The 133012-nt window shown below is 40.3% G+C and overlaps 6 protein-coding genes and 1 long non-coding RNA gene across 17 annotated transcripts; 5 read left to right on the plus strand and 2 right to left on the minus strand.

Moving 5' to 3' along the window:
- Positions 1-1383: 1383 nt before the first annotated feature.
- LOC306991965 (ras-related protein Rab-36-like) lies at positions 1384-7385 on the plus strand. Its single transcript, XM_079600305.1, has 11 exons — positions 1384-1616; positions 2289-2375; positions 2839-2930; positions 4619-4693; positions 4821-4922; positions 5020-5084; positions 5178-5229; positions 5309-5390; positions 6588-6678; positions 6787-6903; positions 6994-7385. Exons 2-11 carry the CDS (start codon positions 2322-2324, stop codon positions 7047-7049), a joined length of 786 nt encoding a protein of 261 aa, XP_079456431.1. The 5' UTR covers positions 1384-1616; positions 2289-2321; the 3' UTR covers positions 7050-7385.
- Positions 7386-12845: 5460 nt separating this feature from the next.
- Positions 12846-54228, minus strand: LOC306991678 (sodium/glucose cotransporter 1-like; the record flags this gene model as incomplete). The annotated part of the gene is made up of 15 exons (XM_079599765.1): positions 12846-13105; positions 13396-13495; positions 13739-13954; positions 14086-14254; positions 14360-14510; positions 17841-17948; positions 19217-19352; positions 23262-23473; positions 23578-23658; positions 35895-36000; positions 36608-36712; positions 36847-36906; positions 38016-38120; positions 39705-39776; positions 54094-54228. 15 exons carry the CDS (start codon positions 54226-54228, stop codon positions 12891-12893), a joined length of 1971 nt encoding a protein of 656 aa, XP_079455891.1. The 3' UTR covers positions 12846-12890.
- Positions 54229-58350: 4122 nt separating this feature from the next.
- LOC306991190 lies at positions 58351-59480 on the plus strand. Its single transcript, XR_013796048.1, has 4 exons — positions 58351-58614; positions 58765-58834; positions 59021-59175; positions 59374-59480. It is a non-coding gene; the product is annotated as an uncharacterized lncRNA (long non-coding RNA).
- LOC306991186 (uncharacterized protein) lies at positions 59192-63428 on the minus strand. Of its 2 annotated transcripts, none has more exons than XM_079598817.1 (11): positions 62932-63424; positions 62171-62348; positions 61861-62071; positions 61500-61773; positions 61205-61382; positions 61006-61082; positions 60729-60909; positions 60374-60622; positions 60050-60221; positions 59823-59971; positions 59192-59695 (listed from the first exon to the last, which is right to left on the minus strand). In XM_079598817.1, the coding sequence occupies exons 1-11, from the start codon at positions 63205-63207 to the stop codon at positions 59448-59450; spliced, it is 2193 nt and encodes a 730-aa protein (XP_079454943.1). In that variant the 5' UTR covers positions 63208-63424; the 3' UTR covers positions 59192-59447. The 2 variants fall into 2 exon arrangements, with proteins under 2 accessions (XP_079454943.1, XP_079454944.1); XM_079598818.1 differs by having other exon boundaries at positions 59558-59695; positions 60082-60221; positions 62932-63428.
- Positions 63429-63730: 302 nt separating this feature from the next.
- Positions 63731-86372, plus strand: depdc5 (DEP domain containing 5, GATOR1 subcomplex subunit). Of its 10 annotated transcripts, none has more exons than XM_079598906.1 (42): positions 63731-63927; positions 65303-65378; positions 65496-65583; positions 66483-66529; positions 66613-66698; positions 66821-66904; positions 66980-67029; positions 67742-67811; positions 67890-67968; positions 68058-68119; positions 68225-68294; positions 68376-68448; positions 69700-69803; positions 70054-70128; positions 70223-70357; positions 70437-70498; positions 70608-70681; positions 71857-71926; positions 72054-72090; positions 72175-72295; positions 72396-72625; positions 72717-72917; positions 73050-73185; positions 73284-73381; positions 74316-74369; positions 75995-76151; positions 77965-78122; positions 78238-78358; positions 78446-78613; positions 78700-78931; positions 79028-79161; positions 79343-79454; positions 81192-81328; positions 81419-81499; positions 81585-81717; positions 81799-81904; positions 82317-82556; positions 83736-83905; positions 84057-84228; positions 84662-84722; positions 85484-85566; positions 85693-86372. In XM_079598906.1, the coding sequence occupies exons 2-42, from the start codon at positions 65309-65311 to the stop codon at positions 85986-85988; spliced, it is 4737 nt and encodes a 1578-aa protein (XP_079455032.1). In that variant the 5' UTR covers positions 63731-63927; positions 65303-65308; the 3' UTR covers positions 85989-86372. The 10 variants fall into 10 exon arrangements, 8 of the variants coding, with proteins under 8 accessions (XP_079455032.1, XP_079455029.1, XP_079455026.1 ...); XM_079598903.1 differs by having other exon boundaries at positions 63894-63927; positions 75968-76151; XM_079598900.1 differs by lacking the exon at positions 63731-63927 and adding an exon at positions 79978-80040 and having other exon boundaries at positions 64891-65378; positions 75968-76151.
- A 1652-nt stretch (positions 86373-88024) lies between these two features.
- Positions 88025-91716, plus strand: ywhah (tyrosine 3-monooxygenase/tryptophan 5-monooxygenase activation protein, eta polypeptide). The gene is made up of 2 exons (XM_079600144.1): positions 88025-88497; positions 90148-91716. Exons 1-2 carry the CDS (start codon positions 88411-88413, stop codon positions 90799-90801), a joined length of 741 nt encoding a protein of 246 aa, XP_079456270.1. The 5' UTR covers positions 88025-88410; the 3' UTR covers positions 90802-91716.
- Positions 91717-101023: 9307 nt separating this feature from the next.
- slc5a1 (solute carrier family 5 member 1) lies at positions 101024-124887 on the plus strand. The gene is made up of 15 exons (XM_079600145.1): positions 101024-101509; positions 102170-102241; positions 104824-104928; positions 106179-106238; positions 106372-106476; positions 107087-107192; positions 113774-113854; positions 113949-114160; positions 116559-116694; positions 122667-122774; positions 122868-123018; positions 123124-123292; positions 123422-123637; positions 123981-124083; positions 124382-124887. Exons 1-15 carry the CDS (start codon positions 101375-101377, stop codon positions 124594-124596), a joined length of 1974 nt encoding a protein of 657 aa, XP_079456271.1. The 5' UTR covers positions 101024-101374; the 3' UTR covers positions 124597-124887.
- Positions 124888-133012: the final 8125 nt, after the last annotated feature.

Consider the following 133012-nt stretch of genomic DNA (forward strand, 5'->3'; position numbering starts at 1 on the left):
TTCTTACACAAAAGTATCGCTTCGCTTCAGAAGGCCTTTATTAACCCCCCAGAGACGCGCGGAGCACTTTTATCATGGATGGATGCACTTTTATGATGGAGAGAATCATTTTTATGGACTTTCAAAACAGAAACAACCATTCACTGCCATTATAAAGCTTGGAAGAGCCAGGACATTTTTCAAACTCCGATTGTATTTGTCTGAAAGAAGAATATCATACACACCTATCCTAGGCTTGAGGGAGAGTAAATTATGGGCTAATTTTAATTTTTGGGTTAGTATCCCTTTAAAGGTATAGTTCACCCAACAATTATATTTGTCACCACTTACTCACCCTCATGTTGTTCTAAACCTGTATGAGTTTCTTTATTCTGCTGAACACAAAAGAAGATATTTTAAAGAATGTCGGTAACTAGACAGTTGACAGTAGCCATTGACTTCCATAGTATATATATATATATATATATTTTTTCCTAATAACTAAATATTATATTTATATTATAATATTATCATTATTAGTAATTATTTTGAAAATTACATTTACATGTATTCATTTAGCAGACGCTTTTATCCAAAGCAATTTACAACTGAGAACAATAGAACAGTAGGACAACAAAATGCAAGTGCTATGACCCTTCTCGGTTTAATCTAACGAAGAACACGTAAAGGTTTTTTAAAGGAACACGTAAAAAATTATAATAATATTTAGCAGTAATGTGTCAATATAGATATTACAATACAATACTGTATAATTAATTACAGCAGAAGCAGACCAAATTACGAAATACAGTAAAGTACTGTTTTGTACTGATCTTGTGTAGCCTACTGTCAAGTGAATTACAGTAGGCTACAGTTACTGGAAATCGAAATACAGTAACTTGCTGGCAACCGTGCTGCCAGTAGTGTATACTGTAAAAATACAAGAAAATCATTAACAGAGAAATTGTTTAAAGATGCACACAGGAAATGACTCTAACGTGAATGCACGTCTATAAAAAGTAAAATGTGCGATCTATAAAGCAAAAACCTTACAATTAAAGTTGAAATGTTGTAATGTTCAAGTTTTTTATCTAAAAAAAGAAGAAAGATGCACAAAGAAAATTACTCTAACATGAACACATTGATTGATAGATATTTAGTTTGTTACAAACAATGTGCAATCTGTAAAACAAAAACCTCAAAATTAAAGTTGAAATGGTATAGGCTACTGTTGAAAAGTTTTTGACCTTGAGAAAAAGCTTAAAGTATAGACCAACAATTTTTATGTTTATTATTTGATTTCATGTTTGTACATTTTTGTGACGTCCATTCCATAATTCAGGTCTGAAGGGGTTAAATTAAGAATCAGTCAGGGAGGAAATTGCACAAAAATAACACTTGAGCACCTGTTTTGGAGAGTTTTTTCTCTCCAAGTGCTCCATTAATATTTCCTGGTTTAGCGCTTTTTGCCGTCGCGCGGCATTTCTTCTGCACCACGTTATTAAAAAAAATAAAAACTCCTGCACCACGTAAACTTGACAGCAGCGGCTCGTGGTTGCCATGGCGACGACTTGAGGATTTGATGCGGAGAGTCAGTGGACATTCGGCAGGAACTAGACTGCGCTGCAGGAATATCCGTGAGTACACGACAAACTATTCATTTTTGCACCTTTTTAGCAGGTCTTAAAAATGAGATTAGCAGTGTATTTAAAAAAAAATGTATAGGCAATGTATTAACTGCGCCGTTAGCGCTATGTGTGTGTGTTGCCCATTCTCGTTCAAAAAATGCAACTCTGTTTAACGTTATTTAGTAAGTTAGTGTTATTTAACGGATTTAACCATAAATACCAAAACCACGGTCTCCTGCATGCGGTAAAGAACTACTCTAAAAGACATTACAACATTTCTGCATTATTAATGTTATTTAAAATGTTGACTTTGCTTGATATAGATTACTGTACTATTATCTAGTAGCCTATACACTTATTGTATGAAGTAGGCCTATGCTATGTTAAGTCATTCAAGTTGATGTAAATGTACAGAGTAAACACGTAAGGTGATGATACACAGGGCAACTTTTTGAGCAATGTTGCTGGGCAATCTTGCAGAGTGATTGTTGCTTGGGCACTTTCCCATTGAAAATGGGCAATACATTTCTATCTGGATAATTTAGATCGGTCGTGGCGTGGGCCCTGTGTCTCACCTGGTTGCCCGTTGACGGCAAGTTAACATTGCTCAAAAAGTTGCCCTGTGTATCATCACCTAGATACAGGTCTGATCTGATTGTGCTGAATGTGTGTCTTTCACAGGCAAGTTTCCCCAGACAACCTGCTGACAAGACAATGCCTTTCAGCCCTCCTGTCAGCAGAGACAGGATCATATCTACATTTCCAAAGGTAACGTTACACTGTCCAAAGCTACATTATGTCAAATATTTGCAGGTTCTTTAATTGAAGAGATCATTCAGGATTAAATCATCCAGTCTGATTCATACTGCAAGTCGCACTCCGGGAAATCCTGCAAGTGTTTTGTAAGCTGTAGCGAGCACATCAGATTATATTGAGAAAATGAGACTTCCATAGAGGGACTTCACTGCAGACAAATCCGTCAGCTTACTACTTTTCTCAGTAGTGGGGTCATATTAACGGCAATTTTTTTTACCTATTTACTTTCTTTATGCACATATCTGGCCTTCTTGTGAATGATTCCAAAATGCAAAGAAATGAAACAGACACGGTTTCAACAGACTGGACAAAACTACTGTTCTTACACTACATGACCAAAAGTATCCGGTATGTTATGTTGATTATGACAAGAAGAGTGTGCCGACATTTATTATTTCTGTCCTATTATTATTAGTATTACAATCCAGAAGCCTGCCTACAGATGAAAGATGACTGGGATCCAAAAGCCAAGATGGCTTGCCAAGACCGGGCTGCCTGCCTGCAAGGGTATCTATCCATCTATCTATCTATCTATCTATCTATCATCTATCTATCTATCTATCTATCTGTCTGTCTGTCTGTCTGTCTGTCTGTCTGTCTGTCTGTCTGTCTGTCTGTCTGTCTGTCTGTCTGTCTATCTATCTATCTACCTACCTACCTACCTAACTGTCTGTCTGTCTGTCTGTCTGTATGTCTGTCTGTCTGTCTGTCTGTCTGTCTGTCTGTCTGTCTGTCTGTCTATCTATCTATCTATCTATCTATCTATCTATCTATCTATCTATCTATCTATCTATCTATCTACTGTATCTATCTATCTATCTATCTATCTATCTATCTATCTATCTATCTATCTATCTATCTATCTACCTAACTGTCTGTCTGTCTGTCTGTCTGTCTGTCTGTCTGTCTGTCTGTCTATCTATCTATCTACCTACCTACCTAACTGTCTGTCTGTCTGTCTGTCTGTCTGTCTGTCTGTCTGTCTGTCTGTCTGTCTGTCTGTCTATCTATCTATCTATCTATCTATCTATCTATCTATCTATCTATCTATCTATCTACTGTATCTATCTCTATCTACTGTATCGATCTACTGTATCGATCTACTGTATCTATCTCTATCTACTGTATCTATCTACTGTATCGATCTACTGTATCTATCTCTATCTACTGTATCGATCTACTGTATCGATCTACTGTATCTATCTACTGTATCTATCTATCTATCTATCTACTGTATCTATCTCTATCTACTGTATCGATCTACTGTATCGATCTACTGTATCTATCTACTGTATCTATCTCTATCTACTGTATCTATCTACTGTATCTATCTACTGTATCTATCTCTATCTACTGTATCTATCTACTGTATCTATCTTTATTTATTACTTAAAAGAACACTCCGACTTTTTGGGACTTTAGCCTATTCACCTTATCCCCCAGAGTTAGATAAGTCCATACATACCTTTTTCATCTCCGTGCGTGCTATAAGTCTGTTTGACGCACCCACCGCTAGCCTAGCTTAGCACAAAGACTGGATGTAAATGGTTGCAGCTAGCATACTAATCCAAATAAGTGACAAAATAACGCAAACATTTTCCTATTTACATGTTGTGATTTGTATAGTCACAGAGTGTACAAAAAACAAAGTCACATGAGACACAGACATATTTTAACCGTATAAATAATGGGAACTATATTCTCTGAAGGCGAAGCACTACTACTTGGGCGGAGTGATAACCGCAGCACATGAGACGCGCTGTTGTTTCTTCTGTCAACAAAACCAACGGCGCGTCTCAGGTGCTGCGGTTATCACTCCGCACAAGTAGCAGTGCTTCGCCTTCAGAGAATATAGTTCCCATTATTTATACGGTTAAAATATGTCTGTCTCTCATGTGACTTTGTTTTTTGTACACTCTGTGACTATACAAATCACAACATGTAAATAGGAAAATGTTTGCGTTATTTTGTCACTTATTTGGATTAGTATGCTAGCTGCAACCATTTACATCCAGTCTTTGTGCTAAGCTAGGCTAGCGGTGGGTGCGTCAAACAGACTTATAGCACGCACGGAGATGAAAAAGGTATGTATGGACTTATCTAACTCTGGGGGATAAGTTGAATAGGCTAAAGTCCCAAAAAGTCGGAGTGTTCCTTTAAACAATATAATAATTTGTTTTAATATTATCTTCCAGGTTAGACAGCATTAAAATGTCAAAAGTAGTAGTGGTTGGAGATCTGAATGTGGGAAAGACGTGCTTAATAAACAGGTAGAGCGTACAGGTTTACTTTAAATTATACATGTTGTATTTTTCAGAGACATTAGGGTCCATTATGTTCTTGTATATCTGGTAAAGATATTATACTAGATTATTATATTATACTAAATTATACTAGGTTCTGTAAAGATGTGTTTGAGAGAGACTACAAGGCTACCATAGGCGTTGACTTTGAGATCGAGAGATTTGAGATATCTGGGCTGCCCTATTCTCTTCAAATGTGAGTAGTTATTTTCTGAACGATTTAAATAACACATCTGTTCATTTGAAAATGTAATGAGTTTTATATTCATTTTTGCCCATTCCAATATTTGTAGCTGGGACACTGCTGGCCAAGAAAAGTGCAAATGCATTGCATCAGCATATTACAGAGGAGCTCAAGGTAAAATGTAGATTCTCATTTAATTCTCTAGATACGAGTCTGTTTAAATCCTAATAATAATCTAAATAATCTTTTCTGTTCCTACTTTAAAAGTTATTATTACTGTCTTCGACATGGCGGATATCAAGACCTTGGAAAACACACAGTAAGATTTTTTGTTGTTGTTGAGATTGAGAATACGTCAGTTTTTTTATTTATTTATTTTTTGTTTATTTGTTTCTCAGACAGTGGTTATCAGAGGCACTGACAGTAAATGAACCAAACTCCTGTATTGTTTTCTTGGTTGGCACAAAAAGAGACCTCCTGGTGAGAATAGCCACACACACAAGCATGCATAATTGCATATGTACACAACACATACAACATGTAACATGTATAATAGGTACAACATGTACCTATTATGCTTTTTTACATTTTTATCTTTCTCTCGTGCGAATGTTGCTGTTTGAGCATGAACATGTCTGAAAAGTTACAGTCACAAAGTTATTGTCTACACTCTACATCAGTGCACACTGTTTCTGAACATTCTGAAACCCTTCAGTTGTAGTCTTGAGTTTACTTCCAGAAATAAACACATCACAATATTCCTAATTTAAAGGACATGTTCGGTATTTTACACTTAAAGCCCTGTTTACAGATCGTATCTGATGAAATAGAATGGTTAAGATTAAAATTTGGACAGATGCTGCTGTCGCGAGAATTTTAGGTTTATATCGCTTTCCCCCCTCACCCCCACAATGGTTGTCTATGTGCACTGGAAAATTCCTTCCTAAAACACATTAAACTTTCGTTTACAAAGACGTGAAACTCACCGAGTGGTCAGGGGTGTTCACTCATGCGGTTCCAAAAAAAATCGCTGAAAAAGATGCATTCCAACAGGTTTTATCGTAGTTTTTGTCCAACTCCATGACTTGTATTGAATGTGCTGTGTGAGGTGCGGTATTACTCCGCCGCTGGAGTGTCTATTATTCAAGCCCTCAACGGAAGAATCACGGGTGTGACACGTTTGGCAAAATAGGTCCACAAAAGCTAAATAAACCTAAAATTCTCGCGACAGCAGCATGTGTCCAAATTTTAATCTTAACCGTTCTATTTCATCAGATACGATCTGTAAACAGGGCTTTAAGTGTAAAATACCGAACTTGTCCTTTAAACAATTTCCACCCAAGGCATAGGTAAAATAAGGCGCCGTGGCCTAGTCGAGTTGAGTTAGTAGTGTGTTGAAACGGTTATGGTAAGGGGTGTGACATTTCCCAAACATGCTCAAAGCAGTTGACCAATCACAACACACTGGCCCAGCTGACCAATCAGAAGGAGGGGCTTCATAGATTAACTAAACAGCATTACTGACAGAATTGGCAGAGAATACAAAACGTGAAAAATAATGTGTTTTTTAAACATTTAAGTATGAAAACATATTCTACTAGACCACAAAAACATATTAAAGACAAAAAAGGCCATAATAAGTCCTCTTTAAAGACTCCCTGCTGTCTTTTTGTGAAGTCTGCAGAAGAGTGCGAGAGAACAGAGAGGGATGCAATAAACATTGCAGCAGAAATGAATGCTGAGTTCTGGTCGGTGTCCTCAATAACAGGTACTTTCTAAAAGGATAAGAATACGTACTTCATCTAGTAGCTGCAATGTCCATTATAAGGATTATAAGACATTTCAACATGTAACTGTTACTACTATTGATTTGAAGGGGAGAACGTCCAGGAGTTTTTCTTTCGCGTGGCAGCTCTGGCCTTTGAAGATGCCATTCTGAAGGACCTGGAGGCAGAACCCAGCACCGCTCAGATTGGAGATGGAAGTATTCTCAGTAAGAGATTCCGCTCTAAAATCATAAAACAGAGATGTTCACAAATGTAAATGTTGTGAGGTGTAAGATGATATGGCTTTGTTATTTCAGATGATACAGCACTGGAAGATGCACAAGAAAAGCTGAAGAAGAAGTTCTGTTGTTGATTGGATGGTTCAAGAAGATACAGAACCAATTTTTATTACAGAACAGAATAAATATTTAACACGGTTTAAAAAAAAGTGTTTCTCCCTGACATAACCAGCTTCTGAGTTGGTGCATCACTAATGTACTCTCTGAGAGGGACCACCTTATCAGAACACACACAAAAATAATAAGGGACAGATATCCAGTATGAGTTTGATTTATACTGTAGTATTAACGTCAGTATTTCACACTGCTCAATAAACTGCCATTTAATGATTATATTGTATGTTATATTGCAACCTTTTGTACTTTTTTTCTTTTTCTTTGGCAGACGAAATAAACATACATTATAATGGAACACAGCGTATAATTTTTTTAATCATTATATGTCTTTACATTACCCAAGCTTGAGAAACCTACATGTTCAGCAGTAATAAAAGGAAACATACTGTTTATCAGTAAAGAAGCATAGTTTGACAATGTACAAGCATAATCATAAAGTGTAACAGATGTCTGCTTAGTAGATTTATTATTCTACAAATACCGCAAAATTACACATTTATCTACTGAAATGGTAAGATCTTCACTTTGAAATGGTATTCTTGATAAAGAGAAAAAATGCCTATATTATATTATCGAGGCAGTCTGTATTTAGTCATGACAAGAGCTGTGTCGCAATGTGAAGGCTGCATCCTTCGAAGGCCGCACCATATAGCCTTCGTAGGATTTCCTAATTGCGCAACCAGGTGTTCCCGATTACCCCTCCAGCAGGCGCCAAGCAACGGTGTGAGAGTACAGCTGCCATCCTAATAATTCCATAGACAGTATATAAGATTGCTAGCACTGCCCGGTCATGCAGATTTGCCTTGTACAACATCAGAAGGATCAGTGCCCGGTTGCATAAAGCACCTTAAGTGAAATTTTCCCTTAAGTTCGCCCTTATGTTTCCCTTAAACCTAAGGGTGTTGCAGAAAAATACCCTTAAGTGTTACTTAACTGTTTTTTTAAGTGAAACGTCATAAACACTTAGAATTTCCCTTAAATGCTGTTTTTTCACTTAAATAATCCCTTAAAAAGCGTTAAGTGTTGCATAAAACCCCTTAACGGTCATTTCCCTAAGTATAACTTAAGGTTTGGAAATCGTAACCTTAAGAGTAACGCGGACAAAAAATAAGACGACATGGCTGAATTTATGGAACCAGCTGAAGATAATTATGTGCCAAGAAGAATGTTTAGGGATAGGGAGAACCCTATTGTTGCATAAATACCGTTTTGATCGACGCGCAATATTTGACATCACTAACAAACTAGACGGTCCTTGACCGTGTCACAGATCGCAACCACTCTTTACCTACGGTGTTACAACTGCTTATAGCACTGCGTTTTTTTTGCAACTGGGAGTTTTCAGACGATAGTGGGAGATGTTTTCCACGTTCATAAATCGTCTGTCAGCAGAGTGGTTCACCGGGTTGCGGCGGCTCTTTCCCGCTTGTGTTAGTGTTTTGCGTATCTATGGCAACAACAGACTTTTATAACGTGAATCCAGGATCGCTGTCGTGAAACACTTAAATGTTTCCCTTACCTAAGAGAATCGTTTAAGAGATTATGTGCAACACCCTTAAGTTATTCTCTTAGGTAAGGGGAAATCGCCCCTTAAGTGTCATACTTAAGGGAAAAACTTAAGGTGCTTTATGCAACCGGGCACAGGCCCTTCCTATCAGAGCATGCTACACAACTGCTTGTTCAGGCGCTTGTTCTATCCAGACTGGACTATTGTAATGCTCTCCTGGCTGGTCTCCCAGCTTGCACTGTCAAACCTCTGCAACTGATCCAGAATGCTGCAGCTAGAGTGGTCTTCAACGTGCCGAAGAGAGCACACGTCACTCCTCTCCTAACAAAATTGCACTGGTTGCCGATTGCCGCTCGCATCAAATTCAAGTCACTGACGTTTGCCTACAGAACAACCACTGGCACTGCTCCCTCATACCTGAACTCATTACTTCAGACTTATGTGCCATCCAGAAACTTGCGCTCTGCTAGCGAGCGCCGTCTTGTGGTGCCATCTCAAAGAGGCACAAAATCTCTTTCTCGGACCTTTACCATGACTGTTCCCTACTGGTGGAACGATCTGCCTAACTCTTTTCGGCAGCATTTAATCCAGTAATACTAACACTCTCTTCTCTATTCTAACAAAAAAAAAAAAAAATTGTACGTTGGATTGTACTGTGAAGGGTCATAGCACTTACATACTGTTGGTCTACTGCTAGTTTAATTGCTTCTATTGTTTCTCATTTGTAAGTCGCTTTGGATAAAAGCGTCTGCTAAATGAATAAATGTAAATGTAAATAAGATGGACACATCGACCCCATAGATTTCAATGGAGAAAAGTGAAGCCCATTTGAAGCACCCACTTCCTGATCGCCAGGCGTACTGCGCAGGCTCAAGCTGAGCTTGACGACGAAGATGTGACGTGAGCAACGTGTCTGACAGTTGTAAGTGTTCTAGTAGCTGTGCCGAGAGAAATCTGAATCATTCCCTTCCGAATCTCGCAGAGACGGAGAGCGTGAATATTAGCTATCCATGAGCTAGCAGCAGGAGCAACTTTATGACTCTCTATGGGTGTGCACACACCCTGACGAAGGCATGTAAAGCCGCAACGCGTAGGTGGATCTGGGGGAATTCACTGAATAGTTGCGCCACTTTTAGCGTTCAATATTGCCTGAATCTTATTCACACACCATGCGCAGTACAATTGTCATGGAACAGAAGAGTACAGACAAGGTCAAATCCAAACAGAGTTTAATAAAGTATTGGAAGGGATGCAAACAGGTGAGTAACTGGAGACAAGGGGGTGGACTGGAAGTCCCTCACCACTTCTGCCTGCCTCCCCCTCACAACCGATTACTTTCCCGATGGCCAAACCCTGCAGAATGAGGGCTGCTACGTCCTGCTGCCACACACTGACCAGAGGTCCGTTCTTCGTACGTCGCTTATTACATCCAAGATCAAATGACACATCCAAGATGATATTAACTTGCTATTCATGATCTGGCTAATTAGGTTCTTCAAACACACCTGTTGTTTATGATCGCTGGATTGAGTTATGTGAGATAACTGTGCGGTTATGCGTTGGTTTAAAAGGGGATGTGTATCGATAGTAGAAACATTGATCAGCAACGCTGCTATTGGCTGCTCATCATGGCCAAAGAGCGCACCCAGTTTTCCCGTAAGGTCTCCGGTGCCTGTCGAGGCAGCAATCCCCGAACCCAGTGGTGGACACCGGAAGTAAGAGATGCCGTCAAGCTGAAGAAGTCCTATCAGGCCTGGCTGGCTTATGGGACTCCTGAGGCAGCTGACGGGTACCGGCAGGCCAAGCGGACTTGGTTGTAGACACAAAAAAAGGCCACATGTGGCTTGGGAAGAGTTTGGTGAGACCATGGAGAGATTCTGGAAAACCGTCCGGCGCCTCAGGAGAGGGAAGCAGTGCCCTACCAACACAGTTTACAGTGGAGGTGGGCAGCTGTTGACCTCAACTGGGGATATGACCGTACGGTGGAAGGAATACTTCGAGGATCTCCTCAATCCCACCGACACGTGATCCATGCAGAGGCTGAGGGCTCGGAGGTGGACTCGTCCATCACCCAAGCTGAAGTCACCGAGGTAGTCACGAAACTCCTCGGTGGCAAGGCACCGGGGGTGGATGAAATCCGCCCTGTGTACCTCAAGTCTCTGGAGGTTGTGGGGCTGTCTTGGCTGACACGCCTCTGCAACATCGCGTGGTGGTCGGGGACAGTACCTTTGGGCTAGCAGACCGGGGTGGTGGTCCCTATTTTTAAGAAGGGGGACCGAAGGATGTGTTTGTGTTCCAGCTACAGGGGGATCACACTTCTCAGCCTCCCCGGGAAAGTCTATGCCAGGGTACTGGCGAGGAGAATTCGGTCGATAGTAGAACCTCGGATTCAGGAGGAACAGTGCGGTTTTCGTCCCCGGTTGTGGAACACTGGACCAGCTCTATAGCCTTTCCAGGGTGCTGGAGGTTTCATGGGAGTTTGCCCAACAAATCCAACAAATCCAGCTTTGTGGATTTGTAGAAGGCATTCGACTGTGTCCCTCGCGGCGTCCTGTGGAGGGTGCTCTGGGAGTATGGGGTACGGGGCCCTTTGCTAAGGGCTGTCCGGTCCCTGTACGACCGGAGCAGGAGCTTGGTTCGCATTGCCGGAAGTGAGTCAGACTTGTTCCCGGTGCATGTAGGACTTCGGCAGGGCTGCCCTTTGTCACCGGTTCTGTTCATTATTTTTATGGACAGAATTTATAGGCGTAGCCAGGAGCCGGAGGGTGTCAGGTTTGGGCACCACACGATTTTGTCACTGCTTTTTGCGGATGATGTTATCGTGTTGGCCCCATCAGACCAGGACCTTTAGCATGCACTGGGACGGTTTGCAGCCGAGTGTGAAGCGGCTGGGATGAAAATCAGCACCTCCAAATCCGAGGTCATGGTTCTCAGTCGGAAAAGGGTGGCTTGCCCACTTCAGGTTGGTGGAGAGTTGAAGTATCTTGGGGTCTTGTTCACGAGTGAGGGAAGGATGGAACGGGAGATTGACAGATGGGTCGGTGCAGCTTCTGCAAAAATGCGGTCGATGTACCTGGTTGATTTGGCTCATTGCTAAAAAAAATAAATAAAAATTTAAACCAATTATAATTCCAGATCCAGCTCTGCTGAAAAAGTGGATGGACTTTTTTTACATTTACTGGTGCCAGTTGATATTGGATATTACATTGCTCCTTCTCATGAAACAATTAAACATGACAAAAAAGGGATTGGGAAATATTTAATACTTTGCCATATTTCTAGGTCTCTAATAAACATTAATGTGACACTGAGCATGTGAAATTGTTTGTAAAGAGTTACATGTTCTTGCTAATATTGAACTCAACTTTTTATTCCTTATTTGTAATAATTTATTTTATTAAATTAGAAAAATAAAAAATTCTCAAGTGTTCTTAGACTCTTCAACCCCACTGTAGATATACAGTATATTGAAGATCTCAGTCCAAAATGTATGTGCTTTCCATCTTATGTGGACGTGACGATGAGTCTCCAGTGATGACGGCCCATCAGGTGTTTGAAGAGTTCATCTGTCAACGACTGATGCAAGGCTACCAGATCATTGTACAGCCAAACAGGAAGCCACAGCCGGCTATAGCCCCGCCCCTCAGCAGCAGCCCCCTTTATTCCAGAGGGACATCCAAGACTTGGAAGTAAACGCCCACTGCTATGATTGGGAAGCAGTTTTGATAATAAAAATAAATTTCAAAATATCTGCTACACATGTGGAATTGTTTTGAAATCGTCAGATGTTTGCCATTAAGCCAGAGTCTGATACCGAATCAGAAAACCTACACTTCAACACAGTAAAAAATATTTTCATGATTTATCACAACTTTTTTTCTCTTGTCAAATCATCTTAGATGACTAATATGTTTCAGATAACATAATATTTTGAGTTTCTGTTGATTAAACCAATCTCCATTTTATTAAATCAAATAGTTCATTTTAATTTCAATAAAATTTTAAGTAAACTTAAGTTAGTTTAGGTGCTAAAACAATGCATATAAATAAAAAATTACAGAAAAAAATATTGTATATTAGTTCCTGCCATCAAACAAAGTACAGTAAGCAGCTATAGGAAAGAAATGGGTTTTTGTTGAGGATATAAGAAAGTATTAACTGTTAAAAGAGGAACAATCTGACTAATAACATTTCTAATAACATTTAGCTTGACGTTACTGATAAGGTAACATTTCTGTCCACAGAATACAGGTCTAATATCCTTAACAGAGTTAGATGATAGATGTGATCTTTAACCAAAGAAACCATGGAAAAAGACGCAGACGGTGAGGAGGATAATAGCGTTAGCGTTGACCACATTTCTCCACAGAGGTTTTTCACTGGTGTTGGTGAGCTTCAACTTCATCTCCGCCTCCTGTTCTTTAGTCAGTTTAGGGGCATTGCCTTGATCAAAGCCGCAGAACCAGTTGTAGGCCTTCTTACAACAGCCGGGTTCCTCACGCATCTCTGCAGGGTCAAGAGACAAACGGTAACGGTTGTTATTGGTTATTAAAAGCTAATATGTTACATGTGCAATGTGATTTACACAAATAAGACATGTGTCTGGATCAACATCCTTTGTTTTCCTAGAACAAATTAATCATGTCCATAAACTAGTCTCAGCATCAGACGGCCCACCCACAGACACCCACAGTCCGTTTACTAAAACACGTGATGCACGTTGCACACAAAAAACGGCGAGTGTTGCCTGTGCTACCTGTCAATGATTAGGAATTTGGTGTCTTGTGCAGACGTACCTTCTGTTTCCATAGAGTTGGAATCCTCAGTCCAGTCATCTACCTCCAGATCTATCCTCTCCTCAGTGTTGTTCCTCAAGCTCCAGCAGAGCCTGTACAGCTGCACAACAGCAAGGGGCCACAGAATGAGGGGCCGTGACAGAGAAGTAGCTTTTTTAAAACTTAATGCATCCTTTCTTAATAAATGTAATAAATAAAAAAATAAACCCAAAATTTTGAACTGTAGTGTAATGTAGTTGTAATGTGTATAATATTTGTATTTTAAGTGAAATAAGTATATTTAATATAAAAAATAAATTAGAAGTTGAAGAGTTGTAGTAGTTTTGTTATAAGAAGAGCTTACATGTTTGTCATCAATGGGTTTAGTCATGAGGGAGATGCCCAGTATCAATATACAGGACAGGCTGAAGAGGATCAGTGCAAAATAGAGGTAGTGCACACCACAGATGATCGTGGGACAGTTACTGGGGCTCACACAGCTGCCCGTGCCATAGGCAAACTCAGTTATCATACGCGCCAGACCCACCAACAGACCAATACACAACCCGTAGAAAGCGCCCTGTGAGGGAATATCAACACTATGAGAAAAAATATGATCAATATTATTAATATCCAGCTGAATTTAACAAGCAAAATGGATATAAACCAAAATATATAAATGAAACTATAAAATGTGAAGGACTGACTCACTGCTTCATTTACTCTCTTGCAGAAAATGGCGAGGGTGAAGACAGCAGCGATGGGTGGAGCCAGATAACTGGTGATGGACTGCATGTAGTCAAAAAGCTGGCCGCTCTGAGCTGACTGAACGATGGGGATCCACGCGATACTCACTCCGATCAGAAACAGCATGAACAACCTGTACGCATGAACACAGGCATCTCAAGAGCCTTTTCACATCATTTTCTGCTCACAAGGTCAGAAAATAAATATGCAACACATACAAACAGACACGAGAACGCACCTGCCAGCAATCATGAGCTCCTTCTCTTTGGATTTGGGACGGATCTTGGTGTAGATGTCCATGGTGAAGAGTGTGCTAGCGCTGTTAAAGATGGAAGTGAGTGAACTCATCAGAGAGGCCAGCATGACAGACAACATCAAGCCTCTGAGACCTTCAGAAACACACACAGCAGTTTAGACCCATAACACCAGACAGATCTATCAAAGCATGTAAAGAGACAGAACATCTAGGTTACTAATGTAAACCCCGTTCCCTAAGGAAGAAATGGAGACGTTACGTCATGCTGACTTTATGGGGTCTCGCCTGCGAGCCCAATCACCTCCAAGTGGTAACAGAACGAGCCAATGAACATTGGCCAGTGAGATTTGCATGATGAGTCACACCCACCAGGACAAACAGGTATAAATAGGACCAGCATTACTCACTTCATTCATGTTTTGCTGAGGAGCCAAGACAGATCCCGGCCATTCAGCTGTGATTCAGGGCTGTGGCTAGTGTCTCCGTTCCCTCCTTCAGGGAACTAGGTTTACATTAGTCACCTAGACGTTCCCATTCAGTCAGTCACGTTCGATATTACGTCCCTATGGAAAGTGTCACAGCCACTGAACTGTGTTACTAGTGTTGTAGATGCAGATGATGGCAAGCTACGGCATGTCCTTTTGGCAACTGGTCTCACAATTCACACATATGGACTGACCATCGGGGCAGTGATACATATGGAAGATCTCTACGATAGGTCCTACCTAGCCAGGTAGTAGCTACTACCGGCGCAGAGACAGAGCAGAGCAAAACTGCCCAGGAAGAGACATGTGTTTACTGAGGGGGAGACAGTATCATGGACAATACAGTTATGGGATTACCGAACAGGGAATCACATCATATGGGCATCTAGCCCAGTACAAGGGCTGACCGGCAAGACAGGCACACAAGTACTGGGCCTGGTGTCAGAGTGTCAGGTGCCGCGTCTGGCTGCCGAAGGATGTTGGAGAAACTTGATTCAGGGTTCGCCGAGTGGGGAACTCACCTGAAGAGCAAGTAGGTGCTCGTATCCCGCTGTTAGAGGAGAATGGCGCCACAAGCAAGACACAGAGAAAGTCTTCCCGCACATTACATGTTTGTACCCAATACACAGGAGGAGACCAGCTCTGGTCAGGAATGCTGTCCTCAAAGACAGGATTTTTAGCTCAACTGACTCAAGGGGTTCAAAGGGAGCACTCTGTAGACCTGAAAGGATGACAGAGAGGTCCCAAGAGGGGATGAGGCGTGCCCTTGGAGGATTTAACCAGGAACCTGATGACCATGTCGTGCTTTCCCAGCGACCTGCCATCAACAGCATCATGATGTGCTGCAAAGGCGGCGACATGCACCTTCAATGTGGAGGAAGGAAAGCACAGAGCCAATCAGGCATTTCCGAGGGGTCTTCCAACTGGGAACAACACTCAGAGAACAGACTCCACTTCAAAGCATAAGCGCCCCTCTATGAGGGAGCTCTAGCTGAAGTGATAGTGTCAACTACCGCTGGAGGTAGGTCAATTAAGTCATCCGGGTGATGGCGCGGGTGATATATGGTGCCCTGTCTCTGTGAAAGCAGGTCCTTCCTGGAGGAATCCGCCAGGGAGGGGCTGTCGCAAGGAGCATCAGTTCTGGGAACCAGCTCTGGTTGGGCCAGTTTGGCGCAACTAACAAGACCTGCTCCTTGTCCTCCCTGACACTGTGCAAGAAGGCTCACTGGTGGAAACGCACATTTGCGTAGGCCCTGGGGCCAGCTGTGTGCCAGTACATCCATAGGGTCCCATCGGTCAGGGAATAGAAAAACTGGCAATGGGCGGACTCCTGGTAGGCAAAGAGGTCTACCTGTGCATCCCAGAATCGGCTCCAAATAAGCTGGACCGTCTGGTGATGGAGACTATTCTCCCGGGAACATGAGCTGTCGTGAGAGCCCGTCGGCCGCACGATTGAGCTCACCCGTAATATAAATGATGCGAAGGGACCTGAGCTGCTGATGACTCCAGAGGGGGAGATGACGGGCGAGTTACGACATACGACGGAAGAGTACACTACCTTGACGGTTGAGGTACAGGAACGTGACTTCGGCACAGACTGCTACGGTCGATAACACGTCCGTCCAAACCAGTACAAGGAGTACTGCTAGCAACTCGAGGCAATTGATATGCCACTGCAGTCGAGGTCCTGTCCAGGAGCCCGAAGCAGCATTCCTGTTGCATAAGGCACCCCAGCCGGTGGTGGAGGCAGCTGTTGTGACAACAACATGCCTGGACACTTGTTCTAGGGGCATTCCAGCCCACAGAAAAGCAAGGTCTGACCACAGGCTGAATGTTTGGCGACAGCTCTGTGTGATGTTCACACAGAGCGTGCCATGGCGCCATGCCCATCTCGGGACTCAGCTGTTCAGCCAGTCCTGAACGGTCTCATATGCATAAGTCCTAGCGGCATGACCGTGGCTGCAGATGGCATGGCCGTCTGGGAGGGGGGTAGGTGAATCTCAGCTTCCTCATCCTCTCCAGAGGACAAAAGCCCAGTCCCTGATGCAGCGATCGACATCTGATCCTCATCCGGAGAGCCGAATGAGACACAAGATGCCTCAACGTGAGGGACCCGTGCCAACATTCGGCAACTTGACAGCACATGCCATGCTAGAAGAGTGGGAGGTTTGTGGGGACGGACCCGATAAAGAAGCCCCTCAGATCTACGAGAAGTGGCGGGGGGCTGGTTAGCAGCAGAGGGGACGTGTCCCTCTGTATTGAAGAAGTCGCGGGGAGTCGCGACCGCAATGCCAACATGGACAAGCTCTTGCAGTGAGAGCATGCACTATCCACGAACACTCTCTTGTTGCAAGCATGAACAAGCATGTTGTTTGCCCAGGCATGAGAGACAGTGATCGTGGCCGTCAGATGAAGTCAGAAACGACCGCATCCAGAAACACACGGACGGAAACACATCTTGAAAAAGACTCTGACCACCCGTGCTTGCTTTTTGAGGGAACTACACTTTTAGCCGAAATGCCCAGGGGTGAGTGCTGTACTGTGTGCACAGCAAGCTGGATGCAAACACCGCTGGAATGCCCCGTCATACGGCAGAGAGATCCCACGATGAGCTGCAAGCAAAATAGCAATTAAAATGGCTGTTTTCGGAGTGTTCTCCTGATAGCAATTAAAATTGCTGGTATTTGCTCTTCAGAAATGTACTCTCTTTTCGGTAGAGGTGAATTGGACGAACGATCGCTGTGCAACCGCTCGCCTCCAAAGCAAAATATGAATGAAGTGAGTAATGCCAGTCCTATTTATACACGTACAGTATGTCCGGGTGGGTGTGACTCAGCAATCAAATCTCACTATGTTTATTGGCTCGTTCTATTACCACTTGGAGGTGTTTGGGCTCCCAGGCGAGACGTCACAACATCAGTCCGATGTAACATCGAACGTGACTGGCTGAATGGGAACTAGAAATATCAGGATATTACCGTTTGGCATCAGGTCCACCACTAGTTTAGGATAAGCAATATTACTACAGCCCACACTGGTTCCACAGTATAAGTCACACTCTTTTGGATCCACACATGCAATCTCATCTAACACAAACAAAAGAACACACACAAACATTAGTTTCACTAATAGTCTTTGACTGTTCACTGACCTTCTGATGTACATTGCATACAAAAACGTCACAAAAATGGGTGCACATTAAATTCCACATACCATTTCCACTGCTGTGGAATCATGAATTTAGATTTACCCCTCTGAAATGTCACACGATGCTATTTGTATAAATGTATTTAGTCATTCATTTTTAATTATAAATGTAATTATTAATTTGATTTTATTGTAAATTTTCAGTGTAATTGTAGTTTAAGCATTAGACATTATTTTATGTTTGTCAGATATGCAGAACTGATTTTTTATTATTATTTCATGTCTGCTTTTCAAAATAATTAAAACTAAATTATAATTATTTTTATAATTAAAAACATACTATGCATTATTATTAAGGTACAATATTAATAAGATATTAAAGAACCAACAAAAACATGCATATTATTTTGTATTATTTATATCGTAACAGTATTTATTAATATTTTGAATGACCTTTTACTGACATTTTTTTAATTTTTATCTTTTTTTTTATCTTGTATCTTTTTGTTATGTGCTTTTGTCATTTTTATTATTTTTATATTTCTATTTATCTTTAAAAAAATTAAATTTATTTCCATTTTTGTAATTTTTGTATTTCAACTTAAACTTATTTTATTTCAGTTACTAACATTTGTTTAAATTTTCATTTAGTTTAAAAAGGTTTTTTATCTAATTTTTATTTATTTCAGTTTTACTTCAATTAATTGTAGTTTTAGTTAACAACACTGCGTCAAACCAAATAAACTGGGTGTCAGATACTCAACCTGGGGTGCTCAAGATAATGATGAATGTCCCACTGATGAATGTCATGCAAACAAGAAACTATGCTTCTACAGGTTGAGAGCTTTCGTTCAGACCACACAACTTTTTGATGCTGTTTGCGAATGTTCATTGGAACTATGGTTCAGAACTTGCAACCAAACCTAGTTAGCTAACCTAGTTATGCTTTTTGGAAATGCACCCCTGTCTAATTAGGTGATTGTTTTCTAGAATAAGATGCTAGTAAGTTGCTAGAATGTTCTGTTAGAAATACATGGACCAGACTTTATTCTGATGGGCAAAAGTCTAGTTCGGTGAGACTAAAAAAAACATATAATATCATATAATATCACTTAGTCAGGATTCAGTCAACATATTTGCTAACATGTACAAAATAGTTCATCCGTTTATCACCCATCTCAGCCAGGATGCTGCCAATCATTCTCACCTGTGTACAGCACTCTGCTGATCATGCCAGGGAAAACCATGAGGAACATGGGCAGAAGTTTGAGATAACCACAAAGGATGCAGCCAGCTTTCACATGGGACAGGCTCTTGGCAGACAGACAGCGCTGCACTATCACCTAAAACAAGATGGAGTGTTTGTGTGAATAACCCAGAGGAACATTTTAGTGCTCAGAATCCAGTGTTTCCCTATACATTGATTTATTTGTGGCGGCCCAACACAATATCTGCATTAACCACTACAAATAGATTTCATTGCTTCCCATTCATTAACTAGACTCATGCGATCAGTTCCGGCGCAAAAGTTCCCTGCTGCTATTTTGCAGTTTTAGAAAGCAATTCTGCCACTGACCAGGAAAAACCCAGTCTAAAGACAGCGGCGCGTTAGTCATATGGTATTTTAAGGGCGCGTGCTTGGCCATAATGTAGCGTGTTAACGCGCATACACTTTGATTCTCTAACAGACGCAGCAGTTTTCATTTTTACAAATCATATATTATTACAAGGAAAAATATTAACACACGAGGGAAATTAACACTCTGCGGTTTCTTCCACCAAGGCTGAGGCCCCGATAATGCAATTATCCAGTTCTGAGGATCTGCAATTATCCAGCCCTCGGCCGTCCAGGTAGCGGAGCACGTGGTCATCGATCGTCTCCTCCGGGCTCTTTTCCGCTCCCATCGACAGGCGATCGGCATGAGAAATCCGACCACGAAGCTCGAGCTTGTGGGGGCCATAGAACTGGCGGATGCGGCTCAACAACGGGACGCTGGGGAGAGAGCGCCACCGTTTCCCCGAAGGGGGGGCCAGGAGCGACGAGCGCCGGAGGGCATCATGGGCACATGGGATGAGCCCATGCCAACAGAGCCGCCAACACCTCCTACTCGAACCTGGCTGACCGGCTGCATCGTGCACCATGACCTTCCCACTGGGGCCCCTGAAGCAGAGGTAAAGGTTAACGGGAAACGGTTCCGAGCCATTCTGGATTCTGGCAGCACCGTCAGCCTGGTCCAGTCTCACGTCCTTGCCCCTCGCACTGAATACAAGTCGTTCCTGTCGATCACCTGTATCCATGGAGACACTCGGCACGTCCCAGCCCGCCGAGTGACCATCGCCGCCGCTCCAGGATCCTGGCCAGTGGAGGTTGGCGTAATGAAAGACCTCCCGGTACCGGTGTTGATCGGCCGAGACTGGCCCGGGTTTGACCGCCTCCTAGTTTCTCTCACCCAGCCTCCACGAAGCGGCATCATCAACGGCCCGTCCTTCTGGCCTCGGATATCGGGAGAGATGGTGAGTCCCCCTCTCAAAATTCTAATCTTTTCCTTGATGTTACGGGAGGGGGCTCATTTGGCCGGGAACAACGGGAGGACGACCGGCCATTGTTGGGCCCAGGTTCGGATCCTGGACGGAAAAGAAGTTCAGCCTGGGCCCCATCCTCTCCCGCATTTTGTGGTTCAGAAGGGCCTGCTATACTGTGTCACGCAGCGGAGGGGGGAGGAGAAATTACTGCTGGTGGTGCCTCGTACGAAGAAGGAGACTGGCACACTCACACCCCATGGCGGGACATCTCGGGCCGGCCAACACGAATGGCCAACACTAATGGACGCCGAGGTGAAATTGTTCTGCCAGGCCTGCCCCACCTGCCAGGTAACGTCACCCAGGAAGCCTCCCCCAGCCCGCTGATACCGCTACCCATCATCGAGATGCCCTTCGAGCGCATCGGGATGGACCTTGTGGGGCCGTTGCCTAAGTTTGCCCGGGAACATGAATACATCCTGGTGATAGTCGACTATGCCACCCGGTACCCAGAGGCGATCCCCCTGCGGAAGGCCACAGCAAAAACAATCGCTCAGGAGCTCTTCCTGTTGTCTAGCCGAGTTGGCATCCCAGCGGAGATCCTGACCGATCAGGGAACTCCCTTGACCTCTGCCGGTTGCTGAAGGTAAGGCAGTTGAGGACCACGGTCTACCACCCACAAACAGATGGTCTGGTCAAACGTTTTAACCAGACTCTGAAGCAGATGCTAAGACGGGTCATGGCTGAAGACAAGCGTGACTGGGACCTCATGATCCCCTACGTCCTCTTCGGCATCCGTGAGGTTCCCCAAGCCTCAACTGGATTCACCCCGTTCGAGCTCCTCTTTGGTCGACAACCACAGGGCCTCCTGGATGTGGCGAAGGAAGCCTGGGAGCAGCAGCCGGCAGTTCATCGTTCGGTCATCGAGCACGTAAGGGAGATGAGGAAAAGGATTGACCGGGTCATGCCATTAGTCCGGGAACACCTAAGCAAAGCGAAGCAGGCTCAACAGCGCCACTACGACCGGGCGACCCAGCCACGGGAATTCCGTCCCGGCGATCGGGTCATGGTCCTAGTCCCCACAGCCGCATGCAAATTCCTTGCTACCTGGCAAGGGCCGTACACAGTGCTGGAGAAAATTGGCCCGGTGACTTATCGAATCCGCCAATCAGGCCGGCGAAGAACGGAGCAGCTGTACCACGTCAACTTGCTGAAAAAGTGGGTTGGGACTAGGGACTAGCTCATCGCCCTCGCCTCTACAGAACCCGTAGTGGTAGACACCAATCCCCACCTCTCGGCCGCCCCGAAGGGAGAGCTGCAGCACCTGATCGGTCAGTTCTCTGATGTGTTCTCCCCTCTTTCCGGGCAGAACAACGTCATCCAGCATGATATCCAGACGCCTCCCGGAGTCATCGTCAGGCAACGGCCCTATCGGGTCCCTGAGGCTCGTCGGCGAGCTATCGAGGAGGAAATACACCAGATGCTGAAGTTAGGGGTGATCGAGCCTTCACGCAGCCCATGGTCCAGTACGATCGTCCTGGTCCCGACACCGGATGGCACCCTCCGTTTCTGCAACGACTATCGCCGCCTAAATGAAGTCTCAGAGGCAAAATACCAAGTGGGCCGGGGACTGATTCGCCCACAAGAGAAAAAGGTGGAAGCCATACGCTCCGCGCCGAGACCCGACGACGAAAACCCAGGTACGAGCCTTCTTGGGGTTGGCGGGGTATTATCGCTGCTTCATCCCTAACTTTTATTTCATATAATACTAGGACATTTAAGGTATCATCATTTCCCGCCTAAACATACCAGGTACCCCGGGTTAAAATGATACAGAATTAACACTGCATAGAGAAACCAAAACAGACGCAAATAAAACAATTGTTGAGATGCAGGTAATGTGTGTCATGAACTATAATAAACTTGTATGGCTGTAATTTTCTCTATAGTGCCAGAGTACAAACAAAGAATATTGAATACTGTTTGTGAAAACATAATGTCACCTTCCTAAAATAATTGCCTAAGTCCTTTTCATTTTCAAATGACTTAGGCAATTATTTTAGGAAGGTGACGATAAGCATTTGCCGACATGACTCATAAGACTTTTTTTTTTAAATTATTCACAAAAAAAATATTTTTTTATTCACAAAAAACAAAGATTCCAATCACAGTATATTTGATAAGAATGAATCTGTTTATGTCTCTATGCATCTTTTAAAGCTAAAATATTGATAATTTTTTACTAATGTCACCTAAATCACCCAATTACCCAAACTAGGGCAACCAAACATGGGAGTCTGAAACAGTTGTTTTAAGTCTTGTTAATTAGCTGTTGAACTAACTTAACTGTGGTGAGTCTTATCTTATCTTTGTGTATCTTATCTGTATCTTAATCTTATTTAGTGGGGACTAATCAGGGGTCAAACTAAAAGCATGTCTGTTTAAGCTAGACTCGTTCTGACCAAAACAAGAAGCACACTGTTCATCCTGAGAAACTCAAGTGCAGTTTGTCGAAAACTGGACACAGAAGACATTTGTCAGTTGTACGAAGGATGTGTGAATGTCTTAACATGTAGGACATATAGACCTTTTATTTTCTCAAACAATGCTTCTTATGTCCTAAAAAAAACACGTTTCTATGCACAGAATAAAGCAATACGAGAAGGAAGTCGCAATCTTGAAAGTGTTACTGCACAAAAATTAGTCTGCAACATTGATAAATGGATCAGTACCTGGTCAGTGCAAAAGTACCATGTAGCCTGGATAGTAAGACCAAAGACCATTCCAGGCCAGGGCAGATTGCCGGTAATGGGGTCTCTGAAAATGTGGAATGAGTCTGCACGAGGGGTGTAGCACGCTTCACTGATGTTTGCACCCACCACTGACGGGATCGCATTCATGTAGCGGTCCTTGAAGTTATCATAGCCTCCGACCTCATTGAACGCTGAAAGAAAACAGAACAAGCAAGTAGTTGAAGCAAGTAGTAGTTTAACAGACTTTTTTTTACCAAAAACTTTTAAAGTTCAGAAAAAAAGTGAACAAACGTACCAAAGCCCATGAGAATAAATGATCCCACAACCATGATGACGGTCTGCAGGGTGTCTGTGTAGATGACTGCAGCTAAACCACCTGTAGAAGAAACAGTGAAGGCTTTTCAAGGGAAATCAACTGAGCAACTGAAAAAATCAAGTTCTTAGAAATTTACTTTTGGTATTAAGAGGTGTTAGTGAGGCCAGCAGTGGGCGCTCACCCTTTGGTCTGTGTGGGTCCGAATGCCCCAGTATAGTGACGGGGACAATATACTGCCAAAAGAGCACCGTCTTTCGGATGAGACGTTAAACCGAGGTCCTGACTCTCTGTGGTCATTAAAAATCCCAGGATGTCCTTCGAAAAAGAGTAGGGTTGTAACCCCCGGCATCCTGGCCAAAATATGCCCAGTGGCCTCTGTCCATCATGGCCTCCTAATCATCCCCATATACTGATTGGCTTCATCACTGTCTCCTCTCCACCAGTAAGCTGGTGTGTGGTGGGCGTTCTGGCGCAATATGGCTGCCGTCGCATCATCCAAGTGGATGCTGCACATTGGTGGTGGTTGAGGAGATTCCCCCCCTTCTATGTAAAGCGCTTTGAGGTCTCAGAAAAAGCGCTACAGTATATAAATGTAACAAATTATTATTATTATTCATGTTGGTTGCTTTTTTTATATAACATTGTAAAGAAACTTTAAATTGAATGATTTTACAAATGTATTGTGGGGTCACCATCTAGTAAAAAGTTACTAGAGGCTAAAGTTTGTGAACAAACTTTGATGCTGGCTTGAGAGAGCTCAAATCTTGAACCAGGATTCGATCACGGATCGCCTTGTGCACAGCTGCGGCAAATGTATTATTTTTGCAGCTTTGGAATTCCATACGTAAGGGATACCGTACATCCAGCCGGTTGTTGATAATGTACATCCTCCTCTTCGCCGACGCGGTCCTATCCTTCGCTGAGAGGGTTCGCTGGCTACCTGGGTGTCCAGAGCCTGGAGAGGTGTGAGCTGAGTCCAGAAGGGGTAGGCGACAGGATGATGGTACGTAGATACACCCTTCTGGACCTCCCGGCAGAGCAGGTTTCAGTTTAAATTGCTAGACGAATATCTTCGTCTAGAGACCAGAGGATGGGACTGACGATCATGGTTGGAGGAAGGATGGGCTCAGGAGTAGTAGATTCAAGATCGGGTTGATGAAGATGAGAGAGAGCATCGGCTTACGAATTCGTATGTCTGGGTCACTAGGTGACTATGAAATCGAATCTTGTGAAGAAGAGGGACCATCTGGCTTGAAGAGGATTGAGACGACGAGCTTCAAGGGTTCAAGGAGTCTTTATTATCCCCAGGGGGTAATTCGTTGTGCAGCAGCATGAGACATAAGTAACACACAAATTATACAAAACAACAACCATACAATCAAAACAAAATAAATATATATATACTACACAGAAGTCCACAACTCACATTGACTTATTAAAACAACCTATCGCAAGGACAAAAGAGTTTTTGTATCTGTTGGTCCTGAATTTAGGCAGACTAAATCTGCGGCCCGACGGCAACAAAATGAAGCAGCTGTTCAGGGGGTGACTTGGGTCAGCCAAGACTGATTGTGCTTTCTTGAGGGTCCTTGTCTCATATATAGAATTTAAGTCCGTCAGAGGGTTGTGGGAAATTTTGCCACACACTTTAACTATATATTGCAGCCTGTTCTTATTTGTAAGCGTAAGGGTCCCAAACCAACTCACAAGGGCAAAAGAAAGAATGGATTCAATAAAACAACAATAAAACATCCTCATAAAAGTCTCATCGACATTAAAATTGCAAAGTTTACGATAAAAAAACATGCGTTGATGTGATTTCTTACAGACAGCGTCAACTTGAGGCTCAAAGGTGAGTTTGTCATTGATTATAATACCAAGGTATTTGTATTGTTTCACCACTTCTATATCTTGGTCATTAATAAGGGTAGAAGAGAGGATAGGAGGGGGGTTCTTTCTAAAATCTATCAACATTTCTTTAGTTTTTGCCACGTTAATGTTAATAAAAGACGACTTACACCACTCTGTAAAATCATTTAAGATAGCGCCATGCTCAGGGTCATTGTGTATCAGCAGCGACACTATTACCGAATCGTCAGCAAACCTGGGGGGAACCAGTACAGGAAAGGAGGACATCAGATAAAATACTATTCACTCTCACGCGTTGAGACCTGTTAGTTAAAAAGTTCATCAACCAACAGATAAGACAAGGATCGATATTAAAAGTACTCTTTAAAATCCCTGCTAAAATATGTGGTTGGATACAATTAAAAGCTGAAGAAAAGTAAATAAAAAGCAGATGCACAAAGCTCTTTGCACCCTCAAGATGTGAATAGATCAAGTTAAAAAGAGTACATGCTGCGTCTTCCACTCCCCGGTTTGGTCTGTAGGCAAATTGAAACGGATCCAGTTGATCCCGGACAGACTTCAAAAGATCGTCTGTCCGGGATCAGCTTCTCTGAGATATTCAAGATTTCTATGGTCTGGAGCGATGGGAGCAGTGGCAAAAGCTTCCTTGAGGGTGGCAAATGCAGTGGTGGCTTCTGGGTTCCAGGACAGAGACTTGGACCGGGTTTTGAAGAGTGAAGTCAGGGGGGAGCTGAGAAGACTGTAGTTGTGAATGAATCTACGATAAAAATTTGCAAATCCGAGGAATCTCTGAAGTTCTTTGATGGTGACGGGTTGAGGCCAGGTCCGGATGGTTTCCACCTTCCTCTGGTCCATCTGGATGCCACGTTGTTTTATGATGTAACCGAGAAAGTGGACAGTGGAGGTGTGGAACTCACATTTCTCTAGTTTCAAGTAGAGATGTTGTTCTCTGAGGCGTTGGAGGACCTGTTTCACATGTTGACGGTGTTCAGTTAGATTCTGGGAGAGTATCAGGATAGCGTTGATGTAGACAATGACAAATCGATGAAGGAAATCTCGGAGTATCTCATTCATGTAACCTTGGAAGACCAAAGGAGCATTGGACAGGCCATAGGGCATGACCTGGTATTTGTAGTGCCCGGAGGGTGTCACAAAGGCCGTCTTCCATTCGTCGCCCCTTGCGGATACGAATCAAGTTGTAGGAGCTTCGAAAGTCCAACTTGGAGAAAACGCAGGCACCCCGTAACTGTTCCAAGACAGAGGGGACCAGAGGAAGGGGATAACTGTACTTTATGGTCTGTGAGTTGAGAGTCCGGTAATCTATGCATGGCCGCAAGCCTCCGTCCTTCTTTGCCACAAAAAAGAAACTGGAAGCAGCAGGGGACGTTGACGGACTAATTAAATCCTGTCGGAGTGCCTCTTTGATGTACTCCACCATGGCCTTCTTTTCCGGGATGGACAGAGGATAGAAGTCGATGGCACAGTCCCATGGCCGATGTGGTGGTAATTGCGTTGCCAACCGCTTGCTGAACACATCCTGGAACGCCCGGTATTCTGGAGGAATCTCCATCTTCAAATGTTCAGTCCCAGAGCCTGGTTGATGAAAATGCCCCCTGCAAACATGTCCCCCTGAGAGGTGGAAAAGGGAGAAAAATAATTTGAACTGACCGTTTCAAAATAACGTCTTTATCTTTATAATCTATATATTATAAATATATATATAAAGATATATTAAGTAAATAACCACCATTTCAGACTATAACCTGTGTAAGTGAAGATGTAAGATTATTAGAAAACTAAATACAGAAACTGGAAAGACAGCACCATATTGAGAAAATGTTGGCAAGTTCCAACTAATTTTTCAGTTAATCATTGTCTGTTATGTTCTGGGTAAAAGAGCGACCTCTTGTGGTGATTCCTAACCTAGCATGTGTTTACATTTTATTAGTAGTCTCGCGTCAGTTCAATGTCACGGTGAATTTAAGCGGTCTCATATTTTTCTCTCTTGATTTAATTTGGCCAGAAAACACGTTTGCCTGTAAGTACGAAGTCATATAGTTATTTCATCATCTAGCACTAGGAATGATAGTAATGAGATCCTTTGTTAATGAAGTTGAGTTTGTTCTAAATGTGTATTTTGATCGCATATGCTAAACGTTAGCCTCGTAATGTAAATTCCCTTAAAAGTTAGCATTAAGCTAGCGCATTTATTTTTATATTGTTTAACAGATAAAATTTCAATATTATTCATAAACAACTTCTGTATTTGAATGGAATACTGAAATGTATTATTCTTTGTAGTTTTACAGTGCTTCCTGAGTAAAGTTTGGAAAGGATAAACAAGCTTCATTCTTTGTCTTGGGGAAACTGTTAACTTTCTGCCGAGCTGATGTAACCGGCTAGGCCACACCGTACACACAGAAGCGGGGGCAGAACAGTAAAAAGGCAACTCTTCTAACGGTCAGCACTTGTCGATCTGTAAGTAGAAAATCACCTAAAACAACCATCATGGCACACAGAATAGAAGAAGAGGATTTGGATGGATTAGAAACCAGATCACAAATATCTAACTGCTCAAGAACCAGCAGACAATCTGTGGCTAATTCTATGGCATTGAAAGCACGGGCTAAAGCAGAAGCTGCACGTGCTGAGCTTGCATTTGCTAGAAAAGAGGCAGAGCTAATAAAACAACAAGCCATTCTAAACGCCAGTTTGCATGAACTGAAATTAGCAAGAGCGGCGGCTGCTGCTAACGCCGAAGCTGAAAGCCTTGAAGCAGCTGCTGAGGAGGAATATGAACTGTTAAATCCACTTCAGCAAATTAAAAAAAACTCAATGCCTCTAACTCCAGTCGAAATTCATTGTGGAAATGCTGCAATAGAGATTCCTATTATACATCCAGATCACCAGCCTTATCAGAGTGCAAAAGCAGCCAATACAGTAAATTTAGTTACAGTTTCACAACCAGATGCAAGACCACAAACGACCTCACCAGTGTGCCAGCTTTTCATGGACAGCAGTGAAGCGAACAGATGTGACAAACAGGTCAACACGTCACCAAGTGAAATCAGTGAACACAAGTTTCTTGAACAAACTCAACACCACTCGTACAAAGGAGAGCCAATCTGGACCCCAAATCAGATATCCAGCACTGCACAGAGAAAATCATACAGCTATGGTGAGCTCTCCCACAATGTGAAACAAACCATTGACGATTTCAAGCCTCCCCAATCTTACTACACACAGTCACCACCCCCCATATACAACACAAGCCCACCAAGTGCAGTGGCTGCAACAGACCTAGGGAAGTACCTGATGCGACGAGAGCTATTGAGCTCAGGCCTACTGAAGTTCGACGACAAGCCGGAGAACTACTGGGCCTGGAAGGCGTCTTTTATCAGCTCTACTGATGACCTGAAACTCTCCGCTAGAGAGGAACTTGATTTGCTGTGCAAATGGCTCGGGCCCTCGTCATCTGAGCAAGCTAAAAGGATCAGAGCGGTACACATTCACAATGCACCCACAGGCCTCAGGATGTTATGGCAAAGACTGGAGGATGTTTATGGCTCACCTGAGGTGATTGAAAATGCTCTTCTGAGAAAAGTTGAGGAATTTCCTAAGATCTCAGGCAAAGAAAACCACAAGTTAAGAGAACTGGGAGACATTCTCATGGAACTTGAAGCAGCCAGAGCAGATGGATACTTACCTGGTCTCTCATATCTCAACACCTCCCGTGGAGTAAGCCCAATAGTCCAGAAACTCCCTTTCAACCTACAAGAGAGGTGGATTACTGTAGGATCACACTACAAAGACCAACACAGGGTGCCATATCCTCCCTTTGGAATCTTCGTCAACTTTGTTTGTGAACAGGCAAGAACACGCAACGACCCTAGCTTTGCCAGCATTACAGGAGCATGGTGTGCAACAAGGACAGAAAAGAGTGTTTATCAGCCAGCCAGTCATCACTTGAGAACATCAGTTGCTGTGAGGAGGACTGAAATCTCAACAAGTGGCAGCGACAGCGATAATACAACAGTAGTCAGGAAACAAGAGGATCCCGACAAACAGTGCCCACTACATAACAAGCCTCATCCATTGAGAAAATGTTGTGGCTTCAGAAACAAAACTTTTGAGGAAAGGAAAGCGTATCTGAAAGAAAAACGCATCTGTTTCAAGTGCTGTGCTTCATCCACTCATGTCGCTAAGGACTGTAACAGGCCTCTGCTGTGCCAGGAGTGCAATAGTGACAAACACCTGTCAGCGCTACATCCAGGGCCCGCCCCATGGAAAACTGATGTACATGTGAGTACCATAGATCACAGCGGGGAGCGGCAGCCGCTGGAGGCCATTCCGTCTGTGACGTCCAAATGCACAGAAATCTGTGGGAGTGTGAACACGTCAAAATCCTGTTCCAAAATCTGTCTCGCCTTAGTGTATCCTGCTGGCCAAAGAGACAAAGCCATGAAGACCTACATTGTTCTTGACGAGCAGAGCAACAAGTCCCTAGGAAGAACAGAATTCTTTGAACATTTTGGAATTCAAGGCACAGGGTCGAGGTACACTCTGAAGACATGCTCAGGAGTGGTGGATACAGCAGGGCGACGCGCCAACAACTTCATAGTGGAGTCAGTAGACGGTAACATCCACATTCCCTTGCCTACTCTGATTGAGTGTGACATGCTGCCAGACGACAGGTCCGAAATACCTTCACCAGAGGTAGCTAGACATCATCCTCACCTCAAACACTTGGCAGACAAAATCCCAGCCCTGGATCCCAACGCGTCCATCCTCCTCCTACTTGGGCGAGATATAATACGGCTGCACAAAGTGCGTGAACAATGTAATGGGCCACACAATGCACCGTTTGCTCAGCGACTCGACCTTGGATGGGTGATAATCGGAGATGTGTGTCTGGGAAGAGCACATAAAACCACTACTGCAAGCGTCTTCAGAACCAGTGTGCTGATAAGCGGACGCCACTCCATCCTTAACCCATGCGTCAGCAACTTAATGGTCCGAGAGAAGATTGACAGCGCTGTACCAGCCCACACCTTTCCATGTGTGTCTCAAGCAGCCAATGAAGCAGATAGCCTGGGCAGAGACGTGTTTCAAAGAACACAGCGCGACGATCAGCTTGGCCTGTCCATCGAAGATGAGTTGTTCCTTGACCTCATGGATAAGGAAGTCTACATAGACGAAGCAAACTGCTGGGTAGCACCGCTGCCATTTAAGCCAAACAGGCCATGTCTGCCCAACAACAGACAACATGCTGTCAATCGCCTCGCCTCCCTCCGTCGCATGCTGGAGAAGAAACATGGCATGAAAGAACACTTCTTCAACTTCATGCAAGCAATGTTTGATGCTGATCAAGCGGAGCTTGCCCCAGCACTGAGGCCACAACAAGAATGCTGGTACCTACCAATATTCTGTGTTTATCACCTACAGAAAAAAGACCAAATACGTGTAGTGTTTGATTCCAGTGCGAAACACGAAGGCACCTCCCTTAATGACGTTCTTCTCAGTGGGCCTGACATGAACAACACCCTACTGGGGGTCCTCATGCGTTTCCGCAGAGAGCCTGTAGCGGTAACTGCAGATATCCAGCAGATGTTCTACTGCTTCATTGTCCAGGAAGACCATCGTGATTTTCTAAGATTTTTGTGGTTCAAAGACAACGACCCAAACAAACACATCACTGAGTATCGCATGAAAGTGCACGTTTTTGGCAACTCTCCTTCCCCTGCAGTAGCCATCTACGGCCTGAGAAGAGCAGCCTTGCATGGAGCAAAGGAACAGGACAGTGAAGCTACACAGTTCGTCATGAGAAATTTCTATGTTGATGATGGACTTTCCTCATTCCCCACCGACGAAAAGGCCATCGCTGTACTGAAAAACACAAAAGAGATATTAGCAGAGTCAAGCATCAAGCTACACAAAATAGCCTCTAACAGTCGTACTGTGATGGATGCCTTTCCCCCTGAGGAGCGGGCCAAAGACTTGGTGGATCTAGAGCTAACTGTTGACCCCTTGCCACTGCAGCGGAGTTTAGGCCTCACCTTGAACTTGCAGTCAGACACGTTCACCGTCCGTGTATCTAGAGAGAAGAAGCCATTTACTAGAAGGGGAATCCTGTCTACAGTCAATGGACTTTACGACCCCCTGGGGCTTGTAGCACCTGTCACAATCAAAGGAAAGGTCTTAGTCAGGGAGCTGTCTGCCGATTCAGCTGAATGGGACGCTCCTCTGCCAGCGCCGAAAGAGGAACAGTGGAGAATGTGGACGGACTCACTCTGCGAGCTTGAGCAGCTTCAAATTGACCGACCATATGTGCCAGTTTCCTTGTGCTCCACAAAACACAGAGAACTCTGCATCTTCTCCGACGCCTCCACTATGGCCATATCAGCAGTGGCTTATCTCAAAGCAACAGATAAAAATGGACACACTCACATTGGTTTCCTCATGGGCAAGGCAAAGCTGGCTCCTCATCCCCCGCACACTGTTCCACGGCTCGAGCTTTGTGCTGCTGTCTTGGCTGTTGAATTGGCAGACTTAATTAAAGAAGAGCTTGATGTAGACATCCACAAAGTCACATTCTACACAGACAGTCGGATTGTATTGGGATACATCAACAACACAAGTAGAAGATTCTATGTATATGTCGCCAACAGAGTCACACGCATCAGAAAGTCTTCAAGCCCGGAACAATGGCACTTTGTCAGCACAGAACACAACCCTGCAGACCATGGGACTCGCTCAGTGCCAGCAGCCATGTTAAAAGACACCAACTGGTTCAAAGGTCCAGCCTTCTTAGCCAAAGACACCTCACCACCAGAGAAGTTTGAGCTCATTGACCCTGAAGCAGACGCAGATGTACGCTCACAGATCCAAACTTTCATAACCAAGACCGTAAAAGGAGAGCTGGGATCAAAACGATTTGAACGCTTCTCCAGCTGGAAGTCACTTATTCGAGCCGTTACCAAGCTCATACACAAGGTCAGGTCTTGTGCAAAGGGCTCAATCAGCAATACGGATGAGCTGACACAAGCAAGACTAATAGTTATCAGAAACGCTCAACACGATACATTTGCTGAAGAGATGAAATGCCTTTCCAGAGGTGAAGTCGTTCCAAAGTCGAGCCCTCTGAGGAAACTGAATCCAATTGTGGATAAGGATGGCCTGCTGAGAGTTGGAGGACGCATTCCTTTGGCTGAAATACCCTGGGAAGAGAAACATCCAATCATTGTCCCCAGAAAACACCACGTAGCTACCTTATTGGTGAGGCATTACCATGCAAAGGTCGCTCATCAGGGAAGACATCTGACAGAGGGTGCTGTTCGCTCTGCTGGATTGTGGCTGATTGGAGGCAAGAGACTGGTGTCAAGCATCATACATAGATGTGTGACCTGTAATAAGCTGAGAGGAAGATTGGAAGAACAACAAATGTCAAGCCTACCTTCTGAACGACTCGACCCAGGTCCTCCGTTCACTAATGTAGGTGTCGATGTGTTCGGCCCATGGACCGTAAGCTCAAGACGAACTCGCGGCGGCATTGCAGAGAACAAACGCTGGGCAGTCATCTTTACTTGCATGGTAACAAGAGCTGTGCATATCGAAGTGCTCGAGTCTCTGTCCTCCTCAAGCTTTGTTAATTCATTAAGGAGATTCATAGCTGTCCGTGGTCCTGTCCGCCTGTTTCGTTCTGACCAGGGAACGAACTTCATTGGGGCATGCAAGGAACTTCAGATCAAATCTGATGATCAGGAACTAAATGCTTACCTTCACAATCAAAGCTGCACCTGGACCTTTAATCCTCCCCACTCCTCCCATATGGGTGGAGTGTGGGAGCGTATGAACGGTATTGCCCGTAGAATACTGGACGCACTGTTGTTACAGACAAACACTGCCCACCTGTCTCATGAAGTTTTGGTCACACTCATGGCTGAAGTCATGGCCATTATGAATGCTAGACCCCTTGTTCCTGTGTCATCCGATCCAGACATGCCCACAGTGTTCACACCTGCCATGCTTCTAACACAGAAAGTCGACCCAGTACTGCCACCAGCGGGAGAGTATGACCTTAAAGACCTATACAGCAAACAGTGGAAGCAGGTACAGGCGTTGGCCGACTCATTCTGGAAACGCTGGCGTCAAGAATACCTGGTGTTACTCCAACCAAGGAGAAAGTGGCACATGGACAAGCCAAACCTGAGCGAAGGAGATGTTGTGCTGCTCAAAGATGCTCAGGTTAAGCGGAATGAATGGCCTGTTGGAGTGGTGGTGAATGCCATTCCCAGCAAAGACTCTAAAGTTCGCAAAGTGGACGTGAGGGTGGGCAGACAGGGTACTCAGCGGGTGTATTCTAGACCAGTCTCAGAAGTTGTTCTACTTGTAAAAAGGGAATAGTGTTATAATACATTATAACAAGCGGGGAGTGTTATGTTCTGGGTAAAAGAGCGACCTCTTGTGGTGATTCCTAACCTAGCATGTGTTTACATTTTATTAGTAGTCTCGCGTCAGTTCAATGTCACGGTGAATTTAAGCGGTCTCATATTTTTCTCTCTTGATTTAATTTGGCCAGAAAACACGTTTGCCTGTAAGTACGAAGACATATAGTTATTTCATCATCTAGCACTAGGAATGATAGTAATGAGATCCTTTGTTAATGAAGTTGAGTTTGTTCTAAATGTGTATTTTGATCGCATATGCTAAACGTTAGCCTCGTAATGTAAATTCCCTTAAAAGTTAGCATTAAGCTAGCGCATTTATTTTTATATTGTTTAACAGATAAAATTTCAATATTATTCATAAACAACTTCTGTATTTGAATGGAATACTGAAATGTATTATTATTTGTAGTTTTACAGTGCTTCCTGAGTAAAGTTTAGAAAGGATAAACAAGCTTCATTCTTTGTCTTGGGGAAACTGTTAACTTTCTGCCGAGCTGATGTAACCGGCTAGGCCACACCGTACACACAGAAGCGGGGGCAGAACATTGTCAATATACACAGATAGCAAGTCGATGGCACAGTCCCATGGCCGATGTGGTAGTAATTGCGTTGCCAACCGCTTGCTGAACACATCCTGGAACGCCCGGTATTCTGGAGGAATCTCCATCTTCTTGTTGGAATCAGGACTCTCAATGGTGGTGGAATTCAAGGCGACGAACAAAGTATCAGAGCAGAACTGAGAAGATGGACGAGGAACTATGATCACGGGAGTCAGGCATTCTTAGTGACAGGACTTGCCCCACTGGAGAATCTCACCGGTATTCCAATTGATCTGCGGTTCATGTTGGAGCATCCACGGGCATCCCAGGATGATGTCCGCGGTGGATCCTTCCAACACCAAGAATGAGATTTCTTCGGAATGCAGGCAGCCGATGCAGAGTGACATGGTGGGGGAGAAGTGACTGATGCGACCACGATCCAGCGGCTTACCCAGGATGATGTGAATCTAGATTCTGGGGACAGCGTTTCCTCTTGACATTGAGCCTTTGTAGAAGTTTGTGGGAGATTAAGTTGCTCGCTGAGCCCGGAATCGATGAGAGTTTGTGCTGGAACAGATGTTCGGGACGTTACAAGATACACTGTGGTACGGGTCAGAGATGCAATTCTGGGAGAAAGTTGGATGGTACTCACCGCTGGGCGGTAAACTTTTACATACATGCTGCTCACATATTATTGTAGCAGAGTTTGTGCTGAATACAGTGTAATCAGACTTTAGCCATGAAAATGTTACAAGTAACATAAACTAGCACAAATGTCAGAGCATGGCAGAAGACCTCCAGGGTCCAGAAAACACCTCAGGCCCCAGAGGGTTAATGCATTGGTCGAACCACATGTCTTTGTTTTGGCTTATAAATGTTTCTAAAAAAAAAGATTTCAAAGCTTTAGCAACAGCAGTTTAGAAGCCGCAGGACCATACAAACACTCTCAGCCACAGCTCATGTAAATGTTTACAGCTGGCAGGATGATGTCTGATTTCTTATAGTTTATTGGTGGGCTGGTTTGTTCCTGAGATAAACCTATTACACAACAGACCATGGGGTTGACAGAAGTTTAAAGTGACAATGCAGCTTTGCACCGGCTTATCATCTATTGTTAGAATGGGCAGTTTTTCATAACACATACATATCACGCTACAATAAGCATCCCACCGCATGGTCCTACAACCCTGGACTTTACTCTCTGTTGTAGTATAAACTTCAGGGACCATATAAAAAATGTTTTTACAACACTAAATGATTAAAAAAAAATGTAATGCAGGGAAATGGGAGTAAATGCAAATATACTGTATGCAATAAATACCATATATATATATATATATATATATATATATATATATATATATATATATATATATATATATATATATATATATAATACAGTGCAAGTTTTAAATACAGTGCAGTATTTACATCAACAGACCTGTTACTGTATAAAGAGCTGTAATCAGCAGCAGAATAACCACGGCCAGGTAAATGTTCAGTCCCAGAGCCTGGTTGATGAAAATGCCCCCTGCAAACATGTCCCCCTGAGAGGTGGAAAAGAGAGTAAAATAATTTGAACTGACTGTTTCAAAACAACGTCTTTATATTTATAATCTATATGAGTGAAGTTGTAAGATGCAAGATTATTAGACAACTAAATACAGAAACTGGAAAGACAGCACCATATTGAGAAAATGTTGGCAAGTTCCAACTAATTTTTCAGTTAATCATTGTCAATATACACATAAGGGGAAAAAGCAAATTTATATAAAAATTATATAAAAATAACTTTATAATAAAATTATATAAAGAACTTTATATAAAAGCATAAGGGAAAGTGTATATTTTTGGTCTTTTAACTGATACACAAACTGGTTACAATTAATTTTACGCCTTCAGTAGTTAATTTCAAATGTTCTTGTACTTGATGTGTGCATATGGTCTCTCATAATTGGTCAAAAAATCTGCATTCATAACGAAATAACAAAAGGCTTTTGAAATAGTTTTCGATTGAATGTTGCATGTTACACCACTGACAGTTTATTAAAGTTTTCGAAAAGTATTGCATGACAGCTACCTCTCAAAGTACCATGTTATTACCATTTGATACATGTACTTTTCTGTAAGGGCTGAGACAGATTTTGGACTCACAGAGATTTTGGTGAAAACGTAGAGAATCAGGGACAGCACAGAGAGATAGATACGGATACGCTGCCCACCAAAGCGTTTCTTCAGGTACTCCGGCATGGTCACGACCTGCAGATAACGTCAATAAAGACCATAAAAATGATACCACAGAGATAAAGTACACAGTCATGTTGTGTAAGTAAGCAATATGTGAAAGATTTGTTCTGTAATGCTGGTTGGAGAGGAAGATATGTAAACATTACCCCAGCCTTTATGTAGATTGGCACGAAGAGCCATCCCAGAATAATCACAACAACAAGAGCCTGAGAGGCAAAAATAAAAAAAGATATTAATTACAGATATTTGATTAGATATTTTGTACACATAATCCCATCAGTGTTTAAATAAAAGGGAATCACTTTACAATAGGGTTTAATTTTTTTAAACATTAGTTTACTACATTAGTTAAACAAACAATGAAACATACTACAACATTTATTCATGTTAATAAATACTAATTAAATAATTTCTACTTTTACTAGTACATTTTTAAAATCAAAAGTTGTATCTGTTAACATTAGTTTTGCAATGTGAATTTGCATTTATTAAAGAATTTGCAATAAATGCTGTAAAAATATATTGTTCATAATTAGTTCATGTTAACTAATTCATTGACTAATGTTAACAAATGAGATCTTATTGTGAAGTGTTTGCACTAAAACTATTAAAAATATTTTTTATTAATTGAAATTAAGCTGAAATAAAATAAAAACTACAAACTTAATTAGAATTATATTAGAAATTAGAAATATTGCCTTGGAAACTAACTGAAATAAAAGTAGTACTTAAATGACTAAAACTTTAACTGACATAAAAATAAATTATAGCTAAATAGGAATATAAAATAAATTATAGCTAAATAGGAATATAAAATAAATTATAGCTAAATAGGAATATATAAAGGAATATAAAAAGGAAACATGAAAATGTAACAATATAAGCTCATTTTAAATATTAATAAACAATATAACAATATATAAATATTAAAATAACATTGATGTTTAATTGGTTCCTTAATATATTATTAATATCTTATTCTTAACAACAACAACAACAACAATAATAATAATAATCCATAGTATACTTTTATCCTTCTAATAAATAATTATACATTTGTTTTTATTGTGTTGAAGACAGATATAAAATAATAATTAAAAATCAGTTCTGCATATCTGATATTTTTATTATTCCTTAATTATTAATAAAATATTATTTATAAAAATTGCAATAATATAGTTCAATATATATGCAAAATACTTTTTTTAAATGATTCATATACGGTAGTCATAAATAGTAAACTAAAAATATTTCATGACACACATCATAATTATTAAATATCATAAATGTAATTATTAGGCTTTTTTAAACATACATTCCACTCAAAGCCTCCAATGGCGATACCAGCAGCTGCTCCACTTCCTGCTAGTCCCACAAAATGCCCACTTCCAATGTTACTTGCAAAGAGAGAGGCTCCAATCTAGAAGAAAGTTTAAGATACTTTAGTTTTGCTTCATATTATATTTATTATTAAAGTTACAATATGTAAGAAATATGTAATAAAATCTCCAAAAATCACTTGAACAGTGTGATATATTTCCTGCAGTTGTGTACCGGTACTTACAATATCCCAAAAGTCTCCAAAGATTTTTTATTTCAGAGAAATTCCAATTTTAAATAATTGGCCGTCTCAGAAAAAAATTACGCCTGTTAATGACGCAATATCCGCGCTATCCTCGGTTTCCGCTCGTACTGCCATAGCCATGACGTAACCATGGCAACAGACGTGGACAACTGCGTAGTGCGTAATGTTTAGTGGCACGCTGTTCTGCACAATCTACCCTGCAAGCTGATTGTCTGGGGCATTGAGCACTCCAGCTCGCTGTGTGTAACGCACGTCCCGGGAGTCATGAATGTAGGAGCTTCACTCACGTGGTAGATCAGATTTGGAAGATGTAGAGCAGGGCTGCTGTAGATCTCTTCGCCTCGCAGGCAAACAAAAAGTGTCCGCTGTATTTCTCTCTCAGGGACAAAAAAATGACTTTTGGGTGTGGATGCACTGGCACAACCGTGGCAGAATGTGTTGCTATATGCCTTCCCACCACTGAGTCTAATTTCTCCCACTCTTGACAGTAAATGGATTATCTCTCCTTCGGATAGCCCCCCGTTGACCAGGGAGGCTGTGGCTGGCAGAGATTGTTCAGCTGCTTCAGGGAGAACCCTGGCCGCCCCCATTGTGCTGGGACCTGCTGTTTCTTGGAAGAGGAGTGGAAATTGCACACTTTGTGTCCTGTACAAGCGTTACGCTATAATGTAAACAGGATTATGTATTATGTAAATCTCCTTGTAGCACCTTTCCCATTGGATGGTGGAGGCAATTAAATTGGCCTATACATCTGTGGGTCTTCATTCCTCGGTGGGCTTAAGGGCTCATTCTACAAGGGGTATGGCTACCTCATGGGCATTATTCAAGGGGATACTTTGAATTGTGCTGCGGCAAGCTGGGCTTCCCCATGCATCTATCAGATTTTAACATCTTGATGTCACTGCGCGTACTATGGCTCATGCAGATCTTAAAGTTGGCTCTTTGGAGAATTGAAGGGTTATCTTTCTTTCTTGCCGGGTCTGTTCGTTAGCTTCAGAAAGTATGGCTATATAGTATTGGCTATATCATTCCCATAGTGAGATAGCAAGCGATTGTTTGAAAGAGAATGTTAGGTTACTTGCGTAACCCACTGAGAACAGAGCGAGGTATCTCTCCAAGCTCCCTACTCTCATAAAACGGTGGAAGAGCGTGCTTAGAACGCCGTTATGGGGATCACAGCTGTATATATAGGGAGGGGTGGGCCTCTGCCTCTCTGTCTCTGTGAACTTTTTTCTAGAGCACGTCTCTAAACTGAAACAAAACTCAGCAAATACTTGTCAGACATGAGCAATATATCTTTATAAATCTTTAAGTGTCTACTTTTAAACTACTTCATTCAAAATGAAAATTTTTACACAAATTCTAAATGCTTTTAAGGTTTAAAGCTTGGTCATCCACCATCCAGGTCCATTTCCTTACCGGCCACCACACCATACTTCTGCCAGCCAGGAAAAAGCCTCCTACTGTGGATCGATTGGTCCGTACCATTGCCTTTGAACAAAAAAAAAAAAAGAATTAAATTCAGCAGAAACTAAACATTATGGCATCATATCTGCAGACACATTTCACAAAAACATATCACATTTGTTGTCTCAAAGGGGTAAAATAATGCCCTTTTCATAATATGTAAATAAATATAAGTCTCTGATGTCCCCAGAGTGTGTGTGTGAAGTTTTAGCTCAAAATACACCACAGATATTTTTATATAGCATGTTAAAATTTTCACTTTTTGAGGTTGAGCAAAAACGCACCCTTTTTGTGTCTGTCCCTTTAAATGCAAATGAGCTGCTGCTGCCACACAGGGCGGAGCAAAAACAGCTTGTGTCCTTTTACTTCACACAGATATGCACTGAAAATTTCAAAAACCTTCAGTTTTTTATGTCCGAACCGGGATCAGACAATGATGGAGAGACTCAAGAAGAAGTGACAACATGTAGAAGCAACAGGACATTTCTGAATCGTTAGTTGATGAATTTATGTAGCTAATGTGTAGTTATCTTCTAGTCATTGATTAGCATATTCTGTCATGATAATCTATAAATCGCGTTCCCGGGGGCGGGGTTTATGTAAATTTTAGGGTTAGTGATGTCACTAACACTGGAGGAATGTTGTGTAGTCCCTACCAGCCATTTGTTGTAGTCCTTAAAAAGCTATTTCTTTAAAAGAAAATATCTTCCTTTGCTTTGAACTTTGAGCGCTATAACTTTGCAGATGTTGTTTATGCTCAAACATTAACTAAAGTTAGAAAAGTGAAATCCTAATCAACTACCCCTTTAAAGTGTTGATGGATTGGCATTCAATGGCCTTGTTAAAAAATGTATGCCAGTAATATAATGTCCTTAATTAAGATACATTAAGACTTGTTGTGGGACAAAGGGGAAAAAAGGAGTTGTTCCTTTAATGTCGTAAGGGCGTAGATTGTAGTACGAGCGGGAGGGAATCATGGGTATTGTAGTCCGGAACACGCATGGTCGAGTGTACAGCATAGTACGAGCGGAGATATGTTTTTCCTTGTTTTCCTGTTGTTTTTCGGTTGAGATGCACTGAGTATTTGTGCAAATCTGAACTACTACCCACAAGCTGTGTACAAAGACCTAACTGTTAGACCAATGTCACAATATATGTCACCAATTAATCACTTTCCACATGAGAGTGGTACAGTCCAGCATAGCGTCCATGAGGCTGAAAATAAAACTGCTTATATGAATACTGATGAGAGTTGTTTTCCTGAGTTTTATCAGACCCCGCCTGCAGGGAAGAAAACCACGTCAGGCATGTTACGATCTATCATCTGACAGTGGAGAGGAATGTAGTACCCCAAGAGAAAGAATTCCTACTCTCCGACCAGGTCAGTTTGATGGTTCAATGTCATGGAGAGAGTTCCTAAATCGTTTTGAGGATTGTGCCAGAGCTAATCACTGGTCTGAAAGGACAATGACTGTGCAGATGAGGTTTTGTTTGGTCGGAGCAGCAGGTGCAGTGATACATAAAAACCCCAGGTCGAGTAGATGGGATTATGCTCGCATTGTGGAGGAAATGGATGCCGCTTACATCCGAGCACGCAGCTGCCAGTGGGATAGAGCTGAGGCAGAGGGTACGCAAGGCAGATGAGCCGCTACATGTGTTAAGAGATGATATCTATGAGAAAGTCTCCATTGTCTATGCAGATCGGTCTGAAAGAGAGCAGGACTCCATCAGCGTTGAAGTGTTCACTAACGCCATGGGGGATGCTGACATTGTGCAAAGACTGCTGGAAGAGCGCCCACGTACACTGGGTCGTGCTTACGATATTGCTCATAGATACGAGACCACACGACGAACTGCCGCCAGTGTAACACAACTCATGCAGTCGGCCACAAGGCCAATGGAACGGAGAGCCACACTCTGATCAGAGACAGAAAACATTCAGAATGGAATCCAAACCGCACCAATTGAGATTCAACAAACAAGGGAAAATTAATTGGGGAGAGATTGTATGCCACAACTGCCAAGGCATTGGACACATGAGACGGAACTGCCCTTCACCCAGGCTCGATCTGCCTCGTGTAACTCCAGCACTACACCATTCTGCTGACATCCAACCTACTTCCACCGTTCTCCAGGTAAAGGGTGCTGGTCCTGAGATGTGTATACACACACTGTTATACAGCATGGAGCTATGTGCTCTCTTGGATAGCGGAGCGAGAAGGAATGTGCTACCCCGTCACTGCTATGAGGCTATTAATGAAGGAGTTCGACCCCCACTCAAACTATCAACAGTACAGGCTCTGCAAGGAATAGGTCCTATAAATGTGAATGTTCTTGGGGAAGTCCACATGCCGATACAGGTCGGAACACACACAGTCAGCGTTAACTTCATTGTAGCCGATGTAACAGAGGACACAGAAACCATTCTTGGACATCCGTTCCTGGAACAAGCACGAGCACGTCTCGACTTTGGCAGTCAGAAAATTTTACTGTTCGGTGAGCAGATACCTTACTTTAATCCCAAAAACAAAACCCAGGGTACACGTTGTTAGAATAGCACGCACCGCTGTTCTGGAAGCAGGACGTGAATATATCGTGCCAGGAAATGCACATTTCCGAGAGCATGTGCAGGGCAATGTGTTACTGAGTCCAACAAAAGGGTTTATGGAAAAACACAGAGTGTTGGTGGCACGGATTGTAGTTGATGCTCAACCCAATAAACAGATTCCAATAAGACTGTATAACCCAGGCACCATTGCCGTGCAAGTAAGGAAGGGGGCCATTGCCGGGTTTCTACAGCCTGCAAATGTCGTGAAGGTTGCCAATTCTGAGCTGCCAACGGCGAGCCCAACCACCGCAACGGTTCCAAGTCACTTACAGTCTTTATATGCTGAGAGTATAGTGCATCTGGGAAAGTCGGATCAAGAAGAGCTAGAAGAACTCCTGAGCACTTATGGTGATGTTTTCTCGGCTGGACCGATGGACCTTGGTCGCACCAACCTGGTGCAACATGACATCCAAACACGACCATGTCCACCGGTAAAATAGCAGCCCCGAAGAATGGCCTTCGAGAAACAGCGCAGTGCAGATGAACAGATTCAGCAAAACCTTGACACCGGTTTAGCTGCCCCTAGCCATAGCAGCTGGGCTTCGCCAATTGTTATGGTACGGAAGAAAGATCAGACATACAGACTGTGTGTGGACTATAGAATCCTGGATGAACGCACTATCAAAGATGCTTACCCCCTTCCGCGAATTCAGGATACCCTGGACACTCTGTCTATGGCGAAATGGTTTAGCACCCTGGATCTAGCCTCAGGCTATTGGCAGGTGGAGTTAACTCCAAGTGCACGGCAGGCTGCTGCGTTCTGCAGCAGGAAGGGGTTATTTGAATGGAATGTGATGCCATTTGGGCTGTGCAACGCCCCAGCAACGTTCCAGCGCTTAATGGATCGTGTCCTGGCTGGACTACAATGGGAAATTTGCTTAGTCTATTTGGACGACATAATTGTCCTGGGGAGGGATGCCAAAGAAATGATTCAGCGCCTAGCGCAGGTATTCGAAAGGTTGCGCCAGGCCAACCTCAAGTTGAAACCTGCCAAGTGCTGCCTCTTCCGCCGCCAGGTGATCTATCTTGGTCATGTAGTTTCAGAGGAGGGCATCAGCACTGATCCTCAGAAGGTGGAAAAGATTCGAGAATGGCCACAGCCTACAAGTGTTAATGAAATCCGACAATTCGTTGGTATACCATCTTACTATCTGCGCTTTGTCAGAGATTTTGCCACAGTGGCTAAGCCCCTTCATGATCTGTTGCGGAAGAATGCCAGATTTCAATGGACTCCTGAAAGTAATCAAGCATTTGAAAAACTGAAGGAGCTACTCACCACCGCTCCTGTTCTGGGGTATCCTATGGATCATGGCGACCTCATTCTCGATACGGATGCCAGCAATTTCGGAATCGGAGCTGTGTTATCCCAACTCCAACATGGCGAGGAACGCGTAGTAGCCTATGGCAGTCGAGGATTGACACTAACGGAGCGGAATTACTGCACCACACGGAGAGAGTTGTTGGCTGTAGTGGAGTTCTCAGCACATTTCCGTCAATATCTTTTGGGCAGACCGTTTGTCGTGCGGACAGATCATAGTAGTCTGCAGTGGCTGATAAACATGAAAGAACCAGAAGGACAGTTGGCTCGGTGGTTGGAAAAACTTGGAGAGTATGATTTCAAGGTTGTGCATCGGCCTGGACGCCAACATGAAAATGCAGATGTGCTATCCAGGAGGCCATGTCGTTCGAATTGTGCCTGCAGCCTTAAAGAACCTTCTTCCAATAGCCCTCAGGTTTGTCATCAGGCAGTTCAGTGTGATTTTGACATCGGAAATGGAAATGCTAATCCCGAGTTCTGTCCAGTGGGGGTAGTGCAGCCTGTCATGACGGCAAGTACTGCTCCATTCCTAGGGTGGACTGCTGAGGAACTTCACTCCACTCAGGCAACTGACAGCGATATTGCCCCAATCAAAAGGTGGATGGAGGAAGGTGGGGAACGGCCCCCCTGGGGTGACGTGTTGCCTTATGGACCGGCGACTAAAGCTTACTGGAGCCAGTGGAAGAGATTGTATCTAAAAGATGGCACCCTGGTAAGGCGTTTCTACCTGATGGAGGGCCCCGAGTTTTATCCTCAAATTATCTTGCCAAAAGTCTTTCGGAAGGATGTCATGCATCAGATGCACGATGGACCAGTGGGTGGACACTTCGGGGTGGAGTGGACGCTGTCCCGATTACAGTCACGGTATTACTGGTACCAGATGCGGGAGGATGTTACACTCTGGTGTCGCACGTGTGCCAGCTGTGCTGCGAAGGCTCGACCCACAAAGACCCCACAAGCGCCAATGGGCACTGTTCGGGTTGGGGCTCCCATGGAAAGGATTGCTGTTAATTTGATGGGCCCCATGAACGAAACGGAACGATTCAACCGTTACATTCTTGTTGTGCAGGACTATTTCAAGTGGGTGGAAGCCTACCCTCTGCCCAACGACCAGGCGGTCACTGTTGCGGAGGTTATAGTTACTGAATGGGTCTGTCGCTACGGAGCATCATCGACACTGCATAGTGACCAAGGCTCTAACTTCGAATCTTGTGTTTTCCAAGCGATGTGTGAATTATTAGGAATTGAGAAGACTCGAACGTCACCTTTCCGACGAAAAGTGGGATGTCATCCAGTCGGATGGACAAGTGGAGCGGTTTAACGCCACCCTCCAGAAAATACTGGCTACCACTTCAGAGCGGTGTCACTGGGACTGGGATGTCATGGTTCCCATGGCTGTGATGGCTTACCGAGCTACCAAGCATAGCTCCACTGGTTTCACCCCAAACATGATGCTCTTCAGCCGGGAGTTGACAGAGCCTGTTGATCTAGTTGTAGGACTGCCTTTTAATGAAACCTCAGCTCCCACTCCCCCACAATATGTTGCTGAAATGAGAGAAAGGTTAAAGTTGGCACATCAAATTGCCAGAGAGCAACTGGGTCGTTCTGTTGAACGTGCCAAAAAGCAATATGACAAGAATGTGGCAAGGACACATTATAAGGTCGGTGATGCTGTGTGGTACCTCATAAAAGGGACTAAAAGGGTGCAAAATAAGATCAGGAAGTTCCTACCTGCCTATGAGGGTCCTTACTTTGTTCTGGGACACCTGGATGATATGGTGTATCGAATCCAGAAAGGTCCAAAGACAAAAGTGAAGGTTGTTCATCACGATAAGCTCAAGCTGTATCATTCCCGACAACCCTTGGAAAATAGCTGGGTGTTTAAGAGTTTGGAGGCCTGGCAACCCCAGGAGGTTCCTACTCCCAGTCTTGGGGCTAACGTTAGTGACCTTGACCTTGAGCTTGGCCTCACTCACCTCTTTGCAGAGGAACCTGTAAATGACAGCGGCTTGGATGTACTTGATGAAACGTATTGTGTGCCAATGACTAAACAGGAGGATAGAAATGTGTAGTGCGGAGAAGGTAGCACGGTGCAACCAAGTCAACCATGGACTGTTAACGGCCAAATCGGGGGTAGGCCGCCACGAGTTAAGAGACCACCAAAGTGGTTTGGTGACTGGATAAACTGATGCTCGAGGAAAAGAGACTTTGACGAACATACAAACTGTTCTACTGTTAAAAGAGAATTAATGTTGCATTCATGTTTTTTTTATTTTCTATGTTGACCCATGTGGATGTTATTTGTTGTGCATATGGGTGAGTTCATCAATAACAAGGTATTATTATTGTTAACATCTTTGTGTGCAAAAGCTCAGCTGCTATTCCCTCCTTTAGAAAAGAAAAAAAAGGGCGATGTGGAAGAGAGATCCCATCCACTAATTGGACTGCTTCCAAAAAGAGACTGTGTGTACTAAACTTTTATGCCATCCTTCCCCCACCCCTTTCCAAGCACCGTGATACCCTCTGCCTTATGGACTGTTTACCCTGTCACGTGGGGCTGGATTACAAAGGCTAGTATATCAATTGAGTGGAGTTTGCTAACATGGACTGTATGCTCCATCAAGTGAAGTTGCCTTAAAAAAAAAAAAAGAAACAGGACGCAGTATGTTGGATGTATTCCTTCCTGTTATTTGCACTGTGAAATGTTGATATATTTTATGTTTTTCTATGCAAGAGGTCCTGGATTGGTATTATAGTTAATTACCATTCCAGAGTGGGGGTAGTGTTGTGGGACAAAGGGGAAATAAGGAGTTGTTCCTTTAATGTCGTAAGGGCGTAGATTGTAGTATGAGCGGGAGGGAATCATGGGTATTGTAGTCCGGAACACGCATGGTCGAGTGTACAGCATAGTACGAGCGGAGATGTGTTTCTCCTTGTTTTCCTGTTGTTTTTCGGTATTTGTGTTCACAGCAACATTGTGGGTCATGTGAATGCAGGCCGGAGATATCAATAAAGCAGCATACTCAGGACACTTTGTATAACTCGTCATTTGCACGGACTTGAGTGACTGGTAAACTGTTACGCACACACGGCTGCTGAGACGGAGAGCGCCGAAGTGAAAAAGATAACAGACTGTACCAAAAAATCATGAGTTGATTTGAGAATATTGGAATGTACTGTATGAATTTTAAAAAAATAATTTAGTAATAATTAAAATGTTAAATAGATAGAAGTAGAGTATCTGTCACGTCTTGTTTTGGTTCATGTTTCATGTCTTTTCATGTGATTCCCTGTGTTAGTCATGTGATCCTGCCATGTGTTGCCCATGTGATTGTGTCATGTTGTCATTAGGCTTGTTTGAGATGTGCCTTGCCCAGGGGGGCAGTTGAGGCATCCCTGGGCGCCGCCATTGGCTAGCGGACCCCCACCTGCTGTTAGCATTCCATTGACTCCCATTCATTTTGGCGTCACTTTGACAGCGAATAACTTTACATCTGATGCGTTTAAAGACTCCGTTTGTCCATTGTTTATTTCTAAAGAAACACGAAAATGTATAAAAGGCTCCATTACCTTGTATCTTACGTTATGGCCCCGTAGAAGCAGTTTTTGTAAAAATAGGCTAACGATTGCGTCATAACCGCGCGACTCTGTCGCACAAGTCGTGAAATTACCGTATGGACAGGCAGAGAAGCTCGCAAGCAAACGGGAGGACGTGGAGGCATAAAGTCAAGGGAAAAGCCCATAGAGATTGATAAAGTTGCTCCCGCTGCTAGCTCATGGACAGCTAATAATCACGCTCTCCGTCTCTGCGAGATTCGGAAGGGAATGATTCAGATTTCTCTCGGCACAGCTACTAGAAGACCTACAGGTTGCTCACGTCGCATCTACGTCGTCAAGCTCAGTTTGAGCCTACGCCTGGCGATCAGGAAGTGAGTGCTTCTAATTGACTTCACTTCTCTCCGTTGAAACCTATGGGGTCGCTGTGTCCAGTTTATATACTGTCTATGGCCTTGCCTCGCCTGAACTGTATGCGAGAGTAGGCGGCTGCAGTGAGGGGAGGAGAGAAAAAAGTGCAGGCAAGACGGACAGATCTCTCTTCTCGCAGTGGATCAGACACCTACGAGATCAAAGGCGGATATCGCGGGATTCACGCTCGTGCACGGTGTTGCTAATAAACTGGATGTAATTTAAGTTCTGTTGCTTTTATAAGAAAATAAATATAATGAACAAGACACTCAAAGTTCTTGTTATTTAATTACATACTAAAGACATATAATTTTTACTTGAACTACAGACATATTTTATAAATATTTTTTAATAAATATGACAACAATCAAATAACCCAGATCACACTGTCAGAGAGTTCACACATACTCACACATAATTTATACACATAAAAACACGAAATCAGAGTTTTAAATTCAAACATTTTAAAAGAGAACGATACATCACGGTTGTTTAAACCAATGACCATTAAGCTGTGTTGTGCGCCTTGCGATCGCGAGAGTGTTTTGACATACGTCAGCATGACATCAGAGCCAGGCGGACCGCACTCGGACAGATTTCTAACCGGCATGCATCTCGCGGTAATCACCGGTGGTCGGTTCTGCGCAGATTGTGCACATCTCAAACATGCGGCAAGCCTATTGTTTCATGTAACCACCGTTGGTAAGCTCCTTGCCAAGTCCATGTCCTAGGAATGGGCAAATGAAGCCTCATGAAGCACTGAGGCTTTCCCCTGAATGTTACGGGCAAAGATTTGAAGCATCAAGAGGGTCGAAAACAGCGCCATCTTGTGGCAGGTCAAATTTATAGCAGCCATGTTTGTGAGCAGCTAAGTGCGCAGCGCCGTTGTTTTATCCATTAAGCACAAATAAAAGCCTCACAACGCTAATTTTTTTTTAGTAAATGGACTTAAACTTCCAAACACCTGAGCAGTGATCTGGGTTGAAACATTCAAGGCTTGTTCGACTTGTACCGCGAGAGCGTAGAATAGAGAATAGTACTCGTAATAGAGAGTAGACGGCACGCAAAGTGAGGCATTCACGTGACTGAGGCTTCAGGTTTGTTCGACTTCATGCAGCTCTGCGCAGACCGATCGGCGGCTGACTTGAAGCAGTGCATGCCGGTTCGAAATTTTGTCCGACTTGATACAGCGCCGACGCCACGTGACTGCGACGTATGCCATCAAAGTACCACGAGAGTGATTCTAGAGTAGCCGGAGAACTCAGCCAGCGCAGCTTCTCAAGAGCGGCTGCACACGCTCTGATGACGACTCAGCAGTTCCACGATAGGCCGGATTTACCGCAAGACAACAATCACGTGTGTTTCGTGTTTATTCTCACACTTTTAGTTCCCCTAAAGCTCACAAATCAGTTTTTTATAACAGTAAACACTCTTTTATGTAGTCGCGATGTTATATTGCTGCTGATTAAGGGAGATACCCAGATGCATGAAAGGAGCATCTTTTCTCTTCTTTTACACTGCTACGGAAGCTAAGCAATTGATCGACAAGATGAGACCTCTTCTAGCCTCAGGGGGCTTCAAACTAGATGCATTCACCTTGACCTCCTCAACAGCATTGATACGGATGCATTTTTGTTGGCACTTAGATGCATTATAGGCCACAGAGGAACCCCATCCGAAATCCTCTCAGATCAGGGGACCAATTTCCGAGGAGCTGAGACCGAGCTAAGGGAAGCCTTCAAAGTAATGGAACCTAAACTGCAAGAGTTGTTGGCTAGTCATCAGATCAACTTAAAAATTAATCCTCCCGAGCACCACACTTCGGGGGCGCATGGGAAAGGGAGATTAGATCAGTAAAGTCTGCCCTGCAGGTAGTTATCGGGTTATCGGGTAACCAGTCGGTTCCAGAGGAAGTACTACGTACAGTACTGATTGAAGTATATGGCATCTTCAACAGCAAGCCACTAGGATATGTCTCATCTGATGTTGCAGACATAGACCTGGTTACCCCTAACATGCGCTTATGGGGTGGTGAGATGCCTTACTTCCCCAGGTGATCTACACTCCCGAACTGCTATCCAAGCGCCGCTGGCGACATTCTCAGACCATTGTGCATCACTTCTGGTCATACTACATTTGACATTACCTCCCAAGCCTCCAGACTCGCCAGAAGTGGTTGTGAAAAACCCAGGATTTAACTGAGGACATGGTGGTAATGATTATGGATCCGAAGCTTCCCAGAGCTGAATGGCCAACTGGTAGGATTGTCAAGTTGATTACCAGTGATGATGGACACATTCGGTCAGCTCAAATCAAGGTCAATGACCGCTTATACCTACGACCTGTGGCCAGACTTCCAGCACTTCCAGGTGGAGGTGACACCGACTCCTAGGACTAGGGAGTTTATCTTTACACAAATTAGCTATGCTAATCTGGGGGCGGCTGTTCTAAATTCCCTATATAAGAGTATACGAGAAGGACTTTTATTATGAAACATTTTACTGTGTACGCTGGGTAACGTTAGTTTCCGCTATTGTGTTTACTTTCACTTTCACCAGCCGTTTGCTCCGCCATTTGTTAATGTCAAGGGGGTAATTCAGCACCCGGAAAGCGTACCTTCCATAGGGGCAGCCATTGGCTAGCAAGCCATCACCTGCTGTTAGCATTTCATTGACTCCCATTCATTTTGGCGTCACTTTGACAGTGAATAACTTTACATCTGAGGTGTTTAAAGGCTCCATTTGTCCATTATTTATTTCTAAAGAAACACGACAATGTATGCAAAGGCTCCATTACCTTGTATCTTACGTTATGGCCCCGTAGAAGCTGTTTTTGTAAAAATAGGCTAACGATTGCGTCATAACCACGCGACTCTCTGTCGCACAGTAGAGAAATTACCATATAGACGAGGAGAAGCTCGCAGGCAATCGGGGGGACGTGGAGGCATAAAGTCCGATAAAGTCAAGGGAGAAGCCCATAGAGAGTCATAAAGTTGCTCCCGCTGCTAGCTCATGGACAGCTAATACTCACGCTCTCCGTCTCTGCGAGATTCGGAAGGGAATGATTCAGATTTCTCTTGGCACAGCTACTAGAAGACCTACAACTGTCAGACCAGCCCGATCTCATCCCAAGGCGTCATATACTGATGCTTTTGACATATCGCCTACATCCAACGCACATGGCACCCTTTAGCGTCAATATGAGATGCAGATAGATATGGGCCAGAAGGCGCCTCCTAGCGGTCTAACCCTAACCCTACCCCAGACCTAAACCCAACCATAACCGAACAAAGCTCTGTGCGTGTCATATTGACGCTAAAGGGTGCCATGTCTGTTGGATGTAGACGAAATGTCAAAAGTGTCAGTATATGACGCCCTAAGATGAGAATGCGTTGGTCAGACAGGTTGCTCACATCACATCCTCTCGTCAAGCTCAGTTTGAGGCTGCGCAGTACGGTCAGCCATCAGGAAGCGAGTGCTTCTAATTGACTTCTTTTCTTCATTGAAATCTATGGGGATGCTGTGTCCATTTCTTTTACTGTGTATGGTTAATGTGCGTGATTGAATGTAAGTTTATTTCACGAGTTCACACTTACAAATAAGTCAGATGGAATAAATGGAATGCATATTTGGCGTGCTGTCCGAGGAGAGGGCTCCGGGCTCGGTGTTCGGCCCGAACCCAGAGTACTCCCCCCGTATTCCTGGCTGTAAAGAGAGCCAAAGGTGAGGAGTCGGGGTGGTGGAGGGATGCTGGAAACTGTCAAGGAATGTTAGGTGAGTTGACAGAGTGGATATATATGCTTCTTGTCATGCTGATTAGGGTAGACGTAATTGTTTGATGACAAGTAATTGCATTGGTTATCTGATCGTGCTCCTCCCGAACTTTGTTTATAAAACATCATTTATTTATACACAGTAAGTGATGTATGTTTGTTACATTGTTGTATTCAAATATTCAGCTAGTGCAACAGAACTTTACATTGTGCACAACATCATGAGTTATATACAGTGATTCACGTGTATATGGTCGCAGCTGTTAAATTAATCCCACGTGACGTTGGTTTATATATAATTAACATGTCAGTAGTGAGTTGCTGTTTGTAACTCAAAGTTATTAGACATACACTGATGTATCTTTTTATTCTGTTTATTCCAGAAAAGCCACATTCAATACCTTGTCCATATAATAGAAAACTCAGTACAGCTGGATAATGCCAATGCATGTGATCATTCAAATCTATCAAGAGTTTAACAGTTCCCTGTCTCCTGTCACGCTTCTTACCGGAGCCCCGTAGTGGATGAGCATTCACCTACCTATATCAAAACCCTACAGTCTGCACTGATCCGTGTGAATGGGGATCGGTTTGACAATGGTGTCGTCTGTACGCAGAAAACTCAAAGGAAAAACTGTGTGTGATCGTACCCTAAGTCATGTTTATTGTTTGTATTTCTGCTTGATTCAGTTTCCTTGTTGGAGTTTGTCATTGCGTCTAGCTTGTTAATTAGTTCTGTTCTCCTCTGTTCCCTGCCGTTTAGTTTCTATGGTTACAGATTGATTAAAGTCCTTAGTTCAGGTGTGTGTTGTTGAGTTACCTCATTAAGGCCCCGTTTACACGATGGGAAAACGCAGATATTTCTCTGCGTTTTGGCCTGTCATTTACACGAAAACGCCGTTTTTATCCCAGAAAACGATTATTTCTAAAAACTCTGGCCAAAGTGAAGATTTCTGAAAACGCCGGTTATATGTTGTCGTGTCAACTGGGAGAAACGGGGTTTTAGGTTCTCTCTTATCGATTCTGAGGATTCTGATTGGCTTGCATGCCTTTATCCTTCTCCCTACACTGCCACCCATAGGTTTGGCAAAGTTATGATGGCGCTCGACGGCGTATTTATTTAATGCGGGTTGTGTGCAGGATGTTATTATTGAAAACGGAGGGGGGGAAATATTTGTTTCTCTAAATACCTGGCTATGTGTAAATGTGGCCTTAGTCTCTATAAGTTCTCTTATGCCGAGCTCACACTGCATGCTTTTCAAAGTAGTCGGGTCAATGTTCTTTTCACACTGCACGACTATCTGGGGTAACATTCAGTTGCTGGTGTGTGCACACCTGATTCTCTCAGATCGCATCTTTGATAATTCACACTGTGTGATTGTCACTCACGTGAATGATTTGCCTAAGTTTTCGGGCATTTGTCGGTGATCTCACAAAATAGGGCCTAAAATCGCTCAGTGTGATCTCTGCATTAATTGCTCCTCTTTATTTGTCTGGTGTTAGTCTAAGTTAGTTGTACAAAGTGGTTACCTATTATTCTCCTGTGTTACCTGAATTTTCCTTGTAGATTGTAATAAAGAGTGTTTTGTTTTGACTCCTAGTCTTCAAGCGATTCCTTACAACCACAGTACGTGACAAGGAGAATAAAGCTAATTAAAGGAGAACTCCGGTCAATTTTAACATTGAGCTCAATTTTTAGTAAATTTGGAGTGCTGTCAATACAGAGAACAACGACAAAAATCGGTGTTGCCTACACCGTGTTATCCTATTTTTAAAATTTGCACCCTATTGACTTCAATGGGGCAAGTTTTAAACCTGCTTTTATCCTCTTAACATCCTTGATGTGTCATTACAAGTGCCCAGCCATGTTGAGTGATTCCTTCAGAGTGAACACGAGTGAATCTGACTGCATTAGATGTGAAAGATATTCATAAAAATGATGTTATTTCAGCCAGCGCAAATACCTGTATTTAGTTCCTGTTTTCGGTCGAAGTCCAAAGTAGTCGATTGTCGAGTTCACGCGCGTGATCATAGTAACTAAACCTATGCGCGTCAACTCGACAATCGACTACTTTGGACTTCGACCGAAAACAGGAACTAAATACAGGTATGTGCGCTGGCTGATATAACATCATTTTTATTAATATCTTTCACATCTCCTGCAGTCAGATTCACCCGTGTTCACTCTGAAGGAATCACTCAACATGGCTGGGCACTTGTAATGACACATCAAGGATGTTAAGAGGATAAAAGCAGGTTTAAAACTTGCCCCATTGAAGTCAATAGGGTGCAAATTTTAAAAATAGGATAACACGGTGTAGGCAACACCGATTTTTGTCGTTGTTCTCTGTATTGACAGCACTCCAAATTTACAAAAAATTGAGCTCAATGGTAAAATTGACCGGAGTTCTCCTTTAACAAGCTAGAAGCAAAGACAAGCTAGAACATGACAGGGAAACTGATACAAACATTAATACAAACAATAAACTTGACTAAAACAAACTCAGAATTTTACTATTATATATTATATTATAAATGTTTTGCAAAATCACCCAGAATCATCATTCTTTCTTCAGACTTCTCACATAGCCCTTGTAGATTTAGGCAATACGTTGATGCAAGATCAACAAGTCAATGGAAGAAAAATGTTGGTGGATGTAAACTGCTGGCCACTTACCCATACTCCCACAGCCAGAACCACCAGAAAATATATAACAATCACTGAGATGTCCGCTGGATTATTAATATAAATGGTGAAATTTCTTCTGTTATCATTGCGGAGATGAGAGAATCCAAAATAATCTTCCCCCATTTTGATGGTGTTTGAGCAGGGCAAGTGGAGCACCACACTGCGTCCCTCTCTGACACGATGGTAAAGAGACCTGACTCAAACGTTCACCTGCAGGTGTGTGACCGTGTGTGTCTGCACGCTTTCACTTATACGTGTGTCTACAGATGGGTGTGACATCCCCATGTGAGTTCATTATAAAAGTGTGTTTGTGACTTACAGCTGTCAAAATCTGAGATTGAGAATTATTAATGATCAACTTATATAGCGGGAAGTGTGAGACTGGGTTCCTGTAAAGTGTAAAAGCACATTTCACCAACCACATCACCTGCATCTTAATTAATGGGTTTCATTGATTCAGCTAAAGATCAACTACTGCCATTTATTTTCCAGACATTAGTGTACACACTGTGACACTGGTTATAAGGACATCCTGAGGTGCAAAGTGGCATTGCAGCTAAATTTTACATACTGGGCTCCAACACCACAGATGGATAATTTAATGGATATGAATCACCCTTCAACCCTGAAGCGATACAATTGGCAAAATCTATTCTGTTCAACTGAGAAAGTTGTAAAGGATACTCTGCTCAGTGCCTGATTAAAAATGACAGAACTTATTACCAGTGTATTCTTAATCATTAAAAAATGTCATCATTTGTATAATCTAATTACATACTACATTAAATTACCAAAGCTAAATAATTTTGAAATTAAACATTTCCCAATAATATTAATTATATTTTACAAACTATTGTGAATATAAATTGCCTAGGCTTACATACAAACCTACGTCATTTCTTTTAAATAAAAACCTGTGGCGTTTATGGAGGACCAAACCTGCAGAAATTAAAAATAAATAAATAAATAAACATAAATATACGAAGAAATGTAAAACATAACAAAAATAAATGACTATTTATACTTTTATTTCCTTATTTATGTATAATTATATATTTTTCCACATTTATTTATTTTTTCATTCATTTATTTATTTATGCATTTATTTATTTCCACTTTTTTATCGTTGAAAATGGAAACGTCTTTGGACATGGAAAATCGATTTTACAATCGATTCAATGAACACATATGTCTCAAAAATCGAACAGGATTTTTTTCACAAAAGTGACAGCCCTAGAAAGCAAAGTAACTGGTCTGATTTGTAGGTTCCATTGACACCTAGCGGTGGATGCAAGTAAAACAGTTGTAACCAATAACACAATTGAAATTTAATATATATTTTCATATGATATTTTCAATTTCATATGATATATTTTTTGTTTACTTTTCTGACAGTAGCCTACAGCATATTTAAAGCTATACATTTTAAGACAAGAATGTTACCAGAGGTGGAAAGTCCAGGGGTCAGAAAGTAAAAGTCCTGCCATATGTTTATTCCACCCATGAACTCAGTCAGCTGACTTCACTAATTAGTCTCCTGGCTGAAAAACTGTGCTAATTAGCAAATCCAGGTGATTGGAACAAAATACTGAGGAGGACTATTACTTTCTGAACCTGGACTTTCCACCTCTGAATGTCACCCATGTCAGTGACGTCACGATATGCAAATTTGTTTAAAATTCATACCTACGAAAATAGTATATTTTTTTTACATTGAATCTTGAAAAAATAAAAAATAAAATAATAGACCTACCTACCGACCCTTTTTTTGTTTTTGTTTTGCTGTTACTGCAAACCAAAATATTTTTAAAGATGGCCTGATCTACAGCATCAGTTGTGTCGCTTCACTGCCATTCATTTATCCTATCCCGTGGCCTCATGGGATAGTAAAGAGTTAGGCCCTGTCCCAAATGGCGCACTTGATGTGGACTTTTGGTCTCGTGGACTTAAATTGCGCGTGCTCGCTGAGTCTACGAGTCCGTAGGCCGTCCCATTCATCATTTTAACGCTCTGAAGTGTGCTCAGCAGCGCCCCCTTTGTACCCTTGAAGCGGTCTTCCGCGAAGCCCGCATGGATGCAGGCTTCACGCACTTTAACTACCCAGGAATCCTTGCGAATTTGCGAAAGGCCAATCAGACAACGAATGGGAGGAGCTTTGACTCATGTTAACATGGATGAGAAGAAAATATTTAAGTGTAAATATCATTATTTTTATAACCTATGTGTACATTTTGCCAGTTATTACCTACAGTTTATACAAACATTATGGTCATCAACCAGTGGTTGATGTCTCAAACATAAATATAAATATATATTTATATTTAATATAAACATAAATAGCGCACTGAATAATAGGCTACGATCGCATTATGCTTAATTAAATAAATATAACCGAATGTCAGGGCTTTACTGAGTCATATGTAAATGTAGAAATATAATATTTAAACAACAACCGGACCGTCTTCCTATTTCCGGCGTGGCGATCGAGTCTGTCCCAAAAATACCTCTCAATGCGCCCTCGTGGACTCGCACCAAGGGCCCTATAGGTCTGCACTACATGACGTCACCAAAGTGTGGACTCTGAGGAAGTCCACAAGTCCGGAGTGTGCCATTTGGGACAGGGCCTTAATTGGATGTGCACTTCAGAATCTTGCCAGAAGTAGTCAGTCTCTAGTCAGTAGTTCGCCTATGAATAGGCTATACTGAAATCCTTTTAGTTCATTAGATAACCACATTTTTCTTTAGAAATGTGCTACATTCACTCTAAAAAATGCTGGGTTGTTTTAACCCAATTTTGGGTCAAATATGGACAAACCCAGCCATTGGGTTACATTTTTAAATTGCATTTTTGATCCAACGTTTGGGTTTGTCCATATTTGACCCAAAATTTGGTTAAAACAACCCAGCATTTTTTAGAGTGTTCTGAATGTGCGGCTAAAGGATCAATCATTAACCAATGATGCCTTGAACATTTTCAGGATCAGATGGATATCTTGTTGGTTATATCACGATAGCATAGACCAAATCTCAATGTCTATGATCTATCCTGTTTGTTTTGGAAATCTAATGTGGAAATTCACAGTCTGCTCTCTTTTGGTCCAGACAATGATGGATTAGCTTTAAAGGTGCACAGATTAAAAACAAGTTAAAAACAGATCATATGGCATAAGGTCTGGTTGACTAAGACATCTTTGGCTTCATCAACTTCTCAACAATGCCTTTAAAAATATCATCATATCTCATCACATGAACCATGAACATTTATCTTTAAGATGTAAGGTATTATATAGTCATAAACACCTGACCTTCTGCACGGCCTTCATCTTATTCACTTTTATTATACTATTATAAATCGATCATACTCCATATCACTACTTATGGTCTGTTAAAGGCATCTCCTGACAGAATTTTTACATAATCAAAAACTGCAAGATTACACTGACCAAAGAGCTGCTTGTTTTTCTGAAACGGCACAAATATTTAGGCATTTTAATGAATGCTAATATAATCAGACGCTATTTAACTTTGTAATACGCGTCTTCCATAAACATCTCCACCCCAGAAACAGCTTTCATGCGGTTTTGAAAAACTTTCATACCTTTTAAAAAATGTAACGTGTTGTGCAATCATCATGTCAAAGTATTTTTTTTTCCATGTAATGTATATGTACAGTATATATTTGAGGAACACTTAATACTAATGCAAATAATGTCTAATAAAGTGTAATAATGTCTAAAAAAACAAATGCATCAAGGTCAATAAGTCTTTTAAAGTGTTGGTATTTGACGTTTTATGACAAACCAAAGTTAGTTCAGGGTGTAAAAGGCTTGTCATAAAAAGGTAAACTTATCTGACACATTAAAAGACTTATTGACCTTGACGCACAGTCACGAGGCTCCACAGAAGTCTTCATTTCATTTCATTTTTTTCTTTTTTTGCATGTCGGTTGGTTGAACCACGTGACTTTCAGCTATGCTTTCAGCATGTTTTATTTATTATATTATATTATTTTATTATTATTATAATAAAGATTGTCAAACTATTATGGCATTATTAGGGCACCTATTATGACATTTAAAATGTTCCTAATGTTGTTTTGGGAGTCCCCAACAACAGTTTTACATGCATGCAATGACAAAAAAAACACTTTTGTTGTCGTATAATATGCATTTATTTTTACCTGATTTGCTCAACGACTCCCAAATTATTCGTTCAACGACTCATTTTTCCAAACCCCTCCTTTGCGCGACGCTAATCTGCGTTGATTGGTCAGATGACCCAGTCAGTTGTGATTGGTATACTCTGTGCAGAGATAGTCGGAAACGGAACGCCCACTACCATTAATGGATTATGGCTTGTCAAGTGTTGAAAATTGTATACGAACAGAACAGACATGGCAGCAATTTTGCCTTATCAATTCGAGCCAGAGTCCGAAGAGGAAACGTCCAGAGATGCCGATGAACCAGAAACCCAATCACAAACACGACTGGAGCAGGACCTTTCCCAATGGTAAGTGTCAGTGTACAGTAGTTTATGGCACTTCAGGCCCATGGAACATGCATAATCGGAGTAATAATGTCTGATAAGTGAAGTGCTGTAATCGGATTAATTTTGCTGTCGTAACGTGAGTAACAGACGAATTAATTGGCAATTTTTTAGGTGCATATGTGGCAACTGTATCAAAATGCCAAGCGAGGCTGAAAATCTTTGCTGCAGGGAAGTACGACAGGTTGTTGATCTATTTTTATGCAATACTTGTTGTGCCTTTGACACTAGTACATGTAATGCTTAATAAAAAAATGACATGATTAAAATAACAATAATAACGTGAAGTGAAACTATTGTATATATATAATATGTATACAGCACACACACTTTTACTTGTTCTGTGGTGACGTATCTTTTTTCACTTTAGGTTGTAAAAAAAATAAACCAGCTTCCAGTCCCACCAACATGCATGGTGCACCATCCAGGCTTTGAACCTAACTGTCTAAATCCCTATACACTGCAAAACATCTACAACATCTATAGATGTGACTATGGCCATATAAGGCGTAGAACCCCAGAGGAGTATGTGACTGTAGTTTGATAACCCTACAAATAATCAAATATATATAATATCATAACACATTTTTTATTGCATAACTTGAACACGTAAATGAAGACATTTGAATAAGATTTGTTTCTCCAAAAAAATGTATTTACAAAATAAAATTCTGTACACATTTTATTTGGTCATAAGGACAAAGTTTTGGCTTTTATTTTTAGACAGTTCCGCCATGTTGCATACCGCAGCTTTGTCAGCTGGTGCTGGGGCTACTTAAGTCGAAGTGTCCGTGTTGTCATTCCAAGCTACGTTGTAACCCGGATACGCCAGGCGTTTCCAGATCCGGCTGGTCAGTATACTGGCTTTCGACCCCCTCTTGACTGAATCTGGAAACACGGCGGGCAATTGCTTCATCCTTTGATGGTCTGTCATACTCTGCACAAAGTGGCTTTGGTATGGGGATTGACTTCAGTTCATCAACAAACGGAGAGGGGTCCATGATAACTTCATCAAAGACGAGCTTCAGTAGCTCATCAACATAATCTGTAAGAATTTATTTTTTTACTTGTTGGTTGTAATAAAAATAGAATATTATTTGCATTACTTATTATTACATATTATAATTTGTTTGTTTACTTGTTGGTTGTAATAAAAATGTTTTATTACTTACTATATGTTGACTCTGTCTTTAATGGCCGTGCTATGCATTGCCCTTTTTTTGATTTCGGGAACACCATTCTGTACACCCCCTGTCCTGCCGATGTTGTGGCTTGTTCTCTGTTGGCGTTTTCGTTGTGATGAAGCGCAGCAAGATACAGTCTGCAATAACAAAAAAGACCGTAAAGGCCAGCTCCTCTACAATATGTTTTTTACATTTTTTGTTAATAGTCCTATTACCTGCACAACATTCCAATGAAAGGGAACACTACATTTTTAGGTGCAAAACGTAGAATTAGGCTGTGGAAAGCCTCCAAGGAAGATGTCTGGAAACTGTGACTGAGCTTCTCCACATCTTTGAGCACCCTCTTGTTGCAAAGTATTTTTTCAATTTTGTGGATAGCCATCGACCCTGCATTATTAGAAAAGAATGTCAGTAATACCCAAATAATAATAATGAAAAAGTACCAACAATTTTTTTCAGTATTAAATATTTTTGCATATGTAATATAAAAAATATTATTCATAAAATGTAACAGAGACAAACTTATTTTTAAGAATTACCTTGTTGAAACCATTTCTTTGGGTCATTTGATGCTGTGAGTGGATGTGCACACTTGGGAAAGATAGGATTGTCATGTGTGTGCACATTCTGGAGGTGGTTGACCAGCGAAGTCCACTTAGCCACCTTCTCTGGTCCTGATGTCGAGGAAGTGGCGCACCAGTAAACATGATTTCTGATGCTACGCTGCCACTTCCTCAGCAATCCACAGTCCTTGTTTTTTGCCATTTTGTCTACTTTCTTAGACAAACCTGATGATATACAGAAATTGAACGATAAGTTAAAAGAAAAACACATACAAATAATTTACCACATCAATAGTAAAATAACTATATGGTTAGAAAGTCAAACACTAACCTTTCTCAAAGTGCCACACATCATAGAACTGGGTTATGTCACGCTCCCTGAGATACTTCTGGATCTGTGGATGACGGTCAGTGACAATGTAATCCACTTCTAAATCGTTTGACTCCAGCAGGTCCAGACATCTCTTTAGGCCTTCCTTCTCCATGTGGTAGCTACCACCAACCTCATTGCTCTAAGTAAGCATCATAACATATATTTTTAATACAAATAATTATTTCATTTAATTTTAATAGTCAATCATGTACTCTATTGTAAAAAGGTTGCACACCTGAACAAGCTGGAGGTCAACAATAGTATTGCTATGCATGTCCATAAGCGTATAGCTGCCATATTTGGCAGAATGTCCTACATAAAACAAAGAAATGTAAACATAATTATGTTTAAACATGTAATGATATAATGTTCACACATAAAAAATCAGTTAACAAAATAATTAACTGCTAATTTATGAAAAACGTATGGCTTACCTGGGGAATCTGCACGCATATCTCCAGATACTGCAATTTTTCCTCCCTCTTGTAACTGCTGTATAATTTTTTGCTGTTCACTTCTCCACTTGTGTACAATTGCTGGCTCCAAAAAACTCCTGCAATGTCTCCTGAATGTGTCGTACTGGTGAATTTTTAATTCCATGGCCTTGCAAATCTATGATTTTGAAAAAAATCATAACATACATTTATAAATAATAGAAACAATTGTAATTTTATTTAAAAAAAAATATACATTTATATTTTTTTCTTGTATTATTGATTACATGCCTACCTTTTGTAGTTGGATGAATGATCCCCCAGTAAAATATGTAGCAGCTGATAACAGGAGGTTGCCCATTGGTGTACTTCCAACTATGGGCTGGCTCTGCCATTTCCGGTTGTACAAACACTTGGGGCAAAGCTGCCTGATTGCAACATAAGTGCCCATTCGTTGTAGCTTCATATCAGATTGTGAATTGCAAATTGGACACGTGGAGAACAACTCACGCAAACATGTTTCAAACACAATGTATTTTGTGTCTGCATATGTGGAGCTTTGCCCAAACCTAATAAATAAGTAAATATGTGTAAGTAAAAAAACAACAACGACATGTATTAGTGACAAAGTAAACTTATAGAGGTGTATTACTTACGACATTTCAGATTTTTGTGAAATTGTTGTGTCATCAGCGGGGTTAAAAGTTGAATCATGAGGTTCTGTTGGAATTTGTATGTCTGACTCTTCCTCCTCCTCTCCCCCCTCTTCTTCCAACAGCAGATGAGGTATTTTTGGTGGTCTGAAACCAGACTTTACTGGTGTTGATGCTAATGGTACATCATGGGTGGTTGATGTGGCCTGTGAACCTTAAAAATAACATACCGTACAATTGTTGACAAATGTAAAAACAAAATAACATTTAAAAAGTGATATTAAAAAAAATAAAACATTTATGAAATGTATACCTGTACTCCGAATGTGTACGTTTTTCATTGTACAAGAGGACAGTTGGGTAAGGGTTTTAACATATTTTTTCTGAAATTCATCTGTTTGCGTCATCACAGAAACAGTTTGTGGACAGTCAGTCTGACAAGCCACATCAGATTGTAAAACTCTACTTTGACTGCTCTGATATGATGTACTCTGAAAGAATAAAAGCAAATAATTGATTTGTTAACGAAATGTTGGTGCATAAAAAGGAATAAAAACACATCACTTACGTAAAAATTACAAAATAAAGTTTATTAAAACATTGGTGCACATATTGTATCCAATGTGTGTATAAGTAAAATGTTAGCAGTGTTTACAGAGATAATACTTATTGTTTAACACGGAGTACAATGATGCTTATATCAATTAAATCGTGTTATAATAATGATTATAGTCCACTGCTTTGTAGTTTGTAGTAAAAAAAATAAAAATAAGATAAAGAATTTAATGTTATGTTAGCGAGCATAGCCCAGAGTTCATATTGTAAAAGCACAATCAGTCTTTGTTTGCATTAGCCCGATGCATAAACAACGTTTTTTAAAAAAATGCAGTTACGTTACTACGAGGTATTACTCTATTCTTTAAGACAACTCCGAAAACAACGACAAACACTTCACATATCTCAATACAATTGTCATTGAAGACATAGAAGCTAAACGGTGCTTACACAACAAACAAAACAAGTATTAAGCATGCTACATAAAACATAAAAGCAACACTTATTAATAACACTTACAGGTTGTGATACGGAGGAGGAAGCTGATGCAAATACACTTGGAACTGAACCTTCCTTCAATATCAGCCGGCTCGCGAATCCAAGTTTGATTGCATTTAAATTTGTAAAGCAAACGTCGTCAAAATGGCGCGAACAAAGCACAAGGCTCGGACTATACTTCTGTGGTATAGTTGTATATATAAATTGTAGCCACTTAATCTTCAAATTCTCTTCCTTGGGCAGATGAAAAAAGTTTTGTTTCGAGTCGCACTTCAGAACACAGCGTCTCGTCGCCATGTTGTTTTCCAGGCTGGCCTTGGAGCGCAATAAGTGGGCGTATCGTATTCAAATAACTTGACAAGTTGACATCATCTAGTCAGAGAAAAAGCTTCGGTCTTCTAACGATTCATAAAAATGACTCAGAGTCGACTCTTACTTTTGAAAGACAATAACTTTATATACGGTGCACTTTCATATTTCAAACTTTGCAGGATGTTTTTGTTCACTTAGATCTATGTTACACACTACATGAAAGGTAAATTTCAAAATTTCATAATAGGTGCCCTATTTTCTCATCAATATTTCTTTTAATGAGGCTGATAAATACCAGGACAGTTGTGTTACTTTTACTTCATATAAAAATGATTTTTAAAGGGTAACTCTCGCCAAAATAGAACCTAGGCTCTTTTTGTTAATATACCCGAGTCAAACTTTATACAAAAAGTTGTAGTTATTCAAAAGAAAGATTTTGTATGACTCTTATCGTGTTTCCGGTGGCTGGAATTTTGTCAGTCAAAAGCAGTCAATCTCCGAATACAACGTAACATGAGGAGGTTAAAGATGGAAAGCTCCTAAAGCTGGTTTCCATAAATTGCCATGCGCTAATTGTCTAAGTTATCATGCTTTTCATTGGAATTACAAGTTCATGACATTTCCTCATATGGAGTCAGTTCATTACGTCGGGATCGATTACTTTTGACTGACAAAATTCCAGCCACCGGAAACATAACTGATAAAGTGAGTCGTACAAAACCTTTCTTTTTAGTCAACTTTGTGTACACAAACAATGTTGTCAATGCTCGAGTTCATGTGTAGAGCCCCTGGTGATACTTCAAGCACAGTTTCATGTTGTTTCGAGCCTGTGAATGCAGATTATTGTTGACTATAAGCAAGAAAACCAATATTGTTGCAGTTTTTCTCATTGCTTTGGTGAATTTCTCAGATCACAACTGAAATGATCAAATTACGTTTGACATCATCTAGTCAATTGTACACATCATAAAATATATTTATCATTCTTTTGAACAAATTGCAAATGCTTTGGTACATTCATGCTTATGTACAATTGCCAACTGTTTCCTACATTTTCAATTGCTTATGTCATGTTTATAAAAATGTATTATACTTGTTCTCTGTTGATAGCCTTACCATTCATTCAAAACATCTAGTCAATAGTTCCTTGCATAAGTCATTAAATGCAAAATGTTTAAACTAGCTGTCATAAACTGTCAAGCATATTTTCTACACATTTCTATTAGACTATTTTTTCCTGAATTGATGGATTGCGGAGGAGCATTTTGAAGTTCACTAATGAAGGGAAATGCAGTATTGTGGAATTTCAATCATTGTCATCAAAATCGGAGCCATTGTTTAGATTTGAAAATGCTGACAGTAATGTTGTAACATGACTAAGCATTTTGCCTATCTTGTTTGTGAACAATGACTTGTTGTCATTCTGATTGCACTTAGCCTATTTTCATTGACATAAATACTTGCTTTGAGTGATGAAATAAGTTAGCTACAGGCTTTTGCAGGTAATTGATGTGGTGCTGTGTGTAAGAATTATTTTGAAATATGCACTAACTGGATTGCAAATCTTAAGGAATCGGATGATTCAAGAAATGTACCAAAGCGACTGAGGAAAGCTGTAATCGAGGCATTTAGACATGACTGTGAATCTCCAGCACGCTATGCGGCGCTGTCCAACTCTATATTATAAACCCGAAGAAGAAGCAACTGTGCGCTTAGTTCAGAAAACAGTGCAAATGTAGCATTATTTTTGGAAGATGTATGTTAAACTATACATCGTCCGTTTATAAATGAATATCTACCCTCTACCTTATTGTCTTATAATTGGAAAACGTATTTGCATAGCGTGCTTAGGGTTGGAAGAAATGCGTCACGCGACTTGTAAACAATAAGCAGGATGACAGACTGTCATGAGTTTGATTGTGCTTCTTCATTTCCAAGCACTTTAAGTGTTCTTTTACACTTTTGTTAATGCATATCATGTCGACTGGAAGAATGCAGCGATAAAAATGAAATTCTGCAGACTGCTTCACCGCTGGACATTTTTCTGCATGTAAATGTGTGTGTGATTGTACAACTGAAGACTACAATGACAGTTACCATGAAGGCAAACAAGTCGTACAAGCTTGTGGTGCACAAGAAGGGCTTTGGAGGCAGTGGTGAGAATATTCTTAATACGTAATATATATTCTTAATTGTTTGCTGAATTCGTTTTAGTTTATGGCTCTGGCTTGTGTTTGTACATGCATCTCTTTACACTCATTGTTTCTCCACAGATGATGAGTTGATGATGAATCCTAAAGTCTTTCCTCATGTTAAACTGGGGGACATTGTTGAGATTGCTCATCCAAATGATGAGTACAGGTGAGAGGAGCTTTCTGGTGATTTCTGGTCAATTTCACTGAAAGTTTGAAGATTTTTGTTACGTTTTTTGAAAATAAGTGTCTCATGCACACCAAGCAACATTGTTGAATATTATTACAATTTAAAATGACTGTTTTCTATTTGAATATATTTTAAAATGCCTTTTGTTCCTGTGATCAAAGCTGTATTTTCAGCATCATTATTCCAGTCTTCAGTGTCACACGATCCTCCGAAATCATTCTAATATGATGATTTGATGCTCAAGAAACATTTCTCATCTGTGATAAAAAAAATACTACTAATAATAATAAATTATTTCTGAAGGATCATGTGACAATGAAGACTGGAGTAATGATGCTGAAAATCCAGCTTTAAAGGATTAGTTCACTTTTAAAGTGAAAATTCTGTCATCATATACTCACCCTTAAGTTGTTTCAAACCTGTATGAATTTCTTTCCTCTGCTGAACACAAAGGAAGATATTTAGAAGAATGTCAGTCACCAAACAGTTTTTGGTTCCCATTGACTTCCATAGTATATTTTTTTTCTACTATGGAAGTCAATGGGAACCAAAAACTGTCTGGTTACTGACATTCTTCAAGTTTGTAAGAGACTTCTTTCAAAAAACAAAACAAAACACAAACATCATAATTATTCCAAACTTTTGACCGCAGTGTCTAGAAAAAAATCACATTTAATCCTAAAATCATTAGAAAAACTATAACAAGTCATATTTTGGTTAACTAAAATTGAACCTGTAATGAAACTACATTGTGAAAAAATCTATTATTTTGTCTAAGCATTTCTTTGATAGTCTTGTATAATGCAATATTGAATTTTGTCTTGTACATTAGTATATTTCTTGATAATATTCTTATATTTGTAATATCTTTGTCTTAGTCCTCTGCTGCTGCAGGTCAAGAGTTTAAAAGAAGACCTGCAGAAAGGTGAATTTTAAATTATTTGCGTAATTTTCTGTACTTGTAACTATTAACCAGCTGCATCTCAGTGTTCATTTTTCCACCAACAGAAACTATCAGTGTAGATCAGACTGTGGCTCAGGCCTTCAAGCTTCGCGCCTACCAGGACGTCATCATAAATATTGTAGATCCAAAGGTATTTTATACAGAAATACTCATTAATGCACAATGTCCTACTATTTATTTACAGAATATATTCACAGTATTGCAGAGCTTCTCATACCCTATTACCTAAATGCTCCATTTGAAATTGAACAGGATGTGACTTTGGATCTGGTGGAGCTCACCTTCAAAGATCAGTATATTGGACGAGGAGACATGTGGAGACTGAAGAAGAGCTTAGTGAGTAGAATCTGCATGAAATGTTCATTTTTGATGCCTCACCGTGGTCTTTATGTCTCCATGATGTTCTTTCAGGTGAGCACGTGTGCGTATGTGACACAGAAAGTAGAGTTTGCAGGAATCAGGTAACAACATCCATTATTACAAGCTGTCTGGAATATTCCAGTGTGATTGGTCAATCTCTGAAAGTGTTATTTCATAACATACACAACTGGTCAAGAGTTTGGGGTAGGCAAGATTTTTTTTTAAAGAAAATAGTACTTTTATTCAGCAAGGACACATTAAATTGATCAAAAGTTGCCAATGTTTCAAAATATTTCGATTTCAAATCAATTCTGTTCTTTTGAACTTTCATCAAAGAATCCTGAAATAAATCGTATCATGGCAAAAACTGTTTGAACATTGATAATAATATGAAATGTAGCAAATCAGCATATTAGAATGATTTCTGAAGGATCATGTGACTGGAGTAATGAAGCTGAAAATTTAGCTTTACCATCACAGCGATAAATACAATTTTTAAATGAATGAAGGAATGAATGAGGCATTTATATAGCGCTTTCATATGTACTACTGTACACCCAAATCGCTGTACAATCATATCAGTGGATCTCTCCTCAACCACCACTATATTACAGTATTACATTATATTACAATAGAAAACAGCTATTTTAAATATTTCACAATATTACTGTTTTTATTGTATTTTTTATTTTAAAAAAATGGAGCCTTGTTGAGCATGAGCCTGTAAAATATTAAAACATTTTACAAATCCCAAACTTTTGATCGGTAGTATATTTTAAACAAAAAATAATAATGGTTTTATCATGATTTCAGGGCCCAGGCCAGTGAATTGTGGGTTAAAGGAGAGAAGGTCACTTGTGGCTACATTAGTGAGGATACAAGGGTGAGAATGTCTCTTTGGAAATGCAATTAGTGTTATTATCACTTTTTTTCACATGTCGTGACTGTTTTTTCCACCTAGGTTGTTTTTCGATCCACCTCTGCGATGGTTTATATATTCATTCAAATGAGCTGTGAGATGTGGGACTTTGATATCTATGGTAAAGAGACATTTTTTTTTTACCATTATGTGTATTTGAAGAATAAATCTGTTATATAAGATCATATAAGCTGCTGTCTTAATTCACAGGTGATCTTTACTTTGAGAAAGCTGTCAATGGTTTCCTCTCCGATCTGTTTGCCAAATGGAAAGTGAGTGTCAACTCCATCCCTGACCAGTAATAATGTTATAGCTGCTTATATCACTCAATGCATTGGCATTATGGCATTTTGTTAACATGTAACCACACATTTTAGGAGAAGAACTGCAGTCATGAGGTTACAGTAGTGCTGTTCTCTCGAACCTTCTACTTGGCCAAATCACTGGGTAAATGTTTCATATTTAAAACAATGCCTGGGTCGTATAATTTGAATAATACAATTTGATTATGTCTCTTTCTTCATGTAGAAGAGTTCCCAGAGATGCAAAGAGCATCAGTCCGACAAGACCACGATGGGCGGTATTATGAGGATTTCTACAGGTCTGGAAGTTCATTAAGCAGTAGTTCACTAAAAAAAGTGAAATTCTGTCATTAATTACTCACCATCATGTCGTTCCTAACCTCCTAACCTGGACTCGTTCATCTTCGTAACACAAATTAAGATATTTTTAATACAACTTTTCTGTACTCTCATTGGCTGTCTACGTAACTACCAGTTTGACGCTTCAAAAAGTTCATAAAGAGATCGTAAAACTAACACTGTGTCCTAACCAGACGCGTGAAAAGGTATCTTTTCCATGTTAATCAGAGTTTTTGTCCAATGATTATTTTTTAGAAACGGTTTCTATTTTTCTGCGACGTTCTGCAACAACAACACAAAGAATAATGATGATTTTGAATAATGGTACCGTTTATGTGCTCTATTCGTTGTTAAAAGCGTCTAATGGTAGTTTGAATATCATTTTGTGTCTCTTTTATAGCCGTACTGAACGCAACAATGAACAGATCTTCAAAATAAATAAAAGAAAACAAGAAGGTTTAAACTGTCAACTCACTGAGAACAGACAAGTGTATTCTATGGCAAAGATTGTTTCAGTAACTCAATATGTATTTTTAATATTGTTAAAATGGTGTCGTATTCATACATTTGATTACCGGTATGTACTGATCCATTTCATTGTGAGGGCAGGGAGCTTGCAAACATAGCCTGCCCACATGCTCTTCTGATTGGCTGGGATTTTTGATTGACTTTGTCGCGTCTCATAGTTGCATCGCATCTGGTGTGAACTGACAAATTGTTTGTTAATGGAATCTTATCGTGTCACGTCTGGTTAGGACACGGTGTAATCCATATGAATCAAGCAGTTTAGTCCAAATTTTCTGAAGAGACTTGATTGCTTTATATGATGAACAGATTGAATTTAGATTTTTATTCACATTTAAACATTGATCAGTGAACATAAACGGAAGCTCAACCGAACATGCTTGACGCGTGAGAACAAACCTCATCAGTTCTTGCTGAAGCTCAAACGTGCTGTGTAACACATAATAATGAAAATTATTATTTTTTGACGCATCAAAGTGGTAGTTGCATGCCTGTCAATGCAGGGACACACATTTTTCAACAAAAAGATCTTAAATCTGAAAATGAACAAAATTCTTACGGGTTTGGAATGACATGAGGATGAGTAATTAATGCCAGATTTTTTATATTTGGGTGAACGATATCCCTTTAAGACTTGCAGCTTTGTACTGGTTTAAGCAGCAGTCCTTATTTGTATTCTCTTCCAGGGTGGTGGCCCAAAATGAAAGACGTGATGAGTGGACGTCTCTGCTCATCACCATCAAGAAGCTTTTCATACAGTATCCTGTACTGGTGCGTCTTAAAGTAGCAGGTGCGTATGTATATCCAATCCTGATTTATATACCACCGTTCAAAAGTTTGGGGTCGTAAAGATTTGTTTCATAATTTTGAAAGAAGTCTCTTAAGGTCTGTGTATATTTCATTTTCCCAGTTGAGTGCAAACTAAGTATACTTTTTTGGCCGTGAGCGTGGAAAGATGTGTGTTATGAATATGGCATTATTGCAATTCTGTAAACACAAGCAGATTGACAAACACATTTTTGTTTGTCTCAATATTGCAGATGGATATCCATGTGGGCATAATTCCACTTCTGCTCAGGGAAATTATCTGGAAGCTATAAACTTGTCTTTCAACGGTTTGTAGTTGTGTATTTAGTTCATTGCCTTTACCCACGGCATTTCAGTAGAGCTGTTTGTCCTGGTATCAGTGTCCTGATTGGTCTCTTTCAGTCTTTGATAAGCACTACATCAACCGTAACTTTGATCGTACGGGTCAGATGTCGGTGGTCATTACTCCAGGAGTGGGCGTGTTCGAGGTGGACCGCTTGCTCATGATACTCACCAAACAGCGCATGATCGACAATGGTCAGTGAGGGCATTGTACAATCGCTGTTTGTCTTGTTGAACTGCGATGGATGCTAATGGTACGGTATCTTCCTAACAGGCATCGGTGTAGATCTGGTATGCATGGGAGAGCAGCCTCTCCACGCTGTTCCACTCTTCAAGGTTAGCAAACGCCATATTAGGTTGGCATTTGAGCATAAAATCAGATATGAATGTTTTAGTACTTGTGAATAGGGTGAGAATATATATTTTTTTGTATCATTTATATTAGTTACATAACCGCACAGTGCACACAGACTCCAGAATCGGCGATGACTACAACCTGCCTCACTGGATCAACCATAGGTGAGATTTAAGAGTTGTTGCTACAGTACCCAACTACTAGGTGGTTGCTAGGGTGTACTGGGCGGTTACTATGAGGTTGCTTACTTGCCCAAGTTACCCACTTTTGCGTGTCATTGATATGGGCTGGTGTCCCTCCACCCATTCTTTTTTCTATAGAGGTATACTGTATTTATATTATAGTATAATAATAATAATGTATATTATTAAAACATTATATTTATTATTATTATTTTAACGAATATCATGCAATCAATTTTTTTTTTTTTTTTTTAACGGTGCAGTAAGTGATTTCTGAGAAATACTGTTAATATTTCAAATCTTCATTGCTCCGCCCGCAAAGTGCATGAACGTGCAATGCAAGTGTGTATTTTTCTTTATCGTAGCTGAAGCGAAGTAAAACAATGCATGAAAAATAATACAAAAATGGCGAACGACAAGGAAGAACAAAAAATTAACGCGCAGTTCACAAGAGTATATAAACAAGCAAGAGTTTGTTGTTGCCAGCAGCACACCAGATCCAGACAAACATTGACATTCGTCCTGTTCCTATATATAACATTACAAGAACAGCAAAACCAGTGCTACTCACATATGGAGCAGAAACAACGCAACCTCTGTGTCTGTTTTCAGGCCTTCCTGGTTAGGTCTCTCTTTTTTAATATTAATGCAGGTCGGACTCGTAAAGCTCTTCCCTGATCATAACCCTTAATTTTCCAGTGAAATTCTTATGAGCTTTTCTCTTTTGTAATGTCTCTCAGCCATTTCTCTTTCTATTGTCTTTCTTCAAAAAAAATCCTCCCCCATCGTGAATTGTCCATTCAATCGCCCCCTACTACTGATTGGCTACAAGTGTGTTGTTCTGCTCAGTCCAATCCACTTTCAATAGCGTTTCTCAGAAATCACTCACTGCACCTTTAATTTATACAGAATACAATTCTGTTTGGCACACATTGTTTGACAAAAAATTAAAATGCAATGTTTTGTAAATTAATTTTTATATTTTCATTTCATTTTGAAAGATTAAGTTGTTCAAGTTTTATGAATTCATTTGATTGGACACTAGTTTTGATTAAATTAACATTGTGATAATAGTTTGTCCATATTACCCAGCCCTAGCATTAAAGATTCACAGGTTAATGTAGATGAACTTAGTATAATAAATATGTATTTTACAGCTTTTACACATCAAAGAGCCAGAACTCATGCAGCTGTTTTACACCACGGATCAAGCTGGCTGGAAAGAAGGTTAGAAATATCACGCTTACACTGACAACACCTTGTGACTTTGTAATGTTGTTATTATAAGAATGACTTAGTGCTTGTAAAACTGCTAATGAAGCTGCTGTCACTCTGATGCCTTTTCATTTTTAAGGCTCAAGCTGAAAAAGCCAGAAGCAGCAAAGAACATTGTAAGTAATTTGCGTCACTTGTAGGTATTTAAGGTTGTATATGGGTTTGCCGTGAATTGACTGACCTGGATTTGTCTTGCTCAGCTCTTGGTTCTCCAAAAGATGCTGAGAACAGCCTTCCAATCCAGGTGGATTATGATGCGTATGATGCTCAGGTCTTCAGACTTCCTGGGCCCTCAAGAGCCCAGAGGTCCACCAACTTCAGGTACATTAAACGGATAAAAATCCTGTCGTTTTTCGTATTTGACCAACTTCCTCCATTTATATGGCAGTTTATACGTTTAGCCTGTGATCATGTGTGTTAGGTCGAGTCGGGAGAGGGAGTCAGCCAGCAGGAAAAGCTGGGGCTCATCTGATGTCGGTGGAGGCGTAATGGGCAGCTCTCCCCCAACCAGGCCTACAGGACCAGATGAACAGAGGAGCCTGGCGTCAGATGACAGTTTGGGACACATCTCCAACATCCTGCTCATCCCACGCCCGTCTCAGGGCCAATACGAGGTCAGCAGCTCCCTGGGGTACACCAGCTGCACAAGAGGTACAGAATCATTCAGTGTGCACCTATGTGTTGATGTAGACAGAAACATCTGGTTGATGTTCGCTGCTTCTCGTCTCGCTTGTCTTTGTAGAATTGCTGGAAAAGATGGTAGAATCCCAGAGGGACTCCAGTGCCCCGGGCCGCTTCACGGTGGGCAGCGCTGAGTCCACCCTGCATGTACGGCCGGGCGGTTACACGCCCCAGAGGGCCCTCATCAACCCGTTCGCCCCCTCACGTATGCCTATGAAACTCACCTCCAACCGCCGCCGCTGGATGCACACGTTTCCTGTAGGTAAGGGATACATACAATACTTGCCTCTGATTGGTCAATTTGTGGTCAAATATTATGCATAATAATGACCACTAAACTGTCACTAGAGTCTATTCTCTACATGTTTAATATAATGTTGTATGGATGTTCAAGGTCCTTCTGGAGAGGCAATCCAGATCCACCATCAGACACGACAGAACATGGCAGAGCTGCAGGGCAGTGAGCAGAGAGACCCGGCTCGTACCTCTGCAGAGTTGCTGGAACTGGCCTATCACGAAGCCACGGGAAGGTCAGTCACGCACAGATGAGCGAGAGGATATTTGGAGAGGAAAAAAGTGGCAACATGATGCAGTGAGAGTCTAATAATGGTGTAAATGTGTGTTATAGCAAGCGTACAGTGTCCCGTTACCTAGGAGAGAATGGACTGTACATCAGCGGAGTTCCTGACAATGTATCTGGAAGTCCAGCTAGTAGCAACAGCACTGGTGCAGTATTTTCACTTACTTAACTTCTTTATTATACAGTGGCCCTAAAAGATATTTAAATAATACTTTATGATATGAATGTCAGAGTGAGTCTTATGAGCCGGTTCTTTCTAGTGAATCAAAAAACATGCAGTGTTGCTGGTGTAGTCTGATTCCCAAAAGTATTACTCATATGAGTCGGTTATTTGTAGCATATCAAAAATATACTACATGAGTGGTGTAGTCAAAGTCCCAAACAAATGAATCTTGTTATTTTGCAGTGAATCAAAAAACATACTGCTGATTCTCAAATGACTGATTCTTAAACGAATTTTGTGAACCAGTCCTTTTTTTTTTTTTTTTTACTCGTGAGACTTAAATCTGTGTAGTTACTGTGTAGCTATTTCATTAGAATGAAATAAAACAATGTGAATTTAAGTGACAAGTCAAAAGTAACTGCAACAAAGTTCAGGGAAGGAGGAGGAGAACGTTAAACGTAACTTTAATCGTAAAATAAACAACAAAACGAAAGGAGTGGCAGCGGCCGACTGTGGCATATATAAAAACAAAATATAAGCATAATAAAAACAGCAACGTAAAATGTCCCAGGCTTTCGGCCCCTCTGCTTCAAACCACAGTAACGTTAATACAACTTTAATACATTAGCTCATCCCATGAACATGATTTCTGCCCGAGTTTCGTTGGATTGCTTTCCATCGGCTTGTGAAGGAGGTGAAGACGACAACTCCCATGACTTTTCGCTCATTCACGATGCCATCAAGCTACGCCTCTTTAAGTATGAGTACCGAATGCTTTTTGGGGCCACTGTCCTTTTCTCTAATTTATTTTATTAAATTATATGGTACGAGTCATTAAATGACTTGCATGTTCTCTGTAAGAGCCAGAGGTTGGGTTGAGTTGAGTTCAGTTGTTGTTACTGCTCTTGCTTTTGTAGGAACACCAGTGAACCGTGGTTCCTTTGAGGATTATTCCAGCAGTCTAGATCCGAGTGAGTTCTTCCCCATCAGTGAAGAGACTCAAAAACACAACACATCTCCAGTGTCCATCCACCTCCACATGAATGATAATTTACCACATATATAACCTCAGAAATATACATTTGTTAGCTGCAATCACATAAACACATTCATATTTCAAAGGGGAGGGGGTTTGGACAGGAAATCTGGGATCTATGGTTGAGTGATTTAAGGTGTTTAGGTCTGGGTTCGCACTTACAGGTTTGGAAGTTAAAATCTGTTTTGTCTGTGAGGGAATCACTGTTCTTTATCTTTGTATATAAGGTGGTTTGAGTATCTCAAGCCAGTGCGGTAGATCACATCAGTGGAGCTGAGTGGCTGTGTTGTTAATGGGTGGAAGTTTGATGAGCGAAAAAGGTGGTCCTAGTCCAAAACCTCTGGGGGAATTCACTGAATAGTTGCGCCACTTTAGCATTCAATATTGCCTGAATCTTATTCACACACCATGCACAGTACAACACCATTATTGTTTAGATATTTATTTGATCTTAATTAAGTTACAGATTCACCAACACAATTGTTTACCGAATTGTGATTGGTCTGTTGTTTCTTGAATCTACTGTATTCAACCATCTATTGGTGTCTTTACACTGCAAAGACTTGTGGTGGGGATTTTGATTCATTTCATTGACTCCAATCTTCTGAATCTATTTATTGATTTGTTCACTGACTTTTTCTGCAGGTTATATCATTATGCTAGTAGGTCTTTTTGTGTTATGAGTGAGACCCTCCTTCATAAATACGATGACCCAAATCATTTAGTTTATGAACGTGATGTCTAGTTAAGCTAGCACGTTATTCGGCTAGTGATAATCACAAAAAAAGTATTAAACAATTATTCTATTAGAAAAGGATGTAAACAAAAGAAAATATGTGTGCTGAGTGTAATGCACAGGTGCTAAAACTGACAATTAAACGGCAATATTGGTGGCCGCAAATTAATTCTTAGTGAATTCCACCTTGGATTTGTCTGGGATTTCTGGCTTTCTCTCTGTACCATCCCTCCCCTTTCCTGGGGATTCCTCTATTTCCTAAATCCCCCTTTCTGTCTAATCAAGTATCAAACTTCAATTCTCTCCCGCTCACGAGCTTTATAACCCTCAATAAAATCACCAATCACAAGTATGTAGAATGAAACTGCTCCACTCAGATTCTCACGCATGCCTTGCCTGAGCACTACAGTACTGGTCATCTTTTCTGCCAGTTGTGTGTTTGTACAGACGGCCGTTCACACTTATTACTCCTCATCAGTGATGTCACGATGCTCACAGTGCCTTTTATTGCATGTTAATTTTGCACGTAGTAGTCACTGTAATTTCAGTTCAATTACAACAATAATGGTAACACACTCCTTTTTCTTTTCCCACTTTCTCTGTCTTTCTTTATCCTCGTTCTGTGTGTTGGTATGTGTCTGTCTGCCTGAAACTGTTCACCCTCTCTTCTTCTGTCTCTTTCTCTTTCAACCTGTCTGCTAATTTTCATTCGGGCCATATGTGTGAATGTGCTTTGGATGTGGTCTGTTGCGTGTGTGTTCTGTGTGTGTGTGTGTGTGGTGGGGGTGCCCCTGAAGTCCTGCTGCTGTCTGCCCCTCCGACAGTGCCTAGTTTTTGCTGCACGGTCGGGGTGGACTGGAAGTCCCTCACCACTCCTGCCTGCCTCCCCCTCACGACCGATTACTTTCCCGACCGCCAAACCCTGCAGAACGACTACACAGAGGGCTGCTACGACCTGCTGCCACACACTGACCTGGACAGGTACAAACACATTGGGTCAACATTATGTCTGTCATATTATTTTTTATGATATTTTAAGGGATGCACAATATATATCGGAACTATATTGGTTATCAGCCAATATGCTTTGGGTAAATTGAGATATTTCCATTATATCAACTTAATAATTTATGTTTAATAATAATAAACAACTAAATAATCAATTTAACTGGAATTCCTGTTGGAAAAACAGCATTACCCAAAATCTCCATCAGTCAGGGAATCACAACAAGAAAATAGCTCTAAAAGAGCACTGTAGCACCTGCCCACTTATCCAGATTTTTTAAATGAATATCTTTCGCAATGCTCCATTGGATTGTCGTTCATTCCCTCATGAAAGTTGTCACATAGCCTTGTACTTTTATCTTTTTGTCTGATTTTGTAATACTTTTTTGCTTCAAATCAGTTTGTAATATTGCGATTCACCTCATACCTGGTTGATTTGGCTCATGGCTTATAACTCTTTAACGTAGATTTCCCATTGGGAAAAAATAATACTTACATTTTTTTGTCCCTGCTCATGAAACAATTAAATGTTATGCCAAAAAGTAATTGAGAAAGATATATAGTGCCCCAATAATGCTGTTTTAAAGGTTCCTAATTTTGTTTTAGATGTCTCCTACAACAGGTTTACATGCATCATAGGTCAAAAGACACTTTCATTATATCATAATATACATTGCACATCACCACATTGTTCAATGATTCTCAAACGACTTTCCCGAGGATTCAGTCTCACTAAATCCCTCCTTTCCGCGAGCTACTCCACTCTGATTGGCCAGAAGGCCCGGTCTGTTGTGATTGCTCGACCGCTTGCAGTACGTGTCGGAAACGAAACAGCCATTACCATAACTGAACTTCAGCTCCGGATGCTTCCTAAATCATCAGCGATTGTACACACTGTAAAGACAGTAACGATGGCGTCGATTTTACCATGTTAATCCAAGCGCGAGTTGGAAGAACTAGTTATTCAATCCGAACCTCCATCGCAAAGATGGTTTGAGCTGGACGTTTCTCAGTAATACGCTACTTAGATTGAGGTACTTTATGAAATGTTGAAATTTTGTCAATCCCATTTAGACCTCACAAAGATTTGAGAAGCAATCGTCAAAAGGTTATTCTGCTGTATCGCTGTGGTGATTTTTAACCACTGACTCTTCACAGATCCTTTGGAAGTGTTACAAAGAGAATTTGCTTTTGCAGAGCAGAAAACAGCGACTTCTCGACATGTACACAACACAAACCAGCTACAGTGTTTGAGGTTGGGTCAAAGCAGACATTGTTCTTGGGGAGCCAATGAAGACCAAAGACGGGCATTATGCAAATGTGTTACGTATACAGTTCACGGAAGTGAGACTGGAATTCCTGACGACTTGTTTAGGCGGTTCAGAGTCGATTCTTTCTTTTGGGAGACAATAACTTTATTTATCATGCATTTTCGACTTTACAACTTTGCAGACTGTTTACATTCACAGACAGCTATATTACACACTGCATGAAAGGTAATATTGGAAAAAGCATAATAGGGACACTTTAAAACTTTGCACTATTTCTAGGTTTCTAATAAACATTACAGTGGCACTGTATGTGAATTGCTTTGTAAATAGTCACATGTTCTTGCTTCTATTGAACTCAACTTTTAATTTATTATTTGTTATTTATTATCTGTATTAAATTTGAAACATTTTTCAAGTATTCTTAGACTTTTTCTTAGACATTCTTATACAAACCCAACTGTAGATTTGATATATTGATTATCTCTGTCCAAAATTGATGTGTCCTCCATCTTATGTAGACGTGACGACGAGTCTCCAGTGATGACGGCCCATCAGGTGTTTGAAGAGTTCATCTGTCAACGACTGATGCAAGGCTACCAGATCATTGTACAGCCAAACAGGAAGCCACAGCCAGCTATAGCCCCGCCCCTCAGCAGCAGCCCCCTTTATTCCAGAGGTACATCCCCTGCTGGACACCCCTCAGCTCTGCATACTAGTTGGTTTATGAAACCTTCCTCATAAATCATGCTCCAATATAATTCAGGTGAGAGATTTGAAGGTCTGCTTTTCAGGGCTGGTGTCTCGGCGTAAACCAGAGGAGGAAGAGAGTCTTTACTGGCTCAGTATGGGGAGAACCTTTCACAAAGTCTGCCTTAAAGATAAGATCATTACCGTTACCCGCTACCTCCCAAAGTCAGTAGAAGCTTTTTGTAATTCAGATTCAGTTCATGAAATATGTTCGTCTAGAAATGCCGACAAGTGCGTTTTGTTTGTTTTTAGGTATCCATATGAATCCACACAGATTCAGTACAGCTACAATCTGTGCCCTCCTCATGCTGACGCCCACTTCCTGCCATTCTGGGTTGAGTTCAGCCACGAGCGGCTGGAGGAGTACAAATGGAACTACCTGGACCAGTACATCTGCTCTGCCGGCTCAGAGGACTTCAGGCAAGTGGCTTTACTAGCATCACAACTCTGACACAAAACCTATGTACATAGATTCCCACAAAATCCCATTCCTCTCTCTTCCACAGTCTTATTGACTCTTTGAAGTTCTGGCGCACACGCTTCTTGCTGCTGCCAGCGGGTGGAGCCAGGCGAGTGGCGGATGGTGAGGGTCACTGGGATGTATATGGGGAGGGGGCGGGGGCAGGGCGGGATGGCCTCTCTGGCAATGGGGACTGGTCTCTTTTGGATGGATTTATCCGCTTTTTGGAAGGCCTGAACAGGATTCGCCGGCGCCATCGATCTGATCGTATTATCCGTGTGAGTGCACAGCTACAGGATAAGCACAAATGATTTATTAAAGGGATAAAACCACCCATCTGGGCAATAAAATAACAATTATTATGTTTATTATAGAAGGGAGCTACTATTAAAGGCCTGCAGGTGACAGGGGCCCTTTCATCCTACAACCCGGAGCCTATAGCACCTCCTGTGGGCAAAAAGGGCACCTCTGCCCTTTCTGCACTTCTGGAGCTGGATCAGACACAGAAGTGAGTTGTGCTGTCAGATTTCGGCAAAGCAAAGGAAATAAAATACCGCAGTGCACAATCAATGAGAAACAAGTGTTTGTGCGTGCCACGTTTTATCTAGTGCCATATATGGTAAATGTTTTATAAAATGCCAGAGATTCCAGGTTCTTCCTAATAGTGGGGAGATGTCTTTGATCTGCAGGAGTTTAGAAGAGCAGCAGCTTGCTGCTCAGCATGGTGGGAAACCATGTGGACCTTTCAGTGAAGCTGCCAGCGTTGCCCTGACAACCACCTATGTCGATAGCCCCCGTAAGGTGAGAGCCCGAGGCAGACCGCCGAACGGACTAGTTCCTGGCTTCCTGTGTATGCTTGTGCTTTTGAGTGGGGAAGAGGCCTATTGCATTTCTACAATATGTATAGCTTGCTGGCTCTTTACTCTTTACTTTTTGTGTGTGTGTGTGTTCTATTTTCGCCTTTATCTGCTTGGTTTGAAGACTGATCACAGTATTTGAAACAGAATTAAAAAAAAAACTATAATAAAATAAAACTATTATAAAATGCCACAATAATATAACTTTTAGTCTTTTAATTGTTAGTTGCATATTGTGTGATCAATTCAATACAACATTTTTTATCAATTGACAGCCCTACTTTTCATCTGGTTCTTTATGTCTTCCTGTATTCGATTGTGGATATTATTTGCAGTGGGTTTATGTTTTTTTTCCTCTTTCATTGCCTCTTTTGACCTCTTCCTCTTTCATTCCTGCCTTGTTCTTGTTCTGATCTCTGGGGGTCATTTTCTCTCTTTCTGGTGTTTTCCTCCTAATATGCTGACAGGATGCTGCCTTCATTTTGGACTTTATTCGTAGTCCACGTTCCTCCTACATCTGTCACTCTCAGGTCAGTCACTGCCCCCTCTCTGCTCTGTGAAAGCCGTCTGTCTCTTGCAACTTGCGTGTGTGCGTATAAACCATGCATGCCTGTGTACTTGTCCAACCTCTCACTGGCATTAAAAATGTTAAGGTTGGTGTTTCTATTTAGTGTTTTTATAGTGAGAGTGATAATAAAGAGTCATCCCTGTTTTTTTATGTATACTAATCATCATTCTCATTATAATATATATAAAAAGGAAATATTAGATTCTTTAGATTTACTTCATTTAACATCTAACCTCTTTGAGTTCTGCTGTAGACTGCACCGCTCCGGGTTGGCCAGTGGAAAACTGCATGTGCACTTTGCATTTAATCTCTCTTCACATCCTGTTCTCATTTAGAATACTGCTAATCTCACGTAGCCAGATTTTTGTCTAGCGGCATACAGTAACTGTTCCACATTGTAGCTAATTCTGGCCAGGAGCAGATGGGAAGAGGTCATCTGACCAACATGTAAAGCATTTTTTTACAGTTTGCTTTAAAAAAACACATAAATCTAACATTTATGATGTCACGGTAATAGACAAGCATGCAATAAAGTGGCAAATCATTCAAATAATGTTATAGTGATCTTTTGGAGAGAAGTTACAAAGACAAAATTAAATGGGTAGAAAATGTGTGTAGACAATTAATTATGTAATTCTGAAAATAAAGCAGAATTTTTTTAATGGCACAAACCATGTATAAATTTCACAAATCCAATCGCTAGTTCATCTTGAGTGCTCTTTGTAGCAACCTGGTACTCTGTCAATATCGCTGGCAGACTGACAAAAACTGTCTTTAGAAACTAAAGCAACCAGCCAGTCAGATTGGAGCTGGTGGTCTGATCCAGCTCTTGGCATTATACTGTGCAATATGCTTCATAGAGTCTAGCATGGGATGAGCTGTCTGATACTAGAGTACCACAAAGATGCATTTCTGCCAGTCACTGGATACTGATAGCGTCAAGATCTCTCATAATTTTCCACCTTTGTCAGTCTTGTGTAGTTCTGTTTTAGACTTGTTTGCATGAAGATAGATAATGTCAGATGTGCTAGTTCCTGTGCAGGAAACACAGGAGTGATGAAGGCACACTGCATTTCAACATGTTATCTGACACATTCCCAATGGGTTTCTCAGCTGCCCGCTGAACAGGTTCCAGCAAATTCCATTGAGGGTGGGCTATCAGACAAAGGAGGAAACCAACCAGGTGAGAGAACGTCTGCTATGTCCCAAGCCACAGGAGACCCAACCCCAGGCACAGGTTCAGAGACCGGGTAAGAGAACACCTCACTTTATTCCAACCGTCAGAACATGGCTTCCCATATATTCAACTCAGAATGTTTTACTTTCGTGTTGCTTTGCAGGGGGCAGTCAGGGTCCAGTGGTTTGAGTCTTTCCTCATCTTCCACACTAATGGAGATCCTGGAAGCCATTAAGCATCCCACGTGAGAGGCTTTGAATCCTTCATTATTTATCAGTCTTCTATTATGTCACCCATGTGTGATCTAAATTGATTTCCTGTGCTTGCAGCACTGGAGTGCAGCTTTTGCCAGAGCAGAGGGGCCTGCCTCCCAACTGCTTTGTCAGTGCTGAGGTTGTACATTGGCTGGTGAGCACTGTGGAGAATGTCGCCACACAGGGCATTGCAGTAGAAATCATGCAGGTAAAATTGAGAACATTGCAGAAGTCACAGTAGTCTGTGCTTGAATTTAAAAACGTGACTGTATCTCTGACGCTCCTATAGAAAATGTTGGATGATGGTCTAATTACTCATGCCTCCGGTGATGCCATGAGAAACTTTGTTTATGGCTTCTACTTTTACCGGATTGTCGACAAAGACAGCGAGAAGGGTAAGAAACGACTTGACTGTCAAGATTACTTCGCTAGGGGTTGCCAAGCTGCTGTAGAGTTGGTTGCTGCTAGCCATTCTTACTGTGTCCAACTGTATCAAGGGACATTCACACTGACAGTGATTTGCAACAACAAAGCAACTAGATGTCTGTTTTCAATGAAAAGTGGTGATTTTGGGGAGACTAGACAAGGGATCCATAGTGATCTGCCACCTGATACCGAGGCAGAGTAGAAACGCCTTCTAAAAATCAACAGCACAGTTACACTGCAACCTCCAGCAATTTTGAATCAATGTCAGTGTTGAACAGGGATAGATTCAGGGGGCAGATATCACTGACTGCAATCCCGTTGGAAGCATGATTGTACCTTGGTGCTTCTATGCTCAATGAAACTGACCTCTATTCCCTGCAGCCCCTACAACTCAGCTGCCCCCAGCTGGAGCCAACGTATGGTCTGCCGCAGCTTTGGAGGACTTCGCCCTGTTCCAGAGGAAGTGGTTTGAGGTGGCCTTTGTTATGGAGGAACGTCGGCCCTGTGACTTACCGGCCTTCCTGCTACCCTGGTTGCCCAGCCGGCCGGCCTCGTACGCAAGTAGGCATAGTTCCTTCAGCCGCAGCTTCGGAGGACGCAGCCAAGCTGCTGCACTGCTAGGTACACACAGCCGGCTCTGACCCCAGGGCAGACATGCTCTGCACCTTAAGGCAGCATGCCACACTCGCTCCCCCGAAAGTTCGGGAAGGCTAGTGAAGTGAATGAGTCCCACAAAGTCAAATCATTTCTTCTCATATTACTAAAGCATTCAGACACCACCCATACCATCTACTAGCTACTAAACAATAATGCACACTTGGAAACTTTTACAACTCAACTAACTTATAAAGATGAATGTTGCAACGTCATCACTGTATAACTCTGTACAGCGAATATATCCTTCTCAGGAAACACCAAGCCAAGCTTTTGATTCAGCCCCTTCCATCAAGAATTTTTAACGTATTCAAATCTAATAATCTGACTTTGTGTGACTCTTCTCCATTCTAGGACTGCATGATTTTGTAGAAAAGTAGTCCCTTAGTTCATCCAATTTATTCCCACAATGCCCAAATCATGTTGATGACATCATGACTCCCTTTTCTAACTGATTGATGTAGACGGTGTTTGCACATCTGCTATTATAACAAACACAATTAGCCATCAATCAGTGTGACGGTACATGCACTCTCTAAATGCTGTGATTCTACCCAATTAGGGGACAAATTGTTTTGCAAGGTCCTCAAATCAGAGCATGAACTGATTGCCCCAGTACACCAATCAATCCACTGTTTTAGGTGTGTCATATAGTGCATGCTGCGGTGAAGTAGTAGTGGCTGTGTTCCAGTAGTGCCGTGGTATGGGTCCTTCCTGCTCTCCTCCATCTGTCCTGTTCCCGCTGGATGAATTGTGTTCCTCCATTGTTCCCAAACCTAAGCAAAGCTATTCTGCCAACCCGTCGCCTTTCTGCTTATTGTCCCGATGCACTCAGCTTTCAGTGTTTTCCTGCCATGGAAGCTTCATACATCTTATTTACCTTTAATACTTTGCATTATGGAAAATCATCCCTGGGCTGAGAATCATTATTTCAATTCATTCACAATGTTTATTGTCTCAGATGTCATGAACTAAGCACTTAGTGTCATAAACTCCATCACAATTGTTCTTCATTGACCCATTTATTATCTTAATGACTCATTGTCTGACCTCATTGTCATTTCATCCTCTTGGCCATCTCTACTCTTCCTGTCTTTCTCGCTCTGTTTTTGCCCCCCCCCCCCCCCCCCCCCCCCCCCCTCTCAGCTGCCACAATTCCAGAGCAGAAAACAGTCACCTTGGACGTTGATGTGAACAATCGCAGTGATCGGACGGAATGGTGCAGTTGCTATTACCATGGCAACTTCTCCCTCAATGCTGCCTTTGAAATCAAGCTGCACTGGATGGCTGTCACTGCAGCTGTACTCTTTGAAATGGTGAGCATAGGATTGACATAATTGGCAGTGAGGTGATGGATGTCATTTTTATAATACCAGGACAATAACTAGAACTAGATGGTACCAAGAAACATAAGATAACATGTAAGGTTGAGGAATCGTCCCAAAGCACTGCACTCTTCTATTTCAGGTGCAAGGCTGGCACAGAAAGGCGGCATCTTGCGGATTCCTGCTTGTACCTGTGTTGGAGGTGCCCTTCGCCTTGTCATCGTACCTATACGGCGACCCTCTCCGTGCTCAGTTGTTTATCCCCCTAACCATACAGTGCCTACTAAAGGAGGGATGTGATAACCTGTTTGAGGGTGAGGACAGAAAAAGTAACTGTTTCTTGTGATGTTTGTAAAAGTCTCTCAAATCTAGCAAATACATTAGGTGTGTTCAAATTTGTTTACTTATGCACGATTCTATGCCATTTTATAGTATAAATAGTGCGAGTAGTGTGTTCACATTGAAAATTGCTAAAAAAAAAGTGCACTTTTTCTTTTAGCGTGCCCGGGTGATGCACTTAATTAACTGAAAAAACTAAGTGTGGAATGTTGGACACGTTACTAATAATAAATAAACAAAAATACATAGGGCACTGATATTCTGGATAATATTATGTTTTGTATATTTCTAATCAACATTTCTATCATTTACCATCTTGGATGGATTGAACTCTTCACAATACCCATGTCATTTATTGTTAAGTAGACGTATGATATCCTCCATTACGGCATTGCTTTATTTGTGTAGGGTTTGAGCCAGAGACATACTGGGACAGAATGCAGTTGTTTCAGGAGGCCGTACTCTCCAGGTAAAGAGAGCATATCATGTATTTTTCACTATCACTATTGCTCAGACTTTGGGTTAGTGAATTGAACAAACTTAAGTTTATTTTTTAGAGTGGTATTGTTCATCCTTACCCCAACACACACATAAAAGTATCTTATCTACACGTGTGTAGGCCTATATATATCTGTGTGTTTGTGTGTTATAGCCTCAGATTTGGTGTGAGCAGAAGAACATTTTAGATCATAACCTACAATTTCTTGATCAATTTCGCAGTGAAGTCAGCTTACTGAAAAAGCCCTTCACTTGCATGCACTTTATCAGATTTGCAACTTTTCTTCACAAAAGATATGCTGACACTTAGTGCAGCGTCCACATGTTTTTTTTGTACGCATGCATGGTGTAATGTCGGCGCTGCCTCTGTGAGCAATGGAAAAACGGGCACCACAAATCACTGACTCTGGTGTCGGATCCTGCCTTCACTATCGTTAATTGTGATTTGAATGGTAACTTTGGTCTTCAAAATATACTATGACGCGATTGGCTACCTTTGATTATGCTATTCCCACGTGACAGAAGACTCACTCTATCGCTTGGCAATAAAGACATTTTAAGAAAGATAAAATAGGGTACAAGAAGAGCATGATTTTTTCATAATAAGTCGGGACTAAAAATAGAGCTGAAATACTGTCCTGGGAAAAATGGGACGTCTGGTCACCCTAGGTATTGTCCTGTGTGCTCTCATACTGAAACAACTTACCTTTTTTTCTTCTTTTTTTGTGGAAGATTTGGCTTTGTGCATGACAAGTTCTCAACGTCAGCTTTTAACTTTCCAGCAGAGAACAAACCCCAGTACATCCATGTAACAGGTACATGCTTTTGTGAATAATATACTTTGGTTGGAAATACTGATAGAAATCTTTCTTGTCAATTTATTCTGTCCATCTCTTTGTCTTGCTCTCTCTATCGCTATCTCTCGGGAACTCTTGATCCAGGTACAGTTTTTCTTCAGCTGCCTTACTCGAAAAGGAAATACTCCAGTGGGCAGCGGCGGCGCCGTAACTCCACCACCTCTGCCAGTCAGAGCCTGTTTGGTTCTGAGGAGCGAGTGGGCTACAATTGGGCTTATAATACCATGTTGACCAAAGCCTGGAGAACTGGCGTTCTGGGGGACGAGAAATTGGCCGACCGCCTGCTACGAGATTTCACAGACTTTTGTGCCAACAAGGATAATCGACTGGTGACCTTCTGGGAAAGTTGTGTGGAGAAAATGAATGCCAGTGCCCCTTGAGAAAAAGAGAATAGAGGAAAGGCAATGGATACTTTCAGAGAAAACCGAGACAGTTCGGCTTTACTTTAAAAGCTAATGTACTGCTGCTATCATTCCTATCATCTATTCAGAGGAAAATAAACAAACAGCCTCATCATAAAACACTCAAATGTATGAGTCATATGTTTTCAGAGTGTTTGCACATGATCCTGCAATGCTTTTGGGACGTTTTAATGGGTTTGAGATAACGGCAGGTCTTCAGTAAGTTGTACATTACAGGATCAATTTGTTGATTGTTATTGCTAAACCCCATCTTAAAAATGGTACTGACCAATCATACATTAGTAACTGTTGCTAACCATATTATCAGACAAGCTTTTTCACTTTTCTAATACACATCTATGGAAGACTTGTGTTTGGATGATTTTCAATGGACATTTTGCAGAAACATTGTAAAATGTTTTTGAAAGGTGGCAATTATAGAAACAGTTCAATTTACTTCACACTAATTTGATTATTTGTAGTCACTTTCAAATTTGGCTTCTCTTGTCGGATGACTGAGCAGTTTGCATTGATTCTGCAAAAGCAACAGGAACCAAGGTGGACGGGGGTTTTATCAAACAGTCTTTTAAAGGTAGGGTAAGTCATTTTTTTCAAAATCACTTTTTGTTATTCTGGTTGAAACCCTTCTCATCCTGATAGCCATCAATAATAGAAGTGGTCTAAATAAAAAAAAAATGTAAGTCGGCACCAAATAATGTTTGTCCAATGCAATGATACGTTGTCCTACCTGCCTGTCACCGTATGTATTTCCATACCTTCACGCAGACTTCACACATCATCAGCACGTTCCGTAAGGCTATACAGAGTTGTAGACAGACAGCCACCACGCGCCAACAACAAACATCATCCGGCTATTACAGTTCCTCCTGAATTAAAACAACGATTATGCTGCGTTCAAGTCATGTTGTAACCGTAACTACGAGATGGCAACCCATGACGGTCCACCCGGAGAAGTTTTTGAGCAATGTTGCTGGTGGGCAATCTTGCAGAGCGATTGTTGCTTGGGCACTTTCTCATTGAAAATGGGCAATACATTTCTATCTGGATAATTTAGATCGGTCGTGGGCCCTGTCTCGCATTTGGTTGCCCGTTGACGGCAACATTGCCCAGCAATAATGCTCAAAAAGTTGCCCTGTGTATCATCACCTTAAGTTGTTTATGTTCATTACTATTGTAATGTAATGTGCTTTGAGAGAAGAGATAGTTTAATGCCGTCTCTTATGACACTGCTGAATCTGCGTTCATTTGTTTTGAAGGAGGCGTGGCATTGGAGGGTGGGATCTAATGCTTTCAATGCTAGCTTCCTATTGCTAGCCACTCCGAAATTGCCTACCCTACCTTTAATATATAGCCTATCAGGTCTTCATTTTTTTTAGTGCTTGGCCCCATTGATGTACATTTTCATAACCCATGTTTAGATTGGTGTAAATTGTTTTTAAATATCCTGAGAAGTAGGAGCTAAGTAAAGGTCTTGATCAGGAGTTAAGAGTTATGTTCAATGTTATAACTGGCATGCACATCTGAAAACACCTTTGCATTTTGGTTAAGTAAAATCTGTTGGAACATAAGTTGAATTCTTGAACCAAATTAAATATAAGATCCAACTTTGTTTACATTATCCCCAAGGTCAAATTTATCCAATTAAGCTCCACTGTTATAATGCAGTAACTGCATGTTTTCAGCAGTAACACTGCAGAGACATCAGCCAGTGCAGGGATAAAAACGTGACCTTTGTTCACATTGAACATATGTATCTGTCTGTCCACATCAGTCCATTCATGTTGTCTGGACAAACATTGCTAAGGAGGTATGTCCATGCATCCCATTATCCTTTCATCATCAGTTTTTGGACAAACAGAAGCATATTGCTTCATTTGAATGCGGAAGAGTTTCTTATCGCGCGCACGCGCGGTGTGTGCCGCTGCATTGAACAATGCAGCAAACCTCACTGCGCGTGTGCGCGGCTGCAGGGCATGCGGCTATTTTTAGAAAATGACGTCATCCTGAAATAGAGCGAGTGCGCGCACCCCCTTCCCCTCCAGCTCCCCCTCCACCCTGTTCGCTGGGATTGACAGGACGCTTGCAGCAGCAGCACCCCACAGGACGAAAGGAAAAATAGTAATATTCGGGCGAAACTTGGAGGATATCGAGGGCTGGGAGGGGAAAGAAAGCATTACAAAAATATATAGACATTAAAATATATATATAAATCTGCACCTTCAACCTTTGGCTCGCCGTACCACCCTCACGTGCGCGGCTGCTCCAGATTTTGCTCGCGCCTGTGTGCTGACCGGAGCGCGCGCTCTCTCTCGCACAACCAGTGTGTTCTGCCGAGCAACGACCGAACCCGGTGCGAACCGACAGCCTTTGACCAGAGAGGATGGCAGATAGGGAACAACTGATCCAAAGAGCCCGTCTGGCGGAGCAGGCGGAGCGCTATGATGACATGGCCTCCGCGATGAAGCTGGTGGGTCATTATTAATGTAACTTACATGTATTCATGCACTATCAGTCCTTAAGAGACGATTGCAATATAACATAATATATGCATTGAGTGTTTTGTTTTGTTAATTCTATTAATACACCTCAAATGTGAGTGCATTTCTAGTTTGCACAATTAAAGAAGCTTTCGCTACTGTCACGAGCAGCTCTTTGTTATCCATAAAATATGCGGTGTTAGAGGGATAACTTAGTTCACCTTAAATGAAAATTCTGTCATATTGTTTTCATCTTTATATTGCTGCACCTTCATTGTTTCTTCCCTTAAACAAAAAGGGAGAGATGATAGGCAGAATGAGTCTTCTAAGTCACCATTCACTTTCATTGAATGGAAAACAGATGCAGTGAAAGTGAACGGTGACTGACTGTCAGTGACTAGCACTAGCATTCTTCTTAACCTCGCGTTTTTTTTTTTTTTTGTAAAGAAAAAAATAATACGGTTGTGAAACGACATGAGGGTGAGAAACTAATGAAATGGGTTTCATTTCATTTTTTATATATATATATATAAATTAAATGTTGGGTAAAAATCAGTGTGCATAAATTTTTTTAGATATATGATAATAAGTAATCAACAGACAAAAACGGGAGGGATGACGCTACATAAAGCTAAAAAATTGTAGGTTTCGGTTCGGTATCGAGCAAATCTGTCGTTACAGTGGATGAACATAGGCGGCGATATGACACCCTCATCCACATCCATTGTGTATCTGTGTCTCTGCCAAAATGGGATAAAAACAACAATAGCAACGTTTTAGACAATGAACGCTGTTATATAGTCAGATAAAACTTTAAAACATTGTCTCAACAGCTCATGTTTATTTGTTGTCAAATAAAGCTCAATATGTGAGCTAGCAGTGCAGCATCAGCTGTCTGGTTTGACATCTGAGCACAAAGGATGAAAGTCAAGTCAGTTAGTGTGGGTCAAACAGGACACGGACGCTTTTTGCAGTGTATTGTTTTTTATTCTTTCCATTACTAATGTTAGCAATATTACCCTACTCCCCTGTTTTGATATTGTCATTATTATGCCACTTTGACTGTTTGACATTGGCATATTCAGTGTAGGTTCCCATGGTCATGGTAAACCTGGAAATGTCAAGACATTTTTAAATATTTAGACCTGGAAAAGTAATGGAAGTCATGCCATCAAAAATTGTATTTCAAAATTTCTGCTTGAGAGTAAAATCTTATTCAAAAAATGTCATCTTATTCAGTGATCATAAATTACATGATGTTAACTTGAAATAATGTAATCATAAATGTTTGGGTTTCTTATTCACATTGCATTAGGAATGTTAATATATCAGTGGCTATATGACTGTCAGTGAATATTAGCCTTTTTCATTAATATCACTATTATAAATTATCACCATAACAGTCTAAATATACATTTTGGCTGCAAATAACTTAAGGATTTCTTCCAGTTCAAACAAACCTTTTCTATTCTATAAAAATATTTGTAAACAGAAATTGCGCTTTATCCGTTATCCAGGGTCTGGATAGATTTTGATCAGAACAACTTTGCACAGCACCATAATGTCCCAATTTCAAACAAATATACATTGCGAGCATAATTGCGTTTATTGACCCAGCATCTGGCCTTCTGCACCATCAGGTCACGGAGTTGAACGAGCCGTTGTCCAATGAAGACCGCAACCTGCTCTCGGTGGCCTACAAGAACGTGGTGGGGGCCCGGCGGTCATCTTGGCGTGTAATATCCAGCATAGAGCAGAAGACGGCGGCGGATGGCAATGAGAAGAAGCTGGAACTGGTGCGTGTCTACCGAGAGACCGTCGAGAAGGAGCTGGAGTCAGTGTGCCAAGACGTTCTCACCCTGCTGGACCAGTACCTCATCAAGAACTGTGACGAAACCCAGCTAGAGAGCAAGGTCTTCTACCTGAAGATGAAGGGCGACTACTACCGGTACCTGGCCGAGGTGGCCACCGGCGAAAAGAGGGCCTCTGCCGTCGAATCGTCCGAAGGTGCCTACAAAGAGGCTTTCGATATTAGCAAGGGCATGCCGGCCACCCATCCCATCCGCCTGGGCCTGGCGCTCAACTTTTCCGTCTTCTACTACGAGATCCAAAACGCACCCGAGCAAGCCTGCCAGCTTGCTAAGGAAGCCTTCGATGACGCCATCGGCCACCTGGACAATCTGAACGAGGACTCCTATAAGGATTCCACGCTCATCATGCAGCTCCTGCGGGACAACCTCACCCTGTGGACCAGCGACCAGCAGGACAGCGAAGGAGGGGAAGCCAATAACTGAGAGATCAGCCATGTCCGCTCTCACTTCTAGCTGTAGTAGCACCCGTCTGTCCCTTCTGCAGTCTTTTTTGATTCTATCTTATTTCACTCTGTCTGCTCCTTCATTCTCTCTCTTTCTTCTCCATTGCATCTTCCTCGTCTCTTTGTGACACCTCAATGCTCTTCTTTGGTTCCTCAGGGCAGCACTTCAGACCCTTGATCGCTCTCTCACCTGTTTTACCCCTTTTCCGCCAACAGGATGCCGGTACCCAATCTGGAACCGTTCCACTGCAGAAAAGGTGGTTCTGGGATGGAAAAATGCCGTTGGCCTCTAAAACCTGCTTGTCTCGAACCTGGAACCGATAATGTCACATGTCCGCCGCAAGATTTCGAAAACAAACACAAGACGCAAAACAAAACTAGCCCCCAAAACAAAATGTATAAAGCATTCTGTTCACACATATTGTCTTTTTATTCCTTATACATTACTTGGAATGTAAAATGCATTGCAGTTCTTACTGCCACCTGTGAGAATCGTAAGCAAATTTTAAATGCTTATTTACGAATATCATACATGCAAATTGACTACTATGGAAACTACTATGATTTTAATATATAATACTCATAAATACAATGATTCAAATTACTTGGGATGTTCAGATGTACTGTATTCCTAAAAGATTCATAAAAATATGAATGATTTTAGAATATATGTGCAAATTGAATCCTATTCATTTTGTTAGTTATATATTGCTTGCTTATGATATAAAGATGCTAAAATTGGATGCTCAAACTTATTATCAGAAAACCGGATATAAAAATATATACCGGTGTATATAATATTTTCTTTCGCTATATATTTGTCATGATGTCCTTAAAACACTGAATCAAATTACTTTGAATGCTTATATATATTCTCAAAACTCGTATATATATATATATATATAAAAAAAAAGACAAGTGGCACTTTTTTTTGTCAGGGGTCAGTTATGTCACTGTTCTGCACTCAAGCTGGTTCTGAGACCATTTTGGTGAAAAAGGGGTATTTATTTACCCTTATTTGCTCTGTTTCCCCCATCTACTCTACTCTACTGTCCTTGACCTCTTTCTCTGTATATGCTTCTCCTCTTTCCTCCCATAACAAATCACTGATAGTCTACTTGGGCTGTATTACAGAAACTTCCTATCTTAATTCTTGGTTAAAGATTTGAAAAAGTTTTATTTCCCAAGTGAAATTACCATGGTTAGTTCACAGAATAGATAAGATAGGATTCTAAGGTAGGCAGGGTGCTACTGTAATACAGCCCTGGGCCTCCACGTGACGTTTATTTAGCGTATACTTGTAAGGACTCGATCTTCGTAGAGACTCTGTAACACTTATTACAGGATGACATCTGGAGTATGTGGCACAGTATAGTGCTAATGTTACAGCTTACTACGTTGTTCTTCTTCTTCAATTGTCTTTGATCTGTACCTCCATCACTGCTTAGATGTGTTTGTCTGTCGTTTCCCCAATCTCACCTTGTACACCTTGCTAGCCCTGTGAATTGTGTATACCTGCTGATCTCGAAACAGTACGTTGTCATCCAGAATGTGGGCGACACTGTTGTGAGATGCAGTGATCAAGAGTCTTTTGATTAGGATTACATATGCAAGGTTATGACAGAATGACATTAAAGACATTGCTTACCATGGGAACTCTCAAAATGCTGTTTATCTCTGGCACTTTATTATGGTTACACACATTTATTATAAACTTTACACTGTTTTGAACTTTTTCACACACATGGCTTAACAATATTGGTCTGTCCAGGACAACTGTTCTGATATCATAATAAATAAATCAGCCTCATTAAAAGAAAGAAAACCTGAAAAACTTGCAGAAAAATCGACAGGAACAGGAAATTCCATCATAGACTAGAAGATTGCTGTGGAGCCTCATGACTGTGTCAAGGTCAATATGTCTTTTAAAATATCAGATCATTTTACCTTTTTATGACAAGCCAAAGTTAGTTCAGGGTGTAAAATGTCATGTGGTGCGACTCCCCAAAAATGTAATGATATTAATCAATTAATAATTCATGATATTTGTGTATTATATACATATATATATTTGTGTGTATATATATATATAATATATAGATAGAGAGAGAGAGAGTTGCTCAAAAGTTTACATACACCTTGCAGAATCTGCATAATGTAAACTATTTTGACAAAATAAGAGGGATCATACAGAATGCTAAATGTTTTTATTTACTGTCCTGAATAAGATATTTCACATAAAATATGTTTTCATATAGTCCACAAGAAAAAAAAATGCTGAATTTATAAAAAACGAAAAGTTTACATACCCTTGATTCTTAATAACGTGTGTCGTTACTTGGATGATCCACGACTGTTTTTTTATTTAATTTTTTTGTGATGGTTGTTCTTGAGTCCCTTGTTTGTCCTGAGAGGTTAAACCGCCAAAACTGGGGTGAAAACTTTTGAACAGGATGAAGATGTCCAAATGTTTCTTATTTTGTTTATATATACATATGTATGTATATATATATATATTCATTTAGTACTGCCCTTCGGAAGCAATAGAAGATTCTAATGTTTCCCGAAAGACAAATTTACCTAAATCTTCAAATTCAAAATCAGTTCAATCATCAGTGAATGTTTGAACCTTTTTTAATAGTTGTGTTGGAGTCCCTCAATTTACCTTTTTTAATATGTATATGTAACCCCTCCACCCGGGTCTCCGGTGTGAGAGTCAGGCGTTCTTACAAGGAGGCCAAAGACTGCAGCCTCCAGCATCTGTCGCCAGAGCGCCTATTGAGATCAGAGGAGTGAGGTTTGTAGCATATTAGCTCTAGGAAATATTAATAAACAATAACAACTTGTTATAATTGATTATGAACATTTGGATCAGTTAATATAATTAACTTAATGTAGTAAAATTTATATTACAATCAACCGACCTGTTCGTCCCGTGAACACTCAGCGTTAATTGTTTATTAATTCTAAGAAATATTGATATTCCGGGGAAGGGAAATGTCTTTCTTATTGTACAGTACTACTAGGAGCCTGTAGTCAAAATCAAGATCATTAAATAGACTTGTTTGCAAGCAGAGAATCAGAACCAAATACATATTGTGCACAAGTTTTATTAACCAAGTCACGAACACATAACTAACATACAAACAATTATACATACATGGGTATATGGTTAAAGTGACAGAATGGAACCGGAAGCAGGAAATGAAACTATACAAAGATCCATTTAACTATGAAAAGAATCATCAGCTTATCATTATCAGAGCACTTCATTAAATGTATACTTTCTGAAGAAGGATTTTTGATGGTTCCATGAGTCTCAATCGATTTCTTCAGTGTTGACTGAAGAAATGGTGATGGATTTCCGTGGTTGGTTTGACTTTGTTCTGGTTGAAAGTTTTCTCTCTCTCCATGAGCACATGGCTGAGCACATGCAGATTGTGACCTGCCGGCCCTGGGCAGGAGAGTAGACTAGATGGCTGCCCATTCAGTAATGGAAAAGTTGCAGTTTTCCTCTGAGTTAGATTGAAGAAAATACAGTCTGACTCTGTTGGGAGAGTGAAGGCATAGCAGGCTGACATTAACCAGAAGAAGCAGCAGTAGAGTCTAGAAGAAGAGAGAGTGAGTCACTGTGAATTCTGTGGGACCACTGAGAGTCACTGTCTCTAATAAAGCCTGCGTAAAAAAACCCCACCTCTCTAGGTTTGCTTGACCAATGAGAAGGGGGAAATTTCCAAGGGGGAAAATTCCTCTATGGTTGATTCATAAATATGAATCCTTATTTTAAGAGTGCTCATTTGCATGGGTATTGTGTGTATACACCAGCAACCATATCACCCTGTAGCCCAAGACTGGTGTCCCACTGAAGCTAAACAGGGCTGAGCCTGGTTAGTACTGGGAGACCTTCTGAGAAAACCAGGTTGCTGCTGGAAGAGGTGTTAGTGAGGCCAGCAGGGGGCGCACACACTTTGGTCTGTGTGGGTCCTAACGCCCCAGTATAGTGACGGGGACACTATACTGTCAAAGAGCGCCGTCCTTCGGTTGAGATGTTAAACTGACCACTTTCTGTGTTCATTAAAATTCCCAGGATGTCTTTCGAAAGAGTAGGGGTGTAACCCCGGCATCCTGGCCAAATTTGCACAGTGGCCTCTGTCCATCATGGCCTCCTAATCATCCCCATATATATATATATATATATATATATACTGTATACTAATTGGCAACATCACTGTCTCCTCTCCACCAGTAAGCTGGTGTGTGGTGGGCGTTCTGGCGCAATATGGCTGCCGTCGCATCATCCAGGTGGATGCTGCACATTGGTGGTGGTTGAGGAGATCCCCCCTTCTATGTAAAGCGCTTTGAGTGTCGAGAAAAACGCTATATATGTAATGATTATTATTATTATTATTATTATGGGCAGCTGGATTGGTTTCTGATGAAGAAACTAAAAAAGATTCTTGTAATACTAATATGTTGCGCAGCTATCGACATATCATGTACACAATAATTTCGATCTTCAAAGTAAAAATGTATAAAGACCAAACCTGGTATAGGTGAGGTTACATTGACCGTTGGTTCTATCATAAAATACACAGTATCAAAAATAAGAATAATAGATTTAAAAGACACTACACCAGACAGGAAATCATTCACACAATGTTCTGGGATGCATGCTCATTTATAGATCAGTTCGCCGATAAATTAATGCCGGAAAGTCTGTTTTAATGTCTGTAGGTTCTAATGGCAGGGGCCCTGACCACATTTTTTAACAGCAATAAAACCAACTTATCTAATCATAGTCATGGTAACTAAGACCTTCTTGCCCTTGTCTGGGGATGGGACAGAGTGAGTTTAATTTAAATATAATTTGTTAACTGTAACAAATACTTGTGTCTGATTTGTCTCAGTCGTTACAGGTTTTAATCGCACAGCGTCTACGAGCTGGCCTCCTTTACACATACACACAAGGTGCAAGGAAAACATGTCGATTATACATGATGATTGCACCACATGACATTTTTAAAATGGTATGAAAGTTTTTCAAAACCATATGAAACTTATTTATTAGCCTGTTACATGACCTATACGTGACATAATCTCATAGGAAAGTTGTTTCTGGGGTGGAGATGTTGATGGAAGACATGTATTACAAACTTAAATAAAGTCTATTTTGATAACGTTAGAATTCATTAAAATGCCTAAATCTTGTTGCCATTTCTGAGAAACCCATTAGTCACCAGCTCTTTGGTCAGTGTAATCTTGCTGTTTTTGATTATGTAAAAATTCTGGCAAGAGATGCCTTTAACAGACCATAAATAGTGATATGCAGGAGTCACATAGTATGATCAATTTATAATAGTATAATAATATTGAATAAGATGAAGGCCGTGCAGAAGGTCAGGTGTTTATGACTATACGACCTTACATCTTAAAGATAAATGTTCATGACTGTGATGAGATATGATGATATTTCAAATGTATTGTTGAGAAGTTGATGAAAAAAGATGTCTTTGTCAACCAGACCTTATGCCATATTATCTGTTTTTAACTTTAATCTGTGCACCTTTGTCTGAACTATGAATTTCCCTGTTAGATTTCCCAAAAAAAACATGACAGATCATAGAGAACATTGAGATTCGGCTGCTCAACAAATGGTATCGTGATATAACCAACCAGATATATATTCATCTACTATCTGAACCTGAAAATGTACAAGGCATCATTGGTTAATGATTTATCCTTTAGCAGCACATTCATTGTTGGAGCACGTTTCTAAAGAAAAATGTGGTTATCTAATGAACTAAAAGATAGTGGCAAAAAAATAATGCAGTTTCCTTGTTGATACACTCAAGAATGACGTTTCGACAGTGTCAATGGCTATTGCTCCGTTACACCAGTTAATCTTACATTCAAGCTTATACAGTATTAATAAATGCCAAGGGTTTATGAAAGTCAAACTTTGTTGTGTACTAAAAGGCTTGAGATTGGGCTGATTATCCTGTTAGTTTCTGCTAGCAGATGTTAATTAATGCTGCTCAGTATAATATTTAACTGTATAATTACACTGTAACAAAGACACCTTAAAATTCAGTTTAAGAATGAAGTCATGGCATGTACGGCTCATGCTAGTGCTGTCGCCTATCCCCCTTCCTCAATCAAAAAAGTAGAATGACATCTTGTTCTAGCTAACCAAAAAACAATCCCTACGTCCAAAATCGCTTACTCTTTTGAGTAGGTACTTATTTTGAATAAGTAATTACTTCACGAGTCACGACCAATAAAAAAGTATGTTCTAAATAGTATGAATGTAATCTGGATGGATTACATTATCATGTGACCTACCACATGATACGCTTCACTGCCATTCACAAATTCTCTCCCGTGGCATCATGGGATAGTAAAGTGTTCATCGTAGGCACTCTGTTCTCTGTTTTCACCTACTTTATAGTAGGGAAGTATGCAATGTCGGATGCTCACTACACGTTCCCTTAACGGAAGTTCTGATGTGCGAAACATAAATTACGTGCGCCAACTCACTACACATAATGACATGCTATAGATGTTTTTTAAATTACAAACCATTACTTTAATTATATTTCAGCATAAACATTGCCAGGCAGGTAATGAACAAACTAACATAATGTTTTTATGACTGAAATGTTGCACGTATATATGTAACAAGCAAAGTATTTATCATAATGTACTTTAAATAACATTGAAAAATAATGTCAAAAAGATATCAGTTCTGTTGTTGTTCATAAATACCAGTAGAGATGTTGTACAATGTGGATGTTGTCAAAGTGCCGGAAAGAGTCATCAGTGTCCCAATGTATAAGGAGCAACTCCAGCATCCTTACTGTCCTTACTAGTGCCCGAATTCATGTACACGATACACTGATTCACAAACTAGGAAGCTAGGGAGCTGTTTGAGACGCATTCATAGTATTCATAAAACCATAGGCAAAAAGTACCTGGAAGACACTAGGAACTATACTCTCATTCCTGCGTAATAACAGAGAATGTTTAATAAGGGGAGAACTGCCACTCTCATTAAACTTCCGGCTTCTGAACTGGTTGCAGTTCCACTCTGATTCCATACGAGGGCGCTCACAGGACGAGTGCAGAATGAATGGAGGTCTATGGAGATATACCCCTCCAAATCCACAGGATATAATTTTTTGTCTAGTAATTTGAAGGCTGTATTCGAAAGGAGATGCAAAGAAATTACATATTGCTGGGTGTTAGATGTTTTAGGGTCACTTATTTGCTTTAAAAAATCTTTTAAAATGTCACTGACGACATACACATCGTACGACCAGAGTTACTGCTTTACGGCAATCCTTCAGTCACTTTGGTGCTTTCGCGCTCTGCACTTTACATTAACGAAGCATCGCCAGCACAGCTGACACAGGTAAATACACGTGCTAGAATAATTTTTGCTGAGACATTCTGGTCCCGCTTCGGATGTCACGATACCATCATCCGGTATCTCTGGTCGTAATCAGTCCTTCACTGACCAATCAGCGTTCATTAGCTGAATGCTAGCGTGTTATGGGCAAAAACAACTCAACCTGTAAGAAATCGAAAGGACATCGGAAGTACACGTTCATTCAACTTTCGACCTATAACCCATGTTGAACTTGCAAAACCTACAATCAAATCTGAGATTTCTCAACGGCAATCGGGTGAAAGACAAATTTAGCCGTCTAGCTCCATAGACTCCCATTCATTTTGCAGTCATGGGTGATCGCCCCCAGTGGAACTCTGGTGGAACTACAACCAAAATTCGATACAATAGGACTTAATAGGGAGTGGCCAGGCTCTCCGTAGACGGGCTCTGGTAATAATCAAGGAACTATGCTGCCTATTTCCAAAAAAAGTGGAGTGTTACTTTAAAGGGCACCTATTATGCCCCTTTTCACAAGATGTAAAATAAGTCTCTGATGTCCCCAGAGTGTGTATGTGAAGTTTTAGCTCAAAATACCCAAGGGGGTAATCCATCCGCCGGAAACTGAAGCCTTCCCGGGGGCCGCCATTGAAGCAGAACTTCACCTGCTGTTAGCATCCCATTGATTCCCATTCATTTTGGCGTCATTTTGACAGCGAATAACTTTACATTTGAGGAGTTTAAAGACTCCATTTGTCCATTATTTATTTCTAAAGAAACACGACAATGTATAAAAGGCTCCATTACTTTGTATCTTACGTTATGGCCCCGTAGAAGCCGTTTTTGTAAAAATAGGCTAATGATTGTGTCATAAACACGCGACTCTCTGTCGCACAGACCAGAAATTACCGTATAGACAGGCGGAGAAGCTCGCAAGCAATCGGGGGGACGTGGAGGCATAAAGTCAAGGGAGAAGCCCATAGAGAGTGATAAAGTTGCTCCTGCTGCTAGTTCATGGACAGCTAATACTCACAGTAACGGTGTTCGAGTCGCCCACAGAACTAGAGAATATATGCTGAATAGAGATAGAACAGGTATGTTTATTTTCATTACGTTTATAACTTATATATGCCATCTGCTCCACTATTAATACAAGCTTGCTGTAGTAGACCCCGTCTGAATGACGACCAAAATATACTGATGAGTTCAATTAAGTTTATTGTACATCACACAAAAGATGAAGCGTTAGTTTTACTGCAGAAAATCACTGTAGGAATAAACACAGTATAAGCAGTGCGCATTAAGTCTTATCCATAAACTCTCTCTCTCTCTCCCTTTCATTATCATGGAACATAATGTTACACAGCGAAATACACACAACACTCGTTACAACTAACAGTAAATAAATATATACACACCTTTTCAGTGGGTGCTTTATAAACTGGTAAACTGTATATCTGTAAAACGACTCGATGAGCTCGAACTGTCATAAAGTGCTCGCTCTCACTTTCATTTCTGCAGTGATCAGTAACGTTAGTCCTGTCACTCCGGAGACTGTAAGCTGGATCACGAGAGCAGTTGTACCGATCAATCCTCGAGTAACAACGAGAGTAAATGAAGACTGCTATGTTTATTCTAACATCCAAAAAACAAAACACCTCAATCGCTTTCGGAGACATTCTACAGCTGCTCCAGCGTCGAAACAATGGTGGACTGTGTCCAGATCACTCAGGGCGGGTCTATGCTCAAACTGCAGTGTCAATCAACAGTCGTGGGCGGGGCTTGTGCAATTCTACGTCACATTGCATTGATTCTAACAACAGCTGTTCTTATGATTATGATGACCAGTGCTTATGATTTATGGGGATTTAAAAAAAAAAAAACACTGGTTGGATTTTTATCATTATAGGGTGGTTGTGTACACACACTGCCAACACACATTTATATTCAAACACCATGTAAAAGTGAATTTTGCATAATAGGTGCCCTTTAATGTCCTTCAAACTACACACATTCATATAGAAATTACTTTTTAACAGTCACAAAACAAGTTTCAAACCAAATGTAATACCTGTGATTTCGGACAACGTGTTTTCCCTGACTTGTTAATGCTACTAAGATAGTAGCTAAATGGTTAGCTTGCAAACTAAAAACCCAATTTCTATTTCAGCGTCGAACTCACGCCGTAGCTACGTCGTACGCTGTGTGTAGCACGCGTAAAACTGCTGTGCAACTCCTTAAAATGTAACAATGCGCCAGTTCTACACAAACCGCAAGTGCTGTGATTGTTCTGCTAGAACTCCTCCCTCGGGTTTCACACGCTCCCTCTGCATGTGTAGTTGTACAACGACGCAGACAACAACGCAGAAGTACAAATGAAAACCAAGTATAAATTGGGCTAAAGGCTAACAAAACACATGGAAATGTTTAATTTCACAATTTTTAGCTTTGGTAATTAAATGTGGTATTTAATTAGATTATACAAATTATAAATGATAATAATTCATATATTTTCATGATCAAGAATAAATATCAGTCATTTTTAATCAGGCACTGAGCAGAGTATCCTTTACAACTTTCTCAGTTGAACAGAATAGATTTTGCCAATTGTATCGCTTCAGGGTGGAAGGGTGATTCATATCCATTAAATTATCTATCTGTAGTGTTGGAGACCAGTATGCAACATTTAGTTTGATGTTTCATCAGCTATTTTCACTTTCTTTTGTCTTCAAGCTGCAATGTCACTTTGCACCTCAGGATGTCCTTATGACCAGTGTTACAGTGTGTGCACTAATGTCTGGGAAATAAATGGCAGTAGTTGATCTTTAGCTGAATCAATGAAACCCATTAATTAAGATGCAGGTGATGTGGTTGGTGAAATATGCTTTTACACTTTACAGGAACCCAGTCTCACACTTCCCGCTATATAAGTTGATCATTAATTATTCTTAATCTCAGATTTTTGACAGTTTTAAGTCACAAACACACTTTTATAATTAACTCTGAGGAGGTCACACCCATCTGTAGACGCACACGTATAAGTGAAAGCGTGCGCACACACACGGTCACACACCTGCAGGTGAACGTTTGAGTCAGGTCTCTTTACCATCGTGTCAGAGAGGGACGCAGTGTGGTGCTCCACTTGCCCTGCTCAAACACCATCAAAATGGGGGAAGATTATTTTGGATTCTCTCATCTCCGCAATGAGAACACAAGAAATTTCACCATTTATATTAATAATCCAGCGGACATCTCAGTGATTGTTATATATTTTCTGGTGGTTCTGGCTGTGGGAGTATGGGTAAGTGCCCAGTAGTTTATATGCGCCAACATTTTTACCATTGACAGACTTGTGAATTGTTAACCTTACGTCAACAACATATAAATGTAAAAGGGCTGTGTGAGATAAGTTTGAAGAGAGAATGAGGATTCTGACTGATTTTGCAAAAAGTTTATAATATAATATAATATAATATAATCATTGGAATACAACAGGGGTGTTTTTTTGCCAAAATGCTAAAATCTTTCAGGATAATTAATTGTTGCAATGGTCTTTTTTTTGTTATAAATCTATTAAACACTGAAATTATTACTGAATTATTTAAAATGTATCATACATTCCATTACAATATTTTCAAATCAACTCATGAATTTTTGGTACAGTCTTAATTGAGGGCATTATATTGCTGGCATTATTTTTTTTCCCCAACTGTATTTGAACATTGGAAATCCAGAAAATGTTAAACCTCTTGTGAAAATTTAAACATATTTAATCAAACAACAAACAAGGCCATTGAATGCCAATCCATCAACACTTTGAGACTGCAAATGTGATATGTTATTGTGAAATGTGTCTGCATGCACTGTATGACGCCATATAAAGTCAAATGTGATTTAGTCTAAAATGTTTTGTGTCTGGAACTCTTCACATGCTGAATTTAATGCCTCTTTCTGTTCAAAGGCAATGGTACGGACCAATCGATCCACAGTAGGAGGCTTTTTCCTGGCTGGCAGAAGTATGGTGTGGTGGCCGGTAAGGAAATGGACCTGGATGGTGGATGACCAAGCTTTAAACCTTAAAAGCATTTTGTTTTGTGCGCCAGATGTGATGGACATAAACAAAATTACATTGCCTGATTATTTACTACATATAGCGATCAATCAATGTGCAAAATGTGGTGAATTTTCTGTCATAATGTACTACGTAAGAAAGACTGAAACGGCCATAAAAGTAGGAGTTATGAGTTAAATAGTACTGATTATGTATCTATCAATATAGCATGACCAGTGATTTCACTTTATTACAGATATGGCATGATAATGACCTTGACTGCCCCTCCATTTCAGAACCTTGATATTATGATAGGGAGAATGAAATCTTTTTATTGGGCCATAATGCACTGATGCCAGAAGCAACCCACAATTCATTAGCTGATATGCTTTTCTCATGCATGCAGTATTTATGGAGCTATTATGCTTTGGTCCATGCTAAAGTTATCACTTTATATGAAAGTTTGAAGCTTTTTATTTGTTATTACAAAGTTCATTGTTCCAATCGTTATTGGTTGAGTTACACCTCAGGTTGTGCACAAGAAGCAGTTTTATAGCTTATCATTATGTATTGCCAGATATAGTCAAACAGTAGACAGAGTTAATATATTCTGAAGCAAAACGCTTCACATACAGTTCCCACAATCCTTTGCTGATGACTTTTTAACCATTCTGACATGCAAAAAGAATGGATTTCTGTTGAGTTTACCCCTCACACTGCACTGAAAAAAATGATACTTTGGACCAACCTAAAAACATTGCTGTAATTTGTTACAGCTAAATTTATTAGTTTTTCTCAAGCTATATTTTTGATTTGGTTGAAACGTTAAAATTGTATTTAATATAAATCAAAATAGTTCTTTAACCCAATATTTTTTTTTACATTCAAACAAAGTTAAAATATTGTTTATTATAGAGACCATAAATCATTTTCTTATTTTGGTACAACTAGCATTTTTAATTTGGAAAAAACTACTTTTTACACAGCAGAATCAAGTCAAGTCAAGTCATCTTTATTTATATAGCGCTTTTTACAATACAGATTGTATCAAAGCAGCTTCACAGTGATAACATGAAAATAATACAAAAAAACAATTTCATCATCATCCACCTTTAAGGCAGATCTATAATATTGTTGAATATTAAATGTCCCCAACTAAGCAAGCCAGAAGGTAAGGCAACATCCCCAGTGTTAAATTAACACAGAAGCAGTGTTAAAGTTAATTAGATAATTAAGTGATTAATTGAGTTATGGTTGAGCATTATTGAAGACACCTGATGATAACAAGCAGAATGACTGAAGGAGAAAATTTATGTAAAATGGTTACCGTTATCGAGATCAGTGTTTAGTTTAGTTGGGCTCTTGACCCTTACTGGTTCAACTTTAGAATTTGTCTGGCTGCTGTAATTCATTTATAACAGACAGATGAACAAAGATAAAAGGTGATCTGATGGAGTTGGTTGTGTTTTAACATTATCAATAGTAGGCCTGAAACACTGAACTCATTGAGAGCATAATTTCTGAGTTAAGTTTACCTTATGGATTATAGCAGCACTGTCCTGGTAGAGTATGCCATTTTTAGCCTTTTCAATTAAATCCAAATAGATTAAGAAGAAAACTTCTTAAAAGTCTTTCAGGTAGGCACACACAGATATCAATAATTAGCATATGAATCTCAACAATGGTGACAAACAGATCACCTCTGAACATAAGTCATTATTTATTCATGCAGCAATGCATGATGGGAGCCATGAATGAGATTTGATTGGTGGCATCCAGAATGCACTGCACAATGCTTTATAATTGTCACCATTGTTGAGATTCACTGGCAGATGCTTGATGTCTGTGTTTAAAAAAAAAAAAAAAAAAAAAAAACTGTTTTGTATGTGATTAAGTTAAGAAATGATTTGGATCACATTGTAAAAGTAACAAACATCATAAATGAAAATGAAATCATGCTTCTCAAGGACAGTACTGCTATAATCAGTAAAGCAATAGTAACCCAGTAATTGGGCTCTATGTGAATTCAGTGATTCAGGTCAATTGATTGTGAAATTATGGTAATGTTAGAACTCAACCAACACTATCATATCACATTTTCTCTTTGTTCATCTGGCTGTTATAACTCACGTACAGCAGCCAAACAAATTCTAAAGTTAATAATTTAAGGGTCAAGAGCCCAACTAAAACACACACTAATTACCATAATGGTAACACACCAATTACGATTTTCTCCTTCAGTGATTCTGCTTGTTATCATCAGGTGTCTCCAATAATGCTCAATCATAACTCAATTAACGTTTCAACCAAATCAAAAATATAGCTTGAGAAAAACTAATACATTTAGCTGTAACAAATTACAGCAATTTTTTTAGGTTGGTCCAAAGTATCATTTTTTTCACACCAACGACAAGCTAGAAAAGTGAATTTATTAAGTCAGATCAAGTATAAAAAGTTTTTTAAACCAATGACAAGCCATGTGCACTTTTTTCAGTGTGAATATCAAATGTTTGCTTATTATTAGTAGCTATATGAAAAGTATTTTAAACTTTTTTTTCTTCTAGATTGGAGCCTCTCTCTTTGCAAGTAACATTGGGAGTGGGCATTTTGTGGGAATAGCAGGAACTGGAGCAGCTGCTGGTATCGCCATTGGAGGCTTTGAGTGGAATGTATGTTTAAAAAATGCCTAATAATTACATTTATGATATGTAATAATTATGATGTCTGTCAAGAATTTATGTTTTGGCCTACCATTTAAGAAAAAGAATAGAAAAAGAATATTTTTTAAGTATTTTGCATATAAGTGAGCTATATTATTGCAATATTTTTATAAATAATATTTTATTAATAATTAAGGAACAATTGACAATAAATAATTTTTAATTCAATTAATAATTTATAATGATAAAAAAGAAGAACTTTATTTTTTTACGTCTGCTTTTCAACAGAATAAAATCAAAAGTATAAGTATTTATTATAAGGATAAAAGTATACTATGCATTATTATTATTGATGTTATTATGGTACGATGTTAATAATATATTAAGGAACCAATGAAACATCAGTGTTATTTTAATAATATTTATATAGTGTTATTGTAACGCGTGTAACACAGAGAGTAAGAATCCATATGCAAGCACAAGTTTAGTTGAGAAACACAAACGCAGAATAATCCAATCCAAGAAACAAGAGTGTAAATCCACACATCAACAATAATAGTAACCAAGTCAGGCAAACAAAAAAAACCAAGTCAGGCAAGACAACAAGGAAAACAGGAACCAAACACAGGAAGGGAGCACGGAAACAACTGAGGATACATTAGATAACATAAAGTCCTCTCAAAACACAAGACAAAACCACGATCGTGACAGTTATAGTATTTATTAATATTTCTAAATTAGCTTTTATTTTTACATTTTCAGGTTTCAATTCAATTTTATTTTAAGTTTTAGTCATTTTGTTATGTGCCTTTGTCATTTTTATTAGTTTTAATATTCCTGTTTAGCTATAATTTCTTTTTTTTTTCAATTTATTTAAAGTTATAGTAATAGGCTAAGTACTTCATGTTTCAACCAGTAAATAACTAAAAGTATTTATCAAACAAATAGCCTACCCTACCTTTAACTATGACTTTAGCCTCAATAAACTTTTAATTACTGCTGATAGATACCTAGTAAGGTAGTTGTTAAGTTAAGTATTGGGTAGGATTAAGGGATGTATAATATGGTCATGCAGAGTAAGGCATGAATATGTGCTTTATAAGTACTAATAAACAGACATCCTAGTAATTTGCATGCTAATAAGAATTTGACCCTAAACTAAAGTGTTACCCTATAGTTTTAGTTAACAATAACAAGACTGATGGGATTATGTGTACAAAATATCAAATCAAATATCTGTAATTACAATCTGTTATCAGGCTCTTGTTGTTGTGATTATTCTGGGATGGCTCTTCGTGCCCATCTACATAAAGGCTGGGGTATGTTTACATTTCTTCCTCTTCAACCAGCATTACAGAACAAATCTTTCACATATTGCTTACTTACACAACATGACTGTGTACTTTATCTCTGTGGTATCATTTTTATGGTCTTTATTGACGTTATCTGCAGGTCGTGACCATGCCGGAGTACCTGAAGAAACGCTTTGGTGGGCAGCGTATCCGTATCTATCTCTCTGTGCTGTCCCTGATTCTCTACGTTTTCACCAAAATCTCTGTGAGTCCAAAATCTGTCTCAGCCCTTACAGAAAAGTACAGATATCAAATACTAATAGATTAGTACTTTGAGAGGTAGCTGTTATGCAATACTTTAAGGATACTTTAACATACTATCAGCGATGTAACATTCTACGCTTGTAAAAAATTATAAATGCAGACTTTTTTGACCAATTATGAGAGACTAGCTACATGCACACATCAAGTACAAGAACATTTGAAGTAAACTAAATCGTAACCAGATGGTGTACCAGTTAAAAGATCAAAGATACTGTATGCACTTTCTCTTATGCTTTTATATAAAGTTTTACCTTACATTTGCATTTTCCCCTTTATGCGTCTATAGACAATGATTACCTGAAAATTCAGTTGGAACTTGTCAACATTTTCAGAATAGGCTGCTGTCTGTCCAGCCTCTGTATTTAGTTTGCCGATAATCTTTACATAAAGTCTGCACTAACACAGGTTATAGTCTGAAATAACAGTGATTTCCATGTGGAAATATATTTTATTGCCATGTGAAGTCAGACTAAAAGGGGTTTAGATTATAAAGATAAAGACCTTGTTTTGAAATGGACAGTTCAAACAATTTTTCTCCCTTTTCCACTTAGGCGGACATGTTTGCAGGGGCCATTTTTATCAACCAGGCTCTGGGACTGAACATTTACCTGGCCGTGATTATTCTGCTGATGATTACAGCTCTTTATACAGTAACAGGTCTGTTGACGTAAATACTACTTTACCATGTCCATGACACACTGCACTGTATAGTATACAGTATATATACAGTTGTAATCAGACTTTCAGCTGTTTGCAATAAACAAATCAAAAACAAAAGTAATTTAAATAGCTCAACACAACAAATGTATCAAGTGTTTTCCACAAATTTAACTGAAAATGCTACTTTTAATGACAGTCTCAAAATTATTCAACCCCTTCATGGCAAGCATCTTTAGTACTTGGTAGAACATAATTTGCTGTCATGACCTGCTGCAAACGAGATGTATAACCAGACACCAGCTTCTGGCAGCGTTTCTGAGAATCTTAGCCTCTTCCTCATGAGCAATGGCCTCCAGTTCAGTAATATTCTTGGGTTTGCGTGCTGCAACCGCCTTCTTCAGATCCCACCAGAGATTTTCTATGGTGTTCAAGTCAGGTGACTGTGATGGCACTGTAGGATCTTCCAGGACTTCTTATGCAACCAAGCCTTGGTGGAATTTGAGGAATGTTTGGGATCATTGTCCTGTTGGAAGGTCCAGTGGCGCCCAAGCTTCAGCTTCCTCACTGAGGGCATGACGTTTTCTCCTAGGATTTCCTGATACTTCAATGAATCCATCTTGCATTCCAGACGCTGCAGGTTTCCAGTGCCAGAGGATGTAAAGCAGCCCCAAAGCATCACCGAGCTACCATGCTTAACTATAGACAGAGTGTTCTTTTCGGCATATGCTTCATTCTTCTTCCTCCAGACATACCGCTGATCCATAGGGCAGAAAAGTTCCAGTTTTGTCACTCCATAGAACAGAATCCCAAAACTTCTGTGGTTTATTTATATGATTTTAAGCACATTGGAGCCGACTTTTCTTGTGCTTTTGGGTCAGTAGTGGTGTACGTCTTGGAGTTCTGGCATGCGTTTAGTACACACCTTACTGTGCAAGCTGAAACCTCAGTGCCCTGTTGCCACCAAATCTTGCTGCAGGTCTTTTGCAGTCACTCGAGGGATTTTATGTCTTCTCAGAAATCTGGTTGCAGCCGTTGATAGCTTCCTTTTTCTGCCCCGTCCAGGTAGTGTAACCACTGTTCCTTTAACTTTGAACATGCGATTTATGTTTCCAACGGTGTATTAGGAACATTTAGTGTCTTTGCTATCTTTTTGTATCCAGGTCCTTGTTGGTGAAGGGCAATACTATCTTCTATTAACTATTTGGGCCATTCTTTTGACTTTTCTAACATGCATTCAAACGTGACACTAAACAAACCTAGCCAGGTAAGAAATGTCATGTGTTCTAGCTCAAGCACACCTGGTGAAACTAATGAAGCCCTTGATTAGTTGCATCAGATGTGCTTGAGACAACACATGTTTTGCAGATTTGTGCTGTTGTGAGGGATTCTATTCAGGGGGTTGAATAATTTTAAGACTGCAGTCGTTAAAAGTTGAATTTTCAGTTGAATTTGGGGAAACCAGTTGAAACATTTGTTGTGTTAAGCTATTTCGAATTCTTTTGTTTGATTTGTTCATTTCAAACAGCTGAAAGTCTGTAAATTTTGATTACAACTGTATATATATATATATATATATATATATATATATATATATATATATATATATATATATATATATATATATATAAAATGCATTATACCCACATTCCCTGCATTCCATTTAAAAAAATAAATAAAATATAATTTCAGGGATGCAAAAATTGATTTTTATATAATCCCTGAAGTTTATACTACAACAGAGAGTAAAGTCCAGGGTTGTAGGGCCATGCAGTGGGATGCTTATTGTAGCGTGATATGTATGTGTTATGAGTAATTGCTCATTCTGACAATAGATGATAAGCCTGTGCAAGGCAAGCTGCATTGTGACTTTAAACTTCTGTTATGGTCTGTTGTGTAATAGGTTTATCTCAGGAACAAACCAGCCCATCAATAAACTATAAGAAATCAGACATCGTCCTGCCAGCTGTAAATGTTTACATGAACTGTGGCTGAGAGTGTTTGTATGGTCCTATGGCTGGTAAACTTCTCTTACTAAGGCTTTAGAGAAATAATTTTTGGGGTGAAACATTTATCAGCCAAATCAAAGTCATGTAGTTTGACCAACATGTAAAACTCTGCATTAAAAAGCAATAGGCTACAGGAAATTATATCATAGAGAGGACCCCTCCAGACCCTCACGAATGAAGGTCAATATGTCCTTAAAATATCAGATAATTGGATATTTTAAGACAAGGCAAGGATAGCTTGCAGAACCTGGGGCCAGTTGCATAAACCTCTAAGACTAGCCAAGAGTAAAGTGATCCATTGACTATGACTGCATATTGATGTTGTCATCAATAAAGTTTATAAGTCAGTAGCACCTCATTTCATCTAGAGTTTAATCTCTTATTGGCTGGGTTTTTCCATATGATTGATATGATTGGTTATATGTCCCTGGCTATAGAGGCCGAACTAAGCTCCTGGGGTTATGACTCCCTGAACTGATGGCACATTCAAAGATACTAGAAATGACCGTATCTTCACAACTATGTTCCTTTTTAGCAAGAAATGATATCTGCAAGGATTTTCAATCAGGATTTAGACCGTACCATACTGAGACAGCTCTCATTAGAGTCACAAATTATTTGCTCTTATCATCCGATCGTGGTTGTATCTCTCTATTAGTGTTACTGGATCTTAGTGCTGCATTTGATACCATCGACCACAACATTCTTTTGAATAGACTCGAAAATGATGTTACCATTATTGGAATTGCACTAGCATGGTTTAAATCCTACTTATCTGACCATTATCCGTTTGTAGCAGTAAATGAAGAGATGTCTTATCGATCAAAAGTTCAGTATGATGTACCACAAGGCTCAGTACTAGGACCGTTGCTGTTCACTCTGTACATGCTACCGTTAGGAGATATCATTAGGAAGCATGAAATTAGTTTTCACTGTTATGCTGATGATACTCAGCTCTATATTTCTTCACACCCTGACGAAACCTACCAATTCACAAAATTAACGGAATCTAGACAATTTCCTACTACTTAATTCTGAAAAAAACAGAGATTCGAATTATTGTACAAAAAACGTACTCACGTAATAACCTAGAATACTGTCTAACACTTGATGGCTGCTCTGTCAAGTCCTCGTTGTCGGTTAGGAACCTGGGTGTGCTCTTTGATACCAATCATTCATTTGAAAGTCACCTGTCTAGTATCTGTAAAACGGCATTTTTTCATCTTAAAAAATATATCTAAATTACATCATATGCTCTCACTGAAAAATGCAGAACAATTAGTTAATGCGTTCATGACATCAAGGCTAGATTATTGGAATGCTATTTTGGGTGGTTGCCCTGCACGCTTAATAAACAAACTATAGCTGGTCCAAAATGTAGCAGCTAGAGTTCTTACCAGAACCACCCCGGTTATGTCAACTCTGCATTGGCTCCCTATTACATATCGTATACATTTTAAAATATTGCTGATTACTTACAAAGTACTAAATGGTTTAGCTCCCCAGTACTTGAGCGAGCTCTTAACACATTATAGTCCTTCACGTCTACTGCGATCTCAAAATTCCGGCCAGTTGATCCTTTTCCTATTTAGCAGCAAAACTTTGGAAGAATCGTCCTAGCATTGTCCGGGAAGCAGACACACTCTGTCAGTTCAAATCTAGACTAAAAACACATCTCTTTGGCCTAGCATACACATAACACATAGTTTTAACACAACGCATAGTTTAGACGGAACCGGGAACACTTCCCATAAACCCTGATGTACTTGGTACATCATAAGAAGGATACGCTAATATTAGTCTCTCTGTTTATTCCATTATTTTTACCGCAGTCCGCCGGATCCAGGCCGCATCCGGATCTGATGAAGTACCTGCGCAACATAAAGACACCCGCCCACTCACCCTATACTTTTAAAATTAGAAGTACACTAAAAGTGCAAATTCAGCCCAGTTAAAGCCCAGAAAAATTGTGATAAAATACTTTTTGAAAATACTGATTAAGATATGAATAGAATAGAATAAGATATGTCTTATATTCAAGGTGTAAGGAAAATATGTGGTTACACTTTATTTTGATGGTCCACTTTAGACACTCTACTAACTACTATACTATACAACTACTATAAAGTAACTCTACAACTACGTCTCAGCTAACTCTCATTAGAGTGTAACAATCATCCCAATAGGTTGAGTTACAAGAGTTAAAAATAGGGTCAGAATAAACTGTGTGAGGTTGAGAGTGCTTTAAAAAGATGAGAAGAACAGAAATACAGTAGAATCAATAATTTAAGTGTATTTACAATGTTCACATGAATCTTAAAACAACACAGTAAAACCAGGAAACCTCAGTCTGTTAAAAGCATAGAGTCCATAACACCATACCCTAAAACAGACTAAATGTGTGTTGATAGTCCCAATGTGAATGTGTCTACCGGTGTATACACAATCCACAGTGATAATCCAAGAAAGTGCTCTTTCTGTAGTGTTGACGAAGTGAAGCTTTCTGAACCAGCGAAGCTTTCAACACAATTGGATCAGAAAAAGGTTCATTACTCGATGCTTTTCAAATCAGAGCAAGACGAGGACATCTGCTGGTGAAAGTGAGGGCAAGCGCTGTGTCGCACAATGTTTCACAACCGACCAAATTAATCTTAGAAGCAAAAATGAATGAATGGATAGATTAATAAATTGACAAATCAATATAATAAATACATAACAGCAATCTGTTCCATTTCATACTCCTAGTAACTCAAAACAATGCAGATAAACTCCTAAACTCTCAGAATACAATAAATTCTCCTAAATTCTCACAATAAAATAAACTCAATTAAACTCTTGCAATACAATAAACAGTTCAATGCAACGCAATACTCCTTAACAACCCACAAGGGCGTGCCCTGTGTCACGCATTTTTAAACCTTTGAATCAGAGTACGAAGCAGTCACGTGGGTGTGTGTGAAACAAAAGGCTTGTTCGACTTGAACCGGCGCTGCACAGACCGATCGGTTTATGACATCAAAGTACCACGAGAGCAATTCAAAAGCATAAGGATCCGTCTACATTCATATTCGCTCTCGCGGTACTTTGATGTCATTCATCGATGGGTCTGTGCAGCGCCGGTTCAAGTCGAACAAGCATAATGCTTTGGACGTCAATGGTCACGTGATTTTGATAGAACGAATCAAGCATCGATACAACGCTTCACTGAAAATCGCTTAATTTTTTTGACACAAGCTTCGGAGCTTTGGTGTCACGGCTAACATTTCTAGCTTTCTGGAAAGGCAAGTCCTCAAAAGGTAACTCCACAGTCCAGGCTCTTGGTGATCACCAATCGTTCGATGTGTTAGCGATCCTGTTTGAATGCCATGCTGCTTCCTTTATGCTCTGTACTTCCTATTTCCTGTCATGTGATCACTCACATGACAGGCAGACCCATGATCATTTAAAGACATACACACATATAAAACATATAAAAGGAATAAAATGGACTAAACTTACTAAAACAACATGTACCATATTTTCCGGAGTATAAGTCGCATCAGTCAAAAAATGCGTCATGAAGAGGAAAATATATATATTGTCACACTAGTCACACTGGACTATAAATCGCATTTATTTAGAAATTGATTTCACAAAATCCAAAACCAAGAACAGACATTTAATCTGGAAAGGCAAGTTATTCAACTACGCAATAGCACACAGAACAACAGGCTGAATAGAATAGGTGTCCGGTATGTTAACGTAACACATTAACAGTTATTCAGCTACACAATAGCATAAAGAAAATATACCTGGTAGGCTGAATAGGCTAAATTAACATTAGCCAGTGAGTCCAACAAGCAAGTTACCGGTAAGCAAGTTCACCAAGCTCCCGCGATCTCATTCCACAACACTGAATCCATTGAATTCAGTGTCGCTTCTGAACAACTCCGCCAACTAGAGCGCCCTCTCACGACTGTGGACGGTAATGTTTTATCTTGGTTCATCTCAGTCAGTATGAATTAATTTTGATATATAAGTCGCACCTGACTATAAGTCGCAGGACCAGTCAAACAATGGGGAAAAAAATACAGTAAACCTATTAAAACTCTAATATACATAAAATCATTAATATACTGTATATAGAGCAGTTAAAACATGTGTCATATGTGACAGCGTCACAAGAGTATTAGTAGACTGTAGTAGACTGTTAGGTTAGGGTTAGGTGTTCAAGTAAAATATGTCGTTGCAAAGTTACTTTTAGTCAGTAATGTCCGTTGGTGGACCATCAAAATAGTGTTAACAGATACAGTATTAAGCAGACAGTCTATTAATACTCTAATAACTTGTAGCTGACATTGCAAAGTTACCGGTACTTGCAGTCAGTAAAATTTCTAAAGTGGACCATTCAAATTAAGTGTTACTGATGTTATTAATTTTTACTAAATGGTGAACCCACAAGACATTTGTAAAGTCTTTCAATTTTAAAGTTTCTTTACAATATTATAAAAAAAAGCAACCATAAATGCCAAAAGTACATTTCTAAAAACTAGATTTTTTTAACTTGAAAAACCTTCACTGTTTCTTCTACAGGTGGTCTAGCTGCAGTCATCTACACGGACACCCTGCAGACCATCATCATGGTTGTGGGATCATTCATTCTCATGGGCTTTGGTATGTCCGTTCACTTTTAGATTTAAAAAAAAAAGAGTCTTAAATGAAAAATGCTTAATGACTACTTGCTTCAACATCAACCATTTTCTTTCAGCGTTCAATGAGGTCGGAGGCTATGAGAGCTTCAAGGACCGATACATGAATGCGATCCCGTCAGTGGTGACTGCAAACATCAGTGAAGCGTGCTACACCCCTCGTGCGGACTCATTTCATATTTTCAGAGACCCCCTTTCTGGCGATCTGCCCTGGCCTGGACTGATCTTTGGTCTTACTATCCAGGCTGCCTGGTACTGGTGCACTGACCAGGTACTGATTATTTATTAAAGGGGTGGTAAAATATGATTTCACTTTTCTAACTTTAGTTAGTGTGAAATGTTAGCCTGACTAACGTCAGACCTCGTCTCATTGAGACGTGGTCTGGGAACCACATGTTAATTTTCTCGTATTTGAGGCGTGGTTTACGAATGCCCAGAGCCGTTTATTGGGTGCTACGAATGTCTATCAAATGCGCCTGTATGTAGCTTATAGCCAATCGTTTCAATTATACCAGATGACGTATGTAGAAAGACAGAAATTCAACGAGGAAGAATACGATGGGTCATAGATTTATGTGTACACGATGGCGTTCGGCGACTATTGCCGTTTGCTGCTCCCACCCCGTTCTGTGATTGGTCCCCTCGCTGAGGCGAAAATCTAGTCCATGGAATCCAGGCTGCCTAGCAGCGTGAATAAAATAAGGCAGCATGGGTAAACTCAGGCTAGTGAAATGTTGATGTTTGAGCATAAACAACATCTGCAAAGTTACAACGCTCAAAGTTCAAAATGTACATAAACCCTGCCCTCGGGAACACACAGTCCATGTTGAGAAGAGGAAAAGTTGTTGTACAAGAGTACATTTGACTGTTGCATTCTACATGTTGTCACTTCTTCTTGAGTCTCTCCATCTTTGTCTGACTCCGTTTTAACATTAAAGACAGAACAGTTTCTGTCATTTTAGGTAATCGCAGCTGCTAACACACGCCAGCTGTTGAAACCCCGCCCTCTGCAGCAGCTCATTTGCATTTAAAGGGCCAGGCACAAAACGGTGCGTTTTTGCAAACCCTCAAAAAGTGACAACTTTAACATGCTTTATAAAAATATCTGTGGGGTATTTTGTGCTAAAACTTCACACACACACTCTGGGGACAACAGAGATTTATTTTACATCTTGTGAAAAGAGCATTTTACCACCCCTTTAAGTCTGCAGACTAATTATTGTGGAGTAGCACTTTAGATTGTGGCTACTTTCTCGTATTGCTTTATTCGGTGCGTATAAATGTATTTTTGGACATAAGAAGCATTGTTTAAGAAAATAAGAGGTCTATCCTACACATACTAAGACATTCACACACATATACAAATGAAAGGTCTTCTGTGTCCACTTTTGGATGACAAACTGCCCTTTTACCTTGAGTTTCTCAGGATAAACAGTTTCTTGTTTTAGTCAGAGCGAGTCTAAGCTTAAACAGGCATGCTTTTAGTTTGACCCCTGATTAGTCCCCACTAAATTAGATAAGAGACACAAACAGCCAAAGTGAAGCAGATATAGTCTCACCACGGTTAATTTAGTTCAACACCCCATTAACAAGACTTGATGCTTAATTGTTTCATACAATAGTAATTTGCTGATTCAGGTTACATTAGCAAAAATTATCAATATTTTAGCTTTAAAAGATGCATGGGGACATAAACAGATTCACTCATGTCAAATATATTGTGATGGGGTCAATGTTCTTCCTCTGAGGGGAGTTTATCATTTAGTGAAGATTTTTTCCCCAAAAAGTCTTATCAATCATATCGGCAGATGCTTATGTTTTCACAAACAGTATTCAATATTCTTTACTCTGGCACTATAGAGAAAAATATAGCCATAAAAGTTTATTATAGTTCATGACGCACATTACCTGCATCTCAACAATTGTTTTATTTGCGTCTGTTTTTATTTCTCTATGCAGTGGTGATTCTTTATAATTTTAACCCGGGGAACCTGATTATTATGATTATGATGAAATTATGATACCTTAAATGTGCTAGATAATATATATATATATATATATATATATATAAATGTATATATATATATATATAGTAAGGACTTTTACATTGTAACAAAGGAGTTCTATTTTAAATTATTGTTGTTCTTTTGAACTTTCTATTCATCAAAAAAATCTTACAAAATTATGATTTCCACAAAAATACTTAATAATAATAATAATAATAATAATAGGTAATAATAGGAAATAATAAGAAATGTTTCTTGAGCAGCAAATCATCATATTAGAATGATTTTTGAAGGATCATGTGACACTGAAGACTGGAGTAATGATGCTGAAAATTCAGCTTTGATCACATGAATGTATATATAACATTTTAAAATATATTCAAACGGAAAATAGTTATTGTAAACTGTAATAATATTTAAATAAATGCAGCAATGGTTAACATAAGAGACTTCTTTAAAAAAATCTTTCTGAACTCTAACCATTGAACAGGTGTACGGTATATATATATTGAACAACAACTATTTAAAAAAATCAAACTCTAAAGGTTTAAATTAGCAAGCCCTTGTAAACAGTCATTTAAACATCTAATAACCAGACTAAACGATTCCAAGCACTAAAATGTTCCTCTAGGTTATTCACACAAACACTCCATCTTGTTTTAGGTGATAGTGCAGCGCTGTCTGTCTGCCAAGAGCCTGTCCCATGTGAAAGCTGGCTGCATCCTGTGTGGTTATCTCAAACTTCTGCCCATGTTCCTCATGGTTTTCCCTGGCATGATCAGCAGAGTGCTGTACACAGGTGAGAATGATTGGCAGCATCCTGGCTGAGATGGGTGATAAACTTATGAACTATTATGTAAATGTTAGCAAATACGTTGACTGAATCCTCCTGACTGTGATATTATATGGCAACTTTAATGTTTGAGGTGATATATATGGCCAACTAGGTTTTGTTAGTCTTATAGAACTAGACTTTTTCCTATCAGAATATAGTCTGGTCCATGTATTTCAGAATATGCTATCATCTTGTGCTAGCAATCAATCGCCTAAATAGCGTTTCCCAAAAGCATTGTTAGCTAACTATAGTCACAAGTTCTGTTGTAATCAGCATAGTTCAAAGAATCATTGTTTCCCCGAAACCATAGTTCTAACGAATATTTGCAAACAGCATCGTCTTGGTTACCAATGTAACCCCCGTTCCCTGAAGGAGGCAACCGAGACGTTACTTCAGAACGTGCTGACGAATTGGGATATCGTCACATTTGAGTGTAAACAAAACAAGCCAATGGACATTGGCGAGTGAGATTTGCACCGCAATCCACTCCACGCAAGACGGGTATATAAATGGTCAATGAAAAGCGTGCAGCACTCCCTCATTAAAGTTCCCTTTCGAGAACGGTCACTTCGTATTGCATAGCTATACGCAGTGGGGAAACGAATTTCCTCAGGTTTATTGAAGCTTAAAATGTAAAGCGCATTGCAGCTGCACAGCGACCATAGTGAGAGACTGGCTCACTCATTGGCTGTGCTGCAGCAACTGCAAATCCAATGGCGAAGGCGCCACATACGTCAGAGACCGCCAATAGAGCGTGGCAGAGCCTATAAATGAGCCCGAAATTCGCCATTATAGCAGATTTTCTCAACTTCAGCGACAAACTCTGTGTCCTCCGGAAAACTTTGAAGCTATCTGCGTCGAAACAAGCCTTCTCTGCTAGAACGAGCCTTTGCACAGCAGACTGCGCATTTCTCATCTGAAGCCGCTCTCCTGTCGCTGTCCTCCAGTGGCCATCCGGCGATCCACCTAAATCCTTTCTGTGTATACTGTTACGACAGCCTCTCTATCGCGGCTTCTGAGGAGGAATGGCCAGGCTCGGTCGACCCCACCCCCCTTTCTCAGTCGAGTGCCAGTGTATCAGCTACCAGGACTAACTCGGATGGGACCTCAGGCTTGAGTGGGCCCCGCCCGAGGAGCCTCCTCAAAGTCGGCAGGACGGCTGGTTTTTGATGAGGCCCCAGCAGGCCCCTCGCCACAGACCCGCACCATTCTTTCCTGAAGTCCACCAGGAACTTACCAAGACGTGCCACGCTCCTTATTTAGCGCGCAAAGGCTCCGGCATATCCGCAACACTCTCCTCCGTGGACGGCGCGGCTGAAAAAAAGGCTACAAGTTGCTCACCTCTGCCCGAACACTGCCGCTAGCTGGAGAGCTAGAGCGACTCACCTGAGCAAGCCGGAACACATTAGCTCTCGCTGGACGTGCTTTCGCTGCCTCTGGCCAAGCTGCTTCGGCCCTGCACACGATGGCCGTGCTGCAGGTTTACCAGGCCAAACTTCTCCAGTCGATGGACAAGGCTGGCCCGGATCCTGAGGCCTTCCGCGATCTCAGGAGCGCCACGGACCTAGCTTTGAGTGCTACCAAAGCTACTGTGCAGGCTATCGGGAGAAGCATGGCTAACCTGGTCCTGGTCGTGCTTGAGCGCCATCTTTGGCTCAACCTCACCGAGATCATAGAGGCTAACAGGGCGGTGTTCCTCGACGCGCCCATCTCCAGCTCCGGTCTCTTCGGCCCGCCGGTAAAGGGTTTTTCGGAGAGGTTCACCGAAGCTCAGAAGTCATCTCAGGCTATGAGACACTTTCTGCCAAAGCGCTCCAGCTCCGCGTCGAGTAGGCCCAAAGCCGCGGCTTCTCCTCAACCTAAAAAGCCAGCGAAGCAGGTCCCTCAGCCCCGCCCTGCGGCTGATACCCACCGCCACTTGCGGCCAGCTAAGCGCTACCCACAGCCCTGACAGGCCCCCGACCCAGTATTGTGTTGGATCCTAGACCTCCGAAGAATCTGTTAGCAAAAGGGGCAATAGAGTTGGTTCCCCCCACGCTAAAAAACTCTGGGTTTTACAGACGTTATGGCCCAGTCGCCCCTTGTACGCGTTTCCCCCTGTTCCCATGATTCCCCAGGTCATCAAACGAATCAGGGAATCGGGATGTCCAGTCCTTCTAGTGGCCCCCCTCTGGAAGTCCAGACCGTGGTTTCCAGAGTTGGTTCAGATGGTGGACAAAGTCTTGTGGCCTGAGATCTCCTCACGCAGGCGAACGGGACGATCTGGCACCCCCGTCCAGACTTGTGGGCTCTGCATGTGTGGCCCCTCAATGGGTACCCAGGGACCTTTACCAGGAATTACTGAGGCTAGAGCCCCCTCCACGAGGCGTCTCTATGCCCTGAAGTGGTCAGTGTTCTCCAACTGGTGCTCGGACAGACACTTTGAGCCTCAGTCATGCGAGGTATCAGTGATTCTCTCCTTCCTAAAAGAGATGTTAGACGCGGGCCATTCCCCGTCCACGCTCAAGATATACGTGGCAGCCATAGCAGCTCATCATGCTCCAGTGGCTGACCAGTCACTAGGCAGAAACTTGGTTGTGCGGTTCCTTAGGGGGGCCATGAGGATGAATCTTCCCAGACCTCCTTCCATACCATCTTGGGACCTCTCCACGGTCCTCTGGGCCCTGAGAGGCCCTCCATTTGAGTCGCTTTAGTCCGTTGACCTTAAACCACTTTCGCTAAAGACTGCTCTCCTGCTAGCACTAGCGTCTATCAAGCGAGTGGGAGATCTGCAGGCACTCTCTGTGAGCCCTTCATGTTTGGAGTTTGGAGTGGGTGTAGGTGTATATCGATATATTTTGCTATATCTCGATATACGATATATATCTAAAAATATATATTTTTATTGAAGTGCAAAGAGGTAGGCAGTTCATGTAGGAACAAAGTGCTTCTGCAACATTTTGTTTTTTTAAATCCCTGTATACAAAAATAATAATTTAACTGTAAAATAAAGGAAGAAATAATACATGTTGCCTTTTCATTCAAAAATAAAACAACTCAACTCAAGGTAGGCAGTGTAGGGTTTCCCGCAGAAAATGTTTTGTCATAAATGTTTTTTGTTTTTTTTTTACCTCCATGTTATAGCCTACCTTCAAGTCACAGCCTACGTGTTGCCACCATATATGCCTATACATCAGCATAAATGCTCCTGATAATTATTTTTAAATAAACAAAATAATACATTTGTTATTAAAGCATTAACATTCACAAACCACTGTTAATTTAACAAAAGCAAGCAGGCTGTGTGCATGGTTTGCCATGACTGAATGGTTGCAAAGTGCGCTCCCTTAATAGTTCCTAAAAAGCTGACATCGCGATCTCATACATCATTATCATCATTGATGACTCCACAATGAATCTTCCATAATGTATACACTTTGTTTGTTATAATCAGAGGATTTGCCAGCATGCAGAATTCAGCACTGAACAAAAAGTCAGTTTTGAGCGGTGAGAGGTTTCTATCTTAAATGCTTCTGATTGGCCATTGCGTTCAAGAAATCAACACGTATGTCTGTGATTGGCTATATTGCTCAACGCTGCAAAGATGCTACAAATAGAAACTCTGGCCTGTAAATCGTTTCTATTTTGTTTTAGTTGTTCTTGATGAATAACAATTTATTAGTTTTTATGTTTTATTCGTAGATATTTATATTTAATCGTTTTATTCTCCCGCAGCCCGCACACACAGAGTGAGTGCATTAGGCTACCGCCCGCGCTCGCACTCGGCCATCAAATCTAGTCCCGCGCCGCACGTCTCTAGATCACGGACCCGGCCCGAGTATAGCGGCAGGAAATATCGGGCTCGGGCAGAGAATCTAAGCTTTAAACAGGACAGAGTAACACGGCGGATATCGCTCATATACATTGTTTTGACGACGTAGTTAAGGCGGCAGGCGTGTGTTGCTTAGGCGGCCGCCTTTAGCACAGCACAGAAAGCAAACAAGCAAAGTGGCGAAATCAGAATTAAATATAAACAATATATCGATATATACGATATGTCAAAATACATATCGAGTTTAAAAAATATCTCGATATATCGTAAATATCGAGATATCGCCCACCCCTAAGTAGGTGACTCCAAGGTTACTCTTAAACCCAGGCTCGGCTATGTCCCTAAGGTGCTCTCAACACAGAGAGCACAGGTTATTACACTGTTAGCTCTTCCCCCTTCTGATGAGGATGGGGAGGCTAATCTGCTTTGCGCTGTTAGAGATTTGAAGGTCTATTTGGAGCGCTCTGCGTCCTATAGACAATCAGAACAGCTCTTTTTCTGCTTTTGAGGTCGATCCAAAGGATCGTCTATCATGAAGCAGAGGCTGTCCAGATGGGTAGTGGATGCTATCTCTCTGGCTTATGCCTCTGTGGGCCAGGATTGACCTATAGGCACCAGAGCCCATTCCACTAAGGGTATGGCCTTGTCATGGGCGTTGTCCTATGGGTTTCCAATTCAGGACATTTGTGCGGAGGCCGGCTGGTCTTCGCCCTCCACTTTTGTGAGGTTCTATAACATGGAGGTTCCTTCCCTGCAGGCGAAGGTCCTTTCTGTATGATTAGACTCGACTAGTCTGGTCTCATCTGTATGTTAAGTCACTGTTCATAAGCACACTTATCCCTTACTATGAACCAGCCTCTGGCTGTTTTGATCCCTATATATAATATTTGCTGTATATCAGACCCGATGGTTCCGGTCTATTGGTTTGTAATTGGGGTATGAGCTTTGTTTATTTTGGGGTATGAGCTTAGTGACATTACTGTATATCTGATTCAGACCCGACGGTGTCCGGTCTTATCAGTGTGTATATATATATATATATATATATATATATATATATATATATATATATATATATATATATACATATATTTGTATTCTGGCTTGTTTCGTGAACTCCGGGGTCCTGAGTTTCATGTTCAGCCAGTTACTGCGTTTTACATAGCATCCCCACTGCGTATAGCTACGCAATACGAAGTGACCGTTCTCGAAAGGGAACTACTCAGTTACTAATGTAACCTCGGTTCCCTGAGACTAGGGAACGAGTATTGCGTAGCCTGCCGCACTATAGTAACATGACAAGTTTTGTCGCTTCAGTCGATTTGCTAAACCTGCTATAATGGTGAATTTCAGGCTCTGCCACGCCCTATTGGCGGTCTCTGGCGTATGTTGGCGGGTGTGCATGAAGAGTGTGCATGTGCATATGTGCTCTAGTACGTGAGAACGAGCCTATGATTGAAACTGTAAATAAAGGAAAATAACTAAAAAAAAATGAAAATGGCCATGTCTGTAATTTTAGCAAAAAATCAAGCATTATTTAGATCTTAAACGGATTAGTTAAAATAAGTTATTACTCCACCACCTGCATGACATCATTAACCAATGTGGTTGAACTACAAATTTGCGATAATATGGTTTTGGGAAACAGTCGTGACTAGCTAGTTGATTTCTTCAATGATGCATTGTACTATGGTAGTTAAGCAATGAGTTACACAGTAAATTAAAATTAAAAATGATGTAGTAACTGAAATAAAATAAGTTTAAGTTGAAATGCTATGATTACTAAAACTGAAATAAAAAATGAAAGCTAAATAGAAATATAAAAATAATAATAAAAATGACAAAAGCACATAACAAAAACACTAAAATGTAAACTAAAATGAATAAATAAATAGCATTGTTTGATGTGACATTTCAAGGAGGGTAAATCTGAAATCATGATTTCACAACAATTCTATTTTGTGGAAATCATATGTGGACTTTGTGATAAGAAATTCTGTCAATCCAAAAGTAATTTGCACCCATTTTGTCACATTTTGTATGCAATGTGCAACAGAAGGTCAGTGTACAGTCAAAGACTATTTAGTGAAACTAATGTGTGTGTATATTCTCTTGTTTGTGTTAGATGAGATTGCATGTGTGGATCCAAAAGAGTGTGACAAATATTGTGGAGCCAGTGTGGGCTGCAGTAATATTGCTTATCCTAAACTAGTGGTGGACCTGATGCCAAACGGTAATATCCTGATATTTCTAGTTCTGTCTCTTTACATGCTTTGATCGATCTGTCTGGTGTTATGGGTCTAAACTGCTGTGTGTGTTTCTGAAGGTCTCAGAGGCTTGATGTTGTCTGTCATGCTGGCCTCTCTGATGAGTTCACTCACTTCCATCTTTAACAGCGCTAGCACACTCTTCACCATGGACATCTACACCAAGATCCGTCCCAAAGCCAAAGAGAAGGAGCTCATGATTGCTGGCAGGTGCGTTCTCGTGTCTGTTTGTATGTGTTGCATATTTATTTTCTGACCTTGTGAGCAGAAAATGATGTGAAAAGGCTCTTGAGATGCCTGTGTTCATGCGTACAGGGTGTTCATGCTGTTTCTGATCGGAGTGAGTATCGCGTGGATCCCCATCGTTCAGTCAGCTCAGAGCGGCCAGCTTTTCGACTACATTCAGTCCATCACCAGTTATCTGGCTCCACCCATCGCTGCTGTCTTCACCCTCGCCATTTTCTGCAAGAGAGTAAATGAAGCAGTGAGTTTTTTGCTTGTTAAATTCAGCTTGATATTTAAAAAAAAAAATGTATTCTCTCAAAATCGCTTAGTCAAAGTCTTGCTGTACATTTTTTATCTATTGACACATAGTGTTGATATTCCCTCACAGGGCGCTTTCTACGGGTTGTGTATTGGTCTGTTGGTGGGTCTGGCGCGTATGATAACCGAGTTTGCCTATGGCACGGGCAGCTGCGTGAGCCCCAGTAACTGTCCCACGATCATCTGTGGAGTGCACTACCTCTATTTTGCACTGATCCTCTTCAGCCTGTCCTGTATATTGATACTGGGCATCTCCCTCATGACTAAACCCATTGATGACAAACACGTAAGCTCTTCTGATACTCTTCAGTATTATACACTTTTTTTTGTTTTTTTTTACAAATATACAATTTTCTTATTTTCCTTAAAATACACATATTATATGTATACTATAACATTATACTACAGCTAAAGTTTGGGTAAAAAAAATTTTTCTTTCTTTTTAAATAAATTATTACTTTTATTTAGAAAAGAAGCATTAAGTTGATCAATAGACAGACAGACAGACAGACAGATAGATAAGACAGACAGACATAAAGCAAGTGTATACTGTAGCTGTATTTTGTATCTATAAAAAAGCTACTTCTCTGTCACGGCCCCTCATTCTGTGGCCCCTTGCTGTTGTGCAGCTGTACAGGCTCTGCTGGAGCTTGAGGAACAACACTGAGGAGAGGATAGATCTGGAGGTAGATGACTGGACTGATGAACAGGATTCCAATATGGAAACAGAAGGTACGTCTGCACAAGACACCAAATTCATAATCATTGACAGGTAGCACAGGCAACACTCACCGTTTTTGTGTGCAACGTGCATCACGTGTTTCAGTAAACGGACTGTGGGTGTCTGTGGGTGGGCCGTCTGATGCTGAGACTAGTTTATGGACATGATTACTGGACTAGATTGTAGTTTGTTCTAGGAAAACAAAGGATGTTGATTCATGTCTTATTTGTGTAAATCACATTGCACATGTAACATATTAGCTTTTAATAACCAATAACAACCGTTACCGTTTGTCTCTTGACCCTGCAGAGGAGCGTGAGGAACCCGGCTGTTGTAAGAAGGCCTACAACTGGTTCTGCGGCTTTGATCAAGGCAATGCCCCTAAACTGACTAAAGAACAGGAGGCGGAGATGAAGTTGAAGCTCACCGACACCAGTGAAAAACCTCTGTGGAGAAATGTGGTCAACGCTAACGCTATTATCCTCCTCACCGTCTGCGTCTTTTTCCATGGTTTCTTTGGTTAAAGATCACATCTATCATCTAACTCTGTTAAGGATATTAGACCTGTATTCTGTGGACAGAAATGTTACCTTATCAGTAACATCAAGCTAAATGTTATTAGTCAGATTGTAAGAGGTTACAAAGTTCCTCTTGAAACACTCAATACTTCCTTATAATATCCTCAACAAAAACCCTTTTCATCCTTATTGTACTTTGATTTGATGACAGGAACTACAAAACAATATTTTTTTTTCTGTAACTTTTAATTAATATAATAATGTTTTTAGCACCCAAACTGACTTTCATTATAAACCCAAGACCAAAACTAATCATTCATGTAATCATGTCCTTGTTTTTTTTTTTGTCAAATCATTCTTAGCTGCTACGGTATCTGATTTAACACATGCCCGGCAGTCTTTACTGTACATTTAACAATGTTTACTTGTTCAAAACCGCACGTTCTTCCTTTATATCTTTGACATAATACAAAGTAACAGTTTCAACTAATAATACGAAGTTCTAGTCCACTCTGTTGTATGTTTCCTGTAAAGTCTTCTGATACATTATGATCAAATCATTGCAACGTCTTTTTCAGTGCCATTTTTAAGCTGTCTCTTATCTACCAAACTACAAAAATAAGTTTTATAAAGGGTCTTACTATTTGGTAAGATTTGATTTTATTGTAAGTTAAAATATATATATATATATATATTTGTCAGGGAGAAGGTAATATATTTTATTTAATATTAATATTGTTGCCGTGGTGAATACTCTGTAATATATTAATTTAATGTTTTCTGTCTTCATTGTAATAAAAATTAATGAATTTTAGTGCTTATGTGTTTATTGAGATGCACAGTAAGAAGCCAGAATCGTGTTCAGACTTGCCGAAATTACCACTGAAAACAATTATATAAACTTCTAAGCGTATACGTTATGTGAGCAGACTCATTCAAAGGCCTGAGCACCAGAGGAAAGTTAATATTTAATTTTCATGAAGATTCTATCGATCCATCTGAAACCAAAGTCCAGGACCATTGTGGTTTCCTTCAGCACCTCAAGACACAATGAGTGATCTATTAGTGTGATTCAGTGATACATTTCCCTGAAGAAGATAAAGGAAACGTTCATTTGGAGGACGAGTTTCACATTATAGACATTTGAAATTGTAGAATGTAATTCATGTCATCTGTTCACCATTTCAATACATCTGAAAATGTAGTTATAACATTTTATAAATGTAAAGCTGAGTATATATTTATAAGTCTGAAAATATAAATTTAACTACATAACTACATATAACTGAATTTAATCAGCAAATGTAAATTCTGATTTGTGACATTGTGACAAATGCTATTATTAACATTAGTTAACTGTAGGCTATTAGTTAACATGAACTAACACACTTATATCGCCTTTATTAGTTAATATCAACATATACTAATACATTATTAAAATTAAAAGTTGTATATGTTAACAGACAGTGATCTAACAATGAATAGCAGAAAATATATTAACTTTAACATTAACAAAGATTAATAAATACTTTGACGAATGTATTGCTCATTTATATATATATATATATATATATACACTTTTTATACTGTGTATGTCTGAAATCTGAATATATAAATAGGATTTTTTTTAATTTTACATATTAAGTAAGAAAATAAAGTCAATACTCATATATAAATTTTTTAACAGTAACAGTAAATGCAACTACTATGATAACCTTATTGGTTAAAATGACAACAGCACATACACTCAATGCATTTAATACAGTTCTCAACTAATTTGATGTGTTCATAACTGTCATTTATTTTATATATGTATGCTAATTACGTGTGTGTTTGGCTTTCATTTTTAATTGATAATTTGTTGCAGATCATATTTAATTGATCAACTGTTGTTTTCATATTAATTTGGCACAACCTAACTACATCTATTTTACATTTGAAATGGATTTTGTGATCAACCACTCTTGGCCTCAGCTCAGGGGCATGGGAAGTGGGGGTAGGATTGTAAATGCCACGCAAATTTTTGTTCATTTACATATTTATTTATTTAAAGCATTTCATTTATTTGTAATGAATACTTCAAGTGGGCTATTTAAAAAGTGTTGGGACTATTTATATGTTAAATTATGTTTAATTAATAAATTAATTAATATTGTGTGTGCGTAGAAAGAATTCGTCTGCAGCCGCTATTTTTTTTAAATAATCGTCCGCATCCGCTCTAACGTTACTCCTGAGCGCTAGTACACCGTCAGTGTTGTGTAAGGTAGGCAATGCACTATACTAGGCAGTTTTTTTGTGTGTGTGTTAATTTCTATTTCCTGTCGCTGTGCATGCTCTTTCAGTGTAGGCCTAAAGTTACATGACTTATGTAAAGGCTTCATTTATGTAACGTTACCGTAGACGGGTCCGTTGCATAACGATTGAAAGCAGTATCACTAAATATCACAAATGTGATGTAGCCTACAATCAAGTTCGGGTGTGTGTAATGCGTATGCTGTTTAAAGTTGTGTTCTCACCGATATGCTTGTTGTGATTCGCGGAGTTTTGACGAGTTTTATCCACCTTATTCCTGACGACCTTATTGTGTATGTTATGTTATTCCTTATTGTGTATGCTATGTTATTCCAAACGGTTATCGTTTATTGTTTTCTTATTTCTGAAGTGTTAGGCGAACCCTGTCTAAACGCTCGGTCACATTGCGTTTTGAATTATAGGTGACACTTCCGTTTTGGGGAACTTCCGTTAAAAAAGCTGAAACGAATAATTTCAAATCATAAGGTTGCCCTACTACAAAAAAAGCTGATAATGTTCCTTTTAATGTTCGATAGTTGAAGGGTGAGTAGATGAATGTCATCGCATTGTGACACTTTTTTTTAACGTATTGCATTCATAGAGCGAGCCTTTCACTGATTGTTTAGCCTACAGCTTAACGGAAGTTACACCCATAATTTGCGCAAAGCGTCATGGGGCGTAGGAATAAGGTGGATAGACTTGTTATTGTTTCTTATTCAAAAGTAAAAAAATAATAATAGCACCCCCAACCTAAAACATCTTCCCGCGCCCCTGCCTCAGCTTTATGGCCTCTGACATGATTCGTACGTCATGTAACTTTACTTGTAGTAAATATGAGAGAGCCAATGCAGGATTAGCCTACTCCAGAAACACAAATTATAATAATAATAATAATAATAATACATTTATTTTATTTGGCGCCTTTCTGGGCACTCAAGGTCGCCTTACAAGTAGGTAAATTAAAACATTATAAAGAGATGCCTCTGAGGATTACAAGGCGTTCACCCAAAAATATATTTTTTTATCTGTAATTACTCACCCTCATGTTGTTCCAACACCGTATGACTTTCATTCATCTTCGGAACACAAATTAAGATATTTTTTGATGAAATCTGAGAGCTGGCTCGCTCATTCATAGGCTGCTAGGTAATTGCATCTGCCGGCCCAGAAAAGTTAGTAAAGACATCGTTAAAATGGTCCAAGTTACTACAGTGGCTCAACCTTAAGTTTATCAAGCGACTAGAATACTTTTTGTGCGCAAAAAAAAAAAAACTGCTTTATTCAACTATTCATTTTCATCTGTGTGGGCCTCTGACATGAGTTCAGGAGAGCATCACGACGCATGCGCATTCTGCGCATGACTTTAACTAGAATCTCTGCAGTTATTTCAATTTATTGAAAGGATAGCCCCTTGAGATGTAACATCTTTTCAAGGGGGTCCTAAAAACACAAACAGAATAATAATACAACACAAAACACAACAATCTTACAAAACAAACATACTCTACAAATTTACAAAACAAAATAAATGCTCAACCTGCCCCCCACACCCACAAACCACAGTAGAAATACAAAAACTCTGCTGTTTTTCTACAGTTTGATGCCATACATTAATTTACAGTTGAATACCGTTAAATTACGCTTCACTCTATTTTTATTTTATTTTACACATGAACCCTTTTATCCCCATGCACAGTAAAATCTTCAGTTTTAAAAAAAACGCTTGTGTGTCCAAACTACAGAGTGTTAGGCCTAGTCCACACGTACACGTTTAAAAAATGTTTTGCATCCACATGAAAACGCAAAAACTTGCTATGAAGCGTTGTCAAGAGCATTCCAAACCAACAGGTGGCGATACAACCCTAACCGTAAAGCCATATTGGCCAATCAGAAGCCTGGAAAAAAGGTTATGTAAAGCTAGGTAAAGGTAATGTCAAAAGCCAAAATCTCCAGTTTCACCATCTACTACATGACAACACTGCAACCAGAGTTTCTAGTTTCTAAGAATCTTCAACCTGGCAGGAGTTTTCAAAAATGTTCTGTTTCAGTGACCGGATACTGTGTTTACGTGTGGACGAACGGCCAAACCTTATAGAAAAAGCTGCGGTTTTGAAAATACTTGTGTTGCGTGGACAGGGCCTTAGAGCAACACTGAAGCAGTGTTGAAGTTAATGTAAAATTCAGCGATTAATTAATTGTTGATTGAGCATTAGTGATGAACACCTGATGTTAACAAGCAGAATCCCTGAAGGACAGAGGAACACTGTAAAAAATTGCGCTGTAAACATAACAGTAATCTACTGGCAGCTGTGATTGCCAGCAATGTACTGTTAATTGACAGATATCTACCGTTAATTTACTGCTCTCATTTTTTACAGCATGTTACTGTAAAAATATCATGGAAGGTAACTCATATAATTTGGGAAACCGATTGCTTTAAACAGTTCAATTTAAAAACGAGTATTCATCCTGATAGTACCGTGAACTTCATTTGAGTCAACTGAAAAGGAATATCTCCTAATATAAAACAGCAAACATCTAATGTGTAATAGTGAATTAATTAAAAAAATTATTTAACTAAAATCTTTGCAGATCATTTTTAGCAAACAATATCACACATGTATGTGCTATTAGCAACTACACAGTTCCTGCTTTTAAATAAAGCAACGGGCAGCATAACATTAGTATTACTCTGCTCATCTTTGACTGAAGCACAGGCTCTACTCTCCAGCACAATGGTGACCCACAAAACTAATTAATTATTCTAACAGATCTCTCCTGTATCATCTTGTGCAAAAACACATAAACACTTCTGTTTAATATTTACTCTCCTTTTTAGTTATTGACTTCACATAACTTTTTTCTATGAACTGTCACTAATATTTCAGTGAAATTAACTTCTTTCGTTCAGTAAATCTGACACTTACGTTTTACAGTATATTACTGTTTTTCCTTGATTTTACGGTAATCTACTGGCAGCTGTGGTTGCCAGTAAAATGCTGTTTTTCTACAGTTCTATGTCATAAATTAATTTACAATTGATTACCGTTAAATTACGCTTCACTCTCTTTTTCTTTTTTATTGGACACATTTAACCCTTTTAACTCCACTGCAAAATCTTGAGTGAACACTTGTGTGTCCACACTACAAAGTGTTGGAGTAACACTGAGGCCTTGTCCACACGAACACGGGTCCACACGGAAACGCAGTATCAGGTCACTGAAACCGAACATTTTTGAAAACCCCTGCCAGGGTGAGGATTTTCAGAAACGCCGGTTGTATTGTTGTCGTGTAGACAGTAAAACCAGAGTTTTTGCCTTGCGACGTCAAAGTGTGCGCCGTTATCCGCTGTGTTTGACGTCAGATTGTGCGCCGCTGACGGCTTCTGATTGGCCAACGTGGCTTTACGGTTAGGGTTATATCGCCGCCTGCTAGTGTGGAATGCTCTTGATGGCGCTTGATAGCGTGTTTTTGCGTTTTCATGTAGACGGAGATTTTTTCAAAAACGCAGGAGGAAAAACTCTGGTTATAAAAATACCCGTGTCCGTGTGGACATGGCCTGAGGCAGTGTTGAAGTTAATGATATAATTCAGTGATGAATTAACTGATGATTGAGCATTAGTGATGAACACCTGCTGTTAACAAGCAGAATCACTGAAGGACAGAGGAACAAAAAGAAGATAAAAAAGTGAAACAGAAGAACTACAACTGACTTCAGTCACAGAAGATATTAAATCTCTCAAGATCTCAGCAGAGAAGGATTAAACAACTCCAAAAAAATAGCATTACCAGCTTCACTTATTATTAACCAGATTGACTTTATTTGTTTTTCATACGTCTACAGAAATTACTATTGAGAATTAACAGAGGTTTAGATGTTGCTTTGTTTAATTTGACGTTACCATTTTGGAGATCAGTGTTTGCTTTAGTTGGGCTCCTGACCCTTGACTTTAACACTACATTTTCATAGGCTTTTATAGCTGTTTGTTTTTTAGACACATTTGATGTGGCAGAAACAAAGCCAACAAAAATTAGATCAGTTCTTGCTAGTTATGTCTGTGTGTGTCTGGCTGTTATTGAAGTTCATGATGTTACAAGCACAAACTGTTTTTAAAATCCTACATAGTTTCTGTTTGTCAAAACCCCAATAGATTCTCATTCTGTAGAATTATAATCAAACATACAAAACATCACCCTTATACACATTAGACACTGAATGATATCAGAGAAATCAGATGATGACCGTGACCATTAACAAACAGCCACTGTTATCTAATCCCATTTAGTTTCAGTTTCCTTACCATACAAATCTTAAACTAAATCAGCTACATCAGCTAAAGAAAAACAAATGTTCAAAAGTTAAGGGTCAAGAGCCCAACTGAAGCAATCACTGATCGTCATCATGGTAACATCAAATAAAACTATAAAATTAATGACATCTAAACCTCTGTCAATTTTTATTTTTTTTCCAACTGCTTACACACAAAATCTTTTCATGTCACACGATTTTTGAAACCTCTCACACCAAATCTCCCAAACCATAAGCCATTTCTCAGCCTCTGACTTTTTCAAAACACTACACACAATTCTCTACCTAAAACACAAAAATCAATCAAGAAGTGACTTGCTTTCCCTTTCTAAACACAACCAATCAAAATGCTACACTTATTCACCAGGCCACACACTCCTCACATGTGCAAACACTACCGGTAATTGCTTAACGGATCACTAACCAATCACTGCTTTACTGTAGTATAGGCCTATAAATAGGTCAAAGGTCAGATTACCTGTTTTGAACAATGGATGCCAACAATGGACAGAGACCCCACACACATAATTGTGTTCTTTACTGTATTCTAAAGAATATACTTTTGGTTTACATGTTTATGGTTGTGTTGTATGCTACTGTATACAACAGTAATGTTTGGCCTAATACATATTTTCTGTGTCTACATTGCATTGGTGTTTACAGTGTACTTGTTACCCCTCTGAAGAGATGTGAGGCATTTTGCATTTTGTGTGTGCAGTTTTGGGAATTGTGTGTAGAGTTTTGAAAAAAGGTGACAGTTTTAAAAACGTGTGTAAGCAGTTGGAAAAAACTGTAAATCAAATCAGAATAATGGTAATAGTGTGCAACACAATGTACACATGCATCAACTGCGAGGGCTTTAGGGACCTTTTCAAGTAATCAGGTTACAGTAATAGCGATGAAAATGTTTTTTCCCTCAAGATGACAAGTAAAAGGCAACCTAGCATTTGTGGGAATGTTACCTGCACCTTATATGGTAAATAAAGCACAAGTGTGTGTGTGTGTGTGTGTGTGTGTGTGTGCGTGCGTGTGTGTGTGTGTGTGTGTGTGTGTGTGTGTGTGTGTGTGTGCGTGCGTGCGTGCGTGCGTGCGTGCGTGCGTGTGTGTGTGTGTGTGTGTGTGTGTGTGTGTGTGTGTGTGTGTGTGTGTGTAAAGATGAATGGTCTGCAGAAACATTGGACTGCATGACCAGTGCTGTGCTGCAGGGGGAGCACGGCTAGCTTGAGCTGCTCTCTGCTACAGCTGCCAGAAAGAGCTTGTATGAGGGGGATGTTTTTATTGTTTGAAACCATGTACACATTCCCTTAAACTACACATTTCTGTGTGCAACTCATTAGATATAAATGAAACCTCGAAATGTGCAGCTTTATGAGGCAAATTATTCACGTGTTTCACCTTGTGGATGCTAAAAAAATATTATAGACTCACTGAAGGACCCATGTTATATCTAAAGACCATAGACTGAGGAATGAGACTATTTTGACCCAGCACGCCCTAGCAACCACCTAGCAACCACCCAGAGCACCCTAGCAACTTACGACATTAATGTGGCGTGTTTTGCACCACATGTTGTGTAGACACAAAATCTCGTGGATGATGTTTGTGTATGCTCATACATACATGATTCCCCTCTTACTGCTGTGGATTATCTGTAGGGCAGCACAAGGACATGTGTTAAGATAAAACTGATGAAAATCTCAGTCTGTTATATAACACAATCCCCCAGTCCCAACATCCCCCATGTTATTCCAGCTCCACACAGATAAATAATGCACTACTGCAAACCTACTCTTCAAACATCTTACATCTGTACGTTTGCGC

Source organism: Phoxinus phoxinus, assembly GCF_949152265.1.
Source record: "Phoxinus phoxinus genome assembly, chromosome: 23".
NCBI classification, from domain to species: domain Eukaryota; kingdom Metazoa; phylum Chordata; class Actinopteri; order Cypriniformes; family Leuciscidae; genus Phoxinus; species Phoxinus phoxinus.

What these genes read in the sequence shown, in the direction of transcription:
- LOC306991186 (XM_079598817.1), bottom strand. Translation starts at nt 63,207, where the DNA reads ATGGCGACGAGACGCTGTGTTCTGAAGTGCGACTCGAAACAAAACTTT. An exon ending in TTGACCTCCAGCTTGTTCAG is followed by an intron (nt 60,910 to 61,005) that starts GTGTGCAACCTT and finishes ATGCTTACTTAG; the next exon opens with AGCAATGAGGTTGGTGGTAG. An exon ending in AAAGACAGAGTCAACATATA is followed by an intron (nt 59,696 to 59,822) that starts GTAAGTAATAAA and finishes AAATTCTTACAG; the next exon opens with ATTATGTTGATGAGCTACTG.
- depdc5 (XM_079598900.1), top strand. Translation starts at nt 65,309, where the DNA reads ATGACAGTTACCATGAAGGCAAACAAGTCGTACAAGCTTGTGGTGCAC. An exon ending in ACGCTGTTCCACTCTTCAAG is followed by an intron (nt 70,499 to 70,607) that starts GTTAGCAAACGC and finishes CATTTATATTAG; the next exon opens with TTACATAACCGCACAGTGCA. An exon ending in GTTACCCGCTACCTCCCAAA is followed by an intron (nt 78,359 to 78,445) that starts GTCAGTAGAAGC and finishes GTTTGTTTTTAG; the next exon opens with GTATCCATATGAATCCACAC.
- slc5a1 (XM_079600145.1), top strand. Translation starts at nt 101,375, where the DNA reads ATGGGGGAAGATTATTTTGGATTCTCTCATCTCCGCAATGAGAACACA. An exon ending in GAAGTATGGTGTGGTGGCCG is followed by an intron (nt 102,242 to 104,823) that starts GTAAGGAAATGG and finishes TTTTTCTTCTAG; the next exon opens with ATTGGAGCCTCTCTCTTTGC. An exon ending in AACCCATTGATGACAAACAC is followed by an intron (nt 123,638 to 123,980) that starts GTAAGCTCTTCT and finishes GCTGTTGTGCAG; the next exon opens with CTGTACAGGCTCTGCTGGAG.
- ywhah (XM_079600144.1), top strand. Translation starts at nt 88,411, where the DNA reads ATGGCAGATAGGGAACAACTGATCCAAAGAGCCCGTCTGGCGGAGCAG. An exon ending in TGGCCTCCGCGATGAAGCTG is followed by an intron (nt 88,498 to 90,147) that starts GTGGGTCATTAT and finishes CTGCACCATCAG; the next exon opens with GTCACGGAGTTGAACGAGCC.
- LOC306991965 (XM_079600305.1), top strand. Translation starts at nt 2,322, where the DNA reads ATGCCTTTCAGCCCTCCTGTCAGCAGAGACAGGATCATATCTACATTT. An exon ending in ATATTACAGAGGAGCTCAAG is followed by an intron (nt 5,085 to 5,177) that starts GTAAAATGTAGA and finishes CTACTTTAAAAG; the next exon opens with TTATTATTACTGTCTTCGAC. An exon ending in GTCGGTGTCCTCAATAACAG is followed by an intron (nt 6,679 to 6,786) that starts GTACTTTCTAAA and finishes ATTGATTTGAAG; the next exon opens with GGGAGAACGTCCAGGAGTTT.